The sequence below is a fragment of the Fundulus heteroclitus genome, chromosome 2 (genome assembly GCF_011125445.2).
Source record: "Fundulus heteroclitus isolate FHET01 chromosome 2, MU-UCD_Fhet_4.1, whole genome shotgun sequence".
NCBI classification, from domain to species: Eukaryota; Metazoa; Chordata; class Actinopteri; order Cyprinodontiformes; family Fundulidae; genus Fundulus; species Fundulus heteroclitus.
Window position 1 is genome coordinate 27,050,649 of NC_046362.1, and position 111,457 is coordinate 27,162,105.

Below are 111,457 nucleotides of genomic sequence, written 5' to 3' on the forward strand. Positions count from 1 at the left end.
GAATTTTGTGAATCTGGTTTTAGATTGAGGTCTGATGGGTCACATTCAAGCCATAGAGAAAAAGACTAATCCAAAATATTAAAGCTGTGGGAGCTCTAAGGGTGTATTAATGGTGTGTACTTAGCTTTTCAGACACAGCTTTTCAATTTTACTTCACATTGCTTACGTAAACACTGAGTGTAGAATCTCTTCTGTGGTTTTGTACACTTTAAAAAAAATGTAAGAACTTGAAAAGACCAGATAATGTTTATATATAGAGATGCATAAAACACTGGACATAAAAGATGGTGTAATTTCCTTTTTGACTGATTATATAACAAACACTAATTTAGAGCCTTAAGCATTATGTCTTGTTGTGTCTGTGTGTTTTGTCTGAATCTGACTGTCACCAAAATGTCTTTATGGTAATAGAATGACGATAAAGATTCTCGATTCTTGATGCAGACAAAAATGTGAATTACATATTGGAAGTACATAATTCTGCACATGGATAGATAATTTTCTATTAAAAAAGCTCCATTTAATGTTGAATAAAGAACACAATTACCCTGTAAACCATGTTTTAAATAAGAAATACAAAATCAATGGGAAAACAGAACCTCATTTTTTGTCTGACCAGTCCTTTATTAGGCTCAGGAAAAAAACATTCTGAATGAATTATTGATTACAGTTTACTTAATCGAACTCATCCTTCATTCGTATACTGACAGATGTCAGCAGAACATCAGCATGCTCATCACTGTGTAAATCCGGTCAATTATTTCCAGTCTTTGCAGACAAGAAGAGGTACACAGGAGAAAACTGATAACTGATTGGACAATCCATTGACAAAACAAGACTGTGAAAATCACAATTGACAGTGCAGCGTCAGTCTGAATGACAACTGGCTCAATCTCGAAGGGCGACAAAGCAGCAAAAGCACAAAGAGCCTTTCAATCTTCTCATTCAGATGTGGATGGATGAAGAGCTTCCTCTAAATAAATCTGGTTTCCATGGCAGGTGGGTGCTGGTATTAGAAGAATGTACTGTGGGAGAAATTAGCAAAAATAATGAAAGCATTGAAACAATAAAAAAATGCAGTAATGCAAAGTATGAAATGGTCAAACATGTATCTGCTATTTTTCTCATGAGTCACTACACACTGAGTACAACAAACAGCTACGCACCAATGCAAGTGAGACACAGACAACAGTCAAGACTCAAGGCAGTCACTTTTTCCAAACTAACGTAACACACGACTGCATCTCGAGATGCACCAATTGTTCAGTATAAATCAATCACAACTAAATGACTACTTGGAGCTTTACTGTGCAGAAAAAAGTCAATTAAACCTGTAATATCTGTAAAGTGATTAAAAACAAAGCCAGGGGGAAAAGCCGCCCTAAAGATAGGAGGATAAAAGTGAAACCTTACATAAGTACCTTTTTGTTGCTTACTTTAGAGCTCACAAACAGACAAAAAAAAGGAATTAATTAAAATACCAGCAGCCACTTTGCTGTACAGTATTCAGGTCTTGTTAACTTTGTGAGGCCTATAATTTACTATAACAGGATACATTTCACATTTATCACATTGAACTTTGAACATAAAATTGGACCATTTACCTTTCTAAGGTAATCAAACTGGATTTTGCCACTCCTATGAATAAATAACTAAATAGCATAAAACATCTGACAGTAGCAAAGCTGTTTCCCTCTAAAATATTTCAACCTTGTGTTTTATTCTGATGTATCCAGGTCATTGTTATCTCATGCTACTGAGCAAATCAAATTATTAGTCTAATTCTTGTCCTTATCATAATATTTCTGATTTTTGGACATCAACAACTCTGCAGCAGCTCCTCTATTCGTTTTATTTGATTCTAAATGTGTGTTTTAAACATCACCCTGCAGTCTAATGCAGGCTTGATTTTAACTGGTTCTGACACCTTAAAATTGCTTTATGTATACAGGGTCTGTGTCAGTTCATCCTTTCCTGTACAGCACATGGGCTGGGTGGCAGCAAACAAATTGCCCTTTGAGGGATTAATAAAGTTTTCCTGAAACCTGAATAAAATTATGATAGGCACTGCTGCAATATATTTCAAAGACAAATCCTGTACAAACAAACTTCTTAATATCTGGTGCTTTTGCTATTTTGAGACTCAACTGAAAAAAGTTGAGGAGCTGTAATTTCTGAACACTAATCTGGAGAACATACAATATCTGCTGACAGAAAAGTAAGGAAAATTGAGCTCAATTGTGAATGTTGTGCATTTGAAAAATATATATTTTGTATGATGATTGGTTGAATTCATGGAAAAAAATTGGAAAAGGCATAAAATAAGAAAAAAAGAGAATTATCAGGTCAAGACTAAAGTCTGGGTAGGAAACTGCAATTGGTGCATCTCTCACATTACATGCAGGTCTTGTCAGAAATGTGCATACCGTCATGAGGAATCCAATTTTCATTTTGAGCTTTCAATAATTCATTTGAACCACTCTTTGTGCAGAGTTGAATTATTATACAGCTTGGAACTTCAAGGATCTTTATAGAGGGGAACCGAGAGGGTGCCGACCAAAAGATCCAAAATCAAAACGTTTTAAGGATGTCAGAAAATTGCAGATACTCTTTAAGGAACAAATAAATGTTATCTAAAGTGAAAGCTTTATGTTTAGATGAGACAAAGATGAAGACCTTTGGCCACAATAAAACAAGAATGTGGAAGGAGTCAAGGTGGATGAAATATTAGCCCTGAAATAATTAGCTTGACAGGGAAACTTGGACATAGCTAGGCATTCCTACAGGACAAAGATCTCAAAAATGCATGAAAACTGATTTTGGAAAATGGGGCAATGATGGAAAACTAACCACTCTAAATTAATTGTAGTTGTCAAAAGTTCAGCCATAATTATGCTATAAGATTGTTGATGGCCATAAACAAGGCAAATCTATGTTTTTTCTGCAACCTGTCTAGGTATATTTATACAAATGTTAGTTTATGCAAGTATATAGTATTATGACCTTGTGTAAACTCAAGAAAATTCCAATAAATTAAAACGTCTCCCCCTCTGTTCCCATTTTTTAGATTAACTGCAGCTGTACATCTTGCTCAATTTTTCACCCTGAAGAGAAAAAAATTGTTCAAATAAATCGCTAAAAGCTCCAAATAAATATGACGAGTGGATGTAATCATCTGACCAGAGCAGTAAATCCCCAAAAACAATTCTGACCCAAAGGTAGGAACATATTTTAGAACATGTAACAGTCCCGTGAAACAACATCAATCAGAACGACTGCTGAAGGCTGGCAGGAGGTCTTGGGGTGTCCGTGACCTGAGAACGTGATCCAATATATGGCCGTGGTCACAAATGTGTTTATTTATGCCTCACAGAGACTGGATTAGGCACATAAATGAATTGAGTTGTTACTTATCATAAAAACGTCTTTAAGTAGGTGCAAGTGTCACTTAAGCCCATACTTTGACTTATTTTTATTGTATGAATGATGTGCTGTAATAATTTTCTATGGAGCAAACCAAGCTGCAACGAGAAGATACAGCATAAACCTGACAAGGTGAGAGGAAACAAACGTCAAAATCCCCTTGCTGTTCTTTTTTTATTTATTGCGTTCGTCAGAGACTGTCACATGTCCTCATGAGCAAAAACGAATGAGCCCCAAACAAAAACAAAAACAATCGCCACACCAAACCTCCCTTGTGACGTGCAGCAAAGAAGAGGAGGGCTGAAGGCTAAGTTGATTACCAGAACAGGGGGTGAGGTAGGAGGAGAGGTGAGGCTAGTGCTGAAGCTGATAGCCATGTCTGTAAAGTGTTGCACTGCCTTCAAACACCTTTCTGTTCACAGTGGGACTGACTGATGCTGACTTAGGGCTGCATACACATGCACACACACAGAAACACGAGCCACCATCTGTAAACTTCTGAACCACTTCTTCATGTTTCACAAGATCCCATAAAAATGCAACAAAAATGGATGAGTATTTAGAAGAAGAAAGCTTACACTTCATCTTCATAATCCTTTGGAGGGGACACAGCAATCACAACATCGATCCAGTCCTGGGGGGGATGAAACGATTTTAAATCTCTATGAGACTAAATCAATATAAAGTATAAACTGCAGCTGAATGAACAGCAGCATGTGGCCAGTTAAAATTCACACCCTGTCATTGTGTATATTGTTAAAAGCTAGAGTATGTTTTCTGCATGTATTATGGGTCTCATACCCCTCCACTACTCCAGGCCCGAGCCAGAGAGTTTTGACCCTCGGCCAAAGTAGCGTCAATCAGGATCCTTCCGTTAACAGCCATAAGTTCATCACCGGGAACAATCCCTCCTGTAAACACACACATGGAGAGAGAGAAAACAGAAGCATTTGAGATGCAAAACTAATCATTCCTAAATTCATAACCACATATATGTCATGCATGCACCGTTAAAACACACACAATCAAACAAGGTCTGTAAAATTTCCAGATTATATTTCAAAACACAAATATTGAAATCAGCTCCTCCTGCATGCATCAATTTGTAGATCTGAGGAATGTATACTGAGAAGTGCCACTTTTGTTTAGTGAAGTTTGCAATATATAATTCAAAACACTTGAGCATAAAAGAAGAAGGCAGACAGAATGAATTATATAGTTTGTCTTAGAGTCTAGCGAATGAATCATTTTCAATCAATAGGTGCAAAAATCTGCTCAACAGTAATATTCCAAACCCCCTAAAATGCATTTATATGGATGAAGGTTGCAATACCATGAAAACATGGAAGAAAAACATTTAACTGACCGTGCTTATCGGCAGCACCGCCTTCATAAACAGAAGATATCACCAACTTTCCAAGAGGAGAATCAGCTCCCCCTTCCAGGGCCACATCAAGCTGTCCGGTCTTAAAAAAAAAAAAAAAAGAAAAATGGGAAGAAATTGTGAGTCATGTTTCAGAGTATAAAAAAGAAGTAAGTCAGGTGTTTATAAATGTTAAGAAATACCTTTTTGATTCTGAGTAATCTCACATCTCGACCATCTATCTGGTCTGAGGAGAACTACAGATAGAGGACACAGAACAGCAGGGGAAAACCATTTAGTTCCAGAATGCAAGTGATAAAGTAACAGAGGTGGCAGCATGACAAATGGCAACCTCTGTTCAAAGTTAACTTAAGCAGCAACAATAAAAGATGCACAGTACAGGAACTTTTACTAAGTACTGCTGCTCAGGAATAATTATAAAGGTATATTACAGCATATCTCTTTATACCAGTTCAGATGAGGGGGGTTCTGATTACATTTAGAGCTAAACTCTAGTTGGCAAAGAGAGAATAGCAAAGCTGATTTGTACCATGTTGAAAAAAAGAATTCTGTTCTCATAAAATCCTTGTCCTTCAAAAAAAATGCTTCTTAAACTGGTTAGAAACAGTAGGGCCGCAGATTTACAAAATGAATAGGATTTATTATAAATAATTACATCAATGGCATCATTCTCATGCAAAGCAATGATGCTTTTGAAAATGCAGTTTTATTAAGATAAAAGATATTTGCTTTGCTCGTGGTTTTGTTTAATAGAAAACCTTAGTTCAAAAATGTATTCCTCAAATGAAAATGTTGATCATTATGATGATGAGAATTATGATATAGAGTAAGATCTTTACTGGCCAGAACCCCACTTTAAATAAGAAATCTGAACCATCCCTTTAAGGTGACTTGAACTTACTTAAAGAATCAGCTGATGTAGCCTCTAAACAGTGCAAAGTCTAAGAAAATGCATTTTGAACCTTAGTGGTTGATTTACTACATAATTTTATAACATTATACAACGCTGATGACTAATTTTGATGTGTAGAAATTGGAGCAACTTTGTTCCTTTTAACCTATTTAACTGTTTATTGAAATCGCTGGAAGTAATTAAGTTCTTTACAATTTGAAATGTTTAGTAACAGCAACTATTTGCTTTCAGTCATATAAAACTTAATTAAAGCTGCAGGTACACTGTGTTTACATTTCTAATTAGGGTTAAAAACTGTAGGCTGTCACTTTTATTTTAACACATTAGATAATACAAAATTGTAGATAAATAAATATTATTTCCATTTTCCTTTCTACATGATATGAAACATACCTCACCCAAACATGTTGAATATAAATCTCCTCTAGTCAGATTTTAGACAGTCATAAAATAGTTGAAAAAAATAACTTCTGTAGATTAACTTCTGTAGGCTTGATTAGTCAGAAAATGTGCATCAACTCTGTGTATAACTCTCTGTTCACATGACGGTTTTGATTTGTATTTGTAGTCAATGTGTAGTTTGAGTCTATATCCCCTGGGAACACAGACAGAAAGCAACCAGTGCTTTAATCTGGTACATTACACCAGTTGATGTCTGAGAAATAAATGTTTCTAAGCATAGTTCCAGACAAACAAATGAACATAATCTCCTTTTCTGTAGCCCAAGTATACAATACCATGGAGTAAGGATCAAAGTCATCCACATATTTCTGAAATCCCTGAAAGAAAAATTATATGTAATTAATTAAAAGGGATCAATATATATAGATAAGCAAAGAGTAAATGAAAAGAACATCATTCAACTGAACATGAGCTGTGTACCAAGAGGTCAGATTTCCTTTGACAACCAGTTTAGTGTTAAATGTCGAACATATCCCTCAACAGAGATTCTCACAATTCAAAAAGCATCTGGCATATTTTAACAAGAGTCATTCCCAGAACAACCACAGAATGAACCATCATTAATGCACTGCAAGAACACAGCAATTCAATTTTACAAGAACAAAGCAATTCAATTTTACAGGAGGAAGGAAACAGAACCAAGCTCTCAGGGTGAGTAAATCAAATTTATCCAACCCAGTTTCAAATACAGAATAAAAGATATTAATCTAACACTTTATTTGTGGCTGCTGCACAAGTGCTTTATAAAATAAAATAAAATAACCTGATATGTGACATTTCTACTTGTTTTAGCCTGAACAATACTTGTTGACATCAGTAAATATACCACATTGCAGCATGTAGAATAATATCTAATTCTAATAAAACTCCTGGAAAAAGGCTTTCCTGACCCCTCATAATGCACAGAGGCATCGACGAGTGATGACAAAGGGTTTATAGCAATTTGACGCTTTCAATTAGCATTTTAGCCATTTAATTAACTCTTTAGCCATTAAAACAGAATTAATGTCCTCAGTGACACCACAACCATTTGACGTGCTTTCCCATACTAAACAGCATGTTCATCGCCTCTGCTGTTCGCTTCAAATCAATAAAAGTACAGTCATGCATGAATCACGACATCAAAACGGCAGGGGTGGAACTGATGCAGAAAGGAGACAGGGGGGGAAAAAACACAGGAAAGCCATCACTCTGAGTCTAGTCATCCATTAGTATACCTGACACAAGAGGATGTAGACAAAAAGGTAAAACAAGAAAAAGAAGACAGCATTCGAGAATTATAAGAAAGAAACAGAGAAGAATGGATTACTTGTTTGTTGTTTGATTTAAAAGACGAGTTGAAATGCACCATCCGTTTCAGCATTTCTGGAGGCTGAAACCGTTTTCAGTGGAAAAGCAGAAATAAAAGAAAAGAAAAGACACCTTTCAGTTTGATGCATTAATAGTTTCCAAGACTTCTGAGTACAACACATCAGACATGTTCACATAAGCAAGCACACTTTGTTCCAGTAAGCTCAACCAAACTGTTTACAGAAAAAACTAAACAGTATTTTTTTTTTTTTTTTACAGAATTCATTTTCTTGACAGCATACCCCTACGAACTATTTCTTAGTCCTTCTGACTGTTGGCCCAAATCATTTTGAACAACCTCTCTTGTGTGAACAGACAGAGTTTGTACTTCAGTATTTGAATGCATAAAATTAGCAAGATAAGTGGTTAGGATTGCTTAAAGCAGTTAGTGGAGTTAAGAATAATAGCAAACTGCTTTTACATATTTTAACAGCAACAAACTAAATGCAATTATAAAATATTTGCAGATCCGTGTTCAAACTTGTGTGACAAACTAAATGCAGAACAGGATTGCCAGGGTCTTTGGAAGAAAAACAGACCCACAGCATCACAGATCCTCCACCATACTAAACAATGAGCATGAAAATCTTTTTATGGATCATTCTTTTAATTTTATTTATCAATGCAAAAAATCATTGGTGGTGGCGCTGAGAAAAATATCAGATTGTGTCTAATCTGATCAATCCCATAGTTCCAGTTAAAGTCCCAACAGCATTTAAAAAAAAACTATATTTATATTTAAGATGTTAGGACAATTTTTATTTTATATTCAGTCATAAACAGACGCTCAGCATTTAGATGCTGCTTAATGGTCATAGCGAGTTGGAGACGTCCTGATGCCTCTTTTTACTGCAAATCTCTGACAATGAGCTTCATTACTGGTTTAATTTCACACCATTATCAGAGGCGCCAAAAAATGTGGAGGGTGCTGTATATTTGGTACAGGAAGATCTTTCATCAGCGTTTTAAAAAGGGTATATGTTATGGGACACTGTCAACTTTAGCTCAATGTTTATTTGCAAACAGATAAATTATTGGGGGTTTTTTTATAATAAAGGACTTGCATATATTTGGCCAAGATTTTAATCATATCCCATGTGCAATTTTTACCTAGAAGATGTTTAACATTTTCATGTTCTACGTACTTTGACAAGAACAAAGGTCTCACAAAACATTACCGGCGAGATCTCCTATGCAACTGAGAGAGGACTTTTATAATGCTAAAGCTGCCAGGAGAAATAATGTAGCAGCTTGAAAAAATGATTTCCACTGCCTGCAGCCACAGTTACAATTAGCAGAGATTTATAAATGTGTCATTTTACCTCTCACTGCAGAGGTGGAAGCCTGTGGTAGTGTTAATGGCTCATGTGGCTAAATGACAATTTAAAGTTTAAAATGTCAGCAGGAAAGATTCCTGTTCTGTACCAACTTATCCAAATGCATCAAACACAGCTTGATTTGCCTGTTTTAATTAGGGTTTCTGAGAAAAATACGAGAATATGTGGCCTGTTGAAAATAAAAATAGCAGATTGTCTGGAAATCTGGAATCTGGAAAACTTCCAGAGCTCAAAAAGGAAGCAGCAATTGATAGCAACTGCAGCTGACATTACACTGCGCCAGATGACCCTAATAAGCTTCGTACCAGGCCATCAGAACGGACAGCAGGTCGGTGCGGATCTGGCCGGTTAGTCTGCGACTGCGGCAGCATGACGGGCTTTGACATGACGGGAGCCATCTGACGTCTCTGGTTAGGGGGACTGGGAGCCAGCTGCTATTGGACCACATTTCCAAGCAACACATTTACACAGCTCAGCCGACTCTAAATAGACAAAGGGTTAACATGATTTTTCACAAGAAGCGAGGCTTACCAGCAAACTGCTTGAACTGGAAATATGACTGACATGCGAGGTGTTTCTCATGACCTAGAATACAGTGAATCTTTCAGTTGTCTGGCACATGCACAGCGCTGCTAGAAAGGTCAAACACACACCTAAAATACTTCTCATATTTTAAGACATCACACCAAGATCAATTCCAATTACATAGCAGATCTCGAAAGGGTTAAATTTGCCTTTTAAGAGTGGGATATTTTGCAATGTCATAAACGTTACACCATAATAACTTATTACAAAACTTGTGTAGCTTATCAAACCATTATTATTATTTTTGCTATGTTTCCCCCCACATTTATCGGTTTGATTTTCAGGCAAACCACTACAACCTGAAATTAAGTGAATTGAGAGCTGCAAAAATCTTTTGAAATGGATACCAAGGTTTTTATTTGTCACATCACTAAAAGCTGCGGCATCTTCCCTTGCGCGTGTAAAAGGCAAAACCTTTGACAAACAATCAAATCTCTATAAAATGGTAGCACACAAACAGTTTTTTTTTTTTATTATCACTGCAAACTACACACCATGCAGCCTCCTGCTCACTACTTTCCACAAAAACCAAGCAACAACCATCTCTACAGCTCATTCTACACCCCTAAAACACACCAATACACAACATGCACTCTAATAGGCTGTAATGAGTTTCATAAACGAGCATGGTTGCTAAAACGCACAAATATTCATCACCAAAAACACACCCGTAGTGTGAAAAATGAATAAAGTTAAAAGGCAACCACCACTCATCATACTTCTGTCTCGAGAAGCATGAAGAAATCAAACCTTTGGACTCGAGGGGTGGGAAACTTCACTGGTGTTGGATGAATAAATGCCCCCTCTGGGGAGGTAACCACCGGTTTCCCACTCGCTCCTGTGTTCAGGAGGGCTGGGAGGATGCTGGAGGTGGTGGTGATGCTGACGGTAACCACGCTCTTCAGAGTGCTGTGGGGGAGGAGGCGGAGGGGGAGGGGGCGGTGGTGGCGGAGGAGGGGGAGGCGGAGGATGTGGGTGTGGCGTGGGTTGAGGGGACGACGGGGGCCTCGACGTCTGCGTCGGAGGATGGTAGTTAGAGGAAGGTGGGCGGCGGGGCTGTGCAGGTTGGGACGGCGCTTGAGGCCGGCGCCCCCTGCTTTTCAAAGTGGATGGAGAAGATGGCGGCTTCCTGGCACCAGGGGAAGGAGGAGCCCGACGCTGTGGAGATACTCTAGGTAAAGGGGGGGAGTAGCTAGGGATTGTTGGGTTCAGTTTGGGCGAGGGTGGGGGGCGAGGCAAGGGAGGTGGAGGCTGGTTTGAGGAGGCCTGAGTCGGGGTTAGTTTTTTAAGAGGTCCCCTCAGGCTCTGATCCACATCATCTAGGTTTATGTCATCCAGATCTGTGGTTGCCAGGTTGAAACCACCGGGGAAATGCTTCACTCTTGGCTGAGAGGCAGGAGAACGCGGTGGGGAAAGCTTTAAGCCACAAAAACATAAGAAATACTTCACCGCTCATGCAAAATATTCCATGAAATGATAAATGTAGGAAACAAACTACACATGATGAGAAGCTCTGAGTGTGAGAAGGGTCTAATTGAAGGCTTTGTACCTCTGGGGATTCATTCTCCACGCAAGAGATCTGCTCCAACCGAGTCTGACACAGACGCTCCACCCAGTGCTGCACTTTCTCTGACTCCTCCAGGTCTTCCCTTTCAGTCTCTGAAACCTGGGGTGGAGTTACAGCCAGCCAGCATCACACACAAGATAACACCATTCACACAAACAGCGAACTGACTAAGACAAGATGCAATGCTTTACTGCAAGGTGCAACAGCAGCCTGATTCACGTAGAAACTCTTCAGCATCACCGTGCACAACAGAGGAAGCGTTTTGAATCATTTGTTTGTATTTGGTTCCAAATGGCAGCGTTGTTGCAATCTTTTAAAGCCGTCAATATCAGATCAGATAGGTAAAAAGGTTCAGGAGGGAAACCCTGACATCCATGTCCCTGAAGACATTATCCAGGTTATTCTGGACGATCAGCCATGAAGGAATACGCAGCATAACTAGTGATACCAGACGTCCTACGGAGAGAAATAACTCCTAGCGGGAGGTGAACTGATCATCTATGAAAGGTAGTTTTCTAAAAGTACAAAACCCATCACCTGATGCATTTTACCACAAAGAAGCAGTAGCTCAACCCCAAACTCCCAGTGGATAACAGAGTTCCTCACCCTATCTTTAAGGGGCAACTGAGCCACGCCATGAAAGAAGATCTTTTTTACCTTTGTTATAAAGTGTCTCATATTCGCCATCATGATCTGTATGTTCTGACCATGGGTAAGTAGAGAAACCCAGAAGGACCAGAGAATTAAAGGCTCTACTTTTGCTCTCAGCTCTTTCATCCACTTGACAAACCAGAACCGCACCCATAAATAACTCTAATTAATGTCCCCCTCCATCCCACGATCACCTATGGCCGAGACACTAAGTCACTCGAACATCTCTACCGATGGCAGAGGCTGATCCAGATCTGAAGGGAGCCCTTCATATATTTTTTTTTTCAGTTCAGAGAGAACAAGGGTTTTAGATTTAGAGAAACTGATTCTCATCTCAGCAGCTTCATACTCAGTCGAAATCTGCTCCAGGTCTTGGCTCAGAGGATCCAACATAGGACACCGCCTACAAAGAGCAAAAGGGATGAGACCCTGAAGTTCCCATACAAGACACCCTTTCATTTATGAGATCCAGTTAATGATCACAAACATGAACCATAACAAAGGGGCAGCTCAGCCAGAGTTAAACTTTCTGCCGAGAATGAGGGCACAGATCCTGACATTGGTCTTATAACAACCCGATCGTCCTGCAATGTCTCTTTGGCAATCAGAAATCTTACAGCATCTCACGCAAAATTCTTGGCGAGTCATGGCCATCACTCTTCTTAAAGTCCACAAACCCCACGTGAACTGGACAACAAAACTCTCATGTCGCCCTCAGCAACTCCATGAGGGTAAAAGTCCGATCCACTGTTCTACTTCTAAGACCAAAACCTCATTGCTCCTCCTTAATTCAATGTTTGACGGTTGGTCATTACATATTATTGACCAGCCTTTTGGTAAAAAGATTATTTGTAAAGTAATGTCTTTTTTTAATTATAAGGCATACATAAAATCCTTATATCATCTCAAAAATTGATGGTGCGCCTTCTAATCCAGTGCACCTTATATACGACTGCCGTACTTGTGCTTAAGACTGCCTGACCGTAAAGTTGAAACTAGAAGTGCATTCATGTGCATTCATTGGAGGCAAGAAGTCTTTACATTGAACTGTTTTATATGTGACACTGAGCTTGATACACTGAGCTGCTCCAAGCAGGCGGTCTCCAGGACGCAGCATCACAGTCCCTCTCTGTTCTCACTGACAGGTGGGAACCTGCTGGAAAAGAAACGGCTCTAGGCGCTCAGCTAGCTAAACACACGTTTTACCATCCGTTCCACAGCTTCATCCCACTGGCAGAAAGTGGGGACTTTGTAGGAATTTGTCACAAGAAATGTAGGCAACAGTACACGTCCGTGGAAATTCAGGCCGGAGTGCGCCAAGCTGACAGTATGCGCACAGTACGCCCGAGTATGAGGGAGCCTTTAGGCAGCCCACACTCAGAGTACGTGCTAGCAACAATATACCTAGTAAGTTTTTCAGAATAAAAGTTACGTTTGTTTTGGCCTTATGTTAGAAACAGGGCAGTGTAGTCCTACTACTCTGTTCTCCTAACATAGACAGTGTACGTGAAGGGACGGAGTGATATTACACACTTGGGAAGAATATTTAGTGCGCTTTATAATCCGGTGTGCCTTATGGTCAGAAAAATACGGTACTTGATTTTAAATAGTGTTTGTCTACTGGGAATAATCAATTTAGGCTTGAGATTCCTGTCGTTCTTCACTTATGTATGTATAATATGTGGTTAAAGAGAGGTACCAGATGGACAGAACAGGCAAAACCTGCTAAAGTACAAAGGAAAACTGCAAACAAAATTACTTTAAAAGATTGCAGGGCTAACTGCTTGGAAGCAAAGTATGCTGAAAAGGGTGACTGTTTAATCAAATTCATTGCACTGAGCTGTGACTACATCTTTTTTGTACCTCCTGGACCAGCCGATTGATCTTTAGTTGCTTCTCTCGTTCCTGCATCTCTTCTTTCTCCTTGGCGAGTTTCAACTCAAACTCCATCTCCTTCTTGTTCTTTCTCTGTTCCTGCAGTGTGTCTGTGTTTGACACTTTCTTTTTCTTCTTTTTCTTCTTTTCTCCTTTCTGATGAATCACCAGTTGGGTAAAGCAAAATGCAAAGACACGCAAACTATGATACAAACAATCCGACCATAAACACTAAAAGGTGCAATACCATTGCAAAAAAAACAAATAAACCCTGAAAGCAATCCCTTTAAGTTTCAACCATTGAGATAAACAAATCTGACCTTGAGGTAAACTACTCAAATCCACTCCACAAACAGCTCACATTACCTTGCGCAGTGAAGGCAGCTTCCCCTCATAACGATAAAACCAGCCAAATGCTAGAGATGGAGATGAACACAGGCAACTCTTTATTAAAAATATTTATATCCAAGCAAGCTCACATCTTTTTCTAAAACCTCACACAACACAGCACTCAGAGGCACCAAATCTAGCTGGAAAGGAGCACAACATTTTTTATTAAAGATGCAAACTGTGTTTTAAATAATGCCAACGGCTGCATTCAAGCTAAGGTTTGAAATAAGAGTGAGAGAGAAATCAGCCTGTGTCTTTAATTCTGCAGATTTTATGCCTGACTCGCCCTGAGCGGCTATCTTTTTCCAATTGGTGAGCGCACTACACTGAAACACCAACAAGTTGAATTCATGACAACACTCCTCAGAGTGAAGTGGACTAAAATATTTTAAGTGTGTTTAACATTAATTTATAGAAAGGCGAAAGGAGTAACTAGTTTCTAAAAAGGAACCTCCACGTTGCACGAAGGTATGTTCATCGAGGCTTCCCCAAGAGGCAAATAGGATGCTAATAGTGCTAATTGAACTTAACGTTATTATGAGATGCAGTTTAAAACATAAACTTAATAATTTTTTGTAAAATTCTGTTTGACTGCAAAGCTGTGTAACCGACTCATTGTGTCTCTTTCACACAGCGCGGACATCACCTCGGGTCTATAAATGAATCATTGGTCACTTCAGAAAAGCTCAATAAATATCCTGTATAGGGACCAAGAGTGATAAAAAAAGCATGACATGTCTGACAGCATATCTGAGCTTTTTTTCCTCTGTAAAATTTTAAACGTACACCCTGCTGGTATATATGTCAAATAGACCTGGTGGGAAAGCATTAATTATCTTTAAATGTCATGATATGGCACACATTTCATTTTTATACAGTATGTGCTACAAAAAGAATACAATTGAGCTATAATCTGTCTAGTAAAACAAAGTAGACATGTGTCATTTCTTCAGTTTAAATTGATTTATCGACACCTCTGATCAATAATTTAGTATATTTCTGGTTTTTCAGTCAAGCAGAGAGATTTGGTTCTGTAACTTTGGGGTGTTTTAGAGAAGTTGCTGTTTTATTTCTGGGAGAATTTCAATTTAACCAGAAAGTAAAAATATATATATATCTCCAACCTAAAACAAAATTCAAGTCTCGCTGCATTGCTGTTGTCAAAGGAAATCTGGGACTCCTCTTTGTGTGTCAGTTGGCACAGCGACCCTAAATGACAGCTGAAACTCCGAACTCACTTGGCTGTCCTGCTCATGTTCCTCCTCTTCCTCAAAAAAGGAACTGGCTGCGCCAACTAGGAGAAGAGGTCGTAAAAATAAAACAGCACGACAACCAGCAGAGACAAACAGAAACATGCAAATAAAGAACATTTGGAGTGAAACAGAAACAAGTCCTTTCGGTTTCAGAAGAGGAGGAAAGTTTGGAAGTAAATTGGGTATTCATGCATTCTAGGGAAAAGAAATTATCATACGTGAACTCTTGGCCTTTGGACTTGGGGTGGTTTTCATCTCAGGTGAGGGGCTCTTAGGAGACCGGGGACTCTTTGGCCTCTCTTTGGATCCCCAGTCCTCCTCCCAGTCTCTATTGTGTTTCTTTTCAGCAGCTTCAATCCTACATAAGATATTGTATGAACTTTTAAGAACAAAAATCAACAACAAAAATTATTTTAAATCCACTGGAAATAGACAATGTGTACTTTTCCATCTCATTCTTATAGCGCTCCTCTTCCTCCACTACTTTTTGGGAAATCTCCATCTTTCTCCTATGAAAAGCATAAAAACATACAGGCTTCAGGACTATAAAAAAAAAAACGGGACATATGACGTCAAACAAATTTACAGCTGCTATTAAATGAGAAAAATAGTTAGCCCATTTCCTCTATGGCCGTTTAATCCATACATGCAGTTGACAGAAAACCACATTTGTCTGATGCACTACATCAGGCAAATCTGCAGGATTCAGAGTTCATCGCATTTTATTTTTATTATTATTCTGTAGCTTTCCAAACTTAATTTTGAAAATTTTTTGGCCAACACTTGAACTATTCTTAGGACACAAATACACATGTTTCTGTTGGTTCTCAATTAGTGATTTTAAAAATTAACAGTTTCTATTTTTGATGGAAAGATATCCCTGCTAAAGAGAGGAACACCTCTTTGTAAACTATAAGAAAATGTAGGTACTGCAGGAACTAAACTACTGTATCCTGTAATAAATGTTTGTTTGACAGCATGCTTTTAAGTTTAAAGAGAAAATTCAGGAAAAAAATATGACACAGTTTTAAGTTTGTGTCCTTCGTTTTACACCACAGAACATTTATCATTGTCGGGGTGAAGCTAATTAAAGGCTGGGCAGTTCACTCACTGTCTCTCCTTCTCCTGCTGCTCTTTAACGATTTTGTTGGTCTCCATTGCAACCTTCTTCTGATGCATCAGCTCCTGCCTCTCCACCTCCCGACGGGCCTCGACTGCAAGGCGTTCCTCATCTGTCATAAACAGCTCGCTTCCCTAAGAGAGTGAAGACCAGTCATAGACAAAAATCAGAAAAAGGTGTTACAGCGCCTTGCAAAAGCATTGACCCCTTTTTGGCTTTTTTACTTATTTTGTTACATTCCAAACTGTATTTTGAATATTTTCTAGTCTTATTTTATGTGATGGATCTGCACAAAATGGAGTCCATCTGTGTGCAATCCAAGTGTCACGTTCTGTCAGTATAAACACACCACTAAACAAGACGCATCACACCATAAAGACCAAGGAGCTCTCCAAACAAGTCAGGGATGAAGTGACTGAGAAGTACAAGTCAAGGTGGGATTAAAAGCTAATATCCAAATCTTTGGTGTTCCCCGGATCACCGTCAAATCCATCTTATTCAAATGGAGAGCACATGTTACCACAACAAAGCTGCCAAGAGAGGTCCCAGACCAAAACTCCCAGTGTGGGGAAGGACATTAATCAAAGCAGCAGCAAAGAGATCAAATGTAACCCTGAAGGAGTTGCAGAGCTGCATACCAGTGAAAAGAGGATCTGTCCAGAGGACCGCAATAAACCGTACACTCCATAGACCCGGGCTTTATGGAAGAGTGGCCAGAAAAAAAAGCCATTACTTAGTATTATAAATAAGAAGACATATTTTGAGTAAATAAAAACACAAGAGTGACTTCACAAATGTATAGAGGAAGGTGCTCTGGTCAGATGAGGCTAAAATTGAACTTTTTGGCCATTAAAGAAATGCTATGTCTGGTTACGCAAGCTGAAGTCTCTTATATTTCCAGGTTGTGAGGCAAAAAAAACCACGAACAATGCCAAGGGGTCATAATACTTTTGCAAGGCACTGCAAATGCATCCATTGTATTCAAGCCACGCTTCGGTCAGTTAGGCAAGTCTAATGCTGTAATTCATAATAGGGATAGATCAAATCAAATCAGTCAAGCCAAATTACCTTTAGTGAACATTTGCAAACAACCAGAGTTGACCAAAGTGTGGTATAAATTTTATCCCTGGTTAAAGAAAAGTATTATTTAAATTTCAAAGAACTGAAATGTCCAGACAAAATGTTTTTCTACTGCTATCCTAGAAAGCCCTGAGTGGCTTCTGTGGCTCTACGCTTATTTTTCCATTATGTTCAATTACTCTGCAGGGCAGTCCATGACTGTCTTTGTCTTCTTTTGTCTTGAAAGCTGAACTCAAGCTTATGTTTAACCTATTTCTGATGGGAAAAAGAAACCTTAATCCATTTTCCGACACGCTTATCCCTTGTGGAGTCGCGAGGGGTGCTGGTGCCTATCTGCAGCTGTCAATGGGCGAGAGGCGGTGTACACCCTGGACAGGTCGCCAATCTATCACAGGGCAACACAGAGCCAAACAGGACAAACAAACATTGACACACACACTCACACCTAAGGACAATTTAGAGAGACCAGTTAACCTAACAAAAAGACACTTCCCCATCTCTCAATTGCGCAGTCAAAACCTAAGCATATTATCTTGCCTTTACCAGGTTCTAAAATTATTCATATCTAACTTTAAATGCACCAACTAATTCCACACTGCTGTTATGCATTATAAAAAGATGAAGCCAAAATGAGAAATATGTGTGTGTGAGAAACTGCAAAACCACTTGAAGTAATCTTTTCCTGCATAAGTTTCAGACTAACACACCTCTGAACACTTTTTTTAAGGCTTTGCCACAATAACTTTTTCTAGCAGACATGTGAACATTGACTGCACATTAAAACACATTGATTCAATTCATAAAATATTTTTTCATAAACGTATGTAGTTAAGCCATGTTGGCTTCATCTTTGCTTAACATATAATAACAGAGCAGACTTTGTTGTGTGTTTTGGTGTTATTGATGCCTGGTGAAGACAGGCATGTAAATAGGGTGCACATTTTGCAGGATTGTTGCAGGAAAAAACGGCCATGGTGACACACTAGCAGGTGCCGTCTGATTTTACAACACAGCCCTCGCTTTCAATAACCGCTGATTTAGGATGCTACATCCAGACCAAGACAAACTCATGGATAAATGCATCAGACGGGCACCAAGGAAGACAATAATAAGACATGACTGCTCGTCTCACTTACACAGCCCTCATCACCGACTCCCAGAGCAAACAATCTGTCAAGTGACTTTACCGAGGATAAATGTTGCTCCTGCAAACATTTTTCTGAGCTGTATGTCAGGGAAAGCCAATGTGCTATAAAAAAGGGAGCACATTATTCAGAGTGATGAATAGAAGAAGAAAGGAACAATGTTTGTGGTCTTGCAACCATGACAGTCGATCCATAAAGGAAACTATAGGGGTAGATTTAAAAAAAGTCAATAATGCAGGATCTGTTGCAGTTCCAGGTATTTTCCCCTCCAAATAAAGAAAAATACAACAGTACTAGCTTATTAGCAGCATTGTGTTTGCTATTATCAGATTTTTAAATTTAATCAGTAACACTGAGATTTATTCTATTTTACTGATTCCTATTAGATTTAAAACAAATCTGGAATATTAGTGAATCTTTTAAGTCATTTAAATCATTAGATCGTTCATTTTTTTAGCTCATCTATATGATTTAATGTAAGAGTTTTACAATAAGACATGCTTACAAGTTTGTATGCAAACAAGTAAAATCATTATTGGGCAACACAGAGTACACTTACAGCTCCTGTCAGAACCGTGATGGTCAGACTTCTGCTGCTCTTCAGGACTTTCACAGCCTTAAAAATAAGATTTAAGAGGACCATAAATGTCAGGATTCAAATTTAAACCATCACTTAGACAGACTTTCCTGCATGTCCTGTGGCCACCAACAGGCATAGGCATTGTGTACTTATCAGTATGCAAACCTTCCTCTGATTCAGGTGACAACTGAAAATAATGACAAATGCTGTTATGGAAAAATTCACCTCTTTGTGATCCAAAGTGGTGAAATCCACTCCATTCACCTCCACAATCTGGTCTCCAACCTACAGCAGATACAAATCACATCAGGCATTCACGGTATGAGAGTAAACACTTAGAAACACTTTAAATAATGGAAAATACACTAAACATTGACTAGATATCAATGTGTATGAAACAAAATATTAATTCAGAAATACAAAAATAATAAATTAGTTGTTTAGAATGACCCTGTTATTCAAAATAATTCAGCCTCCCAAATATCCCCCGTTGAAAGTAAGTAAAAAGGTTTAGTAAAACAATTTGTGGCAGCCTAAATGAGATTTCTTCTTTTTTTCTTTTTTGAGAAGGACAACTTCTCCTCTTGGATCCAAACTGGATCATCTCCTCTTAAAGAACAGGGACCAAATGATTGAATTTTTAAAAGGAACATAAAAATGGTCTCTAAGAAAACAGACAAACCCATCATGAAACCCATCAATTTAGTCAAAGTATGCTGCGCAAATCGAAATCCTTGGCTTAAAAAAGGACTATCATCCAAAACTCCTCGGATCCAGAGTGAACCAGCAGGACTGGAACCGCCACCGGATCTACATTTGGATGGCTCTTATCAAAGAGGACTTTTAATGTCCTTTGTGCAGTTCAAGTTAACTTGTCTGGAAAAAAGCTTATTTTGTTACCTTCAGATGAGATCCTTTCTTAGAGCTAGCCTTGGTCCTGAAATGGATCTACTGGGTCTTGTGGATGCAGGGAAACTAATTCATGAAGGAACTATTCATCAGATTATTTCTTAAATGTATTCTTTTCTATTAAATAATGTTCCAATAATAGGTCCACACAGGCTAAGAGAGGATTGGGAGTCAGACTTGAATATCACAATTAGGAAACGTTTATGGTCACACTTCTGTCAGGACAGTCTATCAGCCACTATCAATGCCAGTCTCAGGTTAGTACATTATAATTTTCTTCACCCATTATTTCTCAGACCTCAAAAAGTCCATAGATCCAAACCTGAATTATCAGAAATGTGTTGCAAGTATGACATAGCAAGGGGGTTATTTCTGCTCTTCACGTGGCTTCCTACAAAGGACCTTTTTGGTTGTACTCCGTGATAGATGAATCCAAATCAAAAGAAAACTCTGCTAGATCCTGAGTGGATTTTCTTGGAAAATATTTAAAACATAATGAAACCTCTATGTTCCAAATACTGTTCTTAAGTAGTAATGTAATAAAATGTGACACAGTTTGGGGGTATAAACATTTTTGCAATGATGCACTGTACCTTTTTATCAACTGGGCTTCATGACCACATTATATTAGGATGAACCCAAACTGGATTCTGTACAGATATATATAAATTAAACCTTTTTGTCTTGTGAAGTGCCTCGAAAAGAAATTTGTTGAGAATCTTTGCGATACAATTTTTTTTCTGTTCAGCCAACTCTTTGAAACAGTGATCTACTCTTTCATTCATTTCAAATAAAGACCCTCCACGTTGCTAGTTGATTACAACTGGTAAAAAAAAAAAATTGTACTTTGAGACTTTGGTAGTAAATTTAAAAAAAATCTCGTTCTGACAAATGTGTGATTTTATAATAAATGGCTGAAGAGGAATAAAATGTTTGTATTTAGAACGACTGAATTACATCCCTCTTAAAAAATACCAATCTTTGCTCAGGATTAATTAAAAGGTAATAGTATTGAGATAATTCCTAATTAATTGGTTGTTAGAATCAAGTGATTTAAAATGAATAGTTAAACACTTTAAAAAAAAAAGGGTAACATGCACATTAGGAGACAGTGTTTGGTTAATTTATGCTTCACAATGAAAGACATTATAGAGAACTTTCCAGTCTTTTAGAGAAATCACCTGAAGTCCAACTTCTGCAGAGAGGGATCCGGGCTTGACATTGCTGATGTAGATACCAGGTTTCTGGGTTGGACCGCTTGAGATGCTGATGCCCATACCCTTAGTACCCACAAGACTGAGGAAAACCTTCTTCTCCTTGATGTCCTTCCCTCCAAGAGACGCCATGCCGGCCAAACTGCTTCTCTTCTCCTATTGTGGTACAGACAAATCAGCTGAATTAAAAACAAAAGACTTTGAGCTGGTTAAAGCCATGTAGAAAATACGGAGCCCGTTACCCCTGACTCAGACACAAACTGGTCCACAAACTGCCACTTGAGAGGTTCATCGGATGAGCTGGAGCAAACAGAAATGCATAAACAAGGGAGTTATCTCTAGACCTTAATCTCATGCAGGATGAATGAAAGATTTAAAAAAAAAATCATACCTTTTAACTGGGATCATTCCCACATCTGCACAAAAAGAAAAAGACATAATCAATCATAATGCAATAATACAGAATCATATATTCCTTCTGGCATTGTTGTCACCAAGGTAATTTCAACATACGGCGAACTTTGAGTGACACAATCTTCTTAGTCTTGATGAGGCTGATGACCTCCTCGTGGATGCAGGAGGAGATGGGGTATCCATTTATTCGCACAATCTCATCACCCAGCTGTAAATCAACATAGAGGCAGATATTAAAGATGACACTTTCATTTCAATTTATCTGCTGAGGTCAGAGAAGACGTTACTTCTAATCCAACATTTACATTCCTGTTTCCTCAACACAACTTGATGTATTGATTTGTGCAATGTATTATAATGCTATGATTAGTCTCTGACCATTTGGTTACACTTTTTGTCACTAAATCACTTTGCAATAACTCTACATGACTGCCATCCAAAAGTATAGGACTGAGAAGAAGAAGAGAACAAATCTCCTTAAAGTTATAAAAACACAATGGCCTTAAAGTCCTACATTTCAATTTGTTCTTTACAAGTAGATCCCAAACATAACCAATTTTAAGGGTACTTTTTAGGGGTACACAGAGAAATATTCAATAAAATTGATTAGTATTGAAAAGTTCCGTAATTTGACCAACTCAATTCACTGAGTCCAATACAGAATAATTACACACAGACTGGTGTTTTCAAGCATTTATTTCTGTTAATGATGATGTTTTTTTTCTACTCACAGCAAATAAAAACAACATTCATCAACATATTACCTCAGACAATTACAAAAATGCATTTTAACACATTTTTTATTTATTTACTAGATTTACTTCTTCTCCTAATGTACAGCACTTTGATCAACCATAAATGTCCTTTATAAATTTGGATTTGAGTGGAAAACTGATGCTTGTCGGGACTTTCATGCAATCAACTGGGTTCCCTTATATAGCAAATGTTTTGACCAATCTGTATAATCTGAACCTATCTGTATAATATGATTGAATTTTACTTGCTAAAGTGCCTGGAAATGACATGTTTCATGAATTGACGCTATATAAATAAAATTGAATTGAATTGAATAATTGTTTGTTTTTTCAAATAAAATTATAGTGGCACCAAAATTATTCCCCTTGAACAAATGCTACTGGAATTATTCTTATTTAATACCAGACCTTACTCAGTAGATCACTTTGTCAAGAACCTTTATTAAAAGTAAATAATGACTCCCTCTTCAGTACAGATGACTTGAAGTTGAGACCCATTTCTATTAGCCACCGTTCAAAATCATAAAGACAAGAAAACATGCCATTAAAGAAAAGCCAATGAGTGTTGAGCTTTACAAATTAGCTAATGTAAACGCCTTTTTACAAAGCTTAAAGGATTATACTTTCTCTAGATTTTTCAGTGATGCTACATCACTGGGGTTTAATTTAAAAAACAAAAACTTAATCTGTTATAAATATTGTGATAATGTTGAGGTTTTAAGACAGCGATAGCCTTGAATAGAAACAGGCAAATTCATTGGTGCTGAAAATTTCATTTGCTGCCTTTCTGCACTATTATTTGTGCTTCACTTTCTCCTTCCAATGAATAATAATTAATGTTAGGTAAATAGGAGATTCTGAATTAATACCCAGTCTAATTCTGAACCTGTATGGATGTTCATGTCCTACCCCCTAATTGTGAACACAATTAAGTGTGTTTGGAATAAATGAATCTGAGCAACTACATCTCAATGTCCTTTAGAGTAAAGCACAATTTGGCAATTCAGCGAGAGCACACTATTCAGTAAGTATTAGATTCAACGACACAGCTGCAAAATCTGTGACTGATGGTGTGTTTCTTTGTAATTTTGCATGGTAGACAAGTGCCAATCTGCTCCAAAGACACCATTATGAATCTTTCTATGTCTTATATCAACACTGAGCACACAGAGATAAACAGTGTATTTGATCTCTTATAAAAAAAAAACTAATCCAAAGGCATTTTCCTGAATCTGTCTTAGAGTGGAACAAAAAAAGACGGTCTGTGGGAGTTTAACAAAGGGGATCTTTACTCCACCTAGTGGGCCCTTTGAATGCAATTCTGAGCTAATAGCTCAAACAAAACCAATCAGCAACAACCACACAATTACCTAAAATTTAACAGAAGGCAACTGCACTAGTGTCTCCCCATCTTAGAGTGGGTTTATTAGCATGAACTGTGGTAGCACACCATGGCACATAAAGCCGTGACGCAGATAGAAAGTAGAGAAGAGCGCTTTGAACAAGCAAATTTAAGGTGTTGTCCTGTCATGTTGTCTATCCTACATGCTTTGTTGCCAGCCAGCCTAATTATAGCCTGATACACCTCATGTGACAAAATTCTCATTAAGCTGTCATGTTCAACACTGTCTTCATTATACACATCACTTTTGGCACAGTTATAGGGGACATATCACAGTTTTCATATTTAAATCATTCAGTTGTGGTCTATATGAAATGGAAGTGCAGTGCTTTGGTCTAATTTTCTCCTTAATTTACCCTTGCATTACCCCTTTTTTACCTCTTTTCTAAGGTGCATCTGAGAGTGACTCGTTTTGGTAAAAGCTTGAAAAATGTCACCCAAACAGAATATAAAGATATCTAAACAGCACCTGGGGAAACTGCATTCACATTGTTGGCACTACTAGAGAATCCAAGTACACAGCAAAATGTATTTAAGGGCCAAAAAAGTTAATTTTGCGTGATATTTCTTCTTTAAACAAAGTATTGTAAGAGGATTTTTAAAATTAAAACATTTATCCTTTTCTGTCTACAAGCAAATTCTGTGCTACTTTGTGTTAGTTTGTCCAATAAAATCTTGATAAAAGCTTCTGGTTTTAACTTGAATAATAAAACAAAAAGGTTTGAGGGCAAACAATTTTTGCAACTCACTGGATAAGGTTGAAATATTTATTTTCCAAGATTATAACATGTGCCCTTTGTTTTGTGCAAAATGTGCAACAACTAATACAAAGGAAATCAGGAAACAAATCATTGCATTTGTTAATATCTACTTACCTGAAGGCCAACGTTATAAGCTTGTCCATCTTTGACAATCTGTGAAATATAGAGTCCACAGCCAAACTCTAGTCCTCCTCGAACACTGAGACCCAGTCCTTCACGGTGCGTTCGATCCAAACGCACCTCTTTAAGCTTCCTGAAAGCATCAAAGTTTAATCAATTGCTAAAAAATGAACCGGTCTCTCCAGGAAAATAGCCGAAATGCAATGCTCTCCTCACCGTGACCTCCTGGGCGTGAGCTGGTCATACTCGACTTGGTGTTTGAGCGGGATCAGAGGTCGGATCGCATCGAACAGCAGGAGCCGTTTTGGTTCGTTGATAACCAGTTTCAGGTCTCCCACCAGCACCGGCAAATCCATAGACCTGGAGCAAAGAGAATGGGTATGACCAGTCCATGTCATCTTTTATATTTGCCTCATTGTGAAAAAAGCTAAGGCAGGGAATTTTGAGTAAACAAGATAAAAATATAATCAGAATTTAAACTAATGGAATAATTAGAATCCATGGGTTTAGTAAACCAGTAGGTTTAGGGTAAATAAGAATTAGGTCTTCACTATCATTTAGTCATGGCAATAACCAAAGACACCCTTGGTGCTTAATATCATTTAAGAGGAAAATTGCAAGCCGGGTGCTGACTAGTTGATTAGTTAGTTGATTAGTTGGTTATTATCAGTGTGACCACCTCTGCGAAAGCAGTACGTTTAGTTGTCTGCTGGCCCGGGGTTGTGTTACCACAACGCAAAAAGTTAAAACATCTTATAGGAGCTTTCTTCCTGCCAAATCTGAGAAAGGTTATAAGGTCACTCATTTCCAACTAAATTAAATGGCATTGTTGAGAACGATTATTCACAAGTGGAAAACATTTAGCATAGTTTTCAATTTCCATAGAAGTGGACGTTCTGGTAAATTCATGCCAATATGCTGCTGAAGATTCCCATGCCAATACCAAACAGTGCAGTGCTCTGAGAAACTATCAAAAAATACACCCACACAAAAACTTTACAGCACAGACTCCGCAGGCCTCAGCTAGCATTTTAAATGTGAAAGTTCATAAGAGGGCAATTAGAAGATTGAATAAGCGTGACTGATTCTTGAAATGGTTGCCAGGAGAAAGCCTTTTCTCTCAAGAAAACAGCATCAGTTCTTAGGTTTGCAAAGCTGCATCTGAATGGAAAAAATTATGGCATAATGCCCTTTAGTCAGATTAGATTTAAGAAAAGATCTTTGGCTATGATGAAGAGCAGCATGTGTGGAGATAACCAAACAACAGTATTTCATCACAAACGCATCACACCAAGTGTCAAGCATGCCGGTTGAATGTGGAATATTGTGGCTTATTGTGCTTCCACAAGACCTGCAGTCACTAAGTCCAAATCAAACGTGACGCCACCTGCTGGATACTCTTGTCCTGTCAAAACTGATTTAGATTTAGACAACATTGTAAATAATTTGTAGACTTTCAGTTCAAACAGCACCTCTCATATGCATCATACAACCAAAAGCCAACAATGCATAGCAGAAAAACGCCTTAAAATACGAAAATAACTTAAGTACAAGAAAGTCTATTTAAAAACTATTTAGGATGCTTATTGTTAATGTTCCACTGCCTAATAGGTGAGGGAATGAAGAAACTGTTGGCAGTGAAAACTGGTTCTTGTCTCAGGCACAGCATCAGCCTGAAGATGATAGAAGCAGAAACTTGTTTGAGAGGATGTGCACAGGCTAGCTGTTCCTTTTTTCCTTCATTTTACAGCCATTCTGATTCTTTCAAACATTAAAAATTCTATTTAAGCAGTTTTTGTCTCTACCAACAACCCATTAAATTAATACATACAAGATTAAAAGGTTGGAAACATTGATAAAAACTTGTGAAATAGTACTATGAATATAAAATAAGCTAAAACTTCTGTTATGGATACATCTTCTGCTCGACAGTCAAATCTATAGGATATACTATAACAAATGTGTAACATTTCTAGCCTTTAGTTTTCTCCTCAGGTCCTTCAAAGGGTCATCTCTACCTTGTAGAGTATGTTTTGTTGTAGCTGAAGGCACTGATGTCTGATAAAGCTGCAGATCAGAGTTTCTGCATGATCTTTCATTTTTCTAATTGAGAAAAATTAATGGCTCAATCTGTTTCTTTGATTTTTTTGTAGCTCTAATCATTAGACTACTATCATGCAAAAGCAAGATTGTGACCCTGCATGATAATCATGTTCGTGTTTAGAATGATTTTAAACGATAATCCAGTCACAATGACAGGTTTCATTTTTTTTTCTGTGATATGAGGGGGTTTTTTTGTGGAATAATGACAGTGGTTGATTTACTGATGTCTTTTGTTGAAACATCCCCTTCTTTTTTAACGTTTAGTTGAAGATTTGACACCCAAGGGTTAACAGTCCTTTCCCAACATATCACTGAAAGTTGTCCTGGTCCTACATATACTCTAATTTTGGCCTATACTGCTTATTAGAGCAACATCTCAGATGTACAGGTGTCAGGTGCTGTTCATATAATCAGAATATCATGATTATAGGTTGATTTTTTTTCAGTAATTCTATTCAAAATGCAGGGATGCCGCCAGGAATTTTGGGCCCTATGACAAAAATCTAAATCATCTGAAAAGCTTATTTATATATATATTTATATATATTTATATTTATATATATATATATATATATATATATATATATATATATATATAATTTCTTTTGAGGCGCCCCTGTCAGTCAGAGGACTTTGGATTTGTCCAAATTTACCCCCCCTCTACGGCGCCCCTGTCAAGAACAGTAACTTGTATATTTTATTTATTCATCACACACAGACTGATGTATTTCAAGTGTTTATTTCTTTTAATTTTAATGATTCTAACTAAAAACGGATTAAAACTCCAAATTCCATATCTCAGAAAATTTGAATATTGTGAAAAGGTCCAACATTGAAGAGACCTGGTGCCACACTCTAGAATCAAGAATCTTTTCTCTAATCAGGTTAACTCAAAACACCTGCAAAGTCCTTTAAATGGTCTCTAAGTCTAGTTCTGTAGGCGACACAATCATGGGGAAGACTGCTGACTTGAATGTTGTCCAAAAGACGATCATTGACACCTCGCACAACGAGGGCAAGACACAAAAGCTCATTGCTTAACAGGCTGGCTGTTCACAGAGCTCTGTGTCCAATCACATTAATAGAGAGGCGAAGGGAAGGAAACAGTGTGGTAGAAAAAAGTGTACAAGCAACAGGGATGACTGCACCCTGGAGAGGACAGTGTAACAAAACAACAATGTGGGGCAGACTCACAAAGAGTGGACTGCAGCTGGAGTCAGTGCTTCAAGAACCACCAGACAGACGTCTGCAAGACATGGTTTCAGCTGTCCTGGTGTCAAGACACTCTTGAACAAGAGAAAGTGTCAGAAGTGTCTCGCCTAAAGACAAAAAGGACTGGACTGTTTCTGAGTGGTCCAACGTTATGTTGTCTGATGGAAGTAAATGTTGCATTTCCTTTGGAAATCAAGGTCCAAGAGTCTGGAGGAAGAGAAGTGAGGCATAGAATCCAAGTTAATAGAGGTCCGGTCTAAAGTTTCCACAGTCAGTGATGGTTTGGGATGCCATGTCATCTGCTGGTGTTGGTCCACTGTGTTTTCTAAGGTCCAAGGTCAACACAGCCGTCTACCAGGAAGTGTTAGAGCGCTTCATGCTCCCTGCTGATGGCCAACTTTATGGAGATGCAGATTTCATTTTACAACAGGACTTGGCACCTGTACACAGTGCCACAGCTACCAGTACCTGGTTTAAGGACCGTGGTATCCCTGTTCTTAATTGTCCTGCAAGCTCGCCTGACCTTAACCCCATAGAAAATCTAGAGGGTATTGTGAAGAGGAAGATGTGATACACCAGACCTAACATTGCAGAAGAGCTGAAGGCCAATATCAGAGCAACATGGGCTCTCAGAACACCTGAGCAGAGCCACAGATTGATCGACTCCATGCCACCCTGCATTGCTGCAGTTATCCAGGCAAAATGAGCCCCAACTAAGTACTGAGTGTTTTACATGCTCATACTTTTCATGTTCATATTTTTTAGATGGCCAACATTTCTGGAAAACTTTTTTTTTGTATTGGTCTTAACTAACATTCAAATTTTCTGAGATACTGAATTTTGGATTTTCATTAGTTCTCATTTATAAACATGACATTAAAATAAGCACTTGACATATATCATTCCGTGTGTAATGAATGAATATATTATACACGTTTCACTTTTTAAATGGAATTATTGAAAAAAAAAAAAAAATCAACTTTTTCATGATATTCAAATTACATTACCAGCACCTGTAGATGGAGATGTGGAAATGAAGGTAGAGATTTTAAAAGCGGATCTCCTTAGCAAAGCCGTCATAAAAACAATTGTTCCTTGCAGCTTCTAAGAAATTAAGTTCCCTTATCAAGCAAGGGGAAACCTCAACTGACCAAACCCAGGAAGTAACCCCATTCTATATCGGTGGTTGTGCATGGTCCGGGATCCTAGTGGTTCATCCATCTAAACAGATTAGAAGTCTGTTGGACAGACAGCAGCTCCCTCCTCTCATTCCTCAGAGTAATGCAAGCCATTCTTGAGGGCGATGAGCTCAGGCTCCTTTGACAGAACAATGAAGAGCAGGAATGCTTTTCTGTCTGACTACTGAGCCTGAAATCCAGATAATGCACACGCAATGGGAAAATCTGTCACTCTACTGATATAAAACCGAATAAAATGAATGTGGAAGAGATAACTTTAAACTCTTTTCTCTGTATCATAATAAGTGGAGATCTTTGCAATCAAGATTTCACAAAAGTCAAATGAAACCTGCATAACCATTACAGATTATTTTATTTTGTCAAAAGATAGGATTGTTGAACGTTCCTTCGTCACTCCAGGCACCCTTTGACTGTTATGTTTGTTAGTTATAATCACTGATATGCGTAAATATACATATATACTTTAGTTTGATGGATAATAGAGTAAAATTTTGATTCCATTAGCTGCTCATGCTGATTTTCGTAGATACTTTGGAAGATGTGTTGTAATACGTGATTGAACATAAATCCCATATATTTATATATTTTATATAAAAACTTATGACAATGATCATAAGGTAAAATAACCATACAACTTAACCAGTAATTTTCTGTTTGCATATCTTTCTTGTTGGAAGAACATTAAAATTCAACCAATGGTTGGTTGATTGATTGATAAAACCCAAACTTGAGCTATTCCTATATAGTTGAAAGCCTGCAGGTAGTCATGTCTGCATTACCACAACCCAACTGGACAGCGTTATCATGTGGACAACCTGCTTGTAATGCAGAAACAACATGTTCACAAACCTCAATGAACTGAAGCAAAGTTGTTGTTTTTCCTCAGCAGAGTGAGAGCGTGATAAAGTCAATCAGAAAACATCTAGTGTAGGATGTGGTTCTTACCATGACTATAGGAAACCTATTTATTTGCTAAAATCAATGCTAAAAGCCTATGAACATTTCTTAAGCTTAAAGTAATTATATAATTAGATAATTGTAATACAAACTGGCATTTCCACCATACAGAAGCAGAAAAACCTAAAATGTAGGTTATCTAATTCACAAGCTTCTCCACAGCAATTAGACTTTTACTCCAACTTAAATATAGCAGAGATTAAAAAAATGGTGGACTGTTTTTTTTTTTCCATTTCTTTTCCAAACATAGGATGAAGACTAAAAATAGAATCATTGTATTTCAATGGAAAAGATAATCCAATCTTCTTTCTGCTGCAATTCAAAGGGCAAGACGAGGGGTTACAAAAGCAGCAAGGAAAAAAAAACAATTACACGTGGCCTGCTTGTTTAATTATGCATACGTGTCATTTTAGCCTCATTTGAAGGGTGAACATAAAAAAGAGCTTTTGTCGATAGCTAGCCAAGCTTGTCGGAGCACAATGGAAACGGATCAGAGGCTCAGCCAATGAGGCCACAGGGCTCTCCTTCAGTACAAAGATTAATTGAAACCTTGAAGACTTTTAGCCTCCTGGCCTCATGAAGAGCCTCCAGTTCCTCTGATCTCAGAAAGCAAGTTGCTTTAAATAGCATGCACAACAACAAAGTTTAAACAAGAAAATATCCAATGTAGTTCTTGCTACATGACAAGATATGATAAATGAAGACATGCCGGGTTTTAAAATACTGATTAATAACATAAAACACAAACTATAAACCAAACGGTACTTACTGGTGATACATCCGGAGAACATCGTAAAGGTAATCCTTCTCTGCCTCATTTTCAATCAGTAGCTCCACCTGCAACAGAACAGAAACATCTGGGCCATTTTTCTTCTGTCAGCTCCACGACACACACACACACACACACACACACACACACACACTATAACACTTCTCTCCCATGGTCCCACCAACGCGGTGGGGGGCCAAAGCCATCTACTAACCTGATGACGGCTCAGGTGCAGCAGGATGGTTTTCAGGAAACGCTTTGGCCAATCACTGATGCACATTTCACCCTGATTTTCCCCTCACTATTTTCTATCACAAACTTAAATTCAGAACCTGATTTCTTCTGAGCAGAGGGAGTAAGCCTGAAGCTGAGCTTTGGGATGATCTGAATCTATGACTGCTGTTCTTCTCTATCTAACCGCTAGGAGACAATGACAGTAGGAGAGGCAGCAGGAGGAAGGTCAGTAGTGTCACCTTACATGAATTGTAAGCCAGACATGACACCCAACATTCACACACAAGCTTATTTTAAACCGCCCAAAGAATGGGGATTATTAAAAGAATACCTTCAAAAAGTGAACTTATTTCAGCAATTCAGTTCAAACGTTGAACCTCATAAAGTAATGAAATATATACTTACACGGCATTAAAAGACACATAACTCTTTTTTTCCCCTCACTGAATTACCAAATCAACTTCTATTGGCTAAATGCAATAATTAAAGAAGGCTTACACTTTAGAATTTGTTTTCACTTGTTTATTTTGTGTAAATAAGTAAGTAAGTAATATTATTTAAATAGCACCTTTCACAATAAAAATCACAAAGTGCTTTACAGAGTGTGATAAATACCAAACAATACGCACATTTAAGTAAAAAATGTCGTCGGCCACACGGAGAGACAGGGGCAGGGCGTTCCACAGTCTGGGGGCCACAGCTTGGAAGGACAGGTCCCTCCAGTTTTAAACCGGGTCTAAGGGACCTTCAGAAGGTTTTGGCCCGAGGACCGGAGAGTGCAGCCAGAAGAGTAAGGGACTAAAAGGTCTGAGATGTATTGGGGGTGCCTGTCCATTAAAAGTTTAAAAGTCAATGTTAAAATTTTAAAATCAATTGTAAATTTGACAAGTAGCCAATGTAAAGAGGATAAAACCGGTGTGATATGAGCCCTTCTGTTTGTTCCTGTTAAAAGCCTTGCTGGAAGCGTTTTGGACCAACTGGAGACCGGTGATGATTGTTGTTTTTTTACTTAACCTAACAAAGACTATATAAATTATCTAAAGTAGCATTACTTTCTCAACTGAATGATTTGAGTTAAACCCCTTAAAGGCAATCTGTAACTGGTTTGTTGGTATTGTTGAGGTCATTGTCAGTTTGAAAAACCCACTTGGTCCCAAGATTTAACTTTCTGATTAATGTGTTGAGATGTTGCAACAATATTTGCCCATAATGGTATTTTTTCATGATGCCATCTACTTTCATGAAAATCATCAGTCTCTCCTGCAGCAGAACACCCACACAGCTTTATGTTACCACCGCTGTACTTCACAGCTGAGATGGGGTGCTCAGGCAGCTTAAAGACGGCCACTATGACCAAACACCTTTTTTTTTTTTCTTTGCATCAGATTTTGGTCTATATCTAAAAGGCATGAGTTTTGTACCTGTGTGCATTTGCAAATTTTAATCTAGCTTTGGTACCACTTTATAAGGCTCCCCTTGTAGATGGCTGATAAACAATTTATAGATATATTGATAATTAATCTGTTAACACTGTTCCTAAGTGTTTAATATGCATTAATTAAGGGCAAGCAAGGGACAAAATTTATCGATTTCTTGCCAAATAGTGAGCCTAATCGGTTCAACTATATATTTAATCTAAATTAAACAAGCCGGTCAGTTTTGTCTCTTGCTCGCCCTTAATGAATGCACAATAAACACTTTTGAATAAGTTATAATGTGTTTACAGATTAATTAATTATTTATAAACTATTTATTAGCTGGCTATAAAGGGTAGCATTATTGTAAAGTGATACTGTGGCTTCTGTGTTGGTTTAGGAGTAATAGCTTCTTCCTCTCTAAGTGACCTTTTAGCCCATGTTTATACAAGACTTGTTTTACTGTTGACAATGACTTACAATCTTCCCACTGTCGCTTCATGCTTGCTCAGTATGAGGGATTGCTGCAAAGCCATGGACAATGCAGACGACTCTCCCTGTAGCTCTACGCTTCTCCAGGAGTGAATGCTGCTTGTCGGGACTTTGAAGCAATCAACTGGTTCCCTTATATAGGAACTTTTTGACCAATCTGTATAATATGATTGATTTGACTTTGTAAAGTGCCTCGAGATGACATGTTTCATGAATTGGCGCAATATAAATAAGATTTAATTGAATTGAACTAATGTCTTCATCATTAACCAATTAACCGGTCATGTTTTTGGGCTGTAGGAGGAAGTCGCAGCACCCGTAAAGAACACACGCATGTAACAGATTAACATTAAAACTCAATCCAGAAAGACCCCAGGCTAGGATTCAAACGAAGGGCCTTCTTGCTGCGAGGCAACAGTGCTCCCAACTGTGCCACCGTGCATTTCTTCCCATTTTCTTTTAGTTTTTCCATAATTTTTTTAGGTATGGCTTTAAAGTGTATCCACAGATGTGCTTCCATTAGTTTGAAATATTAGTAAATAAACTATCAGAACCTTAAAAAAAACATAATTAACTGCGCTTTCCATATTTTTAATGGCATAAAAATCATAGTGTATGCAAGGTTACTCTGGCAATAAGCAAAAATATGTATTTTTGACAATCTTAACTGACAGAAAACAGGAACATTTAGTTTGACTTAATGTTAGAAAGTGAAAAGAAAAAAAAGGTTATGTCTTTTTATACAGTGTGTGTAAAGATAGATCTTTTCATTTTGAATCGGATTACTGAAATACATTTATTTATGGAGGTGCAAATTTTCTTTTTTTTTTTTTTAACTGTGGCATTTTATGATGGCAAGTCAGCTACATAAAATTGGTGTGTTTAGAGCACACCCATGGCTTTATGGCCGTTATAAATGTATGTTGCTAGCAACTGCTAGCCCCTCCTAGGACTGAACTACAGACTTTGGAATCGTAAAATACCAACGTTGGAGCTCACTGTGTGTCATACATTTATATAGAAAGCTATTAACTGCTTAGAGCAGATTTCACTAGAAGATGTTGTGTTAACAATGATTGAAATATTTTACACAAACTAAAATCAAAATCAACAGCTTATCTGGTTTTTAAGACATAGAAAACAGCGTCCCAGAATAGTTTTGTGTGAATTGAGATGGATATGACCATGTCTGGAAAAGACACAAAAGACTGACTGTGGAGAGCCTCTAATTAAAACTGTAAAATTGTCCCATATCTTCTGCTTGGATGCTCATATGAGGCACATTATCTAATGCTGTGTTGGCCTTTGTGGAGACAATATGCTCCCCTGCTTGGCTGTGTACAGCACAGATGGCTGTGTGCTGATCCCTGCATGCTCTAGGGATAAAAAGCCCAAACCATATCAGGTTTCCCTCCTCAATTATCCTTCGCTCTTTAATTCTTTTAAAAGACTCATTCGAATTCTATAACATGTCAACAAGAACAAAATTGGGCAGATATAAGAATGTGTTTAACGTACATTTTATCCAAAGAAAAGAATTAACAAAGGCTAAAAAGTGGAACAGGAGGTGCAACGGCATTTTATTCAATCACAACCAAAACGTGGCAATTTAACTGAGTTAACTGTAGGTCTATATTTGACACTTTGAAAGAAATGTTACTAACCAACAGCCTTTTTAAATAGACGTCATATTTGAAGTCTGGCCTTACTTTAAAACAGTTTAAACTGAAAGCAAATAATACTTATATCAAGCAAAGTTAACTGGAATTTTAATATTTGATAACTCTACCTCTAACAAATATTGTTCTTTTATCCAGTAGATTTTATTTATTTTTTTAAATATAACCTACTTTAAAAGTCATCCCAATTATGCTCATAATATAAATTGCGTGTTTGTTTTATCAAATGTGTTGTGGTGGATACACAACAGATAAAAACAAATATTTTCCTAAACAAACTTTGGTTCCTGGTTGTTTTATTTTACATCTACTATCCTAAAATACTTCGGGACTGATTGAGCCTTTTAGCAACAGGCCTGAGTCTGCGTAACATCCCCTCCTGCGGAGACACCTGAGAAACCGCAGTAAACAACCAGGTAGCAAAATAAATGTTTACAAAGACATCTTTCAGAGTAAATTAAAAGAGGTTTATCGTCTTACCTTGTGCCTAAATTCTCGAGCAACTTTCCGCTCCATCGCTAAGAGGCAGAGAAAACAGTCCGAGCAGAGAAGAGCTGGTATCGGCGAAGTTACAGCACTGACGCTGGTCAGCGCGTCAAGCCAGACCAGATATGCACTTCCGGTTTGTTTTGTTTTCCCAATAACTCACTCGTATGGTATAAAATTATTATTATGTTGTTATAAATTACACATTAAATACACTATTGTTTAAAATGATGTGTTTAATGTTGCACTAATCTTTTCAATGTTGACTTTTATTTTGAATTTTTCTGAAATTCCGCTTGATTGTTGGCAAGCTTGACTAAATCGTTTATCATTGCTTCAGTACTACTCCAGTACTTACAATTTTACTCTAAAACCATCATATAACCATATACATGTAACAGTAATTTGATTACAATTCATAAGAATCAGTATTATGGTTTTAGTGACAGAGCGCCACACAATTGCACAGCCGACCGCTAGGTGGCGCTCCCAATTTTACCCAAGCACAGTTTGTCGCGAAGAGGCGGAAATACTGGATTTAAAAACAGCAGCGCTGTTGCTCGGAGCGACAAAGCAGCTCTGACTCTGGAAACATCTTCACTTGTATGTAATACTTTATTTTATACTGCGTTACCAATACTGTTTGTGAAATGTGAGGCAACTGTGTTATTGTACCCTTATGTGCTGGCTTTTCTTTTTAGATTAAATGTTAAGAAAGAGAGAGGCTTTTGATGTTGTCACACCTTTCGTTTCTTGATAATAATCGTTTACCCCTCATGAAGAATTATTTAAATCGTGTTTGCTGAATATGCGATCAAAATGCCAGAAACCTGGTTTAGAGGCTCCCGCTTCTCCTTCCGCCAGATTGATAACAAAGTCGTCGTTTACTTTCATGTTACTTTTATGCACAGCTGTCCCACCGGCATTCCAACTAAATCCTAAAATCCATTTAAATTGTGTAGATTTCAGGCCTGCGTGAAAATAACAGTTTTCCCTTGATATATATATATATACTGGACTGTCTCAGAAAATTAGAATATTGTGATAAAGTTCTTTATTTTCTGTAATGCAATTAAAAAAACATGAAATGTCATGCATTCTGGATTCATTACAAATCAACTGAAATATCGCAAGCCTTTTATTGTTTTAATATCGCTGATTATGGCTTACAGCTTAAGAAACCCAAATATCCTATCTCAAAATATTAGAATATCGTGAAAAAGTATACTAGTAGGCTATTCAACTAATCACTTGAATCGTCTAATTAACTCAAAACACTGCAGGGTTTCCTGAACCTTGAAAAACACTCAGCTTGGTTCAGTAAACTAAATCACAAGTATGGTAGTGGTTAAGAGACGACATAAGATTCTTACATACACTCTTTTTTGTATTTTGTTGTTGTTTCCTAAGTTGGTTTTTAGTCGACGTACATAAAAGCTACACAACCAAAACGACCAAAAGATAAATAAAAAATCTGAGACATTTTGAGATGTATTTTGCCCCCCCCCCTCCTTTATTTTCATCATGTTTTTAATTATATTTTATCCTTTAAGTTAGTGTACTACTTCAGAAAACATTTGAGCAGAAAGTGAAAATGCTATGTGGATTTCAGTATAATGTAGCAAAAATAAATCTTGTTAAATAATTTCATAAAGTGGATAGAGTAAACTGGAATGACCAGTTTAGTAATCCTGCATTAATCCCAATTTCTTAATGTATAGGTATCAAGATATATGGTTTGTTTAACTATTTTCATTAGCTGAAGAAAGTATAACAAAACAAAACATATTACAAGTAGTAGTGACTGACAGATCCAACCTACTTCACTGTGTAAAAAAAAAATCTTATACAGATACAAACATTAGAATGTTTATTATAGCAGATTTCTTTAAATATTTGACATTTTCCACACGTCAGTGGGAGCTGAATTTCTTTTAGATTAGTTTCCTTTATTCATGGTGCTGACTCACTGCCCCTTTGTTGCACATCTTTTCTCTCTTTTTTAGGATTGTTTGGAAGAATGGGATCTCCAACAAAGCATGCAACCCCCCGCAGGTTAGAGATGTCTGTTGCTTATCTACAAATGCAGACTCTTTGGGTCTTAAAAGGTTTGCAGGTTTCTGTGTCTGCACTTTCACAGTGTAAAGAAATAGTCCTGTAATTACAAGTGTTTGTGTTAAGTGTGTGGAGGTCTAGTGCGGAATAACCTTCAAAATGAGTCATAGTTATTTTCTCCTACAGAGTCAACATTCGTTCCCCCGGTAAAGAGATGGACTCCCCACTTCCTCCCATCCAGGAGCGTCTTGCATACCTGCGTCCTTCCAGGGAGCTGCTGGAGTTTTACAGACAGAAGATCGCCCAGTATGACGGTGAACATGAAGAGCTGTTGCGAATGCTGGAGAAGTATAAAAGCATCACAGAGGACCAGGTGGGTGTCCATGGTTGTTTTTTTTGTGTTTGTTTGTTTGTTTGGTTGCTTGTTTTCAGCTCTTACCTAATGTCAGAATTACTGATTTTTTTTTTTTAAACGATATTCTGTATCATTCCCCTTCTAGCACAAACTACAGTATGACATTCGTCAGCGTGAAGGAGAGATTGCAGAGCTTCAAAATGCACTGAGTGACATGCAGGTCTACCTTTTCCAGGAGAGAGAGCAGTCTCTGCGACTTTACGCAGAAAATGACAGACTAAAGATCAGGTAGGTGCACAGTGCAGATTAAAACACAATCTTAACGCTTCCCTTTACAGTTGTGCCTTACCTTGTGTTGTTGTATTACTTAAAATCGTGATAAAATGTATTAAGGTTTTGTTTGTAAACAAAGAAGATGTATGAGGGATGTCAATACTTTTAAAGGCCTTTTTATATCACATTTGCATTGTCTGCCATCGTGTTTAATCTCAAATGTATTGCTGCAGGGAGTTGGAGGACAGGAAAAAGATCCAACATCTTCTTGCTCTTGTTGGTCCTGATGCTGGAGAGATTACATATTTCCACCAAGAGCCTCCTCACAAGGTGGTACGCTCCCTCTACTTCATAGATCTTAAGTATCTCTTAGGCTATGTTCACACAGCAGGGAAATTCGACCTGAATCCGATCTTTTTGCCCATATGCGAACCATATCAGTGTTTTTCACACATCAGCCCACAGTGGTAGGAGTTAGTGCTCCATAGAAGTGTTGTTAATAGCTGTGCTGCTTTCTTCTTACCTTCGTCTTGCTATGATGTGGTCTTAATATTGTCGGCTGCCATTGCTCCCATAGCTTTCTAATAATGACAAGGAGAGATGCCGGCCGGTATCCGTGTTTGTTTGATTTTCAATTTATTTTTTTAACAAAACTTTATTCAACACTTCTAGAAACAATTACATTCACCATTATTTCTGTAAACAGTGCGCTGCTCTGTGACGTCTCCTCCTGTTATCTGCGCTTGCAGGCCGCTTTGCGGTCTTCAACTGCTCAGACAGAAGTCTGATGGCCGTCCCATTTTATAGTGAGCGGCCACCCCAAAAAAATCCGATTTCAGCAAAAAATCTGAACTGAGCATCAATAACTGCAGTGTGAATGTAGCCTAATAACCTTAGTATAAAACCTTGCTCTTGATATTGGGGGAAAAAATGTATGGTTTTAATTGTAATGTTTGCTTAGCACCAATTAGATAACTGTAAAATGTTCTAGGCTTTGGCTATGATGTGGTACTTAAATGGTTTAAATGATGTTGAAGCTTAGCGAAATTAATTTCTACCTGTAACTGTGCTTTTGGTGATTTCATAGAGTGTATCATAGTGGATTTGGGTACCAAAAACTATCCTGTATTTTGTTATTTACGTCTAACTGAAATTTAAAAGGATTCAGTTTTGATTTCTGTCTTTGACAGGCAAAACACATTCACATTGAAATGGGGACAACACTAATGAAAACGTGTCTTTTTAGGTCACAATTACACAGAGGCACCCTGAGTCCGGGTTTGATGAAAATCTCAGTCTGAGGCCAACAAAGTTAAGACCAGCTTTGACTAAAGGTATAAAGGCTTTTTTTTTTACCCAAACTTAAGCCAGTGGTTTAAATAAAAAATTTTACTTTCAATTTCATATTTTCACAGAGACTTCCAGGAAAACAAAATCGGGTGCTTTCAATGGTGAGAGCTTAGAACAGTGTAAGAGCGACAACCAGACATTGTTGTTGCAGGTATGGCTCCACCTCCTGAAAATGTTACCTGTGACTCTACATCGCTACACACAAAAAATAAACATCTATGTCTCTTAACCTTTTTTTTTTTTTTTTTTTTTCCGTTAAAGGAGTCATAACCTGGTATTTTACTGTCCTTCTGAAAATGTCCTGAAAATCATGTTTAGTCATTTTTAGGAGAAAAGTGTTTTAAATGTCGCGAGGGTACGCGCAAGAATTTGACTGGTGTGTGTGTGCGTGTTCATGTGCCATGGTTTGTTTTCTCTCTCACTCACTCAGTCACACACTGCAGCTGCTGGTAATAAAAGATCCGTACTTGCAGTCACAACAAAGAGAGAACCCCGGTAAAAAGTTACACAAGGAACAACACTGCAGATGAGTCCCTGATTGTTGGAATCGCCCCCTTCTCCAAACGCAGGCTTGATGCCATCTTTGCCTGATATTTTCCCAAGTTAACGAAACACCCGGGAGCAAAATGCGACGCGCATAAAGAAACAGTTGCTGGGAGAGTCGGTAGACGGGAGGCGGGCATGGCTTTACGTTAGCAACCTTCCACGAGTGATGTAAATCTTGGAGGAGCACCAAATTCTCGCTTTTTGGAGAAAGCACTCTTGTGGGTTTTTATGGTTTAAACAAAGAGTCAACAAAAAAAAGTCACTTTCACACTCCTGATTTTCTGGACGGTTTTAACTTAGGCCCAATACCAACACACACGTTTAAACATGAAAAAGTCAGAATTCCAGGTGATGACTCCGTTAACGTGCTTCAAGTTGTGGTGATTATTACATTGCTGGCTGGTGTTTTCAGGTGGAGGCACTGCAGGCTCAGATGGAGGAGCAGACGCGTCTGGCCAAAGAGCAGGTAGAAGCTCTCCTTGAGGATCGGAGGATCAAAACGGAGGAGGCCCAGGCACAACGACAAAGGGACCAGGAACGCATTGCTGCACTGACTGAAAAGTTTGTCTTGTTATTATCTAAATTCATGGCTGTTATTTTCAATATTGACTTGAAAGACCATTCTGGATGACTTCTGATCTTTTTCGTATGAATTAGACTCCAGCGGACTCAGAACCTGTTGCATGAAAGCACAAGAGACTTCTTACAGCTAAAATTTGACAGTCGGGCTCAAGAGAAAGGCTGGATGGTAGAAAAAGATCGGCTGCTGAGGGAGCTGGACTCCTGCCACAACCGACTGAGAAAGACCGGGTCCAGTGGGGCTGAACTGGGAAGATCATGGCAACCCAGCAGCAGCAAATCCGCTCCTCTTCTTCCTCGACCCCAGCCAGAGCTGGTGCAGCCACATAAGGAAGAGATTAAAGTAAAAAAATATATATTTATATGTATATACATGATTTTTTTTCTTTGTACACCCCGATTCAAATTTATGTTGTAAATCTGTAGTTTACCATTGTCATCAGTCAACGGTGTCCATTTATTCTTTTCATGTCTTTATAAGGCTCTGCAGGATGATCTGAAGCAAGCTCATAGGTTGGCAGAGATGTACAGAGAGCAGTGTGTCACTATGGAGACCGAACTATCCCAGATCAGAGAGGAAGGAGACGTCGGCAGAGAAATATTTAAGGTTTGCTACTTTTAGAAATCCTTGACGCCGTGTTTTGTGATTTGATTTCTTAGTAATTCTCCTATTTATGTTCAGGAACGTTCAGAGAAAATGGCCAAGCGTCTCCAGCTAATGACTCAGCGCTACGAGGCTTTGGAGAAGAGGAGGGCCATGGAGGTGGAAGGCTTCAAGGCCGATCTGAAACATCTCCGACAGAAGCTCAAAGATGTAGAGAAACAGCTCCTCAAGGTAAAATTGCCCCTTATTATCAGCTATTTTGTTATAGTATCAGCCGAACGAGCTTTAATAAACGGGAATAATTTTGTGTTTTCCCCAGGTCACGTTAAATATCGGGCCCAACCAGGACCTGGCCATTTTACATGAAGTACGGCAAACCAATTCAAGGACAAAAAAAGTTCAGAATGAGCTGGTGGCTCTGAAAGCCAAAATTTACGGACTTGAGAATGAGCTGAGATTTAGCTAAAGAATGTGCTCTGTTTCTCTGAATGTTGTCACTGATTTTGTTTTTCTATATTGTGCCTTTTACACTTTGACTAAATGTTATTGACAATTTTGTTTTTTGAAACAATAAAACTCTTTCAGGTTTTTTTTTTGTTTTTTTTTTTGTTAAATGGGAAAATGTGTTTGCACACTATCACTCACCCCAATTGTCTAAATGCAGTCAGTCCTTTCTCTCTCTTCCCTCATGTCCTTCCCTTCATCCTTGCATGTCCCTTATATCCTGCTTGCTTTCCTACCTTTGGTCCTCATGATTTTGTCCTCTTTTTATTTCTTTCCCTTCCTCCATTCATTACTTGCTCATGTCGTTTGTTCCTTCCTATCTTATTCTACGGGTTTTTGCAGATTTAAAACTTCAAGCTATATATATATATATATATATATATATATATATATATATATATATATATATATATATATATTAGAACTCAAGAGAGTGTGGCCTTGGGATTGGGAATTCGGATTTTTACCTCTAATTTGTTTATTTTTGGAAATACTTCTGGCTACAAAAATCAGTGGGGTGAGAAAACTGAACGTTCAGTAGAAATCGGCTTTTTAGTTTCATTTCTACAAAAGTGATACGTTGGCCGACGCGTTTGGCTTCCGGTAACATAGAACGTTAGGGACATTACGTAATACTGTGAGAGCTCTTTTGCGCATGCGCTCAGGCTTCGGCATTACTGGAGGCACAGTTTGTCCTGAATGGAGGCAGCCACGCGATCAGCCTGAAGAGTCCCAGGTGACAGTCGCCGGCGGGGATATTATGAGCTCCTACCCCAGGTGTCACTTTCACGAAGAAGCCAAGTTTTCCCGTTGTTTACGCGCCGGGGCTTTTCAGCTCTAGTGCCCGGAGCCATGCAGAGACTGGGGTGTTTTAAAAGTTGCAGGCAGTTGCTCAGATCAATCTGCGAGGGAGCAGCTAAACCAGCGAGCAGCCCGAGAAGTTACAGCCGCGTAAGTGTCTGCTTTTGCAGTTTGAGTTCACTCCGGTGTCAGGAAGAGGCCACGTGTGCGAGCAGACCGGGATCCACGGTGGTTAAATCACCGCACCTATGTTCCGTTGTGTTTTCACAGTAACTGAGAGTGATCCCGTGTCTCGCGAGTTCCGTTTTAATGTGACCAGATCACACAAAAAAAGGAACAGAATATTCCGTTTTAATAACTTCTGACCACTTCTCCCTCGCCAAAAATATAGGACCCCAACTCCCGTGAACTTCTCTGCTCCTCTACTGGGACAAATCACAGCAACTTAGATTAGATTCAACTTTATTGTCATTACACAGGTACAGGTACAAGGCAACGAAATGCAATTTAGGTCTAACCAGAAGTGCAATAGCAGCAAGTGCAGGATAAACAATGGTTCCATAGGTGCAGGACATGTTTTTTTACTGAATAAATATAGAGATGGATACTATTATAAACAGAATTTTACTGATAGATTTGTCCTATGAGTATGATATATAGATAACTAGACTTAGACAACTTTATTGTCATTTTGTATGCACAAACTGCGTACAGAACGAAATTTCGTTTGCATACAGCTTGAAAGATCACAGTAAATTGCAGTAAATTTCAGGATAAAGATGCAGCAGCAGTTTATGTAAACAATTGAAATGTAAACAATGTAAAAAAAATCACAGTAAATTGTAAGTAAAAAATCACAGTAAATTAGTATAGTGAACTAAATTTACAGCAGGATATGTACCGAATATAATATACAGGTGGATAAGACTATAAATAGTTTTACAGATATGTATATATAGATTAGACTTAGACTTAGACAAACTTTATCGTCATTTTGTATGCACAGAGTGCGTACAGAACGAAATTTCGTTTGCATACAGCTTGAGAATTTCAGTGAATTGCAGTGAATTTCAGAATAAAGTAACTTTACAGGATGGTTTCAGGATAAAGTGCAGCAGTGATTTCAAACAATGCAGGACACATGTGATACAGAGTCCAGTTTTAGCTTCTGTTCACAATAACTAGTGATACAATAACTACAATAACTAGTATTGTGAACTAAATTGTGAAATGTCGCCTTTTCAAATCAGAAGGACCCAATCTACATGCAGTTACACATAATTGAAATTCAATTAAAATTAGTCAATATCTTCATTCAATCTCAGATAGCCCACATTGATTCTAATTACAGTAGCCATCAGTACAAAGTATTGTGTGAATAATAATAATAAAAAGCCTATGGGGATTAAGCTGTCCACCTCAAAACTTTTTATAATTAGAAAGAAATGTTTAGTTATACTTTATATAATTTTCTTATTTGTGGTTCTTCCATTTAACACCACATATTTACTTACACTGCAATGAAGAAGAAAAAACATTATTCTCACTGCCTGACATTTTAATGTGCCAGAAGTTTTTCTCTTGGGTCAGTTAGGATGACCATAATTACTTATATTTGCCTAAATCCCAAAATAATGAGTGAGAAGTTTTTTACAAGATAATTGCATTTACCTATTTTTAAATTCAGCCGCTTACATAAATTTCCATCTGCAGCAAAAAAAAAAAAAAAAAAAAAAAAACACATATATAGCTGCCACCCCCGTACTTCACAGTTGGGTCATCCGTCTCCATGACTAACGCAAAACCTGTCCCCTTCCTAAACGATGCGATGGCTGGACATTCATTCCCACGTTTTTCAACTTGTGTGTAATTGTTGAAACAGGAAAACGTGGCACCTCCAGGTGTTCTAAACAAATGGACCAAAGAATAAACCAGATTTGAGGAATCCACCGTTCTCTTTTTGGTATCTTGCATAATTATTTTTAATATTTCTATGATGTCACACAATGAAACGTTGTGTTTGAGGTTTGACTCCAATTAATTTTAATGGAGATTATCAGATGCTTTTTGAATCCATGACATCCCCTGGCCAAATTGTTTAAAGCTTTACTAATCTAAATTTATGTAAACCTGTTTTTTTTTTTTTTTAGCTATGGTTTCCTATGAACAAAATAATTACATTTACCCTAATCACTGACTATAATTAGTAAATATCGTTGCATTTATCTGGAAGTGAGCTCCTAAATGAAATCATGCTCAAGGCCTCTTTCTACCATGGCTTTGGAGTCTATGATGCCATGTATATTCTGACAAGTTTCCTGGAACCTTTAGAATGGAAACACACCCACAGCATCATAGAGCCATCACCATACCCAGCAGTGGGCCTAATGACCTCTTCCACATCAAGCCCACCTGGAGTGTTTGTTGCTAAAAACATAATTTTGGTCTCATCTGACCAAAGCACTGAGTTCCTCTTGTCTAGACGTTCGTAATGAATAACCCCACTCTGGCTCCTCTCCTTCTTCTTTGTAGGGTCCCAGCTCCTTTGGGCTCCTCTTTGACATAGATGGGGTCCTGATCCGAGGTAGGACCCCGATCCCAGAAGCCAAGCAGTGCTTCAGAAACCTGGTGGACCGCAATGGGAAGTACAAGGTACCCGTGGTGTTTGTGACAAACGCAGGGAACTGCATGAGGCAGACTAAAGCCGAGCATCTGTCTCATCTGCTGGAGGTGGAGGTAAAATGAACCACATTCAAACAATCGTCAAATTCATTCGCCTCTTCGCAGTTTTCAGGACTTCCCTTTTTTTTTTTTTTTCTCCTCTTATCTCAGGTGTCTCCAGACCAGGTGATGCTGTCCCACAGTCCTCTGCGAATGTTTACCCAGTTTCACAAAATGTGCGTTCTGGCCTCGGGCCAGGGACCTGTTGAGGAGGTGGCTCACAAGTATCCTATCTTATCTGAGGGACACCGGTTCCTCCGCTCAATCTGGCTGTTTGCCTAAGCCAGTCTGTACATGATTTGTTTATTTAGTGTGTTTTGGTGCAGGCTGCACTTTGTTATCAGCATTTAATCTTTGTACCCACCGCAGCAGGAAAGCCTGTTCAGATTTCCTCCTTTTGTTTAAATGTGTGGGCGGTTTAAATTAGTTCAGTTTGAGGTTATTTAGAAGCATTGTTCTTAGAGTAGGGGTCAAGACCCCACTGGAGGTCATGTATGCACCATTGTAGGGTCTTCAGAAATTAAAGCAGAAACAAAAATGGTAATGGTAAAAGCCTAATTAAACGATAAAAGTTTTAAAATATTTAAAACAGTTGTCACAAAATACTGCACTTGACTGGTTTTTACCCATAGCTTGTAGCTACACTTTGCCATTTCCATTCCCTCTTATTTATTTTTTTTGGTACCTGCAAAGAAATGTTTATACCGACGTTCTGATTCACCAGGTAAGCTTTCTCCATGAATTAAGAAGATCTATTGCTATAAAAATGCAAATTCCCTATGCATAACGTAACTGAATTGTAGATTATTTTCTGAAATCTTTCCCATTTTGGCGCTTTGGCTCCTACAGCGTATATGATCCCTGATCAACCTAAAATAACTAAGTGACCTTCTGGCGTTTGATCATATTTATTGTAGTCATTAAAGCACATTTCCTTACAGTATGAATTGAAAAATATACATGTTACTTAAAATTGTGCACTGTCAAGGAGCAGCGGTGGCGCAAAGGTAGAGGATGCAACCAATCTACAGAGGCCGCAGTCCTCCACGCAGCTGTCGTGGATTCGAGTCCTGGCTCGTGGACTTCTGCTGCATGTGTTCGCCCTCTTTCTCAACCCTGTTAGCTGTCAATAAAAATCCGATTAGTGCCACGTTCATATGCGGTACTAATTTGGATACGTATCGGATATTTTTCAAAGCGTCCGTGGCGTAGCCAGAAATTTCATTTTGGCTGGGCCTAATGAAAAATGGGTGGACCAAATAATTATAGTTGAAAGTTTATTTGTAAGTTAAACATTTGTAAGTTCACTATGGAGAAGATACAGGCTGAGAAGGACCTGTCCAGGGTGTAGCTCGCTTCTCTTTTGATGGCGGGTGAGTTGCACCAGCCCCTCCATGACACTGCAAGTATTATCAGGTACAAACAATAGAGGGAAGAATGGATGGTTTAGCCCAACCCTTACCCATAAAGAAATATGTTTTTAACATCTTTATGAAAAAACGTTTTCTTGAATTGCTGATCTGTCTGTGACTTTAACTCACAAAATGTCAGCCTGGGCTTTGAGGATGTGGTTACCATAGATATGCTCAGAGATGCGTATCCAGTCCTGGATGTTGTTGACCACGACAGAAGACCCAAAGACTCAGTAAGTGCAACTGATTGGTAAAAGCTGTTTACTTGTCGTGAGTTAGACGTCATACTTACCGTCATATTTCTTTCAGATTCCACCCACTAAAGGCTTACGGCCAATAGATGGTATGTTTCCTTCCAACACCCACGTTTATTGGCACCTCCTTGTCAAAATTTTTAAAAAGCCTTAAAATTATTTTACATTTTATTTCCCTCGCATAATCTTACACATTTATTGTATCTATTGATTAGTTTGAATATCTTTTTAGTGAAGTCTCTTTTTTAAAAAATAATTTTCTGTAATAACCAGTGATAGAACTGTAATCAGTACATTGTATGGATACTTTTTCCCAAAAGGACAACACTTGGTTTTCTCCTGTAACACTTCACAAGGTTGGAGGATACAGAGAGGAAAGATCTTTGTCCGTTACTCTCAGTGAAGGTCATCCAGAGTTCTGGATTCTCTATTATAGACTCTTCTTTTATTCAGCATACACTGTTATTCTATAGGATTTAGATCTGGGGATGGAGATGTACGCAGAGGTTTGGTGTGTCTGGTGAAGCATTCCTTTGAGGATTTGTCCTCAAGTGAATGCAACACAGATCCTCCACCATGCTTAACAGTGGCTGTATCAGCTGAAAAGCGTTTTATCTGATAAACATTTGAAACCCCCATGTTTTTTCTTTTTTGGGAGGACTGCAATGCCAAGAGTTTATCTATACAGATCAGCCTGATATTTTTTTAACACTGTTTTTATAATCCTCAAGATTGTGTGCAGCAAAGATTTGCTACAGTTCTCAGTGAACATTGGAGTTTTTTTTGTTTATTTTTTTAATCTTCCTTAACATCCTCTTCCCTGTACATGGTGGCAAGATAATCGCAGTTATCTAAGTAAAGCATACATTAATAAAACACTTCAGTTACATTCCTTTTGAAATATCAGATTCACCAACAAATGTGCCACTGGGAATGTTGTAATAAACAAAATTTCTTGTCATGGGATTTTTCTCGTAGGGAATAATTGTACAAATTAAAGTTTTTTTGTTTTGTCTAAAAATTTCAGCGTACAGTTGTGCTGCTCCAATAAAAGATACAATTATTTTAAGGCTTTTTAAACATTACTATGGAGGCGATAAATGGGGTTGGCACTGTCATGAAAGTTAACTTCTATACAGACTATATCTCATTTTAATGTCTGCAGCTATAATTTTATTTGGTGAGCCAATCAGATGGGAGACCAACCTCCAGCTCATCATTGATGTTCTGCTAACCAGTGGAAAACCGGGCAAATCATGGACCGCGACCAAGTATCCTCACATCCCAGTCCTGGCCTGCAACATGGACCTGCTGTGGATGGCAGAGGCAAGAAATCCAAGGTGAGTCTGTATGCCACACTAAACGCATATAACCTGTTTACACTACCCTTTTTTAACCGAGCTAAGACCAGTCCGAGCTCGGTAACTGAGATAACTATCGAGTGTAAATGGAACGAAAACTGAACTGAACCGAGCCAGAAACAACCCGACCGCGCTAAATCTAGACCAGTTCGATGGGTGGGCTCGGTCCGGTTCGGTCTGGCACAGTTCTCTAACAAAGAGCGCATGAGCAGACCGCGTCATCTCCTTACAGTCAGCTGACATTTCAGACATTGATAAAATACTAGCTTCCTTACCGTGCCACACAATTTCCAGTGATGATTCTGCTTAGCTGTGTGATGAACCTCAACGTCCGTCGATGTTTCCTGCGTCTGTAAATCCTGATTGGACGTTCGTTTGTCTTATCCACTTCCCAAAAGCCGACTCCGTCAAGTAAACTCACCAAATGTTGCCTTCTTCGCCTGACTCGCCGCAAACAACGAAATATCACCAAGCATAACTTCCTGGATGTTACGGGCGCTGCCATTTTGATTTGCTTGATTCTCTCCTTCAATCCTAGAGAGCAGTAGTACCGTAGCTCGTCACTAGGAGGCGAGGAACCGTGCTAGCGTGATGTGTAAACGGTCGTCAGAACCAAGCTCGGCACGGTTAACTGATCCAAGCCCGGTCCGAGCTCAGCATGGATCGGTTTAACAAGGGTAGTGTAAATGGGGCTATTGACATTTAATTTTGGAGAAGTGAATAGTGAATTTTTCTCATGCTGCAGGTTTGGACATGGCATGTTCCTGGTTTGCTTGGAGAGTTTGTACAAGAAAATCACCGGATATGATCTGAAGTATGAGGCTCTGATTGGTAAACCAAGTGTGGTGACGTATAACTACGCCGAGCTGCTGATCAGACAACAGGCGGAGACACTTGGCTGGAAGACACCTGTGAAGACGCTTTATGCTATAGGGTGAGCTTATTTAGCAGATGTTTGACTAGCAAAAATCCTGAGAGTCATTTTTATTTTGATTGTTTTTTTTTTTTTTTAGAGACAACCCTATGGCAGACATATATGGGGCCAACCTCTACAATCGCTACCTTCAGGCCTCTCGGCGTACCAAAGCCAAAGTGCAGGCCAAGAGCTGTGGAGGGGGAGCAGATCCCACCGCTGAAGCTGTCGACAGTAAAATGACAGCGACGGAAATGGGCGGCGCCGCCTACGGGTCCGAGGAGGAGCTCCCCGAGGGTTGCAGCTCCATCCTGGTTTGTACAGGGGTGTACAGCAGAGACCAGGAGGAGCTGCCTTCAGACCCAGCGCAAACGGTCACTGAGCAGCGCATCTTCCATGGCCACAGGGACTTCCGCTTCGACCCCACCCTCACACAGCCCTCCTTCGTGGTGCAGGATGTGAAGGAGGCAGTGGAGCTGGTTTTCCAGCAGGAGGGCTGGCCTTTGGTATAGTACAAGCACCAAAAAATATTCAAATGGTTTATCTTTTTTTTAAAGCTTTCATATGCAGCCTGGCTTTGATAATAGATTCAGATTATCTGCAAAAAGCAGAACTGAGGCTCCCAACATGGCACCCTGTGTATGTACACCTCTATTTAAATGGAAGGTTTTACGGTCTAAAAGAAATTAGATGACGATAAATAATTTCAAAACTTTTTTAACCATTAATGTGGCAAATAATATGGATTTGTTTGTACTTTGAGAAACAAATCTGTTAGAAGGGCGGGGGGTATAAGAAGATTCAATAATGTTTCATAAATGTGCACAACCTTAAGATAATTGTTTGTTGAAGCTAATTCAGCCTTTTTTTGGGAGGAATTACCTTAACCACATCTTCACTTGGTACTATTTGCTCATTCTGCCTTTCAAACGTTCACCATCAGATGGGGAAGACATTAATTTTGCACAACCCACTTCAGGTGACCCCTAAAACGTTTGGATCCTGACTCTGGCTAAGGTTAACAAAACCAAATTTATTCTCTAATTGATTCATTATGTTAATTTGGACATAAGATATATATCCAGTGCTCAACAGCCACTCTCCTGCAGCCTTTTATTATTAAACCTTTATTTATTCAGATAGTGTCATTGAGTCTTGAATTCTCGTTCACAAGACACCCCCATTAGCACATATTTAAAAACACATCCCAGGTCCAGCACACCTGAATCAAATTAATATTGGCTGATTTAGTGGTCTCTGTGGCAGTGGATGACCTGGTAGGTAATTAACTAATGAATAAATGCAGGGCGGTGTCTTTCAAGGAGTGGAGTTGAAGACGTCTGGCTTAAATTCACTGCATTGCTGGAAAATAAAATGTCTTTACTCCTTTAATTGTCAAGCATGCGTCTCTCTGGTATTTCAAACTGATCAGAACTTCATCTTGATAAAAAGCTCAGTTCCATCCAAAGAAAATAATCTGTCAAATCTAATTTTTACCTCTATTTTGGAGAAAGGTCCAGTGTTTGTAAAGCCCCTGTTTTCCAATATATTTGGAAGACCACCTTCTCTGTGTCGTTGTGTTCGTTTTATGCTGTGATTTTTTTTTTGTAACTTTCTCCTGACTGATACCTTTGTACTGAGATTGTTCTGATTGTTTGTAACCAGCTAAAGTATGCAAACGTCGATGTCCAAAAAAGCCAAGTAGGACAGCAGAACTTTATTTCAAGTAAATTAGATTTACTATACTTTTTAATCTTATTTTTGTGTCACTAGTGGCCTTTATTTCAAAGTAGGTCCATGGGCCAGGACTCAAACCCAGGACGGCTGCATCGAGGACTGAGGCTTGCACCCACCACCACCACCACGCCCCATATTTGTTATAATGGATTACAAGTTTGAACTCAAAAAGACTAAATGCTAAAAATTAATCAAAAGGGGTTTCCACAAGGTTTATCGTTTAAGCGTGCGCATATTTATTCTACCAGGTTATTGCAGCTTTTTTACTTCTTATATTTTTTTCTGTGATGTCTTTTTTAGTTGCGATGTGGAGGACAAAGCTCACATATACACAAAATGTTTTTAACTATCAGTCAAATGTTCTACATTACAAAAGCTTTGTGTTTTAGAAATGTCATGAGAGCAACTGTGTGTGTGTGTATATTTTTTTTTTTATATATATATATATATATATATATATATATATATATATATATATATATATATATATATATATATATATATATATATATATATATATATAGTCCTGGTTTCAAACAGATTACATCAGCTCTTTCATGTCTTTTAAAGCACACAATATTTAGAGTCTATATGGGTATTGGGTTGTTTAAACAGAGCAGCAGTCCAGCTGAAGGATGCTTAAATCAATTTGGGGCAAAGGCTACACAGGCACAAATGTTTTTTTATTGTGAAAAGCACTTAGTGAAATGACGAGGAATTTTATTTTTTTTTTTTATAAATCACCCTCTTGATATTTTATAGTGTTGCGTGGTATATACCAGCCTGAATTGTTTGTAAGTCAGGGTTAATGTATAACCACTAATGCTCAGGAGATTTGGTTGCCAATGTTCAATTTAGACCTTTAAAATGCTGTTTTAATTTTGCGTCTGTCTGTCTGTCTGTCTATCTATCTGTAGTTTTTGTGTGGTTGACAGAATTGCACTGTTGGAGTTTGTATTGAAAATGGTGGGCAGTTTGAGAAGTTAACACAAATGTTTACGAGATTTAATGATCTGCAGCACCTGTTCCATCTGTAGTGACGATTTGAAGCTGATGGAAACTTGCAGGCTGATGCTTTTGAACTCTGGTAATGTACTGTAAAAGCCATATTTTGTAAAGGAACAATTAAAAAGATGGAAGATGGAATTGTGTTTACTGTGGTGATGTGTTAGTACAGAGTCCTAGAGCAAAGCTGTGTCTTATCACATTTACAGCAGTTAACCCCCCCAAAGGAATACTACAAACCTATTACATAGTACAAATCAATTATAAATACTATAATAAGAAAATGTACAAAACCCTTTTGTCACACAAGTAAAACACAATATGCAAATATTGTCTTTAAAGAAACGTGTCCTGTTTGGACAATGAATCCATTAGGCCCTCTTAGGTCCATGTATTAAATGCTAAATCTGGCCAAGTCTGTTCAGCACCCACACTTTTTATCGTCAGAAACGGTGGCTTGAATTGGGTGCGAGCTGTCGCTCAGCATGAACTGGGAAGGGCAATGAGAGTTCTGCCCAGCGATGGTCATGCCGTTGCGTGCCAGCAGCTCCCGAGCCATGAGGATGAAGGCGGCGTCTATGTTCTGGGCCTCCTTAGCTGACGTCTCCAGAGCGGCCAGTAGGCTGTTCTTTTCGGCCAGCGTGCACGCGTCCTCGAACAGCACCTGTCTCTGAGCGTGGAGGTCCGACTTGTTACCTGCAGAGAAGATGTCAAAATTTTAATTTTTATCTTCTTTTAAAACATCCTTTTTAATGGAACTACTTTAAGCATCAACTCAATATGTGATTAAACTGAGCAAGATAATGTTCAGTATTCCAGAAAATACTCCTCATCATTATAGTGGGCTTTATTTCTAGCAGTGTATTTACAGCAATTTTGCAAAAGTATTCATGCCCCCTTTTTCACATTACAACCCCAGACTTTAATGTAATTTATTAGGATTTTATGTGATCGACCAACACAAAGCAGAGCAAAATGTTTAAGTGGAAAATAAAGGATAGTGAAGCACGTTTTCAAAGTCTCAAATGTGAAATGTTAATTTATATTCAGCCTCTTTTATTCCAATAATCCTAAAAAAAAAAATCCAGCACTAGTTACCTTAAGAAGTCACCTCATTTGTCCATAATTTATTCTCAGTATAAACTCAGAAGTTTTAGTCAGCAAACAGCATCATGAAGACCAAGGAACACAGCAAAGGGTCAAGAATAAAGGCGTGGAAGATGTTTAAAACAGGGTTAGGTTATAAACTAAACATTTCACAGAGCTCTGTTCAGTCCATCGTCCAAAAATGGAAAAGATTTGACAGAACTGCAAACCTCCCAAGTTGTGCCCATTTACTTGAACTCAAAGGCCAGGCAAGGAGTGTATTATTCAGAGAAGCAACCATGAGTTTGATGGTAACTCGGGAGGAGCTACAAACATCCACAGCTCAGGTAGAAGAATCTACTGACATTAGTTGTGTGCTCCATAAATTTGGCCTTTGATATTAAATTGTTGGCATGGTTGGAGGGGGAAAAAAACACAAAAAGGCCATGTAGGGAAGCAGGGCAAACATTTGCAAGAAAGTGAAATTGTCAGATAAAACCGAAAAGTAACACTAATCCAAAATTTCTGACTTTGCAATGCCAGAGATTTACTTACTCTATCTTAGCAAATTTATGCCTTTAATCATGGGGGAAAAATTACGTGTTTTCGACATCAGAAAACATCCACGTTTTTTCTCGCAAATATGTCAAATTTATCTCAAAACCTCAGTTTTCTTGTGGAAATGTACCTCTCCGTGAACAATAATTTATTTTTTCTTTAATCTACAGTGACTGAAACACAATTCTTTTGGGGGAAATTACAGGAATAAAGTCATAATATTTCAAGAATACAGTCACACTGAGAAATTTGGGAATACCTTTGTGCATAAAGGTTATATAAATGTAAGTCTAAAGCTGAACGTTACCCTGAACACTCAAGCCCCACTGTGAAACATTGGGGTGGTAGCGCAGTGTGTCTTAATGGCTGCAAAAGAATCAAATAGCGCTAAATATACATAAAAGGCCTAAACGTATCGCCAGAGCTGCAACAGACTGATTTAGATCAAAATTTAATTACCTGATAGGCTGCACCAGCCAAAGTCCAAATCTAAAGCTATGTTCACAGAGAGACTTACCTTAAGATATTTTGCGAAGAAGAATGGGTGTGTGTGGGGGGGGGGGTCTCTTTATGTGCACCGCTAGTGAAGACAATACCCCAAAAGACGTGCAGGGGCAAAGGCAGGTAGTGATAGGAGGTTTGACTCTCAGGGGTTAAAATCCAATGCAACTTTCTCACTTTTGATTAGTTTTAGAAAAAAAGCAACCATTAAAAAGGCCAATAAGATATATTGAGATTTATTTGATGTGCTTTTAAAAGGCACTGCAACTCTGTAAATACTTACATACCAATAAGTATCACTACCACGCTGGCTGCTCCGTACTGCTCCACCTCCCTGATCCAGTGGGGAACAGATTCGAATGTGCTGCGGCGGCTGATATCATAAGCCACCATGGCTCCGTGGGCACTGCGGTAGTAGCTCTGTGTTATGGTGCGGAAACGCTCCTGTCCGGCAGTGTCCCACACCTGCATCTGAAGGAACACGCAGCAAAAATATGGGTTAAACCGTGTGGGTTCAGTATCAGCAAAAACTGAGTTTTCACCTGACACAGACTGTGCTGTGAACTGTCAGGGGTGTTTTATTTATGCCTATCAATTATCTATGTTCTAAAATAACTTGGATTTAACAAACCAACATACCCATAGAGCCAGCACAAAGGTAAACTAAATAAATGAAATAACCAGTATTATCTTTAATGCAGGATATCATTATATTTCAAGTTTGTACATGGTGATTTTAAGAACATTGAGCAAGATAGCTTCATAAATATTAATATATGTAAGATGACACCCAATAAGGACATTGCCGACATCTGGGATTCAGGCAGTACACTCCACTTTTACCTGGTAGTAATCACCCTTGAAGACACAGCTACAAAGTACCTACCTTCACTTTTTTTCCATCAATGTCCAGGGTTCGAACAGTGAAGTCGACCCCGATGGTGTTCTGCTGCTTCTCTATGAATATACCCGACTTGAACCGCTGCACCATACAGGTCTTTCCAACATCCGAGTCCCCGACCAGGACGATTTTAAAAAGAAAGTCAAAGGAGTCCTCAACATCTGGCTCTGCAGACTGCATGGTGACAAAAAAAAAAAAAAATACGGCGGCTGTAACGCAATATCCCAAGGCCTTTGTGCCTCTTTGCAACAGAACTGGTTTCCTCTAAGTTGTGTCAATACAGGAGAGAGTATTTACATAAAGCTCAGTCACATCCTTGTGAGGAAATTTAAGAATCACAAGAACGGTAAAATATCATGAATTGCAGTCCTGGGCTAAATGTGCCGCATTCAGGTTAGAAAAAACAAAAGTCTGTGTGTGCAAAAAAAAAAAAAAAAAAAAAAAAAAAGGTTTCAACTGCTTGTTTCTTCTGTCATTCTAACCTAATCTAAAGTGTAAATATGACACACCTAAAAAAAGCAAATACTCCAGCACACATATTCCTTTCTTGTGAACAAGTAAAGCTTAAAATACGAAATCAGTTTCATGATGACTACGTCAACACGACTCTGTCAGCTACTCTCCTGAAGTCTGTACCTTTGCCCTTTAGACTGTTACTTGCCGTCCTTCTACTCTAGTTTCTTTCTCTCTGGGAACCTTTAAGACACGCCTCCTCCTACCTGTCTTGGCAAATGTGACCTCCAGTTCCCAGCCCACTTGCACCACTGCATCTTGGGATATTGGTTTTCTGTTCAAGGTCTACAGAGGTTGCAGTACCTGAAAGAGGCAGATATAAATATCAGTGATCTGAGACCCATTATTAAAAATGTGCCCCCTGCCCATTATGGTAATAAAAACGCTGCCATCAGAACAGACAATGGACAAGAGTCGCAGTGGCTTGAACTTTTTCACATTTTGTCATGTTACAACCGTAAATTGAAGTAGGATCTTATCTGATAGACCAACACGAGCTAAGCAATTTTTTTTTAGGTAAATAGTTTGTATTCAGCTCACTTTGTTCTGATTTCCCTGAATAAAGTACAGACCGATTGCCTTCAGAAAAGTTTAAAAAATTAAGATCACCTGTGTGTAATTTATTTATAGTAAGTATAAATACAGTTGTCCCTTAAAGACCTTGAAGGTTTGTTAGAGAACATTAGTGAGCAATAACCCTAACGTCTCATGGAGCGATATTGAATCCAGCATCTGAAAATGAAGAGGGTGGCTCAACTGGAACTGCAGAGATCCAAAGTTCAGGTTGAAGATCCTGATGACAGGACAACTTTTAAAAATTTGGACTTTATGAAAAGGTTGCAACACAAGAGCAATTGTTGAAAGAAAGAAAGAAAGCCATGAAAGGTCCTTTTTTTTCTTTTTTCTTTTTACAGTTTTTTTGGAGTCATGTAGGAGATGCGGCAAACATGCAGAAAAAGGTGACCTGATTAGAGAACAAAGAGTGAACTCTTTGGCTTATATTAAAATTGCTATACCCTTTTTTTTTTTTTAAATGATGGTGGTAGCAGCATGCTGTGGGGAACAATGGATGGAGTATAACACGGAGAACAGAAAACTTACAGTATAAGAGGCGCCAATAGACTTAACAGGAACAACAAAACAGGAACGTACAACTCATGTACACACTTTAATCCACATGCTTCCTGTCACAGGATTTTAAAATTTTGCTACTGGTTTTTGAGTATCTAAATGGTCTTGCCCTAATCAATTTAAAGGATCTCATACAACACCATACATTCACATGAACACGTATACTCTAAAACTGTGGAATCTACTGATTTATATGAGTTTCTCATAATTAACACTTTTAACGACTCAGCTGTACTCCTTGGCTATTGAATAAAATAAACCTTGATATCGTAACTATTTTTATTTCTACATTATTTTTAACTAATCTTAAACTAATTATTTAATATATTATTTAATATCTTATGTATGTTCTCTCTTCATTTTAATTACTATGAATTATTCTGGGCTTGCTGTGTAGCACATCGGCGCAGCATCTTTTTTGTTGTAAAGTCCTATATGAATGAATTTGACAATGACAAGTTTACTTGATACTGGTTAAGCGAACATCCAGTTTTAATAGAAGGGTCACCATGAAAGCATAATCCATGTGTTGTGATGAACCAAAGCCCAGACCTAAATCCAATTGAAAATCTCAGCGAAGGCTTGAAAATTAATGTTCATAGAGACTCTCCATCCAACCTGACTGACCCTCGGCAATTTTGCAAAAGTCAAAAGTTTTAGTGTCGAGATATGTAGAGCTGATGGACTCATATACCAGAACACTTGCAGCTGTAATTTAATACAAATGTATGGCAGACGTTTTAGATTTTTATTTTAACAGAAAACATTTTTCTATGGGTTTACAAGTTTTCATGTTGGTCAATCACATAAACCCTCCAAAAAAAAAAAGCACAGTGGAAAGTTCAAAAATATATATTTTCAAAGGCACTTTAAATACATCACGTTTTATAAGGCTCTTTGTGTAAATTAACAACACGGAAAGATTTAAAACTAATCCTGCAACATTGTCGTTGTAAAAGTCTGCTAATGCCCAGAGCTTCTCTTTAGTTTGCAGAAATGCCCTACATTAAAGACCCCCTGGCTGACTGCTGTCAAATAACACATTCCACAGCAGCTGACAACATACAGAGAGACAGAGAGACTAAAAAGCAAAAGGCAAAACAGCATTTAACCACGAGCAATTCAAAATAAAGTATAATTGAAATAATTTTTACCTCAGGCTTCACGCATTGGCATCACAGTCAGATGCTAACCCAGAATGAGTTATTCTGCTCTGAATCAATTCTTCTCTCTCTCTCCCTCCCTCTCTATCCACCCCCACACTCGTTTCTGTCGTCATCTCAGCCCACAGAAGAACAAGGCACAGCTGGACCCAGAACAATGTGTGAGTGTGCGGGCCACTTGAGCCGAACCTGGGTCTATCTTTGGCTGTGACAAGCGGACACCATCTTTTCTGTTGTGTGGTCAACGCATCATGAGAAGCAGAGGGAAATGTGGTTTTGTTAGCCACTTCGAGATACAAATAAGAGCCGTCAGCAGCTGATCATACTTATTTTTCTTCAACAGGAATCCACCGATCCTTTAATACAGTTTTTTTACTTTTAAACATGACATAGTTGTAAATGTTGTCACAATTTCTAAGAAACTGAGGGATAAAACCCACATTAAGCATCAATACTCAAAATAAATCATCTTTAAAAAGCTCTGTGAAGGTATTTTAAAAAACTAATTCAAATGTATTTAAGACAAGTGACTGCATTAGAAAATGATAAATACAGCAACAAGTCCTGGACCATCTTAAAGAACACAAGTTCATGACTCAGCTGAGATTCATTCAAAGAGCTGTGCTGGTTTACATGAGTCAGGGCGCTGTCTAAGCTCTCTGCATCACAGCTGTTTGTGTCATCTTCTGTAAAGAAAATGTGCTGCGCTTGGAGTGTTTCTTTGATTAAAAGCAGTGCATGGGCTCTGCTGGGGTTTTTTCTTCTTTTGAGGTTTCCTGCCAGATGTCTTCTTTGGAGACGTTTCTGGAGGAGGCACGTGAATCGGCTTCCAGGGGATGGGATTGCAGAAGCTGGGTGCTGGGTACGATCCCTCATAGGGACCTGAGTGAAAACAATCCAATACAATTATAAATGATGAGCTTTATAAAAAAGAATTAAACCAATGTAGCTCACAGTTAATATTATTGTTGTTAGACAAATCAACAATTTTCATAATACAGGTGACAATTTTTCAGGAAATGTAGTTAAGATATGCCCAAGTCACATTTTGAACAACAGTGCAAGCGATAGCGTAAAAGAAATCCACTCTGGTCTTGCTTCTTTCTTCTGAGGCTTCTTCTCAGAAACTTCTAATACACTTACTGTATTTTTCGGATTATAAGGCACACTTAAAATCTTTAAATCTTCTCAAAAATTGATGGTGCGCCTTATAATCCAGTGCACCTTATATATGATTAAAGTTGTGCTTACTGGCCGATATTAGGTGATAAAATGCGCTCAAAAATCAGTTAAAAGGTGTAAGTACAACTTTGGTAAACAACAAAGCCGCTCCGCTCAATGGATATTCGAAGCATTACGGTACACTGTGTCACTACCTGATCGGACCCCTGAGCTGTCTACACGACTGCCTGACAGTAATGTCGAATCTAGAAGTGCATTCATGTAAAGGCCCCCACATACTAGGGTGGAGTTCACTCCGTGGAAGTCCACGCGTACTCGAAGCATACTCAAGGCACGGACTCTGCTCATACAGGTACGTGTCACACTATTAACTTCTCGGAGGCAAGAAGTCTTTACGTCAAACTGTCTTAAATGTGACATGGAGTTTGCTACACCGAGCTGCTCCAAGCAGGCGGTCGCAAAGACCCGTGGCATCACAGTCCCTCTGTGTTCTCACGGACAGGTGTGCGGTGGGAGCCTGCTGGAAAAGAAACGTCTCTAGACGCTCAGCTAGCAAATCACATATTTTATCACCGTTCCACCGCTTCATCCCACTGGCAGAAAGTGTGGGAATTGTAGGGATTTGCCACAAGAAATGTAGGCAACAGTACGCTCGACTATGATGGGTAAAATGTGTGCGGAGAGTCAGCGTGGAGTCCGCAAAGGTCACAGCATGCGCACAGTACACCTAAATATGTGGGAGCCTTTAGGCAGCCCGCGCCCAGAGTACGTGCTAGCAACAATAAATCTAGTAAGTTAATTCAATATAAAAGTTATGTTTATTTTGGCCTTATGTCAGAAAAAGGGCAATGTAGTCCAACTACTCTGTCCTCCTGATAGAGACGGATAGAGAGCTGTGTACGTGAAGGGGCGGAGTGATTTTACATACTTGGGAAGAATATTAATGAGCCTTATAATCTGGTGCGCCATATGGTCTAAAAAATACGGTAGTTTCTTTCGACTCTCAGCCATTTACAAAGTATATGGTAAGAGCAGTGTAAGTATACTGAACGGCTGAAACCGAAGCTCACTGGATACATAAACACTAGAAGTGTGCATGCGCAGCCAACAAAAGGGTACGCCACAATAACTGGCATGTGGGACAACCAATAGATAAGATGATTCCCCCAGAACTTGAAGCTGAAAAAAGATATACTTTAAATAACTCACTTTTAGGGTAAGAATGTGTTTTGGGACTAGCTCTGGTTTTCTCGTTGGTTTTTGTCAGCCACTCTTTAAATTTCTCCTCTGCCTTATTGCGGCGTTCTCTTTCCTGTTCCTCCTTCATGGCAGCTTCCATCTGTTACATAAAATAAAAGAAAAATTTTACTATACTTTCTTACGCTTTTTGAAAAACAAAAACAAAAAAACAAATATGACCTTCTCCTTCTTTTCCTTTTCAAGTTTTTCGTGGTTCTTCTTCTGCAGCCAGTCTCTGTATTTTTGCTGGGCTTTTCGTTCGATCTCCCTTTGTTTTTCCTGCTGCCTCAGCATCTCTTCCTCCTCTTCCTTCTGTTTCACCAGTTGCTCACGCCTTTCCTTGTGGTAAAATAAATTTTTAAAAGAAATACTGAATTTATTCCGTTTTTACATAATTTCATGTCACAGTTCTATAGTTTTCCAAAGTCAAATTTCCAAAGTTGTCAGCCCAATTTTGTAAATTTCTGAATCAAATACAAAAGGTTCGCCACAAGTTTTCCACAAGTTTCAGGCTAAACGTAAGACCCTTAAAACAAAACAAAAGAAAATGACAAACAGATGGATGAACTAATGCTAGGATGGCTGGTAATAAACAGACAGATGTAGATGGATGGTTGGATACAATGTATAAACAATTGTATCTCGAATGAAGCCTGGAAATATTACATATTTTATACCAAAACTCATGTCTTTTACCTACATAATCAGACATGAAAAACATTGAATGAAATGTATTCATATGTTAATAATGATTAATCTAACTAATCAAATGGCCTTCTTCCCAGCCTCTGTTAGTACTCACAATTTAGGCCCCTTCCCACTGCAGGTAAATGTGGCCTAAATCAGATTTTTATGCAGGTCAAGTGACCCGGTCAGACGTTTGGAACCAGTGGGAATGCTCAGATCTGGCCCAAATGTTATCTTTTCAGGTCACATTTGAGCCAATTCCATATGTGGTCCTGATTTGGATCTTATCTTTTTGAATGTGACTCCAGTGGGAACGACCAAGGGGGATTTAATGCATGTTTTACGTCACTTTCAATCGACACGCGTCACAACTTTGCACCAGCAATAGCTAGAGGTGATAGCAGTTAGCATTAGCAAGACAGATGGCAGCTGCCTGCTACAGCGCTGCTCAGTGGAGGGACAGCGAGATTTTACACCTCAGGAAAACTTCCACTCAAGACAGTCTGTAAAAGCCATTTATTGTGTCGACACCTGCTGGCGCAATAAATAGGCACTTCAATCCATGAAACCTATTTTTTCCATGTTTCTGGACCAAAGCAGGCATCATTAAGTCATTAATATTGTTTTTTTGCGCATGTGGGTCAGTTTGGAGCTGCAAACAATTCTCTCTGAAGTCAGATATAGACAGCATTTTACTAGTAATAGGAACGACCTCGCCAAAAAAAAAACAATCTGATTTCAGAAAAAAAATCAGAAGAGAGTATTAAGACCTGCAGTGGGAATGTAACCTTAGTCATCCTAAAACACATGGCACTTAAGGAAGTTTTTCCTTACTTGGTCCCTTTTAATCTTTAACCATTCATGGATCTTTTTTTCCATGACAAGCTTCTTCTGCTCTCGTTCCCTTTCTTGTTGTTCTTCTTTTTCTCTGAGTAAGCGTTCCTGCATTATAAGACATTAAGAACTTTATTTTGAAATTTAACAGTAGTTCTGTGATACCACTTTCTAAATAGTAGATTGAGTAGAACGGTGATACTTTTAATATATGAATCAACATTAAGAGAAAAATCCTCTTGCCTCTTCTGCTTTCTTTTCCAGCCTAAGACGATCCTTCTTGGCTTTGCACAGCAGCCACATCTCCCATGCACTAAGTGGAGGTGAACCTGCAGGCTCTATTAGTGCATTGAACTTCTGCTTTACATGGGTTCTGGACAGCTCAGATCTAAAAAAAAAAAAAAAAAAAAAAAAAGAAGAAGTTACAAATAGGTGAAAATACGATCTAAAGTATCCACACAAAAAAAACGTGTTTGACCTGGATCAGTACCTAGCCAGTGATGCGCTGAGTCTCGAGTCCTCGCTGTGCCTGGGTGAAGTCTGCTGAGAAAGGATTGACCCCAGCTCTTCTTCATCGCTGTCGAAGCTGTCATGATAGATGGGAGAAAGCAGCGAAAACGTGTCTTCGTCGTCAGACACAACGCCGTTATCCAACCCTTTGGCTGTGTGGCGTTTTTTATCCTTGATGGGAGTCGAGCTGAAGCCCTCGGAAGCAGAGGCAGGGAACTTGGGCATCTTCCCAACAGACATTACTAGCCGATGTCTGCGTCTAAACACGCAAATGACAGAACAGTGGTTTTATTTACAATCTTTTTAAACTCAGAATCTGGTTTGCAAATCTTTGACTATGTAAACTGGAAAAGCCTGACCATTTCCAAATACTCAATGCTATGCTATTGTTTACTACAGATCCGTTAACAGTTAGCAACATTGAGCTAGTTCGCTAACTTTAGCATTAGCATGAGTAGTTTTCTAACGTGAGCGTTAAGCACCAAAAAGCTAAATATATGTGTTTATTGCGTCTATCTTTGAATATAAAAAGCAACCTGCTGTAAAAAAAAAAAAAAAAAGATTACCTTTGCGATATAGTTAGGAAATGTCTCTTTCTTGCTGTTGTGTTTATCCCAGGTGGGCTGGAACCGATGTAACTACGGGTTCTTTTTCCCATGATACACCGCGCCCCCGAATCCGCCTGGACGCCGTGAGTTACCATGGTGACGTTGTTTGCGTTGCTCTGGGTTGTACAACATAACCGGTATGGAGCTAGAAGAGTCTCAGCATGGACATGTAAACAATTGAAACTACTAGTAAAAGAAAGCTTGTTTACATTCATCATTGATTGCTGGGACACGATTATTGCATTTGGCAATTCTATATCTACCAAAACCTCAAAATCATGCCTTTTTTCAGGGTTTTGCTAGTTTTTGTCCTTGCTAAAGCTTGCATTTTTTATTGATTTGTTGTTTTTAATTGTACTGTGGCTTAGTGATAGCATTACAGATAAATCTAAAAAATATTTTTTTCTTTGTCTTTCAATTCAGAAAACGAAACACATATTCAATCATCAAAAGTACAAGAAATTAATTTTCAAAATATTTCGATTACATACAGTTCAAAAATACTTTATTAATCCCAAAGGGAAATTTCCTGTATGTGTAATAATCCATAAAATACACAAGTAATACTTTCTGAAACAAGGCACTAAAAATATCAAACTCTTTCACAATATTCTAATTTTCTTAGTTGTAGCTGTAAATCAGTAAACCACATCTAAAAAGTTTTTGCCATATGTTTAAAATCCAAATGAATAAAATAAATTGCTTTGGTATGTTTTACCCTTTAAAAACGTATCTTTCCCTTGACTAAAAACTGCAATTATCGACTATCAACATAAAGGTTTCAAAAACGTATCCTTAAACAAATGTTGTGTACATATAGTTTACACATTATATTTTTTAGTAGCTCTTTTACTTCTTTGGTAAATATTTTATTTCAGCATCATTACAATTGATTGAAATATAATCAGAAGATAGAACATGAGCAGTAAATATTTCAGCAATGGGGACGATACTTCTGCTCTTTCGTTTTGCTTTAATTCAGAGTAATTCTTCCTATAATTAACATCTTACCGCATTTAACAACTTCATGTTAAATGCGGTTGCACTTTAACAACTTCTGATGGTCTGGCAACCGGTTGCCAGACCATCAGAGGGCAACAGAGATAAAAAAGTAGTCATGCACAAACTCACACCTAATGGCAATTTTAAGAGGCCAGTCAACCTAAATGTCATGTTTTTGGATTGTGGGAAGAATCCAGAGTACCCAGAAAGAACCCACACATGCACAGGGAGAACATGCAAACTCCATGCAGAACAACCCCAGGGCCGGGATTTTAACCCAGGACCTTCTTGCTGTAAGGAAACAATGCTACAAACTGTATTGCTGTGTACAAATCAGCATATTGTTAAATTGTTTCTGTTTAGATCAGTTACTCTTCTGAGTGATTTAAATTAAAGCTGAACTTTTTTAAATTGATGTTTTTTTCTGATCTGTGCCTGCCAAGGCGATGCTTCTTTTCTTCTTCTCAGACTCATCAGTTTAAGGGGATAAAAAGTTGCTTGTCTCACAGTCCTGATGTAGTTGTTGTTAACCTGCACTCTGTCTCACTTCAATCTAACGTTTTGAGTCTAATTACCAGCAGCTCACTCTAAATGAGCTTCGCTCGCTGAGGTTCATTTTTAACAGGGAGATGTGACATTTGGAGCCAGTTTGTGACAACCTGCAGCACAGGTTCACTTATTGTTGTATTTTATCTTTGTTGCAGCTTTTTTCTTCTTGATTTTAGCAAAAGGAACCTGATTTAAAAAGTATGTGAAAAATAGCCAAAGGTTCTCCTGTATCTTTAAAAAGCTAAAGTTATGAGCAATGTGCATTTAGATGACAATACAAAAGGAATGATTAACCTTTTAGGTGACTTTAGGAAAAAGTTTGCTTTGGATATTCTTCACACGTGGATATATTTTTTTTTTTTTTTTGCATAATACAGGAATAGCTGAGATATTCAGTTTACAGATCATTAATATTTTGAAAAGTATTTTGAATTCTGTTTTGAAATTTGTTTCAAAGCTTGTATTTTCTACGTATATGACTTAATCTTGACAGGTTTCCCACAAATCTCGGATAAATGATGGGCAGAGGGGACCAGGTAATCGCAAATGTTCAACTAATTTGTAATAAATGAGTTGAAGACGGTAGTTCTAAACTGGGAATTTTCTTATAAGCGGGCCTTCTCTAAACAGCTCCCATCCATCACTCCGTGATACAATTTTGCACAATGTGTCAAATTCCCATAAATCAACCACAGTTCTGAGTAAGATGATAAAACAGGAGAAGCCGGCACCAACACAGACAGGATGAGTCTGGTTTGTTTGTACTTCAACTCAGGAGTCACACCAGGTCGCAGGATTCCAGCTCTGCTCTCTGATGGTTGTGATCCACGAGAAGATGAGTTCTCATTAAGCATGAGCTGGATCAGTACTGCCAGTGCTCAACCAACGAAGCAGCATTGGAATCACCATGCTGGTGGAATGGTGGCAGGAGAACTGAAAAGAGTGCCGGACGGCAGGGGGAGAGTGCAACGGTTCTTCCGGACTCCTCCTCTGGAGCAAAGACCACAGAAGAAGTCCCGCAAGAAGCTCCAAGTTGTCATCTGTGTACTGCTTGTGGAGCTGTGTGAGAGGTTTACATTCTTTGGGATTGTTTGTAACATGATTCTGTTCTGCACTGTGAAGCTGGGCTACGACAACTACCTGGCTGCGACTGTCAACCTGTGCTTCGTAGGAGTCAGCACCCTGACCCCTGTTCTGGTTGGGTGGTTTGCAGAGACCTACTTAGGAAGGACTAAGGTCCTGTATTTGTGCGCTTTTCTCCATTTCTTTGGTAAGAGAGCTGTTATTTCTTCCTCAGTTGATTGGTATAATACAAAAAACAAAAGACAGCTTTTTTTTTTTGTTTTAGTATTTTCCACAGTCATTTCTGTTACCATTTTCAAGCCAAATCAGGTAAAGCCAAGTTAATTTATTTTGCCTTTACCAAATATTTATTTGGAGACTAAAACTGAATAACAATTGTGTAATGTCTTCCTTTAATGCATATTTGACCCTCACCTTGGTGAGCAAATGTTTTAACCCACTCTTGATATCTTTATACTTTAGTTCAAATAAGATGGATTTAAGCTGAATCTTTTAATGTGGTGTCAATTAAAAGCTCTCCAGACTTTCTGAAGGTTTCTTACTGACTTTCTTGGGAGTTTGGCTGTTTTTTCACACCTATTTGTTCAAGTCTTTGTGCCTTATCATCCCAGCATATTGTACATTGTGTAATTTTTTTCAGTTTTTTCCTCTCATTACCATTTTCCATATTGCATGTGGTGTTCAGTTAAACTCATGTTCTAGTCCAGTCGTTTGAATTGTTTTAAACCCATTTGTTATTGCTGTCACTGTAAATTTAGCCAAATTTTGGTAAATAGCTAAAAAACAGTGACCTTCATGTCTATTGATATATAGGAATTACTGATTAGTGTTACACCAGAGATTCTGTATAAATCAATAATTTCTTACTGTTGGATTATGTCTCCACTGAAAAAATTTACTAAAATTAAAAAAATATTTTATTATTACATAAAGCGAAAGCATAAAATGGAAAGTAATTTTAACTCTTGTTACACATCTTTACCAGGGGTGCCAATAATCTTAAAAGCTGCTGTATTTCTTATCAAAGTATTTAATCTTTGATGTTTTCTATATAGATTTAAGTAAAGAAATGAGCCAAAGGAATTAGTGGCTGCTAGTGACAAAGGCATTGCTGTTTGTTGGTTGTGGATTAACACAACAATGGGTCATCCCTTGGGATTTTGAGCCTTTTAATATCTCAATCAATTATTGTCCTTCACTAAACACATACATTCTTTATACAATTGTAGATTATTAGTCGATATCACAGTTACAGTAATTAGAAAGTCTGTTTTTGAAAGCTTTTTTTGAAGACGGAAAGATGACCCACGGTTTTTGAACAGCGCTGTAATTGTGGTCTACCCTATAGGCACAGCCATGCTGCCAGTGGTTGCGTTTCCATTTGAAGATTTCTACATTGACACTCATCACATGACCCACAAGCTGGACCCCATGGAGCAGCAGGTCTTGTTTTACATGGGCCTCCTGGCCGCCGCGCTGGGCATCGGTGGCATCAGGGCCATCCTCTGTCCAATGGGAGCCTACAGCCTGCAGAGCTACAACCAGCACCAGCTCCTGTCGTTCTTCAACTGGTGGGTGAAGTGGTTTTACTGATGTGGTTCGAAACGGCAAGTTTCTTACTTTAGTTAAACTGAGTCATCATTCAAAATGTCTTGCACTGAAAACATTTCCTGAATAAATGTCAGTTCTGTTAGCACATGCTTGCTGTAAAACCAAATTACTTTTGTGCCACTCATCAGTTTGTTGGAGTGACTGAATTAAATTAATTGCTTTAATATCATTTGTTGTTGCATTCAGGTTCTACTGGTTAGTGAATCTGAATTCCACTGTCGTCTTTCTGGGCATCGCTTACATCCAGCAGTCTGTGGCCCAAAATCTGGTCTTCCTCATCCCTTTCACCTCTGTGCTGTTGGCTCTCATCGCCATCCACATGATGCGCAATAAACTCACCTACAAACCCAAGAGAGGTACAACAGCGCCCACATTTATTGGCACTCGTGTTATAGAAGTGGAAAACCTAAAATAAATTAATCGTTCATTGGCTTAGCATAATCTCAGTATGAAAATGAACTTTTAAATTGATTTATTTCAATAAGCATGTGAGTAAACACTGACACAGCAACACAACTGTTGTTATTACCAACCAACCCCTTTTTTTTTTTTTTTTTTTTTTTTAAAGGTATCTGATGCATTTTTTCTTTTTCTTTTTTGAAACAACTGGATATTTTAATTGAAAATCCTAATGGAGCCTACCAATTAATTCAAATGGGGTCAGCACTGTGTATTTTGGAAGGACACTGACCTACAACATATAGTCATGTCACCACAGAAATGGTATCACCTTACCTTCATGGCTTTCTCAGTCCCCCATCTAAATCCCAGAAAACCTGTAAGGAAAAGTGAAGAGAGGACCCAGATTTCTAGAGAATCTAGAGAGATTGTGCAAAGAGGGATGGTCCAGGATCCCTCTCTCTGTCCAGTATTGAAAAATCTAGTAGGAGAAGTAATCTCCTATTGGCAAAAAGATATTTTTTTGATAAATCTTGATGATTAGAGGTTGGAATTTTCAAGAAGAGTTTTCAAGAAGACAATTCTACTGTGAATATTGAATTTAGGGTCCCAATAAATGTAGAGGGCGATGTAAAAATCAACATGGTCTAAAAGAGCACACGTGGGAACAAATGAAACACAAAACACTTATGTTAGTCTTGCTCCTTGTTGGCACTGGTTTCAGGTGGATCCTTACTGACCACACTGGGAGTTTTCCTGAACTCCTTCAAAATGTGCTGCCTCCGGCATCGTCACCTGAGCGGAGATGTGGTGTCCTGGCTGGACCGGGCCAAAGAGAACAACGGTGGGCGGTACAGTGAGACCCACGTGGAAAATGTCAAAGTCTTGGCAAAGCTCTTTCCTCTCTATGGGCTTCAGCTGCTATATAGAGTCTGCGTCACACAGGCACGTCATGATGCACACTTTTCAACCTTTTAATGTCGTTTTATAAATCGCAAAGGGGTTGAGGAGATATTCTTCCACAGATTCCCTCAGGTTATTACATACAGACCATGAACTCCAACCTCCACCTGAATGGCCTTCTGCTGCCCATTGGAGCTATGAATGTCATCAGCATCTCACCTCTGCTACTCTTGGCCCCACTGATGGAGTTTGTGACAACTTACTTCCTCTCTATGGAGAAAACTCCACTGGCACCTGCAAGAGTCATAAGTAAGTCCAAGTAATCTATACCTTTGATGCAACTTCACCAAAATGTTCTTACATTTTTTTCATCTCGCTCCTTTTGAAACCATATCCCTCATTTGCAGCCCTCTTTTTCCATTATACCACCTTGTCCATCCTCCCCTTCCAGCTTTGGGCCATGCATGTGCTGCTGTCTCTGTCCTGGTCGCAGGTTTGGTGGAGCTACACAGGAAGGCCTACCCTGTGGTGGAGCAGACCCTGTCCGGGAAGGTTCTGCATGTATCATCCATGCCGTGTTTCCACCTGGCTCCTCAGTACATCCTGCTTGGTGTAGCTGAGGCCCTCGTCACTCCTGCCTGTGAGTAAAACGTCCCTGTTTTGACTCTTAAAGTTTCCTTAAAGACTTAAACTCCATCAGATGATCTGAGACTTGCAACAGATAGACGTGTGTTGGTCTCTTGTTCTGTTACAGGTTCCCTCATATCTTTCCAGCTGATCCCAAGCCACATCAGGGGGATCTCCCTGCACTTCCTCACTCTATCCTATGGAGGGGGCTGCTTGCTTGGTGCATTCATCATTCAGCTGGTGTACTTTTGCTCTGGAGGTAGAAATAAACTACCCACATCCATGTGCATGTCCAGAAATTAGAATGTAGGATAAAATGAAACTTATTTCTGTAATTCAAATAAGGAAGTGAAACCTATTCAACTAATTCATTGCACACTCAGGGATATTTAGTAAATGTAGATGATTTTAACTTACAGCTAATACAACTCAAACCTCATTTAGATTAAGACCACCAAAAACAGTATTTTCAATACTGAAATGCTATTTTATATTCTGTGAACATTCTCAGTTATCTAGGTCATTGCAACAGCAAACAGACTTAAATCGGAGGCAAACGGACTTTCGCAGTTCTTCCTGGAAACGTTTCAACACCTATGTTGATGAAGATTCTCAGACATCCGGGTCATGATCATTCCTGGCTCAGGCAAATGATGAGGACTCTTTTGAGGAACAAAATGTTCACATTTTGGACAAAGGAGACAGATGGTTTGAGAGTGGGGTGAAGGAAGCCATTTATGTTAAGTGATAAAAAAAAATTTAAACAGAGGAGGGCTCAGGTTTTAACTTTCAAAAACTTATAACACAGCAATAGGTTTGATTCCTACCAAGTTTCACCTCAATTCACACCTCCATGCATGTGTCCACAACATTCCTCCTGTGCGCCAGGCAAACGATGAGCCTGACAACTCTCCATTGTGAGGATTGATCAATTCCAGGTGAATCTACATGCAAATCTAAGCTCTAACGAGGCCTCACCAGCAGGTCTATAAAGCTTAGAACGCCACACTACTCCAAACATTTTGAATTGAGAAAGCTTCCTCAAAACGTCTTCAGCTTCAGAATACAAGTCCAGTTGTTTGATTTTTTTTACCTTATTTTGTTTCGACACCTATACAGGAGTCTTTATCAATTCTGGTGGCTCGCATTTGAGCAACCTGCAGTTGGTGCACTGCTGTTTTTAAAGGACATGGAGGCCCATCCTCCTAAATGCATTCTAAGTCAGATGCAAATCAATGACCCACATGTCACTGTCCTGGGTTGTTAGAAGCTATTGCTTGGTGTGAGTGGAGTACTTGGTCACCTGAATGATGATAAGACTGCTGATGTAATCTCTTTGGAATGTGTTGGAGGAACAAGTTGTAAATACTTGGAGAGTTGGAAATGCAATCCTCTCCCTTTTATATTCATTTCATAACCTATATGATCATGGGAGTGCTAGCTTGACTGGTTTATCCATCCATTCATTCATTTTCCTAAACGATTATCCCTGTTGGGGTCGTGAGGGGTGCTGGTGCCTATCTCCAGCTGTCAATGGGCGAGAGGCGGGGTACACCCTGGACAGGTCGCCAGTCTGTCGCAGGGCGACAGTGGTTCAGTGGATGTTACTGAAGTTGCTAAAGAAAGTGGCTTTTCACGGACAATGGTATACAAGCATATTAATGGAAAATGTTGTGGAAGGACAACTGTTGCTAAGCTGTCCAAAGACCCATTAGAGATTAATCTAAAGAAGAAAGTAGATTCTGCATTTCAATTTGGACAATCAAGATCCCAGAATCTGGAAGAAGAGAGAAAAACTAAGAATTCAAGTTTCTTCAGGGCCAGTGTGAGCTTTCCATAGTCAGAGATCATTCGGGGAGCAATGCTATCTGCTGCTGTTGGTCCACAGGTTGAGGACCATGGTGTGATTAGTTTGCATCTAATTTGCATAACTATCTTTCCTGTCAAGAGGAAGATGAGAGACACCAGAACCAATAATGCAAATGAGCTGATGGGCTTCATTACCACCTTAGTAAAGCCACAGGTGGATTCACTTCATGCCTAGCTGACATTTCTTTCTTATTGTTGTTGTGAAATATTAAAATTATGTGAAAATCACTACCACAATAATCAAAATATATATAAAAAAATATCACTCAGTGACAATTTAGTCTGTATGAATTTTAATTTTTGAATTGCAAATATCTTCTGACATCTTCTGACATCAAATGGTGACCCGAGAATGTTTCAATGCCAAAACAGGTAACTTCTACCCAAACTCTCTGCATGATGGGAATCTTGAGATATTCTTCTTCCTTCTGGCCTCATTGATGGCAATAAATACTCTCCTGTTCTGGAGACTATCATACAGGTACAGTATTATCCCAACAGCACAGGTTGCATTGAAATTACAATGGTTTTAACTCACGTGAAGGAAAATGATGGTGCTTCTAAAAGTGTCTCTTCTTGTTTTTTTAGGTACATGGACCTGAGTGTTCAGGGTAAACCACTGAGCAGCAGCTCCTTGTCTGAGAAGCTGCTGCATTATAAGGCTACACTGCGCTTCTACGACACCGTAGAACATCTTTCTACTGACTCTGTTCTATAACTGCCTTTACTTAAATCCTGTTAGTGGTGCTGGCGCTGCATATTTATGTGTCAATAATGTATAAAAGGATGTTTTGTAAAGTACAATCTGTAGGCACAAGTCCTGAAGCCTCAATATTTTTTATGGACTTTGCAGAAATTTTAGCATATTTCTTAAATGGATGTTATAAAAGACAGTTTGAGTTGAATTTGACAAAGTCAAAAGGTAATGTATATATATATATATATATATATATATATATATATATATATATATATATATATATATATATATATATATATATATATATATGCAATTATGCATATTACAACAAATAAAAACGTATAATAATCCAAAGGTATCCTGTATTGAGGTTTATCATTTGAATCAACTGAAGTTGTAAAGACATTACCATAAGCATCAAAAGTTAATAAAAGGCTTTTTTAAATAGAAATGATCCGATTAAATGTGGATAAAAAATCTCAGAGAAACAGCTCATAAATAATAATAATAATAACAATACATTTTTGCAACAATCAACTGACTACAAAAAAAATACATGGTCAAAACTGTTGAATCCTGCACTGAGGTCCAATAATACTGGCACTGTGGGAGGCGAGTGATAACACAGTTGATTTGGTAGATACATAGAATTTAGTCCAAACTTGTTTTGACTGGACACAACATTAGTACTAGACTTGATACTGATGTAAAGACTAGACTTCTAATTTTCTGAAATTTCTCTGTACAAATGTTAGAAAATCACTTGCAAGTCACGTTGAAGTTGAGTTCAAATGCTGCAGACACAAGAGAGTTGTTAACCTGTCGACTGTGGCCAACAGGGGATGAGCATTATTACAGTTTCCATTAAGGATTTCAGAACAGAAGAGTTCCCTTTCTTTCTTGGAGAAGTTTTATCTGTGAAGTCTCACTTTAAGAAATGTAACAGTGAACCTGGACGAGCACATTTACTGAGTTACAGAACAAAGTGGAGGTGGAAGAATAAACTTGGTTAAAGTTTTCAGTTGAACTGTCCTTAACAAAGTACAATAATTTATATTTGGCTAATTGAGTCCATGGAAGTGACAGTTTTAAAGATAACATAAAAAAAAAACAACCCTGGAAATGTTTAGACATTTACTGATTACCAAATCCAGAATATATTCCTAAATGTTTGTTGGCAAAATCTTTCAGTCTATCACATAGTTCTGCTGGCTCTGTCTTGTGCCAACAGAACTATGGAGCCCATAGCTCTGTTGAAATTTGAAAAACAAATTTGTAATTGGGAAGTGTTGACTCAATCAATGTACCGTAGGTATCTCACTATTTTTCATTTTACCAAGGCAATAATTAAAAATTATTTTACTGACAGATATCTGGTGTTTAATCAAGCCAGTTTAACTGTGGACCTCCACAAGTCTGGTTCATTATTGGGCACGTATTTCCAGATGACACGAAAATGCCACGTCCATCTGTTCAAACAATTATGTTCAAGTAGAAACAGGATGGGAATATCTAGCCATCATACCATTCAGGAGGGAGATGGGTTCTCTGCCCACAGATTATCATTTTAGTGTGAAATGTGTGGGTGTGGTGTGGACTGGTTAACTTAACAAAAAAATGGCATCATAATGTAATAACATGAGATCCTCTAAAGTCAAACTGGTCTGTCAAACGAACAATGCCCCTAAGGGGCTTCAAGGACAAAGCATTAAAAGTTTTGAAGTGGCCATCACAAAACTCTGTTCTCAGCCCCATAGAGAATTTGTGAGCAGAGCTGAGAAGGTCTATGCAGGCAAGTCTGCTTACAAACCTGTCTCTGTTGGACCAAAATGTAACTCAGAAAATCCAATATGTTTGACCCGAGCCATACAGTTTAAAAGGCAACTAAAAAATCAAGCTTAAAAATAAATTGGTGATTCTGGCTTTTACCAAATAGTAATAATTTTGTTGATCCCAACTGATATAAAACACAAATGAAGTCTGATTTAATGTCAAACAGTACAAAAAAGGGTTGTGTCATTTTACATGGTGTATAAACATCTGGTTTGTACTGTTTATTGGGACAAAAGGTTTCCAAGTAAAGATTCAGATAATAATCAAAGTGCTGAGGACATTAAAGGCAACACAAAAAGATTAGAAAAGATTGTTAAATGATTTTATTTAATTCATATAAAGTTTTTACAAAATTAAAAAAATCCAAGATAGATGATATTAGATCAATATCAATATCAGATGAAAATAGATTTATCATATAAACTGTATAAGAACGATCTGCTTTTTTTTTTTTTTAGAAAAAATAAAAACAAAATAAACATTCAAAAAACAGGGACAACATTTTTACTTCATCTCATAGAGCCTTTTAACCCTTCAATGATTTTTACACTTTAAAATACAAAGTCCATATTATGAAGCAGCACAGTGGAACCAAACAAAAAAATTACTTCATTTAAAAAAAAAAAGATGTTTTGGCAAGTAAGGTAATTTTTCACATACAGTTCATCATTCTATTTATTACTTTTTTCATCTATTAATTGTGTTTTACAGCTCCTTAGAAAACAGTCACATAACCTGAAGTTTTGCTGTTTCAGTCATATGTCAGGTTTTGTGTTTGAATCAGACCAAAGCGCAAACAAGAGCTCGAGAGTTGACTCGACTGTGGTAGATGACGAGTATTTATTAAAACACAGGTTTACGGGATACATTTACCAGGAAAATGGTGTGTATTATATCAGAACAGAGTAGCATCACAGATGAAGACGGAATGACCTGACAATGTGTAAATGCTGGGCTGATATAGGAGGGGAGCCGGGGGATGAGTTAGATCCAATTAACAGAGGGGAAGGAGGGCAGAGAACTGACAGGAGCAGAGGAAGAAGTGAATCTAATAGGGAATAAGATAAGGGGAAATATCGCTACATTCACACTACCATCAGACTTCTGTCTTAACGGTTGAAGACCACAAAGCGACCCTTATGCGCAGATAACAGAAGGAGACATCACATAGCAGGCCAGTTTTCGGAAGTAATGGTGAATATAATTGTTTCTGGAAGTGTTCAATAAAGTTTTGTTTAAAAAAACTCGAGAGAAAAAATGTGGATACAGGCCGACATATTAGAAAGCTGTTGAGCGATGAGAGCTGCAAATATTAAGATCACATCATAGCAAAACGAAATAAGGTAAGAAGAAAGCAGCACAGCTATTAATAATGGTCTTTTCTGGAGTGTTAACTGCTACTACTTTGTGGATGTGTAATGAGAGCCAGGAGAGTGACGGATGAAAGACAGATAAAATGAGATATGACCGTTCAGACTTCAGACGCTCCGGGAAAAAAATCTATATGTCTGGATTAGTACCACATATGGAAGTGGTGCGAATCGGATTTTCTTTTCTTTTTTTGGGGGGGGGGGGCTTGAAAAATGCAGTGTGAATGTAGCCTAACTAAGGAAGAGCAGAACCAACAAGACAACAAAATAAAGAATAGTAGCTAACAGGAACTGAAACTAATAATCAGAATGCATCATAAAAAAAAAAATGCTGAACTAACTAAAGAAAGGCAAGCATAAACTAAAGATCTAACAGAACTGCTAAAATAATAATGAACATAACTAACCAGACAGAAACTCAAACAATTATCAGAATATATAATTAACATAAATGCAGAACAGAGACCTAAATAGAAGACAAAACAAGGATATAGGGATGAAGAGTATATGAGTGTATCATAAATAGACTGCAGGATCCCCAGGGAGCTAACTTAATTAATCACATTCCTGGGGATCCTGACAGAGTAATCTTTGCCTCATTGAAACCTCTGAAACATGACAAAACAACATGTTGCTCTGTCATACATAAAACCTCAGTTGTTTTAACAAGCCCCCCCTACTCACCCTACATTTTAAATATAATAATCACAGTCAATCTTGAATGTATTGTTCTGTGATGTTGGTGAACCTAAATGGTGCATATTGTCAGTGTTGCTCCTAAATCCACAGTAAACCCAGGATAGAGAGGTTCAGTGAAGGTTGTCTGGACTCGGTGCAGCAGCGTGAGCATGCCAGAGCCTGAAACGCTGTAGAAACTCAACTTTCCTTCGGTATACTTGAGGTGCACACCGACTCTGCGAGACTGAGCCGGAGGAATCAGACCCTTGTGAAGATTATTGTGCCAAAAAGTGCAACCAGAAGGAGAGCAGATCATCTTCCAGGAGAGCTTGTTGTGGCCGAAGCAGCAGTCTTTACTCTGCCCTTTCCTTTGTATGCCTTTATATGACACAGCCACTTCGACGATGCCGCCGTCCCACTCCACCTCCCAGTAGTGGTTTTCTTGAAGGCCGTTTTGGCACATCGATTGGTAAAAGCCAGTGAATCTGTCAGGGTGATCTGGATGAGCCTGGCCCGTTATTCCCCACGATAGCTCCCTCTTGGTGTTTGTCATGTAAAGACATGCATGCACTGTGTTGGGATCCAGCTCTGGGACGATATCTAGAAGAGAGGATCAATTCGCCCATTCAGATGGTGAAACTTTAACATGTTTTGTGGAGATATCTTAATTATGTTACCCACATGTGCTCTTCATCAACATGTCTTTTCTCGATGTTGATTCGATGTAAGGCTTCCTGAGAATATTCAACACTAACAAGTACAAAAAAATAATAATTTTCTCAACTTTAGGAAACATGCAGATTAAATTAAATTTGTCACAGAATACCCAGCTTACTTGTATAATCTTTAAAATGGCCAAATAATTGAACTCTCTGCTTGTCACACATGTTTTTCAATTGGTCTTTTTTTCCTGAAACCAACTTCGTCAGAGGCAACGGTCCTTCATCTGAGCCTGGAAGCACATGGAGGTCACCGAGCGACTGGAAATCCTGCATGAAACAAACAAATTAGCGATTCGGACAGTCTTACATTAAACACCTTAAAATAAAATAAAATGAGGAAATAAAAGCAGGGGTGTCCAAACTGCAGCCTGGGAACATTTAGGACCCCTGGACTGTTTTGTGTCCCTGCTGGATTGCCGTACCACAACGGAAATCCAGCAATGATACAATGTGATGTGATTTTAGTTTCTTTAAAAGTTATACTCTATTGGACCACCAGTAATTTTGGCTCACATGACAAAGGGTTTAGACACCCCTGAACTAAGTAATCACCTTAATAAATTGAATGGGATCATCAGTTTGGGCAAGCTGGCAGAGATTATGGCCCAGTCCCTTAAGGTTATGGATTTCACGCTCCAGTCGTCCTATGTGATTTCTAGTCCAGTCCACTCCAGCTTTCTCCACCTCCTCAACTTTGTCTCTCATCTCAGTACATTTCTTTTCCAGAGAGTGGACATATAAACGTAGATGTTCGGTGCACTGCTCCTCAAAGTTGTCACTCGCCTCCCAAGCAGCATCCTAATGGAGACCAAACAACGTTACAGCTGTCATGACTAATAGTCTTTGGTGTCACAGTTTCAGCTTTAGATAGCTTTAAGTGAATATGAAAAGGCACATAAATAAAGAATAAATGTTTACTTCTGCTTTGGGGGACATTAAAGGGAGGAGTTTTTTTGCCCAGGAAAGAATTATTGCGTTACTTTTCTCTACTTCTCCATCAGTTTCTTTAAAGTCAACTCAGACCTTACCTGATTTCCAAATTAAAAAAATCTATAAAATATTTAAAGAACAAAAGTGAAAGGAAAATGTATGTTTCACAAGTGAGTGAGGTTATGCTACATGAAATTACATCAATGCTCATATGTCAGTGAATCTCATAACTTCAAAATCAACAAAATCAACCTAAAGGATGAAGGCTTTCAGAACAGCAAGATCACTGAATATCCTAGTCTACTTAATAATTAGTAGGACTAGAATAAACCTTCAGGGTTCTCATAAGCTAAACAGAAAGAAACCTGGTGGCCTAATCCTCATGTCTAATACCCAACCGTAACTTAGAAGAGAAAAGTAAAGAAAGGGATTTAACCTAGATCTCAGAACCACTTCAAGAGTCAATCAAGCTCACCAGCTCCAGTCCAAAGCAGAACAGAACCCCTTAATTTAGCACCAAATTGGGCTGTATCGGTTCTCAAAGAACTGAAATAGATCTATGGGGACCCAAAGTTCTGGACACCTGTTGGATGATGACTAACTCTTGGCACAAACAGCAGTTTGTTCATCGGTCCACGACTGGATGGAGGTGCTGTGCTTTTTAGGCCACATTTCTTAGTGCTTAAGAGTTTTGCTTAAGGATGGAAGCAGTCACTAAAATGACTTAGGTCACGACTTAAAATGACTTGCTAAATTTAGCTGAGTGGGCCCCCACTGTCAGAGAACATAAAGTCAAACACTAACTTTACACAAAACATGCAAATTGTACAGTTTGGGCAAAGAGAGGAATCAACACAGCTTATCTAGGGAATGGGTGATTACTGATCAGCAAAAAAAGGCAGTTATGGAGGTTCAAAGTTCACACCACAGGTGTGTGTGCTATGTCTCAACACTTACTCTAATAGACTTCGCCGCTTCCTTGAGCTGTTCCATTTTTTGCTGGGAAACCAGAACTCTACCTGCTATTTCCTGTCGGGCCCTTTCCAGCTGATCCTGTTAAAGCAGAGAGTCATTAACTTGTAAGGCCCTGAGATCAAAAACAAATGGTTATAAAAACATAACTTTATGTTTTGGCTGGTCTAGCTTACCTGTTTTGCGTTGACCTCTGTTGTGATTTCCACAATGTCGTGGTTCTTGTGCTCCACCACGCAAAGTGGACACACCAGCTGCTCATCAGTGCGACAGTAAATCTCAAAACGTCTGTCGTGGAGGGAGCAGATACCCTCTCGGATTCTCGTAGAGGCCTGAATCAGCTTGTGCCTCTTCAGCACAGGCACTTGGAAATGAGGCTGCAGATGTGTCTCACAGAAGGACGCCAGACACATGAGACAATACATCTCAGCTTTTCTTTTTCTCTCAGTGCAGGAATCACATGGCACCTCTCCTGGTGAAGCAGCATCATCATCTTCATCATCAGCAGCAGCAGCACTTGGACTGATTTTCCTCTTATGCTCCTCCAACACATAGGCCAGCACCGTGTTCCTGTGGAGAACAGGTTTTGGGCTGAAAGTTGTCCGGCACTCAGGGCAGCTGTATTTTTCTTCGAGGTTTGGTTTTGTGTCCCAGAAAGTATTTATACATTTCATACAGTAGCTGTGTCCGCAGGCAGTAGTCACAGGTTCGTCCAGTAGCTGTAAACAAATAGAGCAATCCAACAGTTCCGGACTGTGAGCCATTTTCCTCCCGCTCATACCTTATTACTTTCAGTTTCACGATGGGGTGGATTTTTTTACCCTGTGGGCGGATAGTTACTCTAGTTTCCTTTTCTTAAAGAGACACACAAAAATTCCAACAACAGGAGCATATTCAAAAATACAAAGCAGGAAGAGCAAAGTTAGACAAGGGAAACCGTTTGCAATGTACTTAGACTTGTTTAGACCTTATATATTTAATGCAAAAAGTGTGTTAGATTGTCTATTGTGACTGAAGTGATAATTTCTTCACTGAATCTTATTTGGATGTGTTTCTTGCTTTCATTACAGTATGTTCATCAAGTGTGGCAATATAGCTGAAACGTCAGTGATCTAAAAAAGTATAATGCACATTATTAGTTTTGCTGGGCTAAAAAAAAAAGGATTTTGCTCAAGAAGTTTTTCAAATAAGGCAGATGGGAAGGGCTGCACAGTTGGTAACACTGTTGCCTTGCAGCAAGAAGGTCCTGGGATCAAACACTGGCTTGGGGTCTTTTTGCATGGAGTTTGCATGTTCTGCATGTTCTCTCCGGGTACTCCGGCTTCCTCCCAAGTCCAGAAAAAGACTGTTAGGTTACCTGGTTTCTCTAAATTGTCCATAGGTGTGAGTGAGAGTCTGTTTCTCTGTGTTGCCCTGTGATGGACTGGAGACCTGTCCAGGGTCTACCCACCTCTCAACCAATGATCGCTAGAAATAGGCACAAGCCTGCACAGGTATAGATTATGGATGACTGGATGGCAGATGGTGATTGTCTTTGGAGTCCATTATGTGTCAGTTAATGATGGTTTGGCTGGAAAGTCCCCCATAATGCAGTTGAAGAACTGTGACTTCCATGCCATGATAGAAACTTAAGCCATATATTTCCAATGCTCACTTTCTATATAGTTTGACAACTGATTTTCTTTCTTCTATCCTCATCCTGTTTCTTTTCCTATGCCCTGGTCTTGTCAGGAATAATATATGCCTGATCTTGGAGCTTCTCAGAAGCATCACTCCTGCAGTCAGACCTCTGCTTTATCGCAGAGGAGCTCATTTGATCTTGCATCTCTTTGGTGGAGCTGACCAGCAAGCCTCATCACAATGCATATTCTAGTTTATTGAACATGTCTGTACATCACAAACATAATGAACACATGCAGTATGACACATATTGCACTATACATAGCTGACACACTAACATAAATTCAGTTTCAGCATTTTCACTGACAACCATATTTTAAAATATTTCTTATAATTATTCTGTGTGCATTGTTTGTATCTTTTTGCATTTTTTCCCCCGTGTTACAGCTATTTGGCCATAAGAGGTCCAGGAAGACTGACTGAACGTGCTCCTCTCTGCATAGCAGGTGGTGAAACGTCTGGACAGCATTAAGTTCCTCGGCATTCACATCTCTTCTGACATCTCCTGGACTGAGACTGAAATTGACTGGACTTTCTACTTAGCTGCTAATAAACATTTATCGAACTACAATCAAAAGCATTTTGTGTCTCAGCCAGACAGTGTGGAATGGGAGCTGTACGGCAGAGAAGAGGAAGGATTTAGCATGGTTGGTGAGATCAGCACAGGGGATTGTGGGATGCCGTCTACAAGATCCGAACACAGTTTCTGTTGCACGAGTCCAGGAAACATTCAATCACAAACTAATAAACTTAGAAACAGCGTCTAGTTTATAGTTTGTTACATGTTACAAACACATTACTGTTCTGTACATGTTATTGATCTAATGATAATTATTTGAACTGTCTCTCACATTATAATTATTGCAAATTACACAGTTCTGTAACTGAAGACTCAATTTAATTGCACAATATTTTACTGTGTACATGAGTGTATGACACGACTGAGCGTTCATGGGAAACACTCATGAAACTGCACCATAATCTACATCGTCTGTAAAGTCATATGTTCGAGTCTTTTGACATGTCTTTTTGACTCATAAGATGAGTCTTGTTAGATGCCAAGGTCTATTGCATGCTTTAAGCGGCTCTGGAAGTGTTGTTGGTCAAAGGGCTGATTTAGAGAAAAAACGTTTGGAAACATTTTGTCTTGTGTTATGCATAATTTATATGTATTTGCATTCTGAGCCAACGTCTCATCCAAAAATGTATTATGGTAACACATAAAGGCAATAAAGATTCTTGATTCTTGAATTTGTCTGATGTTCAGCATAGAGAACAGAATATGCAAACCCTGCTGATCCAGCTTAAAACCATCCACCTGACCCTCAGGAGGATTTTTTATTTTTTTTATCTTTGATTTTTACAGCAAAGTCTCTTGAGACAGTCTCATTTACAAGAGAGATTTGTTACAGACATTAACAGCAATAACATACGTGACATGTGACAATTAACGACATATAATTATCTTTCTGAACCTGAAATTATAAGTAAGTAATGGCCTGTGGACAAAGAAAAAAATACTTTTTTATTAAAGAATTTTTTTTTTTTTTTATGTTAAGTCTTAAAAAAAACGTACTTTTTGGTCTGTGAGGCAGTAAATGTACCTTTTAGTCCCATGTTATGGTAATGTGCTCATGTTTTTGGGTTTCTTTAATGGCTTTTATCTCTGTCTGGTACAGCACTTTTGGTCAACCATGTGTTGAATGTGTTGTTTTTTCAGTGTCATGGCTTGTAAATAAATACTGTAAGGTAGGTATTGCTCAGATCTGGCAACCCACTAACCTCTCCTGTCTCTGACACGGAACCTGTGATCGTACTCGCAGCTCATTTGCATAAATTGGGACTCCGACGTTTGGGAGGGAGCGGTGGTCCTGAAGTTGACTTCTAACTCGACGTAAGTAAAGTAATTTTTTCGGGAAATCACGTTTTTGTGTAAATGTAATGGCTATTAGGGCATTTTGCAAGGTTTTACGGCTAAATATAAAAGTTTTAATTTCGGCTTTTCTGCCCATTTTATCAGCGGTCGGTGGCGCTATTAGCTTCACATGTTTCCATATTGGGGCATTTCTTAATGCCATAAAACATGTTTGACACTAAGGTAAAAACAACAAAATAAAACAGATAAATGTCGGTTCTGTGTTTAAAAATGAACGACTACTTTGCGTTCCTTGAAACTCGTTTTTCTAGGCCGCTGCTCTGCTCGATTAAATGTAATTCAGGGCCTTTCTCGCTTTTCTTTTTTTTTTTTTTTTGACTACCAAAAATAGATTTTTGCTTACTGATTGCATTTTGAGATAATTTCATTGCCGTTTGGTTCTTACTTTGTTGTTTTAATTTTATTCGCCACAAGAGAGACGTGTGAAACCAAATTCTTTCCAGCATGGGGGCCATAGACATGGGTAGACGCACCAGCGCGGCCGCCATTTTGGATAGGTATCTCACGTGCCCCCAGTGCATTTATTTGTACTGAGGAAGCTGTTTGCCCGACTAAAATAAAAAACATCTCCTCGAATTTCACCCTATTTTCACACGGTTTTTACAGATAGATGTATTTATGATACAGGACGCTGTCACACATTAAAAATACGATTTTTAATGCTGAAATATCCTGTTTGATGCTCTTAAAAATGTGTGTGTGTGTGTGTGTGTGTGTGTGTGTGTGTGTGTGTGTGTGTGTGTGTGTGTGTGTGTGTGTGTGTGTGTGTAAATACGTTTCTTATGTTCTTTAAAAATCAGACATATGGTTTGGCATATTCTCAAATATATAAAATACATTTTATCTTTTAATAAAGACACCATTTGTATCTCAAACACATTACTGTAATCCTGAGGCTTCTGTACAACCCAACAACAAGTTTCTTCATATTTGTGCATGTTGTCCACGCACATTTATTTATTTATTTATTTATTTATTTTATAAAGGCGTGGAAAAGTAATCTTTAAAGTTTCCAGGTCATTCCAGTTCCCTGCCTGCAATTTGGGCTGGAGCTTAATGCTGCATTAATACCGAACGTGATTTGAGCCTCAGTGTCGTCAGGTTTTAATGTAAAATCTATAGGGGACATCTCTAGGCGTCGACAGATCCTGCATGTGTTTTGATGTGCTTCGCACGGCTTAAGATTTTGAACATCCAGAGCAGCAGACGCAGGTGTTGGAAAATCTGGACTTCGGAGAAACTCACCTTTGGGACCTACATGTGATAGAAAAACCAGGAAGGACCTGGGAAATCCACAAAGTGAAGACAATGGGGGACAAACTTATTTTTGAGGTTTATCTGGTGCATCCATAGAGGCAACGACGTTCTCTTGCTGTATACAGAAAATATAGCCAAGCCACTTTCTCGACTGCGTCTGCCATTGCACAAAAGAGACCAGCAAAGGAGAAGAACAGGGTAGCTCCTCCCAATGCGCGTCTGTCCTCACTTTGCTTGACAGGTGGGCATCCAAGTTGAGGCTTTAGAGGCCTTTTTGAAGCTCAAATCGCATTCAGTCTGCGCCAGCATAAGATCCTTGAAAATCTAGTGTTTAGCACAGCTTCTTGCGTGTGCAGGCACTTTGTAACACCTGGGTACTTAATTTTGTAATGTGATTCAGACCCATTCATTATGGTAGCGATGCAGCGTGTGCACCAGCATGTAATGAGGCATCTACATATAGTATGTCTGAGTTCAAGAAAGTCTCTGTAGTTTCTTAAGGTTAAAAAACGTTTTGATTAGAGGTTGCTTTTATAAAGTCAAGGGATGAAAAGCATGCAGCCATTTGGCCTTTCTGGCTGGAGGACCAATATTGCAAGCTACCTCTGTTGAAAATCGTTTTCTGTTGTGAATTGTGAATGTTTAAAATATTTGAAACAATAGGATTTATTTCCGGTAAAGTTTATTAATCTAACTTTTTATGTTTTTCCACAGTTGAAAGATGGATTTATTCCTCCTTGGAAACAAACAGGATGTGGTTTTGCTTCAAGTTAAAAACTAGGCCATTTCTCAATTCATTCCGGCCAGCAGGTGGCAGTAAAAAGAGTCTGGAAACAAACAGGAAGTGGACATACTGTAAGTTAAAAACGTTTTTTTTTTTATTTTTTATTCAATATCCTAACGCAAAGATGTGGAACAAAAAAAGAGGGTCTTACAAATTGTACTTTATTTTATTCTGGACCCATACAAAGATGTTTGCCTTGTTTTGTAGTTGAAAGAGATATGTTAGTTTTAGTTAGGGTAATACAGCATTGCATTGTGGGTAAAGAAACGCTATTTTAAACCTTAAATCTAACTGCTGTCAGGTCTCCTGTTTACAACCAAGTAAGGCTAGTATGTTTAAGTGGTATATGACGAGTGTTGGAGAGTAACGGATTACATGTAACGACGTTACGTAATTTTATTACAAAAAAAAGTAACTGAAATTTGTTACAGTTACAATGAGAAAATATGTAATTCAGTTACAGTTACTTCTGAAAATATTAAGAATTACAAATTTAGTTTAGTTAGTTAGGTCGCCAGTCTGTCGCAGGACAACACAGAGACAAACAACCATTCACACCTAAGGACAATTTGGAGAAGCCAATTAACCCAACAGTCATGTTTTTGGACTGTGGGAGGAAGCCGGAGTACCCGGAGAGAACCCATGCATGCACAGGGAGAACGTGCAAACTCCATGCAGAAAGACCCAGGGGTGTACTTGAACCCAGGACCTTCTTGCTGCATGGCAACAGTGCTACCCACTGCGCCACTGTGCAGCCCAGCATTTTACCCTCCTCAAAATGCTGCCAAGCCACAAATTTAGTTAAATTTTTTAAAAAAATATAAAGAAAAACCTTTGCGAAATATGTAATGATATTTTTATTGTTTTGCGCCCTGTATGTAAAAATCTATAATATTACAGCAGCAAATTATCAAAGCTTTTCAAAGCCTGTTTAAAAGCTCCAAATGGGGCTTTAGATCATACAGCAAAAATTGTGCTGTCATTGTTTTACAGGGCAGAATTTGCATTTGCTGACTCTTGTCCTTTAACTACTGATGGATATACAGGAATAGAGTCATACAAGTGTCAATTCCTCCGAGATAGCAGGGGATGCAATTTTTGGCAAGGAGTTGCCGAAAAATTCATCCTCCTTGTTTTAAACTTAAAAATCGTCACACACACATGAAACTTTTTCATTAAACGGATGCCTTCTCCATTAGATTTATAAGTAACTGTCACATGATGAAGTCAGGAAGTACTTGGAGGATTCAGATAACAGCATTAAATCACTTCAAGCATTTCCCATCATTAAGCATCTTTTTATCAAGTACAATACCACATTGCCATCCAGTGCTCCAGTAGAGCGCCTCTTTTTTAAGGTTCACATTTAGTTCTCAAAAATTAAATGTTGAACATGAGTCAATACTCATTAAAACCTTAAAGTAATCAAAAAGTAATCAAAAGTAATTAGTTACATTACTTTGTAAAAGTAATCGTTAAAGTTACACTATTACATTTTAAACAAAGTAACTTGTAACTGTAACGGATTACATTTTTAAAGTAACTTACCCAACACTGTATATGACTCCATCCTCCTGGCTCTGGTTCTGTTGTGCTACAGTGTTCTGGCACCATGATCCATCTAGGTGTGTGTGTGAAAGACATCCCGGTACGTGAGTGGAGCAACTCATACTTACCTGGCAGGGGAGATACCATGATCAAGAAGGTGGTTCACCCAAGGTGAGGCTCAGCCATTGCACTTCGGCTGTGCTGACCCTTGCGAATTCCCCAAATGTGGGAATCTCGACTGCATAATTTCTGGTAGTGGGGGACTGCGTTCGCGCTCTCCCCTGATTTAATGTTCAAAGAAACTCACTTAAAGTAGGACTTTTCACTTCTGTGTTAGGTACTTTCAGAATCAAATTCTCTAGTATATTCACAGTGTTACTGAGGTGAAATTTCTTATTGGACACTCTATCTTAGAGTGAACATAATGAAGGCAGATTAACAAACAGGCAATGAACAAGGGTTACAGTGTTTCGTTGTAGCTTTCAAGAGGGATTAAAAAAATTAGGAGTAGGAGAGATATAGTCCTTATGTTGTGCATCAGGTCTGTTGTTGCAACAATAGACATCAGTCAAAAAATTAGGGAAGGCATATTTGCTGTCGCCCTGTCCCTAAAACTGAGGATTTGGACAGGCATGTCTAGAACTAATATGTTGCTGTTAATACTGGGGATTAAGCCCTTTACACATATAACCGACTGTTTCTGCTTCCAAGTGGCCCTCCAGACTATAATATTGCTTGAAATAATTTGTGATCCACATCAATGTAAAGCTAGGCTTGCATAACATGTAGTGTTTGTGTCGTCTCCCCTTGTTGCCCCTTTCTCTAGTCTCTCCCCCACGTTTGTGTGCTGTGTTAACAGCCGCCCCTCCCCCTCCTGCTCAACTGGGACAGAGAAAACAGACGGAGGAGGTGACGAGGAGGCATGGCTCCCAATCAGGAGCCGGCTCCCATCGTTCACTTCAAAGAGGCGGCATTCAACATATAATATTTAACCAGAGTAACAACAGTTTTAATTACTGTCCTTATCTTTATCTCATATTAAAAAAACACAACATCTTCCTGGCTCTGGTTCTGTTGTGCTGCAGTGTTCTGGCACCATGATCCATCTAGGTGTGTGCGTGAAAGACATCCCGGTGCGTGAGTGGAGCAACTCATACTTACCTGGCAGGGGAGATACCATGATCAAGAAGGTGGTTCACCCAAGGTGAGGCTCAGCCATTGCACTTCGGCTGTGCTGACCCTTGCGAATTCCCCAAATGTGGGAATCTCGACTGCATAATTTCTGGTAGTGGGGGACTGCGTTCGCGCTCTCCCCTGATTTTATGTTCAAAGAAAATCACTTAAAGTAGGATGTTTAACATCTGTGTGAAATATATCTAAAGTGAGTTTGCCTCCGCATGGAAGAGAAGATAATTGCAGCAGTGATATACTGTCATTTTATTTGTTTTAGAGTTTATGTAAACATACTTTTTACCAGAAACTTTCAGGAATCTCGCCACTAGTCAAACTGTTTAATACACAGACTTGTTTGTTGGTTGCACTTTTATGTTCAACAAGGGTTGAACATAAAAGGCTATTCTCTTGAACAATAATATTCTAATTAATAAAAACAGTTAAATTTTTTGTGTTAAATAGTCCTTTTTTATAAACATAATTATCTGCAGGCCATTTTTGTTGCTTGTGGTTAATGCAGAGAAAAGTAAAAAAGAAATCGCAAGTATGGTTAAAATAAATTGCAGTTTTTTTTGTTTGTTTTTTTTGCAAAATCATACAGCCCTACTACAGTATGTATATACTTTTTACTTGTAGATTAAGATCATAGTAAATATATCTGTCCAAACTTTTTGTCATGTGGGTGAAGAATGTCAACAGTGCTACAGGGCCAGAAAAATGCGGATGTTTTTTTTATAAAAATTAAAACTTTCAAGATCACGTACTTTTTCAATAGCCTTAACAATATATTAAGCATGCAACAGTTTAAGTGCGTAAAGTAGTCAAAGCAGAACCTTGTTAACCAGCACTATCTAGACAGTGAGATGCACATTTAAGGAGTTACCTCATCTTTACAGCCAGTACCTTTATCTTTCAGTTGTCTAATGAGGTGTTAGGACTCTTGAAGCATGAAGTTAACTTCAGTCATTTGCTTCTGCCCTCTTAACTGGTAAAAAATGAGAAGTAATTGTAATAAATTAGACTGGTTAGTTTCAGTGTTCTTTAGTTTAATTATATTTTTGGTAGAAGATATCCTGGCTATTAAATAAATGCAGCATCAGTGGTTTATTTAGTCAGGTTGAAGCTGGATTTTCCTGTTAATTTGTCACATTGTCTTCTTAGCTAAAAGCTTTTCAGCGCGTTTACCAGCAGGTGGCAGCACCAGACTTGTTTCTCTGAACAAAGGAGCAGGAAGTAGTTGTGCTGCAAGTAAAACAAGCATATTATTGTTTCTATTCAGTCTGATGTGTTTTAAAATTCTTGTACATAAGATATTGATTAATACTCTGCATAATTGATTTTTGTTGGGTTGTTGCTGTTTTGTAGGAGGTTAAAAATAGAGGAAATATGTTATTGGTCTGTTAGCTTTAGCTTGTCTTCTGACCGCAATGAATTCTGGGTAACATAACGGTATTTAAAAACCTTATATCTAACCTAATTGCTGTTTTTTTTTTTTTTTTTTTTTACCACATAGTCAGTGCAGTGTGCTTTTACTTGTAGAATGACATCCTCCTGGCTCTGGTTCTGTTGTGCTACAGTGTTCTGGCACCATGATCCATCTAGGTGTGTGTGTGAAAGACATCCCGGTGCGTGAGTCAAGCAACTCATACTTACCTGGCAGGGGAGATACCATGATCAAGAAGGTGGTTCACCCAAGGTGAGGCTCAGCCATTGCACTTCGGCTGTGCTGACCCTTGCGAATTCCCCAAATGTGGGAATCTCGACTGCATAATTTCTGGTAGTGGGGGACTGCGTTCGCGCTCTCCCCTGATTTGATGTTCAAAGAAAAGTGTGTGTGACTGTTGGAAACGATTTTCCTCACTGCAATGGGACTTTTACACTATATTAGGCAATCCATGCACCCTAGCAGATGTTTGGGTTATAATGTGGTTTCTCCTCCACATTAATGTCAACCTATGTTCACTTGAAGTGTATTCATGTTTTCTCCCCTTGTTTCTCTCCGTCTCCCTCCCCCCATTTGTGTGTGCAGTGCAACCCCTCCCCCTCCTGCTCAGCAGTACCACGGCACACATCTTGTGGAGAAAAAGGAGGGGGTGGCAGGGAATGGCTCACATCATTCACTTCAAATGGCTCGTCCACATCTGACGCATCGTTATAAGTCACGTTTACATGTTTAAGATTTAAACATGTGGATTTTAAATGTTTGTTTAGCTGCCGTAACAATTAAACAATATGTGCATTTTAGTCCTAAATGGTGAAAAGGACAGTGTGTAACTAATTAGTTTTTTTTATTCAGGTATTGCTTTAATAAATGCGTATTAAGGCTAATAATAGTCGTTAAAAAAATGAAAATATTTTCATAGTTTAGAATGACTTATTTATAAGTACATAGGCGGTGTGCCCAATGGAAGACTCCGTGTTGCGTCACCATTTTTGATTATAGTAGCTGATAGGGAACAAACTTGTTTGCCTTAAATGTTTTACCTCTATATGAACACATGGAGGAGTATAAAACAAGCAAAGATGACCGTAGCTCATTCTACTAGCTGTGTTTTTTGTTTTTTACCACCATCAGCATTAGATATAGACTTGCATAAAAACGAGTGCCTTTATTTTATTTTGGAGAATAAACATATTTGTAGATATGCTATAAATTAATAGATTTGCACAATGTTTAAGTGGACCACGTACATCATATTTCAGCTGGTTTTCAGCTCATTCATTGGTGTTTGTGTGTTTATCAATAAAACTTTGCAAGGATAAATTCCGCCTAAACTTTTTTTTTTGTGTTTCTGGTTCTATATCTTTCTATTACATTCTTTTGACCACTCCACAGTTTTTTATATTATGAAAATTCAGCTTCTTAATGAAAAAAGGAGGTATACTACTTGACTGAAACTTTTAATATGGTGTTATAGCACCACAATTGGATAAAAAAAAAAAAAGAAGTCCAGGTGACTATTTACCCCAAAAAGGCCTTAGACCTTGAAGGGGTAACATATATTAACTTAAGACTATTTATAACTGGTATAACTGAATTGTAAAAATTTCAGCTTACTCAGAATACTTTGCATTTTATTTCCACTCCGCTTAAACTAAAAGTATTTGCTTACATTTGTTTGATAAGTTTGTACCCTGGAAATTTCTTTTAACACAGATACATGCAGTAGAAACAGGTTGGTGTGGCCACAGAGGACTACAGTTTCCCGTAGTAAAAGCACACCTGCTATAAAATGAAACCCTTCAGATAGTAAGTAAATCTTAAATTAAGTATCACCTTTTCATGCTATACAGACCACAAAGAGCTTCACAATGAACATTAAAACAAGAAATACAAGTCAAAAATAGATTTTAAATGTTTTTCCGTTCTTTAAAAAAAAAAAAACAGCTTGCATTGATCGGGGCCAAAGGAAGAGATTGCTAGAGTATGAGTGCCACTGAAGAAAAAGCTCTTTTTGTCTTTTGTTATCATTTTAGTCTGGGGGACAATCAGCAGGAGTGCAACACAGGACCTTTGGGATGGATGGAAAAGTCATCTGATGTCTGTCCATGAAGAACTCTTCAGGTAACAAGAATCTTTAAATGTACTCTTAAGATGAACGGGCAGCCAATGAAGTTGCATTAGCAGGGGATTCACATGTAAGAACAGCATGATTTTATCAGAACCCTAGCAGAACCATTATGAACAACCTGCATCTGCTCTAGGGAGGTTCTGCTCAGACGTGTGTAAAGTACACAACCATAATCCAGACTTGAGAACAAAAGCGTCACTAATTATTTCTAGTTCATGACGAGAGACACTGGAGCCAAATACTCTGGAAATTGCCTCATCAACCTTATGTGAGTAAAAGCAATAGTTTGTAAATCTGAGTTGTTGGCATTGTTTTAAAATAGATGCAGTGTTTCCCATAGGTTGAGAATTTACTTGTGTTGGGCATTACAGTGTTTTTCCAATTATAGCGTAGCATGGTGCTTGATGAACAGGTTCAGAATAAACTCATCAAAGGCTCATGAACTCTATTACACAAATCATCAATATCAACATGTCTTAGAAATGTAATTATTTACATTTTAAACAAATGATTACGAGCATGAACAAAAATACTTACAAAGAAATCTTCAGATATTCAATTGTAAAACAATTTACAAAGTTGACAGCTTCTGTCATTTCTGGAATTAATCTTTCATTACTGTGGAAAAAAAAGTCCTGCATGTATGGAAAGGCTTCAGGGGCAGGTCCATGAAGGCAATTCTCAAGTATGCAGCAAGGTGCTCTCCTGAAGTTTGTCTTGCAGGTCACTTTTAATCCTGTTCATTGCTTAGACGTCTCGTTCACTATTTCCACTTGACACAGGGATGACTAGTGCCGCTGCAGCTAGTTGACTCAGGCAAGAGTAGACGTACTGGCCAGATCTTCCATTATTGATCCTTGGCTTTTGCCCTACCAGGGTAGAAAAGAGTTGACACAAAATAAAAAAGAAATGTAAATGTCAGCGCAGATTTCCGGAGATATCAAAGCGTTTTTAGTGGGGTTTAAGATTTTTTTTTTCAAACCAACAAAGACAAATTAGGTGGCCTGAATAAAACACAACTACTGAAGACATACCTGACAACATACAGGGGTCGGACAATGAAACTGAAACACCTGGTTTTAGACCACAATAATTTATTTGTATGGTGTAGGGCCTCCTTTTGCGGCCAGTACAGCGTCAATTTGTCTTGGGAATGACATATACAAGTCCTGCACAGTGGTCAGAGGGATTTTAAGCCATTCTTCTTGCAGGATAGTGGGCAGGTCACGAAGTGATGCTGGTGGAGGAAAATGTTTCCTGACTCGCTCCTCTAAAACACCACAAAGTGGCTCAATAATATTTAGATCTGGTGACTGTGCAGGCCATGGGAGATGTTCAACTTCACTTTCATGTTCATCAAACCAATCTTTCACCAGTCTTGCTGTGTGTATTGGTGCATTGTCATCCTGATACACGGCACCTCCTTCAGGATACAATGTTTGAACCATTGGATGCACATGGTCCTCCAGAATGGTTCGGTAGTCCTTGGCAGTGACGCGCCCATCTAGCACAAGTATGGGGCCAAGGCAATGCCATGATATGGCAGCCCAAACCATCACTGATCCACCCCCATGCTTCACTCTGGGCATGCAACAGTCTGAGTGGTACGCTTCTTTGGGGCTTCTCCACACCGTAACTCACCGTAATGTGGGGAAAACAGTAAAGATGGACTCATCAGAGAACAATACATGTTTCAAATTGTCCACAGCTCAAGATTTGCGCTCTTTGCACCATTGAAACCGACGTTTGGCATTGGCACGAGTGACCAAAGGTTTGGCTATAGCAGCCCGGCTGTGGATATCGACCCTGTGGAGCTCCCGACGGACAGATTTGATGGAAACAGGAGAGTTGAGGTGCACATTTAATTCTGCCGTGATTTGGGGAGCCGTGGTTTTATGTTTTTTGGATACAATCCAGGTTAGCACCCGAACATCCCTTTCAGACAGCTTCCTCTTGCGTCCACAGTTAATCCTGTTGGATGTGGTTCATCCTTCTTGGTGGTATGCTGACATTACCCAGGATACCGTGGCTCTTGATACATCACAAAGACTTGCTGTCTTGGTCACAGATGCGCCAGCAAGACATGCACCAAAAATTTGTCCTCTTTTGAACTCTGGTATGTCACCCATAATGTTGAGTGCATTGCAATATTTTGAGCAAAACTGTGCTCTTACCCTGCTAATTGGACCTTCACACTCTGCTCCTATTGGTTCAATGTGCAATTAATGAAGATTGGCCACCAGGCTGGTCCAATTTAGCCATGAAACCTCCCACACTAAAATGAGAGGTGTTTCAGTTTTATTGTCCAGCCCCTGTATATGACTGGTTGCAGAGAGAGGAGCAGTTGTATTGTTGTATTAAGTCTGGGGTAGCAGAAGTATTGTGGTGGTGCAGGGCATGTATGTAAAGCAGCAGTGAGGTGTGCTGTAGGTGTAAAAGAGGAGTTCAAGGTGGAAAGGGGACTGCATCAAGGAGGGGCTCTGAGCCCCTTCTTGTTTGCTGTGGTGCTGAACGGGTTGAGAGATGAGGTTAGACAGGAATTGCCATGGACTATGATGTTTGCAGATATCTGCGGAGAGAGCGGGAAACGAGACGGAGAAAATCTAGAGAGATGGAGGTTTAACCTGGAAAGAAGAGAATTGAGGGTTAACCGTTGTGAGACGTGCATGAATGAGAGGGACCCCAGTGGAAGTTACAGGGAGTACAGATAAAGATAGTGGAGGATATTAAAGTCAAACAAAACCCTGGAAATGTTTTTTTTTCACTTTTATTATATATTGGCAAACGACAAGTATCACTAGGAATTTTGTACCTATATAGAGTAAAACTGTATTTTATTTTTCTTTATCTTTTCAGTGCTTTTCGTGGGTGCTGCTATCTTGGCATCCTGTCACTCAAATCACTTGATTATTCATAACTGTAACGTACCAACCGCATCAGGGCCAGGAATCCAAATATAGGTCCAAGGCAATAGTCGTCATTTTCGAACTGTTAACATATCATCAAACTATCTCATCAAAAGTGCTACTATCCATTCCCTGCTTCTTCCCACGGGCAGAAAATGTGGGAAATGTAGGAATTTGTCACAAGAAATCTAGGCTATAGGTACGCTCAAATATGAAGAGTAAAACATCCACGCGGCTCACAATATCCACACAGGACACGGCGTATGTGGGAGTCTCAACTTCCCAGAATCATATTCAGGCTCAAACATATCAGGTTGGATGTCATTTAAAGACATTTCCACTTTGCTCACAGGATTTACTGAGCTTGTGAAGAATGACGACTGACAGCTTGCAGTATGATGGGAAGGAGTTTTTACACTCTTCATGGTGCAGTTCATACGTCACTTCCTAATAATGGGGATTGCTTATAGTATATCTAGGGCTGGGCAAGTTAACGCGTTAATTTCGCGTTAATTCATTAGACTATTAACGGCGATATTTATTTTATCGCGCATTAACGCATGTTGCTCACATGCTTTCAGTCAGTGTCAGTCAGCAGGCGCGCTGACTGCAGCGTGCTGTCAAGGCAGCACTCTCCCGCTCCCCCTCCCCTCTCGTACATGGCTCAGCGGCGCCAGCCAATCAGCACGCAGGCTCAGCCTGGCCCGCCCACTCAGCTCTCACACAAACTTAATACACAAACAGCTGAGAGAGACCGCAGCAGCGAAAAAACATGAACAAGGGAAGTAGCACCGTTTGGCTTTATTTTAATACCGTAAATGAAATCAAGCTGTATGTTTTGTAAAAAGCCGGTTGATTTCAGTGGAAACACAACAAATTTATCTAAGCACGTGAAAAAACATGAGCAAGAAAAACGTAGAGCCACAGAAACGGAGAGAGGAGACGAAACTTCTGTCATTGCCCCCCGACAGACCCACAGACGTCTCTGACTGAGGCGTTTCAGTCCTCCAGGGAACATCCAGGTAGATCAGTGGATGGACGGATGGATGGATGGATGTTACTGGAGCCCACACATAACATGTAATTAAGACGTTGAAAGAACCCAGTACATATATTAAAAAGTGTTATTTAAGATAAGAAAACATTAGCTAATCCTTTTTTTATCCCACGACGGGGAAATTTATAGGATTAAAGCAACAGGCAGGTGCATACAACACAGACAAAATTACATAAGGATTGAAATATATAAGAGGTGGATTAGCGAAAAAACACTGAACATAACATTATTATTATTGTTATTATTATTATTATTATTATTATTATTATTATTATTATTATTATTTAATTGTAATAATAAAATAAAAACCACAAAACCCAAAAGGTCAACAGTTTCATGATACATCAAGCTTAGGGACTGGCTAATATACAGCAGGTCAAAAAAGGCCATATTTTGGCTGCAGTGCTTGCTGTTCTCTTATGAAGAAAAGATCAACTAGTGCACTAAATTCAATAGATGGGTTGAAAATATACAGTATAAAATAAGTGCTACAAATGTTACAACACTTTTGTTCATATGGCAGCAGAACATTAAAATAAAAGTGCTCTTTACACTACTTTTGAATTCATTCTTGGAGTTTGTAAATACAATGCGATTAATCGCGATTAATCAGGGCGATTAATCGCGATTAAAAATTTTAATCGTTGCCCAGCCCTAAGTATATCACTAATATTTTGGGGGTGTCAGGACACATTATGTAGCATGTGTCGATTATGTTTGCACCCCTAAGAATACAGCACGTTTTACATGAAATTAGTTGTATACTTTTGTTTGACTTTAAGTACTTGGAGTCAACAGCCCAGAGTAGGTGTCTGCAACCTGCAACCTTCCAAAGTTAATGTGCCATATACACCATAGCAGCACCAATTTTAAAGTTATACTCTATAAACTAAAGCTTTGACAGATGTTGTCAAAATGCAGATCAGCTATTTTTGAAAAAACGTATCCATAATAAGAAAACCATAATTCCAAAGTAAACCATACAAGAGAAAATGCAAATGATATTAATAATTTAGAAAACAAAAATGGGCAACAAAAATAATCCAATTAGGAGATGTATTTGAAGAAAGATAATCTAAATGTAGGATATAGCTGTGTATGGAAGAGGAAACAAAATTAAAATGCTACATGACCATGTGCAAATGGTAACTAATATAACTATTGTTCTAGGTTTGGTCCTGTGTTTTGTATGATGTAAATGAAACTTCTCGATTATGTTGCATTCATTTAAGAAAAGTAGTTTAAAAATAAAAAAAAAATTAGAAAATATGGCACTTGGGGCTTTAAATAGTCAGGGATAGGTCCTCAAATTTAAATAGACATAGATTGGACCAGTAATGAGTGTAGATTGTGGGAGATCTTCTGTGCGAAATCAGGGATCTGGACCCAACAAACATCTGGCTACTAGAGAAGACTACTGGTCCATGAGAAGTAGAACCTACTACTAATAATAATAATTTTGTCATTGCAACATACATTCTAATAAAAATTATCTTCTGCATTTAATCCGTCCCTCAGGTAGCAGTGGTCCTCTACTGTGCAGCGCCTGGAGAGCATTCTGGGGTAAAGGGACCCGTAGTGGCAGTCTGCGGGCATTGAACCAGGAACCCTGCAGCCTCTCCAGGACACAAACGGCCTTCTCTCTAACCCCTAGGCCACCACTCCCCAAAAGCCTTTCCTTGTAGAGATTGAACGCTGCTCTCCCACATGGGAGGTAAGCACCCTAATCACTCAGCTCTAGAGTGAGCTAGACTGTAAGATACACATTTAAGGAAGTTAGCTCACCTTTACAGCGGCACCTTTACTTTTTAATTGACCAATGAGATGTTTAACTCTTGAAGCATGAAGTTAACTTGATTTATTTACATTTGTCATTTTTAACCAATAACATATGAATAAGTCAAAAATGAACAGAAGTAATTGCAATATATTTTACTGGTTCTTTAATCATGTTTTGGGTAGAAAATATCCCTGCTGCTAAAGAACTGCAGCATCAGTGGTTTATTTAGTCAGGTTGAAGCTGGATTTTCCTGTTAATTTGTCACATTGTCTTCTTGGCTAAAAGCTTTTCAGCGCGTTTACCAGCAGGTGGCAGCACCAGACCTGTTTCTCTGAACAAAGAAGCAGGAAGTAGTTGTGCTACAACTAAGTAAAACAAGGATATTATTGTTTTGTATTCAGTCTGATGTGTTTAAAATGCTTGTAAATAAGATATTGATTAATACTCTGCATATTTGATTTTTGCTGGGATGGTTGCTGTTTTGTAGGAGGTTAAAAATAGAGGAAATATGTTCTTGGTCTGTTAGCTTTAGCTTGTCTTCTGCCGCATTGAATTCTGGGTAACCTAACGGTATTCAAAAATCTTATATCTAACCTGATTGCTGTTTTTTTTACCACATAGTCAGTGCAGTGTGCTTTCACTTGTAGAATGACATCCTCCTGGCTCTGGTTCTGTTGTGCTACAGTGTGCTGGCACCATGATCCATCTAGGTGTGTGTGTGAGAGACATCCCGGTGCGTGAGTGGAGCAACTCATACTTACCTGGCAGGGGAGATACCATGATCAAGAAGGTGGTTCACCCAAGGTGAGGCTCAGCCATTGCACTTCGGCTGTGCTGACCCTTGCGAATTCCCCAAATGTGGGAATCTCGACTGCATAATTTCTGGTAGTGGGGGACTGCGTTCGCGCTCTCCCCTGATTTAATGTTCAAAAATAATCATGAGAATAACTGTGCTTTATGTTAAGCTCAATGATCTGTTGTTGCAGCAATAGATGTCAGGCAAAAATTTAGGGAAGGTGTGTTTACTGTTGGCCCGTTCCTAAGCCTGAGGATTTGGACAGGCATATCTAGAACTAATATGCTGCTGTTAATACTGGGGATTAAGCCCTTTTATACAGAACAGGCTATTTCTGCTTCCAAGTGGCCCTCCAGACTATAATGTTTCTTGAATTAATTAATGATCCACATCAATGTAAAGCTAAGCTTGCATAACATGTAGTGTTTGGGGTCGTCTCCCCTTGTTGCCCCTTTCTCTGGTCTCTCCCCCACGTTTGTGTGCTGTGTTAACAGCCGCCCCTCCCCCTCCTGCTCAACTAGGACAGAGAAAACAGACGGAGGAGGTGACGAGGAGGCATGGCTCCCAATCATGAGCCGGCTCCCATCCCAACATATAATCTTTAACCAGAGTAACAACACTTAATCACTGTCTTACGGTATCTCATATTAAAAAAAAACAGAATATTCCTTGCTTTCCAACATGAATCTTTCACATAGTGAACTGTCATCCACCAATGATATTCATTCCTTCCCCAGTTTCCCTTAAAATGGCCATTTGCTATTATTTCAGAGTTCCTACTGGTGTCAATATTCAAAGGGTAAACCATTTTTTCATCTACCCTCGCTTGCTTTATAAGACATTTCCTCTGTCCGGACATGTTGGTTTCCACACAGTCTGTAATAAAAGGAATGAGTTTCAGGAGCAATCTCTTGAATATAAATTGCTTCTTTTCCATCATCCCTAATCAGTATCTATCTAAAAAATTATTTGGATTGAAAACGTTTCTAAATCTATCTTGTGCGTTTCTCATGTTCCTCCAAATCTTTTACTTTGCTTTTTCCATTCAAAGCTATAATTTCTCTCTTTTTTTTTTTTTTTTTTTTTTTTTTTTTTACGTTTAACTCGCTTACGTGAAAATCCAAATGCAGAAGATAATACTTTTTAACCTGTTTCCAAGGCAAATTTATTTGTATAGCACATTTCAGTACAGAGACAATGCAAAGTGCTTAACATGATTCAAATATAGGAAAATAAAACAGAATAAAAGCAAGCAGGAGTAAAATGCAGAAACAAAATAGAACATGGGAGAATAGAAACTAAAAGCAAACAAGTAAAAACAGTTGGACTACAAAGTGAACTAATGATGTTTCAGTAAAACAGTTTAACTAGAACAGTCGAAGGCAATCCTAAACAAATTTTAATTTTTAATCTTGATTTAAAGGAACTCAGGCTTTCTGCACTTTTACAGTTTTCTGGAAGTTTGTTCCAGATCAGTGGAGCATAGGAACTAAATGCTGCTTCTCCTTGTTTAGTTCTGGTTCTAGGTATGCAGAGCAGGCTGGAGCCAGAAGACCTGAGTGGTCTGGATGATTGATACACTGATAACAAGTCTGTGATGTATTTAGTTGCTAAGCCATTTAGGGATTTATAACTGACAGAAGGATTTTAAAGTCTATTCTCTGAGATACAGGGAGCCAGTGTAAGGACTTTAGAACTGGGGTTATGTGCTCTACTTTCTTAGTCTTAGTGAGGACGCGGGCAGCAGCGTTCTGGATCAGCTGCAGCTGTCTGATCCACTTTTTAGGCAGACCTGTGAAAACACCATTGCAGTAATCAATTCTACTAAAGATAAAAGTATGGATTAGTTTTTTCAGATCCTGCTGAGACATCAGTCCTTTAATCCTGGAAATGTTCCTCAGGTGATAGAAAGCCGACCTTGTAATTGTCTTTAGATGCTTTTGGAGGTTCACGTCTGAGTCCATCACTGGACCCAGACGTGCTCACACCTTCTGCATGCCAGAGTGGAAGCCATCCACTATGGCATGCATAAGGTGTGAGCTGTAACAGAAGTTGTTGGCATGCAGAGCTTCAAGCTTAGCATCTACTGCAAATAAGGTTGGAATTAATTCTGCGTAATAGCACGGTGACTGGCTCTGCAATCGGTCTATTGCCTGCGCAAGGGGTTTCAGGACTTTGGTATTTTCTTCAATGTACTCCATCTCTGTATCCTTAAATAATGGCAGGTTTAACTTTTTCATGAGATCAGGGAGTGTCTCACGGATGCTGCAGAGCTGATAATGGCTGTCATATAGAGTTCCAACGTGTGGCACAAGGTGTAATCAACTTAAATATCAGTACTGCAGACACCACTTCCGCACTTTTAGGCCTTCCTGCTGCGTTCCACAAGGCAGAACATTTTCCCCATTGTAGAGTTGTTAAGACGCGACAAGCTAGAATGTTCTTTCATGGCCTTTTTTTCAGTTGTCACAAATAAACTTAGAGTATGGCGTGCACATCTCAAATGAGTTGGTAAAATAATACCAGTCTTATTTTCCTCAGAGTCTGAAGAGTCTATTGCGATAAATGAGAGATCTTCTCCATCGTTTTGACTCTCCTCGTCCACACACACTGCTGAAATATTAAATTCTTTAAATACTTTGACAAAATTAGACCCATTGTCTGTTGTAGCAACACGTTCATGGGACAGCCCATATTCGGTGTGAATTTCATCCAGTGTCTCCGCAATTAGATTGTATATGTGTGGACTAGGAAAATGGCGGCATGCTGGTGCTGTAGACCGGCGGTCCAATGTATCTGGCTGAATCCAGTGTGCTGTCACACCAAAAAAGCTTGACACATTGGTAGACCAAATGTCAGCAGTGGTACATAAGTGCTTAACACCTTTCAAGACCTCTTTCTAATCATCCACTTTTGCTGTGAAGTCATTGTCAATTCTTCTTCCTAGAGTTCTTCTTGAAATTACAGTTGCTTCTGGGTTCAAGCCCTGAAAGAGGTCAGTGAATTCTTGCTGCTCAACAGTTGAAAGAGGATGCATTCCTTTAACAACATAGGCAGTGATTAAGTCTTCTCCCAGAAATTTTCTGAGAGATCTCAGAAAATTTCTGGGAGAACACTCTGCAAACAACTTTGTCTGCTTGTGTGTGGTACTGATGGTCCATTTCTTTTCACTGTTGAAACCCTGCTTGTGTTGCTCAAACTCTGGAAGTACTTCATCATGCAACCTCTTCAAGTGAGTTTTAAAACTTGTAGTGGCTTGAACAGAACTAGATATTTCTTTTTTGTACATAATTTGCACTCAGCTTGAACTTGCCCCGATTCTGTTTGTTTCACAATTTGAAAATAAGTCCCATCTAATATCGCTGATCTCACTGTCCACTGAGCAGTACTACTGCATGGGGTAGGATTCTCCTCTGGTATTTCAAGGGCCTGCTCAGAGCTGTGAAATGAAAAGGAACCACATATAAACCACAAAAATATGTTTAAATTGAAATATATAATAGTGTATATAAATAATAAATACATTGAAAATTGCTAGGAAATCAGATTTTCATTATTTTATTATTTATATAATTTTATTATTTATAATTCAGTAATAATTTGTCAATAGCACCTGCGGGTAGTGTACTTTGTTTAATGCTGCAACTATTATTTATAATGTTAAAATTCCAAATGCATCACATTTGGAAAACTGAGAAGACATTACACACTGAAAAAGCATAGCCACTATGCTAAAAGTTCATAATTCCTAAAGCTGAGTATACAAAATATTCAGAATCAGCATCCATAAATCCTTTATTTATGTAAATGTATGGATGCCAATTAAGCATTTTTCAATTTTGGATTAAAAAGCAAAGTAACTGCAGTTACTGAGAATTGTACCGAGTAAAATATTATTTAAATTGTATGGGTAATGCCTTACATTACTGTATAAAGCAATGCATTACTGTAGCGTAGCCTAATTAAATTATTTTTTTACTGCTACTCCCAACAATGATATTGTGTAGGCTACATACAGTCAACAGTAGAACATTATTTCCCAATTTTCAAGGTTTTTATTAATTCATTGCAAATAAGGCCAGTACAGACAATTTGTAACCAAAGTTACAGTTTCACAGTATTACAGATACACAATCTTGTTTACACAAGACAAAAAAAGACAAAAAAAAACATACCATTCCATTTTGCTTAAACAATCCTGTTTAAAAAAAATTCAACAAAAAAAAACAGGCACTATCCATGCCAACCCCTCATCCTCACCCTTTTTTCCCAACCTATCTCTCCAGATATATTATCTGACTTGTAAACCTGAACCCTTCATAACATTTATTTCCGTTATCTCATATTTTTTGTATATCGCAATATTTCTTGCTTTCCATATCGCTTCTTTGACACAGTTAACTACAATCCACCAGCGGAGTTCGTTTTTTTTTTTTCCCCTTTCATCTTTAAACAAACCATAAGCCATCTTTTTGTAGGTTAAATCCTCTTTACATAAGTTGTTTAGAGAAAAGGGTGACATTAAGGACCATACTTTTTGTGCAAAGAGACATGTCCAAAACAGATGTCTAATGGTCTCCTCATCACCACATTTGGCCATTGATTGGCAATTTGCCAGGCTATGTCTTTGTGGGTTTATAACAGGTTTTTAATGTTAACATTTTTCCATGTTTTTTTTTAACATTTTCTTCATTCAATTTCTCAACTGGAGTCAATCTGTCCAAGGAGGATAACTTGTTCTCTATTGTTTGTTTCATTGTTTCTGGTGTGATCTCCTTGAGGCCACGTCTCAATGACTGAACTACTGTTTGAAAGATAGGAGGATATTTATCTGAAAAAGGTGTGTGTAGACCCAACCTCTTGTTCCACACCTTCAGCACACGACTTCCCAGCCAAAATCTGGCGAAAGGGGCCCAAATGGGTTCTGGGAGCAGGCCTAAACAAGTTCTTAATATGGGCGTTATAAACATTGCTTTAAACTTGACTGCTATATCTGGCACAGCTCTCCCTTCTATGGCAAGCGGTCTATACATAATTTCTCTTTTTAATTTCTCTTGTTGGCTTCCCCATAAAAACTGAAACATTGATTTTCGAATTGCAACCATTATCTTATGAGGCATTGGAAAAGTTGTTGCTAGATAAGCTAGGGATGATATAACTTCTGTTTTTAATACCAGCACCTTACCAATAAGTAATAATTCTCTATCTTTCCATTGTATTAATTTGCCCTGAATTTTTGGCAGTTTGATTTTCCAATTCTCAACCTCCATATTTGTCCCTATTTGAACTTCTAAAACATTTATTGTCACTTTTTTCTACTAACCTTTAATTTCCCTCCAATTACAATAAAAAACCCTCACTTTTATGTTCGTTAACCTTCATACCTGAGGCCAGTGTAAATTTATCACGTTGTTAAGCACTCGGAAATAGAGTTGTCAGATAACAAAAAAGTTAGATCATCCATATACATGGTTCATTTTATGTCTTTACCATAATTACCAGGAAGAATTATTCCATTAATTGCTTGGTCTTGCCTCAGAGCGCATGCTAATGATTCCACGGCCATAAACAGTAAGGGAGACAATGGGTAACCCTGTTGGACTCCTGCTTTTATTGTGAGCAGAATGAAATAACTAAATAGCTTTTAGTTATTTCATTAATTGTAATTTCTTGGTCTAAGTTCTCTCTGTTTCCGTTAGTTCATTCATTTTAGATAAAAAAAAAAAACAGAACATCTCTTCTTGTATCTGCTGGCCTCCATATAATTTCTTATAGAAATCATACATTTCAAAGGTGATCTGCTGATTGTCGTTTAATTCTTCCCCTTTAGTATTGCATAGTGTATTTATAGATGTTTTAGTTCGAAATAATTTCCTAAAGAAGTATCTTGTACATTTTTCATTCTCCTCCAGGTGTTGTACTCTACTCCGTACAACACCCCTTTACTTTTTTTAATCAATACAGTCATTAATTTTTTTTTTGAGTAACTATTTCGTCATTCACTTGAAAACCGGCATGAAGGAGGTTGTAGTATCTCTGGAGTTTTGCTTGCTTCCTCTTTTGCACACTATGCAAATGTATTGCTTCTTTGAGCAAACTTGAAATTCTTTACCTTTTCTACATTGTCAGCACTTTGCATTAGGTCTTTAATTTATTTTATTACACCTTTGATATTTGTTACTTTTCCTTGTCGTGCTTCTTGAAGCTTCTCCACTTTAAGTTCAAAAGCTTTGAGTGTAAGTTTTATTTGTCTCTTCTTTCTTGTTTCATTTACAACATCTGACCTGGTATTCATAGACATTTTTCATTCACCAAAACAATCCAAAAATCACAAAACACGAAAATATCTGCTTGTAACACCGCTCATAGTCACATAGAGGCTTAATTTATGGTTTAGGTTCCATAACAAGAAGGTGCAACGCGTTTTCCTTTATTCCCTCTAACTATCCAATTTTTTCAATTTTCAAAGGTTTTTATTGGTTCTTTTTCGATTTATATTACAAAAAACAATAGATATAAACAAATACAATATTTAGATTTTGTTCCCTTTTAGCTCAGCAGCAATACAGGTACATATATGTATAAATAAACAAGAAAACAAAAAACAGGGGGGATATTGCCATGTAAACAAAAACTTTCTTCATTTTCATGAAGATCTTTTTCATAAAGATCCCATTCGACCCAGCCACAATATAGATTTTGTTTAGATAAACAAAAAAGGCCATCTCCATACAAGACCAAAGACTGCACATTCTGTTCCCCTTTTACTCAACCAGTAAGAGTTCTATCTAAGTTACATTTGTATTATTTGCACATGTCCCAGTACCTTTCTGGTACTATCACAATACCTTGGTTTCTTTCTTATTTTTACAAAGAATATCCTTCAACATTTAGTCTTCAACCAAATAAACCACACTTGTAATTACTGTACTTTCAGGTACCTCATATTTCTTAAAAAACATATTTCTTGCTTTCCAAAGTAAATCTTTTACGCAATTAACTATTATCCACCAATATACTTCGTTCCTTTCCCAATTTCCCTTAAACAGTCCATATGCAATCTTTTCATATAATCGCAAGTATACAATTCATTTAACCACGGTAACATTTGATACCACACTTTTTTTTTTTTTTTTTTAGCAAAACTACATTTCCAAAACAAATGTTCCAAAACTTTGATCTTGGACACTGAGAACTTCTAGTGCAATTACTTCTTTTCAAGAAGGCTCTTGTTGGTAGACTCTCCAGTGCTATTTGCCATGACAGGTCTTTATGTGCATTAGTCAGGTGTTTATTGTTGACGTTTATCCAAGTTATTTTACTCAAGTCTTCAGACAAGGTTCCTACTGGTGTTGTTCTGTTCCTAAGAGAGAAAATGTTTTCCTCTATCTTAGTTCGTATTATAGTTTCCAATGTTGTTAGTTGCAGATTACAATCCAATAATTTGAGAACTGGTTCATACACTTGAGGGCATTGTTCTGAATAGGGGGTATTTAAGTTCATACGTTTACCCCACGCTGTCAAAACCTAGCAAAGTATACCCAAATTGTTTCTATTGAGTGGTCAAGACAAGCTTTCAAAATAGGCGTCACAAACATTGCCTTTAATTTAATCTCGATATCGGGGAAAAGCTCTTCGTCTCTTTGCCAGAGGTCTATACATAATCTCCCTTTTTACTTTTTCATGTTGACCTCCCCAGAGGAAATTGAAAATTATTTTCCTCAAGGTAACCATTATTCTGTACGGGACTGGGAGCGTAGCTGCCAAATGAGCCAGTGACGCTATAACTTCAGACTTCAACACAAGAATCTTACCAATAAAGGAAAGTTCTGTCTTTCCACAGGAGTAATTTAACTTGAATTTTTGGGATTTTCGCTTTCCAATTTTCTTTATCCATTTCTTTTCCTATTTTTACTCCTAAAACCTCTATTATACCACTTTTCTCGGCTAACCCCCACATCCCTCTAGTCTCCTTCCAATTAAAATAAACAATCTCGCTTTTAGTCTTAACATTCATGCCTGACGCTAAACTGAATTTTTCACACAACTGTAGACTGTGGGATATGGCTGTATTATCTGAAAGCAAAAGGGTCAAGTCATCCATATACATTGTGAATTTGGTTTCGTTGCCGTTGCTGCCAGGAGGAATTATTCCTTTAATTAAGCTGTTCTGTCTCAAAGCACAGGCAAGAGGTTCCATTGCTACAATAAATGAAATGGGAGACAAAGGTCAACCCTGTCGAACTCCTGACTTTACTGTAAATGGTGGAGTAAGCCTCCCATTTACCCATACTACACTACTACACTTATTGTATAATACATGTAGCCATCTCTTAAAATTGTTACCAAATTGCAGTTTTTCAAATACCGCTTTCAAAAAATTATGGTTCACACTATCAAATGCTTTCTCAAGGTCTATTCCCAAAATACACAATGGGTGTGAACGCTGATGACAATAAAGGTAACTGTCTCTAATTAAAGCTAAACTATCCGTTATTCTACGTCCCGGTATTGCACAGGTTTGTTTATTAGGCTTTCAATAACTGACTGCATACGAAAAAATTAAGTTTTACAAAAAATTTTAAGTCAACTCCTAACAAGGTTTGGGGTCTCCAATTTTTAAGTTCCCTTTTTGATCCCTTTTTAAATAGTAATTTAAAAATTCCTTAAATAGTAATTTAAATAGTAATTTAAAAACATGCCTTTGTTCATTACCAGTGGCAATACACCCCTAGTAAAGGATTCCTTATAAACCTGCAATAGTGGGTCTTTCAGTTTGTCCCAAAAGGTAAAATAATATTCCTTTGGTAAGCCATCCAACCCTGGTGACTTATTGTTCTCCATACTCATCATTGCTTTAGTTATCTCACTCGTAGTCAGGTCTTTATCCAAAAACTCTCTTTCTACTGTTGCCAGTTGTCTTTCCATCTTTGAAAGAAAAAAGCCATCTCCTCTTCTTGAACAGGTCGGTTTTCATACAGTTTAGTATAGAAAGAATGTGTTTCAGAAAGTATGTCATGAACTTCAGTTACTTCGCTCCCATCTTCCCTGACCAAACTTTCTATCAAAGATTTTGCTCTATTCAGTTTCCTAAAGAAATACCTAGTGCATTTTTCATTTTCCTCTAGATGTTTCACTCTACTTCTTACCAGTAATCCTTTGCTTTTTTCATTCAAGGCCACCATCATCTCTTTTTTAAGTTTCACAATGTCTTTGTTTACCTGGAAACCCCAACTAAGAAGATTGTAATATCTTTGTAGCCTGGCTTGTTTCCTCTTTTGCCACTTTCTCTTTCCCTCTGCTAATCTCTTCCCTTCTAGTGTAAAAAAACTTTTTGGTTCGGGTTTACTACCATGTTTTTCTACATGAACTGACAAAATCCTACCATCTACAACATTTTCTACCCTTTCTATATTTAAGGAATGACTATTAAATAACATCCCCACACCTGAAGATCGGTTTTGATTGTCCCCCTGAAGTTAATTTTTGGTTTTACATATTTTTTTTTTACCTTTTTTCCCTGTGATTTCCCAGTCATTGATGAGTCTTTGGTGTTGCTGCCGTTATTGTGTTCTTCCTTCAACATCGGAGTCACTCCGGAAAAAGTGCTCAAACGCTGGTCCTCCAAATATGGCATGGGGTTTTGTTGTGGGGCTGCCCATCATTCTCTTTCAGGAGTCCTGCCTATAGACTCTGCTAATTCTTCTTCTTGTTGCTTTCGTGAAGCTTGTTGGTCCAAGGTGTCCTGCTGGAGGAAAGACTCCACATACCGACCTCCTTCATCACCAAGGGCAAAAAGACAGACTCAGTTCTTCTTTCTTTGTTCAGGCTTGATCCTTGTTGATCTGCAGTTATGTTGGTCAACATAAGATCAAGTAAGCTTCGACAGTTCATTGCTGTTATCACTCTCGGAGACCTTTGGCCACTTGAAGGCGCCACTGCCTCATCGGTTAAACTGCCTTCACTAGCTCGCCTCCTTAGTTGCCTGTTCTGGTCAACTTTTACAGAAGCTTTTACCTAGTGCAGATATAAAAACTAAACATTAGCGTTTGTTTTTTGCGTGCAGTGACTAAACTTTCTTGTACATCAGCAGTTGTTCATCATAAACAGCGAATGCTTTTTTTCATCAAATATCAAAAGTGCCCGTGCCCTGAAGTCAGCGCCTATGTTTAGCAGCGTCAACCTAACCCTAACTTCATCAGCCCACGGTAGCGATAGCATTATGTTTGCAGTTCCATTTATTCAATTTATAACATCTAAAGAAACTTATCAACCACTACCTTTCCTGTCTCCAGACTCAACACGTGTGGCTTGTCGGGTGGTCTTGAAATTTACCTGCCTTCAGTTCTCGTCTCTCCCCATCCGCACACCCTGCCAGACTCTGCATGTTGCATTCAATTGCACACAGCGGCGCCGGATTAACTTTTAAGGTGGTGGGCGCCGCCGCCACCATCTATACCAGATGGTGGCGCAAATGTTGTCACTGCAGTGTTCATGTGTAACCTAGTTTTCCCGCACAACAGATGCAAAGAAAACGATTCAAGTAAAAGTTAACCACACAATTTTATTTCAGGAAAAAGCAAAATGAACACGTGTTTATTTATTTCAATAACGGACTTCCTAATAGTCTTTGGGTGGTTAACAAGCAGAATCGCTGACGTCACCTCCAGCACGTAGGCCTAGCCACGGGTCATGTGGGCAGTCAAGGCGGACCATCCGACAAAAAGACAGGTGTGGAGCGAATTCAGATTAAAAAAATTTAATGCAAACTTTCAAACTTGTAACATAAAGAGAAAATGAATTTTCTAATTTAACATTTACTTATATCATTTGTAAGTATGTGGCCTATTAATTGATGTGTAAAGTTACTTGTGAGGTTGTGGACTATCAACAAGCTCTAAAAAACTGCTCTTCAGAATTTAGCAAAGTAAGCTTCCCTTTGCTCACTGGCAAAGCAGAAGCTGCAGAACACTTTGTTTAGGTCCAGGTTATCGGTCAGGTCTTTGTGGATGTGTAGGAAGAGGAGATGATCAAGGTGCTGTTCAGACTGCTGACCGGAGGAATGTTTTCAGTCTCCAGAGGCTGGAGAATTGCACACTGTTTAAAAGTTATTTAATGTTTAATAAAGAACTCTCTGTCTGTCTGTTAGGTATTGTCCAGTGAATATCAGCTCTAGAGCTGATATCAGGACAATAGTTGAAAGGGATGATTCGAGCACTGGCATTCTTTTAACAGCAAACTCTGCACACATATAGAATAAGGTGTGACAACTTCTCTTCAAGTTAAAGAATCTATTAGCAGAAATAAAATGAACATCCAGAGAACATCACTATATAATGCTGTTTATCTGAATTAACACTATATTTCAATCAACAAATCCTCTCTACGAGGCTAGTAAAACTTAACTAAAACTACTAAGCAAAATGAAGATATAAAGAAGCTAAGGAACTATGTACATACAAAAGACAAAAAGTGGTTGGTCATCATCATCAGCATCATCAGAATAATTCAATAAATCCAGTTTCACTGCAGATCTGAGTAAAAGAAAGTTCATCTTAAAGAATGTGAATTGAGGTTAAATTAGCTTAACTAATTCAGAACATTTGGTATGTGTTTCAACCCATTCACAATGCAAATCCTGAGTTAAACAAACATATGATGAAATAACATTTTAAAGAAGGATTTTCTCAGTGAAGTACTTCTAGAACACTCGATTTTATTAATGCGATCATACCTCCGGGAGGCTAGGGGTCGCTGTAGTGATCTGTCGCTAAAATCGGCTCATCTAAAGTCATACAAAACGTCTTAAAATCAAAATTAATATTCCATATTAATGTGGCAATAATGCTCATAGTACTATCGAACGATAGTGGAGCGAAACGAAACAAATCGTAGTCTTGCATCCAGGACAACAGTAGTTACCGTAAGCTAATAGCATTTAGGCTAGCGGACATTCTGCTCCAACTTTAAAAAGCTTCGGCTTAATTTTAGTTGTAAGGAGTGGACCGGATAACACAAGTATCAATATCCCATCAATGTATAAAACCCTTGTGGAGATAACGTTTCTTATAACCATACAAACACACCCGAATTACATCGGCAGTGGCATGGTATCAAAATGCTAACGGGAGCTATGTCGGTCAGCTGCAGGTGTTTTAAAAACACGGTTAAAATGCATTACGTAAACCTAAATAAATGATTTAACTTTCCCTGCTTATTTCTCTGCCAAACCTGTTGGATGAAATAGTCAGCTGATACTCATCTGATACACATGGACAACTGCTCACGTCCAGCACACTCACAGGTTTCTTCCACGATGATTGCATAGTGTTGTGACTTTTTTTATCTCGGCCAAGAGGGTAGGGAGAGATTCCCTATACATATCATTTATAAGTTCATTTATCGTTTCATGAAATTGCAGACACGTCTCAGACCATTGGTGGCAAAAAGTCAGACATTTTCCTTCCTTTCCTTCCTGGTATTTGCTCTGGTGAGAGCTGGTCAAGTATTCTAAACTAAAACTGTTGGTCAAGTATTCTAAACTAAAACTGTTCATCTGCAAGTCCCCTTGTAGCTCAACTCAAACTGTTCCTTCTGGAACCAGTCATTGCAATAGTTTAAGTCGTTTTACAGGTAAATTCTTTTGGGTGTTTCATTGGGTGTTTCCCTTGCCAGATAAGTATCCAGAACTCCGAAGACCTTTCGAAATGACATGGATTACTGTTAATAAATACCTGTCCAATTAACATAAAGGTCTGGCATGCCATTGTTACCAAAAAAGCATTTTTGAAAAAAAGGTACTGCACCATCCTTTAATGCCCGAGAGCAAACTTTGGCAACAATGAAACTGTTAAACGCTTGTTTTAGAGATGTAGCTTTGCCATAAGAACGTGGTCTCTGATACTACCCCGATTTGAAAATTGATGCAATTACAATTTAACATATGAAAGAATAGCATGTATCCTATTTAGGGAAACTGGGTGGGGTCAATACCATTGGTGAGTGATAGTTGACTGTGTGAAAGATGCACTTTGGAAAGCAAGGAATATCCAGTTGTTGTTGTTTTGGTTTTTTTTATATAAAATACCACAAAGGACAGTAATCAAGTGTTTTTACTTTGGTCACAGATTTTATGGTAAAAGATTTTTTGTAAAAAAAAAAAAAAAAAAAAAAGTTAATATTTTCCTAATTGAAAAGTCCTAGTGACTTAGCTGAATATTTGTAAATGGTATTGATGCAAATTCAAGTAGGACCTGTGTTAACCTTATGACTATTGAATATATAATATAAACCTTGGTTGTATTGTTGTAAGGTTTTTCTTGACAGCAGGAAAGTAGGAACAACTTTTCAGATCTGTGTATTTAAATACTTGGTTTCTTTAACAACAGGAAGAGTGAGAATGATATGATTGAATTTGACTTTGTAAAGTGCCTTGAGATGACATGTTTCATGAATTGGTGCTATATAAATAAAATTGAATAGAATGCAGTCCCCCCTACCAGAAATTAATCAAGATTTCCACATTTGGGGAATATGACAAGGGTCTGCTATGCACAAGCCTGGTTTTATTTTAGGAAAATAAGGTAAAGCAGGTGATAATAATTCAAGTTTGTGATTTGAGCACAGTTTATTGTACCAAAGCATCTGTGCATCTCAGTCATGGATGGTGATCCTAGTGGATGTATTCCCCTGACATGGAGCACACTTCAGGCCAGGGATGTACAAACCTTTTGTCCAGTGGGTGAAGAACATTGAGTGAAAAGTACTCATAAGTCAGAAATGGGAAAAATGTTTTAACTAAAATTTACAAGATTGTATTTTATCCAACAGCTCAACAATATCAGGTATGCCTTATTTTAATTAAACAAGTTGTAATGGAGATTAGGGCTGGGCAATATATTAGGTTTAAAAATATCACATTTTTTTTCAAAGAAATATGACGAGACTATATCGTTTGTATCAAGATGGTCTATATTGTGCTATAATTATACTCCTATGAATACCAGTAGGTTTTCAGCTGTTTCTCATATTTATCTACAGCTATTTGTTAAAAAAAACGTGCCTGTGAGACATTTGGGATAATGCATTTATTCAGAGGTGCCTTTTTATAATCACTCAATGACAAGAAAAACATGCCCAGATAAGTATTGTGTATTGGCATTCAGACTAAAAATACAGCAATATTGTTTTTGGACCATATCGCCCAGCCCTAATAGAGATTAGGTCGTCCATTACTTCAGGAAATGTGATTATTGCTGGAATGTATCATTGAGTTACAGACCAAGTAGTTGAGTTTTGTTGTATTGTAACTCTGTTCAGACATTTTATATATACTATCTTGAGAGGCAGGGGGACTAATCATCTATTCTGTATAAGGAAAGTGTAGATATAAATGCCAATTTGTGTTTCCTTAAATTTCTGTTTGTTTTAATGTATTGCTTTAACAACATGTTTAGTTAGAAAGCACTTGCATCTTCCTGGTTTGGCTCCTCAGCAGGGCATAGCAGCAAAAGGCAGAACCATGCTGCAGGTGTTGCTGAAAAGCTCTTGGAGCAAACTAATTGATAAAGGAGAATAGTGCTTGAAAGAGGGATTTTTAATTTGAAGTATTCTTTTGATTGACCTTTGATTTGTTAAGTTTAAATTGTTATTTATGTAAATATTTACTGGGTTTCATTGAAAGTTTGTGGTGTTAGTTTTATGTAAGTGTTTATTTTCTGATGATCTCCTTTCCTGGTTTCCTCCTGTAAATCACTCAGGATAGACTGTTTTTAAAGGCAGTTGGTTGCTTTCAGTGTTGGTGTGTACATGAGCTGCAGTTTTCATAAATCAAGCCACCTCAAACTTAATTTTGTTGTCATGTCTCTCTGTTAACTGTAAGTCTCTGCTGGCCAAAGGTGACAAAGTAGAACCTAGTTACCTACCACTAGCTAGACAGTGAGATACACATTTAAGGTCTTACTTTATCTGTACAACCGCCATTTTCACCTTTTAATAGGGCATTCCACAAATGACTAAATTTAGACGCATGCGTCGTGGCCATCTTGTGGTCATACAAGCAGAGTGGTAACACTTGAATAGTTTACTTGTTTGAGTCAAAT

General features: G+C 38.4%; 7 protein-coding genes, 1 long non-coding RNA gene and 4 other non-coding genes across 17 annotated transcripts; 8 read left to right on the plus strand and 4 right to left on the minus strand.

The window, feature by feature from the left end:
* Nucleotides 1–600: 600 nt before the first annotated feature.
* ush1c (Usher syndrome 1C) lies at nucleotides 601–35,346 on the minus strand. 3 transcript variants are annotated; one of them, XM_036151789.1, is made up of 27 exons: nucleotides 35,231–35,346; nucleotides 30,931–30,998; nucleotides 24,907–25,050; nucleotides 24,685–24,823; nucleotides 21,752–21,860; nucleotides 21,630–21,654; nucleotides 21,481–21,538; nucleotides 21,206–21,394; nucleotides 19,341–19,400; nucleotides 19,095–19,151; nucleotides 16,302–16,444; nucleotides 15,634–15,699; nucleotides 15,415–15,548; nucleotides 13,914–13,963; nucleotides 13,536–13,688; nucleotides 11,004–11,120; nucleotides 10,205–10,870; nucleotides 9,401–9,454; nucleotides 9,175–9,303; nucleotides 7,492–7,554; nucleotides 6,458–6,499; nucleotides 4,990–5,043; nucleotides 4,790–4,889; nucleotides 4,225–4,334; nucleotides 4,002–4,057; nucleotides 3,744–3,871; nucleotides 601–1,025 (listed from the first exon to the last, which is right to left on the minus strand). In XM_036151789.1, the coding sequence occupies exons 1-26, from the start codon at nucleotides 35,264–35,266 to the stop codon at nucleotides 3,778–3,780; spliced, it is 2,916 nt and encodes a 971-aa protein (XP_036007682.1). In that variant the 5' UTR covers nucleotides 35,267–35,346; the 3' UTR covers nucleotides 601–1,025; nucleotides 3,744–3,777. The 3 variants fall into 3 exon arrangements, with proteins under 3 accessions (XP_036007682.1, XP_036007671.1, XP_036007676.1); XM_036151778.1 differs by lacking the exons at nucleotides 7,492–7,554; nucleotides 9,175–9,303; nucleotides 9,401–9,454; ... (2 more) ...; nucleotides 13,536–13,688; nucleotides 13,914–13,963 and adding an exon at nucleotides 15,176–15,231 and having other exon boundaries at nucleotides 15,409–15,548; XM_036151783.1 differs by lacking the exons at nucleotides 3,744–3,871; nucleotides 7,492–7,554; nucleotides 9,175–9,303; ... (3 more) ...; nucleotides 13,536–13,688; nucleotides 13,914–13,963 and adding an exon at nucleotides 15,176–15,231 and having other exon boundaries at nucleotides 15,409–15,548.
* Nucleotides 35,347–35,750: 404 nt separating this feature from the next.
* ccdc77 (coiled-coil domain containing 77) lies at nucleotides 35,751–41,588 on the plus strand. The gene is made up of 12 exons (XM_012853225.3): nucleotides 35,751–35,839; nucleotides 37,243–37,291; nucleotides 37,478–37,664; nucleotides 37,792–37,934; nucleotides 38,153–38,249; nucleotides 39,166–39,253; nucleotides 39,335–39,420; nucleotides 40,228–40,376; nucleotides 40,473–40,737; nucleotides 40,876–41,001; nucleotides 41,077–41,229; nucleotides 41,318–41,588. Exons 2-12 carry the CDS (start codon nucleotides 37,257–37,259, stop codon nucleotides 41,462–41,464), a joined length of 1,476 nt encoding a protein of 491 aa, XP_012708679.2. The 5' UTR covers nucleotides 35,751–35,839; nucleotides 37,243–37,256; the 3' UTR covers nucleotides 41,465–41,588.
* A 569-nt stretch (nucleotides 41,589–42,157) lies between these two features.
* On the plus strand, nucleotides 42,158–51,847 carry hdhd5 (haloacid dehalogenase like hydrolase domain containing 5). The gene is made up of 8 exons (XM_036151805.1): nucleotides 42,158–42,453; nucleotides 44,836–45,039; nucleotides 45,136–45,248; nucleotides 46,576–46,669; nucleotides 46,746–46,779; nucleotides 47,856–48,030; nucleotides 48,797–48,985; nucleotides 49,065–51,847. Exons 1-8 carry the CDS (start codon nucleotides 42,355–42,357, stop codon nucleotides 49,474–49,476), a joined length of 1,320 nt encoding a protein of 439 aa, XP_036007698.1. The 5' UTR covers nucleotides 42,158–42,354; the 3' UTR covers nucleotides 49,477–51,847.
* LOC105922631 (ras-related protein Rab-19) lies at nucleotides 51,838–57,632 on the minus strand. Its single transcript, XM_036151824.1, has 5 exons — nucleotides 57,551–57,632; nucleotides 55,472–55,568; nucleotides 54,738–54,926; nucleotides 54,139–54,322; nucleotides 51,838–52,402 (listed from the first exon to the last, which is right to left on the minus strand). The coding sequence occupies exons 2-5, from the start codon at nucleotides 55,520–55,522 to the stop codon at nucleotides 52,128–52,130; spliced, it is 699 nt and encodes a 232-aa protein (XP_036007717.1). The 5' UTR covers nucleotides 55,523–55,568; nucleotides 57,551–57,632; the 3' UTR covers nucleotides 51,838–52,127.
* Nucleotides 57,248–62,729, minus strand: zgc:153293 (uncharacterized protein LOC555710 homolog). 2 transcript variants are annotated; one of them, XM_036151817.1, is made up of 7 exons: nucleotides 62,578–62,729; nucleotides 61,992–62,270; nucleotides 61,745–61,889; nucleotides 61,502–61,609; nucleotides 60,161–60,319; nucleotides 59,951–60,080; nucleotides 57,248–58,441 (listed from the first exon to the last, which is right to left on the minus strand). In XM_036151817.1, exons 1-7 carry the CDS (start codon nucleotides 62,712–62,714, stop codon nucleotides 58,239–58,241), a joined length of 1,161 nt encoding a protein of 386 aa, XP_036007710.1. In that variant the 5' UTR covers nucleotides 62,715–62,729; the 3' UTR covers nucleotides 57,248–58,238. The 2 variants fall into 2 exon arrangements, with proteins under 2 accessions (XP_036007710.1, XP_036007705.1); XM_036151812.1 differs by having other exon boundaries at nucleotides 57,248–58,449; nucleotides 59,950–60,080.
* A 2,074-nt stretch (nucleotides 62,730–64,803) lies between these two features.
* Nucleotides 64,804–71,593, plus strand: slc15a5 (solute carrier family 15 member 5). 3 transcript variants are annotated; one of them, XM_021314174.2, is made up of 9 exons: nucleotides 64,804–65,440; nucleotides 66,602–66,824; nucleotides 67,051–67,220; nucleotides 67,988–68,208; nucleotides 68,289–68,475; nucleotides 68,618–68,806; nucleotides 68,921–69,052; nucleotides 71,035–71,143; nucleotides 71,251–71,593. In XM_021314174.2, exons 1-9 carry the CDS (start codon nucleotides 64,915–64,917, stop codon nucleotides 71,378–71,380), a joined length of 1,887 nt encoding a protein of 628 aa, XP_021169849.2. In that variant the 5' UTR covers nucleotides 64,804–64,914; the 3' UTR covers nucleotides 71,381–71,593. The 3 variants fall into 3 exon arrangements, with proteins under 3 accessions (XP_021169849.2, XP_036007725.1, XP_036007733.1); XM_036151832.1 differs by having other exon boundaries at nucleotides 68,660–68,806; XM_036151840.1 differs by lacking the exons at nucleotides 71,035–71,143; nucleotides 71,251–71,593 and having other exon boundaries at nucleotides 68,574–68,806; nucleotides 68,921–69,012.
* A 2,225-nt stretch (nucleotides 71,594–73,818) lies between these two features.
* On the minus strand, nucleotides 73,819–78,770 carry LOC105922628 (E3 ubiquitin/ISG15 ligase TRIM25). Its single transcript, XM_012858519.3, has 6 exons — nucleotides 78,044–78,770; nucleotides 77,853–77,948; nucleotides 76,518–76,763; nucleotides 76,079–76,232; nucleotides 75,925–75,993; nucleotides 73,819–75,843 (listed from the first exon to the last, which is right to left on the minus strand). The coding sequence occupies exons 1-6, from the start codon at nucleotides 78,644–78,646 to the stop codon at nucleotides 75,314–75,316; spliced, it is 1,698 nt and encodes a 565-aa protein (XP_012713973.2). The 5' UTR covers nucleotides 78,647–78,770; the 3' UTR covers nucleotides 73,819–75,313.
* Nucleotides 78,771–83,568: 4,798 nt separating this feature from the next.
* Nucleotides 83,569–96,102, plus strand: LOC110367731. Its single transcript, XR_004932185.1, has 4 exons — nucleotides 83,569–83,595; nucleotides 89,403–89,495; nucleotides 89,723–89,810; nucleotides 95,299–96,102. It is a non-coding gene; the product is annotated as an uncharacterized LOC110367731 (long non-coding RNA).
* LOC118557329 lies at nucleotides 85,193–85,356 on the plus strand. Its single transcript, XR_004927807.1, has one exon. It is a non-coding gene; the product is annotated as a U1 spliceosomal RNA (small nuclear RNA).
* On the plus strand, nucleotides 86,226–86,389 carry LOC118557354. The gene has a single exon (XR_004927827.1). It is a non-coding gene; the product is annotated as a U1 spliceosomal RNA (small nuclear RNA).
* LOC118557357 lies at nucleotides 87,891–88,054 on the plus strand. Its single transcript, XR_004927828.1, has one exon. It is a non-coding gene; the product is annotated as a U1 spliceosomal RNA (small nuclear RNA).
* Nucleotides 96,103–96,313: 211 nt separating the features above from the next.
* On the plus strand, nucleotides 96,314–96,477 carry LOC118557360. Its single transcript, XR_004927829.1, has one exon. It is a non-coding gene; the product is annotated as a U1 spliceosomal RNA (small nuclear RNA).
* Nucleotides 96,478–111,457: the final 14,980 nt, after the last annotated feature.

Coding starts and splice junctions, on each gene's coding strand:
- zgc:153293 (XM_036151812.1), bottom strand. CDS start 62,714: ATGGTAACTCACGGCGTCCAGGCGGATTCGGGGGCGCGGTGTATCATG. Junction 60,320..61,501: donor TAAAGATTAAAAGGGACCAA/GTAAGGAAAAAC, acceptor TTTTACCACAAG/GAAAGGCGTGAGCAACTGGT. Junction 58,450..59,949: donor ACACATTCTTACCCTAAAAG/TGAGTTATTTAA, acceptor ATTGGATTGTTT/TCACTCAGGTCCCTATGAGG.
- slc15a5 (XM_021314174.2), top strand. CDS start 64,915: ATGAGTCTGGTTTGTTTGTACTTCAACTCAGGAGTCACACCAGGTCGC. Junction 66,825..67,050: donor CTCCTGTCGTTCTTCAACTG/GTGGGTGAAGTG, acceptor TGTTGCATTCAG/GTTCTACTGGTTAGTGAATC. Junction 68,807..68,920: donor GGCCCTCGTCACTCCTGCCT/GTGAGTAAAACG, acceptor GTTCTGTTACAG/GTTCCCTCATATCTTTCCAG.
- hdhd5 (XM_036151805.1), top strand. CDS start 42,355: ATGCAGAGACTGGGGTGTTTTAAAAGTTGCAGGCAGTTGCTCAGATCA. Junction 42,454..44,835: donor GCCCGAGAAGTTACAGCCGC/GTAAGTGTCTGC, acceptor TCTTCTTTGTAG/GGTCCCAGCTCCTTTGGGCT. Junction 48,986..49,064: donor AAGACGCTTTATGCTATAGG/GTGAGCTTATTT, acceptor TTTTTTTTTTAG/AGACAACCCTATGGCAGACA.
- ccdc77 (XM_012853225.3), top strand. CDS start 37,257: ATGGGATCTCCAACAAAGCATGCAACCCCCCGCAG. Junction 40,377..40,472: donor ATTGCTGCACTGACTGAAAA/GTTTGTCTTGTT, acceptor CGTATGAATTAG/ACTCCAGCGGACTCAGAACC. Junction 41,230..41,317: donor TAGAGAAACAGCTCCTCAAG/GTAAAATTGCCC, acceptor TGTTTTCCCCAG/GTCACGTTAAATATCGGGCC.
- ush1c (XM_036151789.1), bottom strand. CDS start 35,266: ATGGAGCGGAAAGTTGCTCGAGAATTTAGGCACAAG. Junction 11,121..13,535: donor TCAATCGGCTGGTCCAGGAG/GTACAAAAAAGA, acceptor ACTCCACCCCAG/GTTTCAGAGACTGAAAGGGA. Junction 10,871..11,003: donor TGGAGAATGAATCCCCAGAG/GTACAAAGCCTT, acceptor TGTGGCTTAAAG/CTTTCCCCACCGCGTTCTCC.
- LOC105922631 (XM_036151824.1), bottom strand. CDS start 55,522: ATGCAGTGGTGCAAGTGGGCTGGGAACTGGAGGTCACATTTGCCAAGA. Junction 54,927..55,471: donor GGTCACATTTGCCAAGACAG/GTAGGAGGAGGC, acceptor GTCACCATGCAG/TCTGCAGAGCCAGATGTTGA. Junction 54,323..54,737: donor TTGATGGAAAAAAAGTGAAG/GTAGGTACTTTG, acceptor GTGTTCCTTCAG/ATGCAGGTGTGGGACACTGC.
- LOC105922628 (XM_012858519.3), bottom strand. CDS start 78,646: ATGAGCGGGAGGAAAATGGCTCACAGTCCGGAACTGTTGGATTGCTCT. Junction 77,949..78,043: donor CAGAGGTCAACGCAAAACAG/GTAAGCTAGACC, acceptor CTGCTTTAACAG/GATCAGCTGGAAAGGGCCCG. Junction 76,764..77,852: donor AAGCGGCGAAGTCTATTAGA/GTAAGTGTTGAG, acceptor GGTCTCCATTAG/GATGCTGCTTGGGAGGCGAG.